General features: G+C 40.3%; 1 protein-coding gene across 1 annotated transcript; it reads right to left on the reverse strand.

The window, feature by feature from the left end:
* Positions 1-12,056: 12,056 nt before the first annotated feature.
* On the reverse strand, positions 12,057-62,868 carry WDR11 (WD repeat domain 11). Its single transcript, XM_081075181.1, has 29 exons — positions 62,719-62,868; positions 61,713-61,824; positions 56,557-56,710; positions 55,415-55,588; positions 53,766-53,952; positions 51,499-51,664; positions 50,933-51,047; positions 49,865-50,060; positions 49,493-49,596; positions 46,811-46,987; positions 44,180-44,264; positions 38,640-38,746; positions 36,511-36,586; positions 35,040-35,148; positions 32,825-32,949; positions 31,730-31,877; positions 27,793-27,899; positions 27,272-27,386; positions 26,723-26,894; positions 20,607-20,715; positions 19,656-19,718; positions 18,410-18,475; positions 17,445-17,622; positions 16,767-16,862; positions 16,042-16,207; positions 15,434-15,531; positions 14,870-15,015; positions 14,057-14,137; positions 12,057-13,022 (listed from the first exon to the last, which is right to left on the reverse strand). The coding sequence occupies exons 1-29, from the start codon at positions 62,802-62,804 to the stop codon at positions 12,866-12,868; spliced, it is 3,675 nt and encodes a 1,224-aa protein (XP_080931307.1). The 5' UTR covers positions 62,805-62,868; the 3' UTR covers positions 12,057-12,865.
* Positions 62,869-144,179: the final 81,311 nt, after the last annotated feature.

Genomic DNA, 144,179 nt, shown 5'->3' on the forward strand with positions numbered 1-144,179 from the left:
GCGTCTCTGGGACTGGAAGTGCTTCCAACTTCTTGGGAAGTCTGGCCTCCCAGCTCGGATGTAGCACGTGATTCGCCAGCTGCCAGCCACAGGCACAGTGTGAGCTGTACGCGTGCTTAGCTGTCTGTGTCCCTCAGCTCATTCTGAGAACAGCGATGTGTCCTACACACAGCTGAGGGGCTCAGTGTCCTCCAGAGCACCACGGCCCGCCCCACTGAGGTCCTGCTCCTGCTGCGGCTCAAAGTTTCCCTAACTGGGCCCATGGCCTTGAGGGGAGGCAGCACCTGGTGATACTCAATGAATGCACGGTCTGCTGTGCTCTCTTCCCCACTGTCCTGGGGACCGGTCTTGGAGCCCAAGAGCAGCACACAGAGCCCACCTGCCTTCCCAGCCTCACAGAACTCAGGCCAAATGTGCTTCCGTCTGTCAACTCTGCCACGCGGTCCATTGCAGTGGAAGGTCTTTTGCTGCCGCCCACTGCTGGCCAGCTGCCCTCCTAGAGGCTACTCCCTGTCCCTTCATTCACCCAGGAAGTCCTTTTTCACCTCCCCAAGCCTCCCCACTGCCTTTTCCACTCAGTCTCCATCCTAGAGGCCTCATCTCCAACACACCACACCAGCCTAGCTGTCTTGGTCGCCACTGTGTCCCCTAGGCCCTTCCCTAGGCATGCAGAGTCCCTGGAAGAAGCTGGAAGCTCAATAAATACTTGGAGGTTGGTGGTCCCCTCGGGTAGGGATGGGCAAAGGGATGGGGGGCAGCAAAGAGGATTTTAAGTGTCAGGCAGGAGGAGACTTGCCGTGAGTGAGGCAGATTTCAGGGAGGAAGGGCTGGAAGCAGGCTGAGCATGTATTTAACGATGCCTCAAGGAGAGAGAAGGTGGTTCACCTGGCTCCAGATCAAGTTCTTTCTGCTCAAAAGAAGTTTTCTATGATGACAGAGCAGAGGCCTTCAGAGATAGCAGGAGTCTACCTTCTTACTTTCCACTCTCCCTCCTTGCCTGTTCTAACCCCAGCTCCTGCTTGTCTGTGTCATGTAACCAAGACTCCGTCGTGGATGAAAGCTGATGATCTCATCCATCTTCCAATGAGCAGCGAAGGTGACAGGTAGCACAAGGGCACGAATAGACAAAGGACTGGAGCGTCCCCTAGGTTGACAAGACCCTGCATCTGACATCTGTCATCTCTTTCTCTCAATCACCCCGGGAGGCAGACGATGTCATCACTATTTTACAAATGAGGCTCAGGGGACTTCCCGAAGGTCGGGCAGCTGAATCACAAGGACATGCTGTCACAAGCTCCACTTGTTCCCCTTTGTCCCCCATCTTGGGCACTGATGTTCAGAGCCACTGCTGAGTGGGTTTGCAGAGGCACAGAGCAATCCCAAGGCTTGGCAGACATTTGTTCTGTCAGCTAGGGTGTGGCTCCAGCAGGACCCTGAAACGTGCACATGGCATTTCCAGAAGCACAAACTTAGATCAGATTCTTAATATCATTTGAATTAACTGGCACTGGAGACTTGCTGCAATACAATCCTCTAGGGCAGCTTTCTAGCTGCTTAAAGGGACAAGGCGATCAAAATGGCGGCGTGAGGTGAGCCTCTGTAAAGCTCCCCTGGAATTTACAACTAATCGAACAGCTATAACTTCACAAAGGACTCCCTGCACAGCAGACAGGCAAGACAAAGAGGCTCACTACTGAATTCACCTAAAGGTGGGCGAATCGCACGAGTGGGGGAGGTTGGAAGGGAGAAGTGCGGAGACGGAGCAGCGCGGGCGCAGGACACAGACCTAGCTCAGTGCTCCAAGCTCGCTGCTCCCGGAACTACCGCAGCTGCGGGAGAGGGAAGGACTCGGACTGCTAGGGCTCCGCTTATGGCCCACAGGGCTGAGGGGGCAGCATATAACACGGCTGAACCCAACACTCATGGCAGGGACATCGGAGAAAAGACTGAGGGAAGAAGGCTGAAAACGGTGGTTTAAGCCCTCACTGCCGAGCAGAGAATGGAAGCCTTAGGCACTGAGACTAGTCACCCCCTCCCTACCCTCCCAGAGCTTGTCCCACCCCCACCTGCCCGGTGCTAGAAGTGGAACAGTAGCAGTGTCAAATCAAAAGAACTGAATATTTGCTGTTCTGAGAACTGTGGACCGCAGACACAGATTTGTAGCCCAACGAGTTCTGGCAAAGAGGAGGGAGCTGTGGAAGCAGGACAGGCTGTGGTGGTGGTTGCCGCCATTGCTCTGGGCCACCTCTCGCAACTCACCCCGCCCCCGGACCCTCCTATCTGGGTGGATCCCTGCAGGAGAAAACAGAACTGCTGAAACATACAGGCTCTGAATCTGGTGCAGGAAGAGCTTTGGAACTTCAGAAGCTCTCCGCATACCCACACGGACACTGCGCCCTGTGACCCAGGTGAACTATTCACAGAGGAGAAGCCCATCTCCCAGGGAATCTCCCCATTGTGTGAGAAGCTGGAATAGTGCAGAGAAAATATAGCACGACTGTGTGAGAGAGAAAAAAAGCTACAGTCGGAGAGAAAATAAAACATTCTACCAACAAGTACTGGAAAACAAAAGACCTCTTCCTATTAACCTGTTGCAGAAGCCACTCCTGTAGATGTCTAGGAAGAAAAATAATAAATCAGTAATTGCCATGAATAACCAAGGCAACAAGACAGCTCAGAAAGAAAGTGAAAAGTCTCCAGAAAAGGAACTTAAAGATATGGAAATATGTGACTTAAATGACAGAGAATTCAAGATTGCAGTTCTGAAAAAACTCAATGAGATGCAAGAAAACACAGAAAGGCAGTTTAATGAACTCAGAAACAATCAAAGAACAACATGAGCATTTTATGAAATATGTCTTTAAAAAAGTTCTTTGGTTCTTTAAAAAAGAACCAAATAGAATTTCTGGAGATTAAGAACTCAATAGAAGAAATTAAGAATGAAATACCCAGCTTAGGTAGTAGAGTTGACCAGATGGAGGAAAGAATCAGTGACATCGAAGATAGAAACCTGGAAATTACACGGATGGAAGAAGAAAGACACTTGAGACTTAAAAGAAATGAAAGAACTCTACAAGAACTTTCTGACTCCATCAGAAAGAGCAATATACGAATAATGGGCATACCAGAAGGAGAAGAAAAAGAGAAGGGAACAGAGAATATATTCAAATAAATTGTCGACGAGAACTTCCCAAACTTGTGGACAGAACTGGATCCTCGAATCCAAGAAGCAAATAGAACACCTAATTACCTCAATCCGAACATGCCTTCTAAAGGCACATTGTATTGAAGCTGTCTAAAATCAACGACAAAGAAAGAATCCTCAAGGCAGCCAGGGAAAAGAAGACGGTAACTTACAAAGGAAAGCCCATTAGATTATCATCAGATTTTTCAGCAGAAACTCTACAAGCCAGGAGGGAGTGGAACCAAATATTCAAACTATTGAAAGGGAGAAATTATGAGTCAAGAACAATATATCCAGCAAAGATATCCTTTAGATATGAAGGAGGAATAGACCTTTCCAGACATACAGAAGCTGAAAGGAATTTTCTAATACACGACCTGCACTACAAGAAATACTAAAGGAGGCTATTCGACCACCATCAACAGTGACAATTTGTGGCAACCAAAACAAAAAGGGGGAGAGTAAAGGCCTGAACCGGAATACGGGAATAGAGAAAGTAAGCGTGCTGAAGAAAATGGAATACTCTAAATATCAAACTTTCTTTTACATAATCTTAAGGGTAACCACTCAAAAAAAATCCAGAACTGAAATATATACTGTAATAAAAGAAGAAACGGGGGGAAACATCATAGATTAGCACCACACAGAAATAACAGACATCAACAAAAAGGCAAAGAAACAATGGAGACACAGCCTTACCAGAAAACTAAAGATAGAATGACAGGAAATCCTCACATATCAGTAATCACCCTAAATGTAAATGGACTGAATTCACCAATAAAAAGGCACAGGGTAGCAGATTGGATCAAAAAACAAGACCCAACCATATGCTGTCTCCAAAGACACATCTCAGCTACAAGGACAGGCATAGACTCAAAGTAAAAGGGTGGAAATTGACACTCCAAGCAAATGGTATCCAGAGAAAATCAGATGTAGCCATACTGATATCAGATGAAACAGACTTCAGGATGAAAAAGGTAACAAGAGACAAAGATGGACATTTCATAATGATAAAGGAGACTATACAACAAGAAGACATAACAGTCATCAATATTTATGCCCCCAATCAGGGAGCACCAAAATATACCAAGCAACTACTAACAGAACTAAAGGGAGAAATTGACCAAAACACAATTATACTAGGGGACTTAAATACATCATTGATAGCTATGGCTAGATCATCCAAACAGAAAATAAATAACGAAATAGCAGCCCTAAATGACACATTAGATGAAATGGACATAATTGACATATATAGAACACTTCATCCTAAAACATCAGACTATACATTCTTTTCGAGTGTACATGGAACATTCTCAAGGATAGACCATATATTGGGACATAAAATCAGCCTCAGAAAATTTAAGAAGATTGAAATCATACCAAGCATATTCTCTGATCACAAGGCTTTGAAATTGGATATCAACTGCAAAAAGAAAGCAGGAAAAAACACAAATACATGGAGATTAAACAACATACTTTTAAAGAATGACCGGGTCAAAGAAAAAATTAGAGGAGAGATCAAAAGATACATAGAAACAAATGACAATGAAAATACATCCTACCAAAATTTTTGGGATGCCGCGAAAGCAGTTTTAAGAGGGAAATTTATATCATCACAGGCCTATCTCAAGAAACAAGAAAAATCCCAAATAAATAACCTCATGTTACACCTTAAAGAACTAGAAAAAGAAGAACAAATGAAACCCAAGGTCAGCAGAAGAAAGGAAATAACAAAAATCAGAGCAGAACTAAATGAAATAGAGAACAAAAAGACAACAGAAAAAATTAATGTGACAAAGAACTGGTTCTTTGAAAAGATTAACAAAATGGACAAATCTTTGGCTAGACTCACTAAGATAAAAAGAGAGAAGACAATAACAAATTCAGAAATGAAAAAGGGGAAGTTATCACGGACAACACAGAAATACAAAGAATCATCCAAGAATACTATGAAGGACTATATGCCACCAAATTCAATAACCTAGAAGAAATGGACAAGTTCTTAGAAACATATAGCCTTCCTAGACTGAACCATGAAGAACTGGAAAATCTAAACAGACCGATCACCAGTAACGAAATTGAATCAGTCATCCAAAACCTTCCCAAAAGCAAAAGTCCTGGACCAGATGGCTTCACTAGTGAATTCTACCAAACCTTTAAAGATCTAATACTAATCCTGTTCAAACTCTTCCAAAAAATTGAAGAAGAGACAGTACTCCCTAACTCATTTTATGAGGCCAACAACACCCTGATACCAAAACCTGGTAAAGGCAACACAAGAAAAGAAAACTACAGACCAATATCTTTGATGAATACACATGCAAAAATCCTGAACAAAATTCTAGCAAATCGAATACAACAATGCATTAAAAAGATTATTCATCACGACCAAATGGGGTTCATCCCTGGGGCACAAGGATGGTTCAACATCCGCAAATCCATCAATGTGATACATCACATGAACAAAATAAAGGACAAAAATCATATAATTATATCAACTGATGCAGAAAAAGCATTTGACAAGATACAACATCCATTTATGATTAAAACACTTAATAAAATAGGTATAGAAGGAAAATACCTTAACATAATAAAGGCCATATATGACAAACCCTCAGCTAATCTCATAATTAATCGTGAAAAACTGAAGCCCTTTGCTATATGTTCAGGAACACGACAGGGCTGTCCTTTGTCACCTCTGCTTTTCAACATAGTGTTGGAAATCCTTGCCAGAGCAATCAGGCAAGAGAAAGAAATAAAAGGCATCCAAATTGGGAATGAAGAAGTTAAATTGTCACTCTTTGCAGATGCCATGATGCTATATATAGAAAACCCTAAAGAATCCACCAAAAAGCTATTAGAAATAATCAACGAATACAGTAAAGTTGCTTGCTACAAAATTAACGTACAAAAAGACCATTGCATTCCTATATACTAACAATGAAATCTCAGAAAAAGAAATACAAAAAACAATTCCGTTTGCAATTGCAGCAAAAAGAATAAAATACCTAAGAATAAACTTAACCAAGGATGTGAAAGACCTATATGCTGAAAACCATAAGATTTTTAAAAGAAATTGAAGAAGACCCAAAGAAATGGAAAGACCTTCCATGCTCATGGATTGGAAGAATCAACATAGTTAAAATGGCCATATTACCCAGAGCAATATACAGATTTAATGCAATCCCCATCAAAATCCCAATGGCATTTTTTTAAAGAACTAGAACAAAAATCATCAGATTTGTTTGGAACCACAAAAGACCCCAAATAATCAAAGCAATCTTAAGAAAAAAGAACAATACTGGAGGTATCACACTCCGACTTTAGATTGTACTACAGGGCTACAATAATCAAAAAAGCATGATACTGGCAGAAAAACAGACACATAGACCAATGGAATAGAATTGAGAACCCAGAAATAAAACCACATAAATATGGACAGATAATTTTCGACAAAGAAGCAAAAAACATACAATGGAGAAAAGACAGCCTCTTCAATAAATGGTGCTCGGAGAATTGGACAGCCACGTGCAAAAGAATGAAACTGGACTGCTATCTGTTACCAGGTACCAAAATTAATTCAAAATGGATCAAAGACTTAAGCATAAGACCTGACACAATAAATTGCAGAGAAGAAAACATAGGTACTAAACTTATGGACCTTGGGTTCAAAGAGCATTTTATGAATCTGACTCCAAACGCAAGGGACCTAAAAGCTAAAATAAACGAATGGGACTATATAAAACATAAAAGCTTCTGCACAGCAAAAGAAACCATGGACAAAATAAAGAGGCAACCAACTGAATGGGAGAAGATTTTTGCAAACAGTGCCTCCAATAATGGGCTAATATCCAAAATATACAAGGAACTCATGCAACTCAACAACAAAAAATCAAACAACCCAATTGAAAAATGGCCAGACGACCTGAAGAGACATTTCTCCAAAGAGGACATACAAATGGCAAATAGACACGTGAAAAAATGCTCAACATCACTAATCATCAGAGAAATGCAAATAAAAACCATAATGAGATATCACCTCACCCCAGTCAGAATGGCTATCATCAACAAGACAAATAGTAACAAGTGTTGGAGAGGCTGTGGAGAAACAGGAACCCTCATACACTGTTGGTAGGAATGCAGACTGGTGCAGCCGCTATGGAAGGCAGTGTGGAGGTTCCTCAAAAAATTACAAATAGAATTACCATATGACCCAGCAATCCCTCTCCTGAAGATGTACCCAAAACATCTGAAAACATTTACCCATAAAGACACGTGCACTCCAATGTTCATTGCAGCTTTGTTTACAGTGGCCAAGACATGGAAACAACCAAAATGTCCATCGATAGATAAATGGAGAAAGAAGTTGTGGTATATATACTCAATGGAATACTATTCAGCGGTAAGAAAAGTTGAAATAGGACCATTTGTGACAACATGAGTGGATCTTGAGAGTATAATGCTAAGCGAAACAAGTCAGACACAAAAAGCAGAGAACCCTATGATTTCACTGACATGTGTTATATAAACCAAAAACAAAAGAACAAGACAAACAAATGAGAAACAAAAACTCATAGACACAGACAATAGTTTAGTGGTTATCAGAGGGTAAGAGGGGATGGGGGGTGGGAGATGAGGGTAAGGGGGATCAAATATATGGTGATGGAAGGAGAACTGACTCTGGGTGGTGAACACACCATGGGAATTATAGATGATGTAATACAGAATTGTACACCTGATATCTATGTAATTTTACTAACAATTGTCACCCCAATAAATTTTTAAAAAAAGATGAGAAAATTAAGGCTTAGAGAAATTTAGTAAAAGTTACCCAAGGCCTCATCACTAAGTGGTAAAGGCAAGAGAGAAACCTAGATCTTCGAATAGACCCATGTTTTTTCTACTGAGTCATGGTCTTTCCACATGTTAGCTTTGTAAGATTGGATGCAGTATTTATGGGTCAATGTTTGCCTACCTTTGGAATGGAGATGAAAAATCATATTATACTTAATCCCCAGAGTTGTTGTGAGGATAGGATGATTTGATCCATGTAATAATAAGCACCTGAGACAGTGTACAATATACGATTGGCATTATTATTGTTGGTGGTGGTGTTATTACTACTGAAAACATATTGGCAATGAAGTCCATTTGTTTTTCAAATATTTGTCAATGCTACAGAAGTGGAATAGTTTGTAACTATTTTGTTTAATAAATATTAACTGAGCAAAAAAAAAAAAGGGACAAGGCATATTTTCCTTGGCCTACTCTTGGCAAAGACGAGCAACTTAAGAGGTGCACAGGGCTGCTGGTCAAATAAATTCTAGATTGATATTCATTCCAGAAAACCACTGGGAAGTAAACTTAATTTGTACAACTAAACTTTGTTACTGGACAGATGGTTCTTCAGAAAACAATCAATCATTTTCCCCCAAATCAGCCTTAAGAAATTTTCTTAAGGCTCTTTTCTTACTTAGGCCTCCCCTCCTCCCTTCCCCAACGTAACTGTGCAAACGAATGGTTTGCAAGTTTCCTCCTTGAGCTTCGCCATTTGATTATATTGCAGACCTGCCTGTTCTTCACTTCTGTGTTCCAGTTCACAGAACTGGAACCCATATGGGATTCACCCATATGGGATTATATGAGACCCTCGTCACCAGTCACAGCAATCCCCCTGATGCAGGACTCTCTCCCCAAGCTGGATGTCCATGAATTCACTTCAGCAACAGTACTGCCTACCAGTGGCCTCGGACATAATTGTTTTTCACCTTCGAATCTGCCCGAAGCATCATGGCTTACAAATGATGGTAAAATGCCACAAAGCTAGAACAAGGTGAGGGTCTCATTATAGCAGAGTATGTTAGGAGGTGTCTGGATGAAAACTGAGATTTGCTTAAAAATGTTCTAATAAAGAAACAGCTCTTGGATTTCAAGTTTTCAATCATCTACTGATGCCTTCTGTCTCAAAATTGTCAGCAACAAGACCGAGGGCAGCCGGGGGATACATATGGCATGTAGTTTCCTAGAGCCACTGCCCTGGGAACGTGGGGCTGTGAAGGAGCCAAACGGATTGGAGCTCACAACAGCCTTCTGGGAAGCGGAGCATTCTAGGGCACCTGAGTTGTAGGAAAATCGCAAAGGGCCTCATGCTCATCTGTGCTCAATAGGGCAGCTGGACATCTGCCATCTCGCCACAAGGAAGCACTTTGGACCTAGAGTAGGAGTAAGCGAACATTCTCTGTCAGTCAGTATCTTGGGCTTTTCAGGCCAGATGGTCTCTGTCACAACTGCTCACCTGTGTTGTACAAAAGCAGCCAGTGAACAGAGAGGCATGGCTGTGTTCTACCCAAACTCAATTTACAGAACAGCAGTAAGCGGAGTTAGGTCTGCAGGCTCATTCCAGAGGCCCCTGCTTGTGTCACTCTCCTCTCCCCTGCCTCCACATTGGCCCACCTTATTCAGTGTAAAAATACCTTAACTGCAAAGAGAAGACTGACCCAAGCTATCCTTTGACAACAGTGACTGAGGAATGTCTTATCTGATTGTCAATTCTCAACTATGTGTTCAGAACCAGTCTTTCCGAAGCCGTACACCACAGGGTCTTGAACAGCCTTCTTCCTTTACCGCACTTGGCTTCGCTACATATAAATATGGAAGAAGTCAAAGTTAATCCATCAATCCAAATCGCCTATGGATCCAGAATGTCTTGCCTCCTTGTGTTACTTTGAGTTTTGTTTCTTAATCTCTGGTGGTGTTTATTTGGCCTCTGGGGGCAGGAGAGCCAAACACTTAAGAAAAATGCCTGAAATTGTCTGAAGGGACTCAATCGAGCACCTGAGCCAATGAAAATCTTCCGAGTGGGAGAGAAGCGAGGCTTCCGTGGGTTGTTTTGAGTGGATGCTGTGTGGCTGACCAACCAAACACATGGAAGGATGCTTTAAGTTAAGGAAAGCAGCTGGGCAATCTGTTGCCCCATGTCCCCTGTGGGTCACCCATCTAAGATTCCAGTGGTTCTCTGGAGAACCACGTTTCTAAAGCCTAGCTCCTTCCTTCCTTCTTTTAAAACACCAGCACCACCAGTATGATCAATTAAAAATGATTTCACATTTTAACTTAGAGACATTCTTTCATCACAAATTGTTTTGAATCAAATCAACTACAAGCAGGCTCCCAAAGAAATACGGCCCTGCTGGCTCACAGAATATTCTCACTCGTCTGTCGCCTCTGCCTTGCAGAATTCTTTTATGGCGGCATAATTACATGTGTGTGTCCTAATGGCTTTATTTCAATCGTGTACTGCTGCGAAGAGTGAAATATCATGGGTGATCCCCGCGCTCAGGATTCACTGAAACACAATACCGTCTGTCCCCGTGCAAGACCAAATGTCCAGGCGAGAAACAGCTGAGAGAGCATGAGTTTTCAGACCAGGGTCCATTCTGGTGGGAATTCCTGATGAGGTCCACCTCTGAGCAACAGGAGGTCCACATAGCTGCTGCTCTGACACCCATTTTAAAAGAACAAAAGGTCCTGCTACCTCCTTCATATAAAGGAAGGAGTGAAAGCGTGCCACATGCCACGGCTGGCAGAACAATTAATTAGCAAGAGAGCAGGAAAAAGGTAACGGCGAGTGACAGGGAATGGCTGTGCCGAGACCAGCCAGGAGGAAGGATCTAGCACTGGGCCTTCCTCCACGGAAGCCCCTGCCCAGGTCTTCTCCCCTCCACCCAAGCTGTGGCAAAGGGAAGGGCCAAGGCCCGACAAGCACTGCTGTGGGGGCTGACACGTGGAGCGGACGGCTGCCCTGGGGTCCCTGTCACTCTCCCTCCAGGTGCAGCTGTCTGTTACCCTGGGATGTCTCCTCTGTGATGCAACCATACCCCAGAGCCCATCTTCCTTCATGGAAAGACGAGCTCGAGTTCAGAAAGGCCAATTGTGGCAGTGCCTCACACCTGTCGGCTCTTGACTTCCTGTGCTTCCTGCGGTGATGTGGCAGTTTCAGCCTTGAGCCCACGAGGTCACCAAGGAGAGGGAGATGCCGGGTGTTTGGAACAGGACCTCCATTTGTATCTTGACGCAGACTCAGGCTCCACCTTGTCCCGAAGGGTAATGACTGCCATTCCAGCCAGGTGGACTGGGACAAAAGCCCAGGCTCTCTGCGTGTGCTCGGCGGGTCCCTACCAAGCGGCGGCGCCTGCTCCTCCCACTCGTTCCCACAGCCAGACAATGCTCACTACCTATTCGTCAAATGCATCTTGAATTTTCAAAACGCCCTACTCTGGAATAAAACTTCTTTTTCTGCTCTGCTTCCTAAGGCAAGCACTCTTTTTTCCGTTAGCTAATTGGTGGTTGAATGAATAAAATATATCTGGACAATCATTTCAATAATAAACAGCGTAAGAAGAGCTGTGTTTGCCCATGGCCTTTACAAACTCTGCTGTAAGTGCCTTGGCAAAGAAAGGACAAGGAAACAGACCAGTTACAGGACCCATGAAAGGATCCTGCGTTTCTTCTAGGACACTTAGCCAAAGCACCGGCCCGGAACAAGCTTCCGGGGACAGGCCCTTCTTCATGGGTCTCAGTTCCTCGGCTGAGGAGCAGAGTCTATGATTCTACCTGAAACACCTACGTCCTGGTGGGCATGAGGATTACGCCCCCTTCTGAAGCCACACACTGAGCCCTGATGCCTCGGGCACCAGAGACACACCTGCCTGGGTGCAGATCCCGCAGCCCTATGTCCCCGCGGCCCAATTTCTCTGGGTTCAGCGAGCAGCCTCGACTTTGGGGTTGGGCAGCAGGACTGACTCCTGAGAAGCCCACACGGCTCCTGGCCTCACACACAGCAACGCAGAGAACACAGAGGCCTGGATGGAATGTCCTCTTTATTTGTGATTTCTGTAAGTCATAGACATTTAAATTCTCAGCAATAATTTATAATAGTCACATCTCATATTAAGAACACAAAGACAGATAATTGAAGCACAGATAATTCAAGATTTCAAAAAGGAGGTTACCTTGAAGCAGCACAGGAGGAGTTAAAATGCAAAACATCAATGACTCCACATACTGGAACGAAACATAAAGCTTAAAATTTCCCTAGGAGCCTACGAGTCCCAAATCACAAAGTTTAGCAACTGCTTACACTAAGGAATGAACAGTTCTGTGTTTTCAAGGTCAAAAAACAAGGAATGGCTTGGTAAGTCATTTTTACTGCTTAAATATTTCTGCTCTGTTTGTATCTTGTACGATTGTATATAAACACAGGCACAGCCCATATTTGGGAATAGGTCTCACAAACTTCTTTCACTATAGATTTTTCAAACATCTTTAAATTTAATGAGAAAAACAATTCAGTTGCTTAAATTTTAAGTTTAAAAAGATTTAAAAGTTTATTCCCAGAAATTCTTAAAGCTCTCTTTCCAAAGCATAAAAAGTCATACACTTTCAAAATCTGAAGTGTTCACGTTTTTCTCCGAGACAAACGCAGGACATGGAGTCTGCTTTTAACAATGTAGGTGCTTGTACACTGCTGTGCACAAGGAGTATGAGAAATGTGGTGAAGCAGCTCCCAGGACGCGGGATGGCATCCCCATCTGTCTGCACTGTGACCTTGACCACAGCCAGACCAATGCCCCACCGCGCCCGGCTACGGGGTCAGGTTCCCTGGCGCTTATTAACCCGTCATTCTTCAGCAGGTTCCTGCTTGGGGGATTCCAGCTCATTCAATAAATCTCTGCCAGCCGCCCCAGCTTTCGAAGCAAAAAGAACTGCTCCCTGTTTAAAACCAAGGTTCTTCAGACTTCGGGCATAATCTGCATATATCGCAGAGATGAGTTTCTGTAAACCACAGTTAAGGAAAAGGGGCAGCAAGGAGGTGAGAACACTCCACCCAGGCTCCCACAGGCGGAAAGAAGCGCCAGCTCTGCCCCACGTCAGGAGGATGGAGGGTGTCCACCGGAGGGCAGCAAGGGGTGAGTGCAGGCACCCCGTCCCAGGGGAGGGCCATTCCTGCTGAGGCCATGTCTCAATCTGTAACATCACTACACTCAGCACTGGCTGAGCACAAAGCTGTTCCTTCTCCCAGAAGACCCAACTAACATCCTCCCGGATTCTCCCACCACCTAAACACCACTAAAGACTGGAAAAGAGAAAGATGACAGAAGAGAAACTTCCAAGCAAACCTTTGGGCTACTTTAGAGTCTGAGAGGTTGGCAGTTTGGGGCAGATACAGTTTCGGTGAGAGTTTCTATTTACAAAGCCTGTCCCAAGGCAGGACTCCAGATACCTGGGTGATGGGTTTTTAGATGGCCCTGTTTCACGGTGTCCTGACATTCAAAATGGCTCCTTTGAACTACAGGCCAGTTTACAGTGCCTCGCTATATGATCTTGAGTAAGTTTAATTTTCTGTAGAAAATACACAGAAAACCAAGTATGTGACATATAGAAATGATACCACACTGTAGTAAGTCAAGAAAAGTGCAATGAAAACAAGTGGGGCTCTGCAAGCACAAGGAAATGGGAGTTTTGTTCTCAAACAAACAAATGTGACTCAACTGATGTCAAGAAGTGAGATGTCCCTGGTGATAGGGGAACCGCAGGGGCTTGCCTACATGATGTGTCTCTCTGAACTGCTGTGTCTCGTTCCACATCGGACTGTCACTATCGATAACAGGGAGCTGATGCCAGCAATGCAACAACCTTCTTTCTGATTCTTTCCCTCTCATTCTTCCCTCTTGGTTGGCTTTGGTGAATGAGAATATGGACCTTTCTAGACGTACTGTAGTTCCCGCCAGGCAGCACGACTAAGAGGAACCTTAAAAACCACTCAGGTCATTTGCTTTCTCATCAGCATCAAGTTCCAGGCAAAGGATATCTGTGTCCTCGCTGACTTCAAATGCACCGTACTTGAGACAAGCTTCCACAAATAAGGCAGCTCGGTCGAAGTACCTCATGCTGCTCAACAGAACAAAATGAGAGTTAGGCTTTGTGACTTAGGGCTTTGGGGGTAGAACCATCCAAGGACGTGTTTCCATATAAAGATTGTACGCATGTTACACTATCATCACCTTTCTAACTCCTGGCTTACAGAGGAAAGGAGGGGAGCATACTCACGTCCCTAACCCCAGGCTCTTTTATTAATACTTAACAAATGTGAAATAGTTGAAATACATAGAAATCTACAGCGAAGCCAAGTATCCACGCACCCGCCGTCCAGATTTAACGCGTAATCTTCTGCCATACTTGCCTCAACCTCCCTGCCTTAGTTTTAAATAAACTAAAGGTCCCATAATAAGCTAAGACCATCTTCAAGATGCTCAGGGCAGGCGTCTCCAACTCGCCACACTTTCTGTCACCCTTCCCACTGCTCTCTGGCCTCCATCTCAGTCGCTCTAGTCAAAGCTGAATTATCCCCAATTCTCTAAAGACTTCTTTTATATTCCTTTAAAATGGGTGCCTGTTAAGTTTCACCAGTGTGTAGGCAGGAAAACATCATAGCTCCTAGAGCAAATGAAGAATAAACAAGAACTATTCCATTCCCTGTAGGTTTACACAAATAAAACTAGCAAGTGTGCTTCTCCTTTCACTCCAGGCACCAAGCACTGCCATTCACCTGGCAGAACCTCAAGAGAGAAGGAAGTGATGAATCACGGGCCACTGTGATCAGCCATGGGACTCGGGGTGTACCTGTGAAGCATCTCAGCCACGCTGGAAAAGCAGCCCAGGGAGAGGAGAACCAAAAGGGCCTTCGACTTCTGGTTGACTTGTGGAGAGCAAAGATGGTCAACCCACCTCTTTAAAACATCAGCACACTCTTCAGAATTTAAGCGGACCTGAGAAAGATGCCATGTTAAAAACAAAGACATCCTGCACTATATAAATACTTTCACTGAAACGGGATCTGCTCCCGGCTTTGCTCCATCAGCACACTACCTGATGTGGCTGCTTACCATGTGTAGCCATGGTAACGACCCGAGCCCGAGGGCCTGGGGCCTGGTACCACCTCTGGGCTGCAGTGTCTGGGCTCACACCCCAGAGGGGAGAGGAGCCTGCTGCTTTCTCTTCATTGATAACTTCATCTTCTAATAAGAAGAAATGCAATTTATACTAAGAAAGAATAGGAGGATGAGAGTTCTAAGAAAATATTTGCAAAGCAGCTTTGCAGCCAAAATATGCTTCTAAGTCATGAGTGGAAAGTTCGAAACCGAAATTTCTATCCTAAATGTTCAAGGCACTACTGGAATCACCTACTTTTGCAAGCCATGCTGCTCGGGTCCACTCGCCGTACGTCTGCAGGTAGCGGCAGGCGTCTGCAGCCTTGTCTATCAGGCAGAGCAACTGCACTCCCTCTGGAAGACAGAACAACAGCCCCTCAAGTGACAGTGCAGCTCTCTCTTTGACAAGTCACTAAAAGGAAAATCACCATTTGACCTCATCTAGCCTTGTGCATACACCTGCTGGAGACACTCCTGACTTAAATTTTAATATTATGTATTAAGACAGAATTCTACAATGTTACCACTCAAATAACCAGGTAGGAAGCGCGATACAGACCAGAAAATAAACAGGTAAAGAGTATCTCACTCACCGGTTTTTATCATTTTCGTTGGCCCAGGTTTTTCCAGTTTATGCCTACTGTCTTGGCAATTAGAAATAGTGCCCCTTCACTCTTAAAAAGTGTTCTGGTTTAGATGATTAAATGATATGCTAAATCTTTCCCTGCTAAAGAGCTGGTAATAATCTTTCTATCTCCAGCACATATAAAAATGAAGGGAATATCCCTAATAACCAAACCCTTTGTGGAGAGTGGGCCTCATTTTCTGGAGTATTGGCGAACACACCCATAAAGCACATCTTACCTGCCAACTTGCCATTGGCAATCATATTAGTTGCCACCAGCTTAATGGTGCTCTGGGAGGGGCCCGACGAGGTGACAGTTGTGACCAAACAGGCTTTCAGTGAATCACAATAATAATGCTGGTTATCTGCACTTGTTTCCAATAGCAACTGCACAGCTCTGTCTGTCTAATAAAGAAACAATTCTTCTAATTATGAGATCATCTTCCTCCAACATAACTTTTGCATTTCATAATTTGAAACACTGAAGTTTATAGCTGGAAGAATACTTTCATTTTCCAACACTGCTCATGAACACGTTGTTTACATATACAAAGTACTTCACTGCTTCTTCGGGACAAATGTAAAACCACAGTCTGGTTTAACTAGGTGTTCCAGGAACTGCTTATTCTGGCTTTACACCAGTCAATTCAAAGACACAAACAAAATAAGACAAATAATCAGGTCTCGTTTGGCATTCTGGAAGCCAACACTACAAGCAGACAAGCTGGTTAACCATATATTTTCACTTTCTTACAAGATTTGCTGGTCTTATCTTGAGAGAAAGCCTAAATTTACACTTACACTTACAGAGAAACACGATGATGTGTGTGTGTGTGTGTGTGTGTGTGTGTGTGTGTGTGTGTGTGTGAGAGAGAGAGAGAGAGAGAGAGAGAGAGAGAGGATGCTCTGAAATACTAATCAACTAACAACTCCATGAAATATGAAGTTACGAGAATTCACTTACTTGACCCAAGAGAAGTAGTTGGTCTGTACATTTCCGTGTATGATCATAAGTTGACCTTTTCACTTCCTGCAGATTAACCCTTTCCAGCTGAAATTTCTAGAGTAGGGGGGGAAAAAGGAAAACTGAGCCTGGATTATGACTTTTAAATTACTTAAATATAAATAAGGTTATTAATCAACTACAGAAATACAATAGTTTATTAAGAATTTGAAAAGGAAAAAATGTTGCAATGTATTATCATTCGTGGGCGAGTCTGCCTCCTTATAGAAATCGGCACTTGAGTAGAGCTGGATGAAAAATCCCTACATGTACTGAAGTAATACACTATAGATTAAAACAATTATGAAGCTACATTTTTATATATAAAATAGTAAATTCAAACCATTTGAAGGAAATATTTATTAATAGAAAATTAATAAAATGAGAGAATTAAGATAATCCTTGTAAGTTAAAAATTTTTAGGCAAAGGTAAAAAATCAAATAACTGTTAATAAAAACCTTTGTGTGTGTATTATAAAACTCAGTAACAAGTCCTGAGTCAGGTCTTCTTTATGCAAATGTGCTGAGGCTCTCGGTTCTATTGTGTGGACCTCAACTTAGTTCCAAAGGTTCCCAAGCTTCAGATAGTTACAAAGACGGAAGTAATCAAGATGAGGAAAGTCTACATGAAAGTAATACCTGAAAATAGGCGTTCTCACAGAGTATGTCGTAACCTATGTCCAGGGGGTTGTTCATTTTCTCCCGAGCAGCAGGCTCTTTCACAGCCAGTGTGCTCACCGACTTCCCCTGGGACAAGCTGTGCAGGTAATGAGCAGCGACTGTCCAGAAGTGCAGCTCTGATTCATCGCCGTAGAGCCTGGGAACGTGAAACCAGAGTCGCTCCTGAACTCACACAGCAGACCTGGACCTGGACAGGGGCTTCCCACAGGAGTGGAAAAACTGGGAGCACAGTGCTATCATATGAAAAAGCACTGGGGACACTGGCGAGGGGCCTGGCAGGGTCAAAGTGTCGAAGCAGCAAGTTCCCCAGCCTCTTACTGTGGCTCCCACAGAACAGGGACCTGACTGCATAGGCTCCCTTCAGCCCAAAACCTCTGTGTGCTGTGTGTAGGAGCAAGGCCCCAGTTTAGAAGCTTGGGCCCCTGGGATTTATCTGGTTTGCCGTTAGCAGCACTTCTGACCTGGACCACAGCATCACATGAAGGAAGAAGTTCCTCTGGGATAACTGGCTAAATGAGGAGGGGAAATCACTTGCAATTTATTCTCTGGGGAGTGGAGGGAAATATCTGTTTTACAAGTGACAACTCTACTGTACGGTGAAGTGCAGGCTACTGCTTCTAAATATAACTTATCAGTATATTTTAGGACATGCCCTTTATAGCTAATATTTTAAAACATGTATTTTAAAAAGCTGTCTGTATAAAGGAGGCTTTTCACTAAAGAAGGCCTAGACTTCACACTTAAAACATATTTTTTCCTAATCATATTACTACTTTCTAAATTAATTAAGTCATATGTTAAGGACGACTAAAATATTTTTCTACAATTTAGATTTTAGAGTCTGATCTTAACCTAAAATCCGTGACAAGAGAAATGAGCGAACCCGAAATTTTCTGTACACAGCACACTTCAAATAGCGTTACCTTGAAACAAGCAGGCATCTCTGCAAGAGAGTGAATTCTGGATCGAGCAAGAGTTTCTTTATGTCACTGCAGACGGGAATCCAGATAAAGGAGAGGAAAAAATTTTTAATTCAACAATAAAGCAAGGAGATAAATCAACATACTCTAGAAAAGGAAAATTCCACTCAATGGGTATGTTTAAAACTTATGAAAGATAGTTTGCCATGTCCCTAACATTACAGAAGCTCATCGGGCACAGAGTGTGTATCTAGACGTGGAGAAGCAGTACCCAGAGGGCACCGCAAGGGCTGTGAGCCTCTGATTCTGGCTGACATTCTTGCAACAGTTCAACTCCCATTTTTGAAACTAGAACAGCTGCCTAGCGATTAGAAGAACAACGTCATTATCAAGAAATGACTTTGCTAATTATCAGGAACAGAATATACCTTAGAGAAGATGCGTTCAGAAATAACTTCTGAAACTATCCCCAAAACAAAATATTTAAGGAAGAAGGGCTAGTGTTTTTATAAGTTGGTATTTCTAAAATAGCCAAATATATAAGTATATTCATAAATTGGGAGGGGGGAGAAGAAAGATATTCTTTAAATCTATTCTTTTCCATTTAAGCACAAATGTTAACCTTTGAACACAGGAAAAAAATAATTATTTTGAATTTGACATCAGTAAAACATTCTATTATGGCTTACTTATTAAATATTATAATTAGGTGTGACAGATTCTAGATTGCAAAAATGTGTTATGTTTTACCAAGAACTCCTTGTGGTCCTCTATTCTACTTCCTTTGCAATATTACTGCTAATATATACTTCTACGTGCTCTTGGCTTAGGGAACCTTCTGATTTCTTAGCCAGAACTGTGCACACAGCACCTGACTCGGGGAACTCATCTGAGAAGCAGGAAGCTGACTCCCAAGCATCGCCCTGCCGCTAAATCCTGTCACATGCGGCTTCTCAGGGCACTCGTGATGGAGGCCAGGGGCTGCGAGGACACTTGCATCACAGCTTCTACTCTGGTCCGATAGGGGACCACAGCCACTTGCCACTTATGAAGTTGCTGAAGACAGATGCTCTGGCATGTAACTATGAAATAAGCATGTCTACAAAACAAAGATTTTAAAGTGATAGAAACGGTCTCTCCTTGGGCCACTCATGTTTTCTAAAACGCAAATTAATTTTAAAAAGCCTAAATTATTATATTTTCTTTCCCATATTCTTATCTTTTAATAAAACATAGTCGGAATGCTTACTTAGACAGTGAATTCAACTGCTCTTGCAGGAGATTCTTTATGTCTTCATTTTCTGGATAATCACTGTACAGAAAAGATTTTGAATGAGTTCATTATCTCTTCACTTAAAACCACTTATTTTTTCACCAGAAGAAAAGCTGTGTTAATACAGAAATAACCTCTTTGTAACCCTTAGTTAAAAACCTGGTTAGACCAAAATACTCAGGACCCACCAAAGTTTACTCAGGACCCACCAATCATCTTTCACGTCTGCTTTTAGTCAAAACAAAGAGATGAGTGAAGAAAGTCTGACTTTCAAGAAACCAGAACATTAATCAGTGGGCTCTAAAAACTACAGGTTTAGACTCATGTTAATAAGGCATTTGGCGAGGGCTGAAGGGAAGTGTTCGTTCTCTCCGCAGAAGGGACAGTCGTGTCCCCTCAGCAGATCCTTCATGGAGCATGCACACACCCTAACACTGCATTTTTTTTAGTCCTCTAACCCATGCCCACCTGTGCATTCCACATGGCGTAAGTTCCGAGCACTTGGGGGTTTAATGAACAATTACTAGACAGTTTCTGGGAATAGTTTTGCAATGAGGCAGGCATGGACATTTATAAAACATAAAATACCTCTGAAGTAGGCCCATTCTTGCTGTTTTTAAAAAGAATTAAGCCTTGGCCTCAACTGGCCCTCTTCACACTCATCATGCCATGCCCTGTGTTCAGACTGCAAGACGACCACAGGGCCACCTGAGAGCAGCATGTGTACAGGCCTCCTCAGACTCACGCCTCCAAAGGCCCCAGAGGGGAAGAAACTAGAGGCCAAGTGACGATTCTAATCCTCAGCATGGTTTTAAGGTCCCAAGCCTTTAAGTCCTGGATTTACTCTGGCTGCTGCTGATTTTTATAAGTGTCCTTCAACTCCAAGGAAATTAAGAACAGAAAAAAAAAGAAAGGAAAAAAACTTACACATGAGAAATATCCAGAGAATACTGTCCATTCCAAGGTTGGTGTAGTAAGAAAGCTTTCAAAGTGAGAGAGGCCCTTGGAATAAGGAGATACGGGCACCATACAGGCTCTAGATTAAAAAAAAAAAAAAAGTTTTTTTTTTCTTTTTAAATAAAATTTGATACCACCAGTTTACAGAGAAGTCAGTAGAGAAAAATGTATAAGTCTGGTGGCAAGCAAGAGAGTATGTTTAGTGTTCTCACTAGTTAAGACCCACAGGCTAAGAGAAGAGATTCTCTTCATTCAAACTAACATATTTTTCTCCGTCTTTTGAAGATTTAGGTCTCCTGATGGTACATAATAATCCCACCTAAATAAACGATTCAATGTGAAGACTTAACAGATAGCAATACAGCTCATTATTTTAAAATACTAACAATAATCATTTACCAGTACCAGCTTATCCTATTCAACGTCTTTGCTTTTCTGAGACTGTTAAACTAACATGGCCCATCAACCCTGAGCTTCTCATAAAGGGATCAGCTGCATCCTCATGGCTCACCAATAAAGGTAACCCTTGACAAAAGGACTATTTCCCCAGACTCTGGGCCCTAGCATCCCCCACATGCAGCATCTGGCTTACTTAAGACAACAAACAGGATCTGCCTGTTTTTCAAGTTCCAGTGCGGAGAAACAGAAGACCCAAAGACTCCATCAGCCAGGCAGCTGGGCCCTAGTCCCTGAACAGCTGGACTCCATCAGACTTTCAACCTTATACACAGTCTCTGGAACCTGCTGGCTTTTACAAACTCAGCCTCACTGCCCTCCTGCGTCCTGCAGAGCCTGTCTTCCATGGAGCCTTTGGATAGATACAATTACATGAAATCACACAAATCTTCAGGGGGTGTTGCCTTCCGTAAGTGACCACAGACTTTACGGTCTGCTGTCCAATACAGCAGCCACTATTCCTACGTGGCGACTGAGCACTGGAAATATGGAGACTACAATGAAGAAAACGAATGCTTATCTTATTTAATTTTAATTAATTTGAATTTAAAAACCAATACTTGATTCAGTCATTAGATAACTAGATAACTTTTAAGTATATTTGGAAGAACTAAGATACATGCCTACCTTCAGAGTAAATTTTATAAAATCTAAATACAACTCGAGTATTTCTGCTGAAAGCTTGTCCTCTGAATTGAGACATGCTCTAAATGTAAAATACACAATGCATCTTGAAGACTAAATACTTACCAAAAAAAATGTAAAATATTTCATTAGTAATTTTTAATATTGCTGTGTTGAAATGATAACATTTTGGGTATACTGACTTAAATACAATTTTTATTAAAATCAATTGCATCTGTTTCTTTCTACCTTTTTAATGTGGGTACTAGAAAATTAAACTGCGTATGTGGTTCATAGGAAGCTTCATTCTACGTAGTTAAATACGAATTAAATCATAGATAAAATATTTTACATGGACTTTTCAATTTCTATGTTGGAAACTCGTTAAGCATAGTTCTAATACCACTATTTTTCCCCCACAAACAAGAGTTTTAATACCGATTCAATAAAGTCACTTTGAATGTAGTTCACATTCAAAAGTCCTCTGTCATCCACCAAGTATCCTGACAACTGTATTCTCTTCAAAAATCTAAGGTCTAGTAAAGGCTGCCGCCTGCACTGTCTTGTCAGGTTTCTGGCTTTCTCTAATCTAAGACAGACCTCCCACTTTGTTTTTGATCGTACATGTTTTCATTACTGAAGAGGCAGTCGTCTTGGAAAATGGCTTACATTCTGATTTGTGTGTTTTCTGAGCATCGGACTCAGGTGAATCACTTTTGGCCAGAAAAGCACTCAGGGGATGTTGTGTGCACCCCACCGATCCCACCAGAAGGAGCGTGTGACTTGGTTTCCTTCTGGTACATAACACTCCATCTGACCATCTAGTTAGGCGGGAACGCACCAAAGCTCTCTCTAGTCAGGGCACCTTTTTCCCTTCAGAGCAAGTAAGTGATGTGTGGAGGAGATACAGAGACTGAACTTCCTGTTCCCAAACACTCTTTCACCCAGTAATAGGACATCCACTTAATGATCCTGGCTTGAATCAATTATTACGTTAGGAGTTACAAATTGGTGATTGTGTACTTCTACCATTCTGTTTACATTATCAAGTGGCATTCTTCTATAAACACGAGCTTTCCCTTCTTGCCCACTCCCACTTCTCTCTTTGAATATTACCATGAAGTGATGGATTTTCTTTTTATTCAACACTGATTTCCATATTACCATCATTCTTTGCAATGCTCATACTCCCCTGAATTTGACAGAAGCCCCTCAAAGCTGGTCTCTATCCTTATGACAGGTTCTCACTGGTTTTCAATTCTTTCTTTAATTTCTGTCACTGCATGATGTCGCAGACTCATCTTGCGTCTTTTCTGCTTTTATCCTGGAAAAAGCTGTTTGTCCAAGGAGCCCTAGTTCTTTTTGGTCAGGAAATGGAATTTCCTACAGGGATCACTCCGCATGCTGTGTATGAAGGTGCTTGTTTTCTCACTGCCTTGCAACAGATTGTTGTTAAGCTTTCGAATTTCTGTTAGTGTGATGGGTGAGAAATGGTTTCTCAGTGTAGTTTGAATTTGTATCTTTCTTATTATGAATAAAGGTGACATGTTTTCATATGGCTAAAGGCCATTTGTATATCTTTTATTTCTCCCTGTGAACAATCTGTTAATGACATGTAAATACTTTCACCAGGTTATCATTTGTATTTTGCTTTGCTTATAGTTTCTTCTGCTCTGAAAGTTGTTGTGTTGTTTTTTTACTTCCATTTAGTCAAATTTCTCTTTTCTTTTACACTCAGGTTATAAACGAAGGAATGTACCTGGTAAGAATGAGGCTTACCTACCTATCTATAGAACCATTAAACTCAGCACTGGAAGGGATGATGGTGCTTAATTTACTGAATGCTCCCTCTTTCTATTCACCCCTAATTTTCAAGTCAGCCTCTTTTGCTATCAGACAGTAGTAGCTGCTGGCAGTAAGTCACAAACAGTTTGGAAATAGTAAATGTCATGGAACAAAAAATTAATACAAATTAAACTTGAATGGCTCAAGTACAGTTCCCATGCTACATGAAAACTACATGGCAGTTTCGTAATCAGTAGATAAATGAAAAGACACAAGATAATCTTCTGAGAGCACTGCAGAGTGTTTATGTAATGTGAGCAAGACATTTACAGCCTGAGTAAAACTGAAGGAAATGTCTTAGTTTTAAAAACAAATACGTGTTACTTCTCCAAACAAAGTATTGTCAATCGATAGCATCCCATGAGCACAAACAAGCTGAAAGTGAACCTAGTACCTCCCACACGCAAATGAACTTAAATCTTTCTTCTCAAGGGCAAAGATCAGCCATGAAAACAGGCGATCCTCTACCGCACAGCTAGGGAAACTCACCTGCAAGGGCTCACTGCCTTCTGCCCACGGGACAACTAGAATGAAAAGGCAGTTGGCATCATTGCTACTTCTCTTAGATACATTCTGCTTAGTCTGGGCTGCCTCTATCTGAGGTGTTAATCAGAAACACACGCAGGCTGTCAGGTGCCTGTGTGACAGCAATGCAGGAAATCAGGAAATGAAGAGCCAAGAAGAGAAGCAGCAGAAAACTTACTCTGTCACCACTTGAAAGTGGCAAATGTCAAGGTGAGCAGGCAATCTAGGAAGAAGAGGTGATTTTGTTCACAGGGACTCAATGACGGGGAAGAAGGGAGACAAGGGACACTAATGACATTTTGGGCAGGACAATTCTTCATCGTCTAGACTGTTCCATGCATTGCATGTTATTTAGCATCCCTGGACCGCCCCACACTCACAAGTCGCGGCACATTTCCAAACGCCCCAAATGAAAACTACTAGAAAACAACTGTGGAAAGCTGAGGCAGACAAAGAGGAAACGTTCGTGTATAAACCTGATTTTAGAAAGCATCTTTCCATATGAGCACACTTGGAAAAAATGTGTTCACCAGTGGCCCACCAGCTGGGAGGAAGGTAGACTAAAGAGTCGCTGACACGTGTGGATACTATTTATGGTGTGTGGAAACTGCATCATACTAGCATGTTACTAAGCAAGTCTCATACTCTTAGATTCCTTTAAGAGGCTGCTAAAAAGAATATTAAGATTTTTTTATGCCATTTTTTTGCTCCTGATAATAAGGCAGCAGGTAAGAAGGGCTCTCCAGGTCAAAAACAGGGAGATCTTCTACATTTGTCTGACATCTCCCTTTATTGTGGTTCGGGGTGGGGGTGAGTGGAGAGACAAATGTAAATAAAGTGGGCATAGAAAGAGAGGACTACCTAAGCTCTTCTAAGAAAACAGACAAATTTAAATCAGTATTTTATGATATTCTCTACTTGTTACCAAAGAGAACTGAAGAAAATATATTAACTGTGATATATCAATGCACCTGACCTAAAACGATTTTATTTTTATCTCACATCAATAAGTCCAAAATACATTTATAATTCCCCAGAATAGAAATACATTATAGCGAACATTTTTTCGAGACCAAGTCAACACGTGCCTCGAGGTAAATATACGGACATCTTCCTCCTAACTCCATGTTTACACCATCACCAGTTTTTATTCTTTAACATTTACCAAGTGTTGTTCTGAGTTTAAAGTTCAATTTGTAGAATGCAGGCACAATTTTATTGACCTTTCTCCAGTACTATTTAAATTTTTTTTTCCCTTTTTACCTAAGGCCACAACAGTACAGGTTAAATAGAAATGATTTTTTTCTAATATTAGAAAAACTGTAAAAGAAAAATGCAATCCAAAATTGGGTGCAGGTCAGATGTTCAAATGTGGTATTCAACGGGTTAATAATGGGCTCTAATTCTGTAGTCAGTTAATTTTAAGAAGAAGCTACCTTGGCTTTGGAGATTTTTAGATTCATATTTTAAATTAAAGGTCAAAGAAAAGCTTCTCAAACATTTAGATTATATCTGCACAATCTTTACCTGAACTAGTAACTGAATTAAAAGAAAAACCATCCTTGAAGTTGTCTCCATTGCCTTGGTAACTTTAGGTTTAAAATCAGTATCAAAGTTTCTCCTTCCCCAGGAGGAGGACCTGCTATTTCTGCAGAGCTGGCAAGAGTCTGAAGGACGACATGGAAACGCAACGCTGCACTTCGGGGCTTTGCCAGATGGCAGTCACAGCTCTATACTAAGAAGAGGTGCTGCCCAAGTACAGAGTCAGGGGCGGGAGAGACAGACAAAAGCACACCTGACCTAAGGTACAGGTAGCCCCGCCAACATCAGCAGCAATGGGGAAGTACCTCAGGCATGAACCTGGCAATGAGGAGCAGGTTTGCAAAACGTGACTGTCCCTGAATGGGCCGAAGGCTGATTCTACAAAGTACGGACAATTCCCAGAGCTGAGAGTTATACGCTGAGACTCCGTAAATGACTAAACAAGTCTCTCAGGAAACTGACAGATCAGACAGCCTGGCGTGTACACCAAAGCTATGCTGAGAGAATACTTAATGAGAAGTTTCCTGCTTTGCTCCAATTAGGATCAGAATATTCTTCTCTTAAAGTAACTTATGAGGTTATTTGCACTAAAATATTTTTCATTCTGGTAAAAAGCAATCTTAAAACAACCATACAATAAAGGATAAGATAGTATAATCATCTAATTTTGTTTTGACTGGCCATTTAACAAGTCATAAGATAGGCATCAAAATGCATAATACTCAGAACACTTTCCAAAGTGACTTTTAATGATACATATTTGCAAAAGATACAAGGCTCATTATTAAAAAGCCAGCAACACCTATCACTAGATCATGTCCTCTGATGTGTTCTCCAAAATTCTGAGTAGCCATTTTTATGAATGTAAACATCTTTGATCATTTGGAAAAGCTCTAAGGAAAGGGTTAAAGAAAGAGCACTTACCATACTGGAGTTCTTAGCAGTAGAAACACTCAAGCTTTAAGTTAACATGTTTTCTTAAACTCAGATTCTTAGAAAGAAGACTGAAATGAACAAAAGCAGCTCTCTCCCTAAAAGGGAGCAGCTTGGGCAAAATACAGATTTCAAAGCATCCTTTCATTAGCATTCCTTACCGGTTAACTCTTGTTCATCCATTCTAAAACACGTGAACTTCATAGACATCTCGAGGACTCTGATACACCCGTCATCTGATGCCAAGATCACTTTATCTGATGTACACCAGTCCACGTCCAATATCCGAAAGTTCACATTTCTTCCGCTTCTTAAACTGCTCACCATCTGAACCTTCAAGAGTGAATTTGGTTGTCACTTTCAGAAAGAAAAGGATGAGTTTATCACTCTAGATTCCATAGTCAAAGAAAGCTGGTGCCTGGGCAAAGGCCCAGTGGAAAACTAACACTCAATGGTCTTTGGCAGCTAGTTCCACATGCAGACTGCATCTTAAAGGTCCCAAAGACAGTGAGGACGTTTTTGAAAAATCTGTTAAGTTGTTGCCTTTGGGACAGAAATACTGTAAAAGAAAAAATTTAAGAAGAAAATTGTTTTAAGTTTGACAAGGCCATTATATAGTTTTCATTTCCAAATCAGAAGGAAGAAAAAAACAGTTTCTGCAGGCAGCAGCTTCACTTGTATCATTGCAACACACGGGGAGCTGGGCTTACCTCTTTAGTATCCCACACTTCAGCTCCATCATTGTACATGGCTATTAATTTTTGGTTTCCTTTACCAGGGGCAAAACGAATCTTCCTCACCCAACTCCGATGTGTAGGTATCCCTCTGAGGACAAACAAATAAAAACCAAAACACCAATATGAAGTAGAGTGACACCTCATCACCAAAGACTATGTCTCTTTTCTACTTCCAATTTTGACAAGTTCTGGTGATGGGAGAACCACTTTACTTTCTGGGAAAAGAGCCACATCTCCCAGAAAGGGTCTGCCCTTTAACAATAGCTGGAATAGTGTCCCAGCACTTCTGTAGGGGCCACTTGCAGATACGAATGATCCAGAGCTTGGTTCAAGGCCCTTCCTCCCAAGTTCAGTGACAAGAGATCCCAGGTCCATGCTACAGGCCATGTTTGGTGACCCTGCTTACCAAGTCACAGCCTCCAATGGAACCATATCAAGAGATTACTTTTCTTTTTTTTTTAACCAAATAACAGGACTGCATTCTTAACTCTTACCTGGACACTCTGCCTTTCAAATCCCAAAAATTTAAATTTCCATCCACATCTCCAAGAACTAAAGTATCACCTTTCCAAGCAATGCAGGTAATACTACCCATGCTTCCCTAGAAAAGAACATCAACAGATACACGTAAATTTCACTACTCATAAACTGTCATACCAGAGCCAATATTTTTACTTAATAACTGTGACGAAATAATATATTTTAATAAAACTTAATTATAAACGGTTTTGCTTTATTATGAATGCCACCTAACAGTAACAGATAGACTTTGGACTCAGAAAGATCTACATAGCACATCAATTTCAACTATGAAAAAACAAGAGATTTCAATTTGGTAGATATTAAGTTATCTGAACTAGATTTATAGAGAAACTGTCTTTTTGAGAAGCAAATACCTTAAAGAGAAGAAAATTAAAAGATGAAAAAATGAGAAGGAAAGGAAACCAATTCCAGAGAGCACTTGTCTCCGACTTCTCTCTTCCTGCAAAAGGATAAATAAATCTGTTCCAAGGGAAACTCAGAGCCATTTCATAACAACTGTGCAGCAATTTTTCTACTGAAAAACCGGGCTCAGAGCTTCATAGATACCTTCTGGAATAAAGAATGTGGCGAGCTACTGTACATTAAAGGCTCCTGCACAATTTGAATCCACAGAAAGCTTTGCAAAAATGTTACAAATAGAAACACAAATGTAAGAATATAGCACTACTGTAATGACTCCACACTGGGAAAGAAAGGAGACTGCAGCTGCAACAAATGCACAGAGGTTGTGTGACAGAAGCTTAGGAGCCTGGGCTCTGGATTCGAGTTTTATCACTTAATTTGTGACATGATTTGGGGCATGTTTACTTAATCTTTCTGTGTCTTGGATTTTTATCATCAATAAAGTAGGGTAAATTCATGAAACTTGAGGAGTTCCCATTAGTGTTAATAAATGTATACAGGTAAAGGCCTTAAAACAGTGCCTGCCACACAATAAACAGTTAATATACATTGGCTATTAAATAGTATTATTGCTCAATTACTTCTTGTTTCTGCATTTACAGAACAATATAAAAATGCATATGTTTAGTTCTCCTGTTAGCCATAGTAAGGAGCAGGAAAGCTCCACGGGTTGCCCAAGTGACTATTAAACGGATGGGCGCACACACCAAATACTGCGTAAATCCTAGTGGCAGGAAACAAAAGAAAAACTGTATTAAAAATGAGTACTTTAGTGGATTCAATTAAAAAAACATAGGAGGTTATGTTAAATAAATAGACTTATGTATATGAAACAATACTCCAAGATCTTATTTCTGTTCTGACCATATTAACAGAATATTTAATTAACAATGTGCCTTTACATTTATGTTTTAGTCTTGAAAATTTTAACATTTTATAATCTTACTTTCTAACTTCTAAAAATTAGAATATTAACATTTAAATTAGCCCATAAATTAGTGTTATCAGCTTAGAAGGACAAGTGATGTATTAATACAACTGTACAACTAAACATTCCAGACCTTTCTACCTAAGAGTTTGTTGATGGAACACAGACCATATGGAGGCACCATGTGCTTTCAGAGGATGTGCCACAACCTTGCTTTGTGGCTCCAGATAATCCTGAGAGAATGAAAGATGTAAACGCAATAGACTGTTACTAGCTGACACTGATATGTTGCCTACATGTAAAATATGATGTTCAAAAAACCACAAATAAGGCTGGCAGCAAAGCAAGGATGCCCTCTTGCCCATTGTCCCAGCTTTCTGAATAAAAGCAGTCAACTACTATAGAATCTCCATGAGAAAGTAATTTAAAATATGCCAAACCTTCCTCTTGTTGTCATTTTCATATACTTTATAGTTATGGGACCAAATCCAAAGGGAAAATTTCAACTCAAAACAAATGTTTAATACTTCACATTTGAGGCGGGTAACATAAATAATGGATTAAAATAAGCAAACAAAACCTCTGCCTAAATTCTACATTATAATCCCTAGAAAATATTTTAATTACAGAAAATAAAAATAATAAACCAAACCAATTCCTCTTGTATTATCAGTAAATGCTCCATTCCCTTTCCTTAAAAATAATCTGCTCTAAAATACGAGCACATATGCACTAACTTCACTCGTGTGTACTAATGTCACTGGAGACTAGATCCTTATTACTCATCAGGCTGGTCATTCTTTGAGGAAGCTGCTTCTAGCTGTGCAATAAAAGCATCTGGCAGGCAGAATACAGATTTCCCTATCCTGACCTCAGATCCCCACAAAAAGTTAGAACTTTAAAAGCTGTGTGGCGTGCAATTACCATACTGCAAGAAGCACTTATAAAAAGGAAAACTCCTGTCAATGTCCAAAAATTTCAAACTTTTTTGGGGGTGGGAGAGGGGGGAACTGGCGTCTCGAAAATTACTGTATTGTTTCTACATTCTCTTCTCAAATGTGAAGTGATTACAAGAGACTGAAGTGTTCGCGAGTGGCATAGAAGAGCTCAGATGGGGACTTCCTTGGGCTTCTAAAGACGGGCTACACATGTTACTAAGAAAGTAAAGAGATTTTCCAAAGGACATTACACTGCTACTCATCTACACAGTTAGGTTATTTTTATTATAACTACCAAATATCAATCTTTCACATTTGCAGTATAATTTTCATCCTTTTAAATTAGTGAATATTTTTGGCAACACTAGAGATCATTCAAAATAGACTATGTCTCAGATATGACTTATTCTATACAATAGTAAAAATTAAATTACAGTTTGAAGAGCACTTCTGCAATGCTAGCTTCTATTCTTAGTGAAGGCTGTCTGGGTGCCCTCGATTCTTCCACAGCTATTAATAACGAAGGTGTGGTAGCCAGCTTCTAAGAGGTCCCCACTGATTCTGCTTTTACGTGTTCCTGTCCCTTCACAGTCACCTCCCACAAGGAACAGGGCTGATCGTGAACCAATAGCATCGTGTGGAAATGACGGAGTGTGACTGCTAAAACTAGGTCCTATAAGACACTGCAGCTTTCTTTACACTTTCTTGAATCACCCACTCTGGAGGAAGACAGTTGCCATGTTGTGAGGACACTCAAGAGTCCCATGGAGAGGCCCACGTGTGGAAAACCCGAGACCTCTCTCTCATCAACAGCCAGCATTAATGTGTGCTGGCCTCGTGTGGGAGCCATCTTGGAGGTGGACCCTCCCACCCTAGCTAATGTCCTAACTGCAACCTCATAAACATGGGTACTGGCAGTTGACTAAAGCATTCCATTTTTAGGTGACAATTTTAAATATATATCATCTCATGCCTTCACTTAACCATTATAGTAGTATTAGTTAACCAAAACATTTTCTTAATCCATCCATTAAAAACAACATGTGAGATACATGCTGACACAAATTATTCACTACAAAACATTAGTTAGAGGATTCCACAAGACCATAAGAAGAAGATATATAAATTAGTAAATATTAATGATACTATTACCCTTACAACCTGATTACTATTATCCAAAAATAATACTGGACTGTAAATCAAATCCTTCAAAGTAATGCCTGAAATGGAGAGAGGAAAGATACAGAAGTCAAACAGACATACCTGAGTTTAAAATGGCCACGTCACTAAGCTGGGTAATTTTGAGAAAGTTACTTACTCTCCCTCAGTTTTGTTATAGATAAAATGAAAATAATTCCTCATGGACTATTGTGGGGATAAAAATGAGTAGCACAATTAAGTAAGTACTTAGGTAAGTACTTAAGCAAAGTAGTTATAATGCTATTCTCTAACAGTACAGAACAAGTTTAATCAATGATGCTATCTTCTTAAATAGGAAAGTTTATTTGTATTACATTTTTCTGAAATAGTTTTCCAACTTACGGATGGCCTGACTGGATATGGAACCAATAAAATGTTTGATAAGAACTCTAATACAGATTTAACCAAGGGCCGACTCACATCTGGGGGAATCCGAGCGCTGTCTTTCACCGAGTTTCCTTCCACAGTGAGATGATAAACTTGGCCGTCATGATCAGTAAACACAAAATGCTCCCGGGCAGAGATGTTCTGACTGAGTTCAGATTTACTTTCTGCTTCTTGCAACAAGCTTTGGGATAGAGAAAAATAAGATAAAGATATTTCATTTCCCTAGAGTGACACCCATAATTAACTCACCCAAAATACAGATTTAACAGGAGGTCCAAAACCATTAAAAAAAAAAGAGGCTGAAACTAATCTTTCCAGCTAATAACAGGAAAACACAAATTACTCCCAAACAGTCAGACCCCAGAGAACATTTCCCCCAACAGAGGAACGCAGTGCTCTGGACTTCACAAGAAAAAACAACCCTTTCTGCTGTTTCTGCTGCAGAACTCTCCTCAGCAGGAAAGGGGCCTTACCTTGACCCAGCATGCTCTCGGAGTGGATTTATTTGTAAAACTGGTGGCGATAGGGATGGGGACAATACTTAAATTTAGAATTCTCAATATATCGGGGGTGCCAAAAAAAAAAAAGTACACATTTTAAGAGATGTTATCAAGGTATTAGTTTTCGAGTTGAACTGAATTATGTAACAATGTAGTATGACGTTGGCTCAAAAGATGGCGTTAATCGAATGAATGTTAGCGTCATTCACTGGATTACAATTTTAACACAGTTTTTTCCTTTCTTAAAACGTGTATACATTTTTTTGGCACCCTCTGCATTTTCTTTGGTGTACATAAATGACAATGTGATCTCTGTGTATGTTCCCGCTGCGTTCACTTGAATTTCAGAAGTGGAAGTTTATAGAACACAAGGGCACTGAGAACGCTCATTTCACTACAGAAGCTGCTGTGTGGAGGTTACAGTGTAAGTTAGTGACTACACTAAGCTATTCGACGGTTAAATGAAGTCTTCAGTAATCCGGGGGGGTACTGAAGCAACAAAGAAAGTGTGTTCAAAAGCAGAGTGTGACTTGCTTCTCGAGATGCCTTTGGGTGACACTCGTCAAGTCCCCAACCACGACACGGACATTACAAATGACAGTGGCAGGAAGCAGCGCACTGCATGCACCTGATCACAGACGCCTCGGCAATGCTCAGCTCTGTATCGGAGACCACGGTCTGGCGGGCCAGGGCCTCTCGCGTGGCCAGCTGTTTCTTTCTCAGGCTCTTCAGGTTGTGAGACGGTGACCACTCCTGTGAAGCAGAGACAGACACACCTAAAAGTGCTCAGCTTCCTTCTGTCAAGGAGCCTTCCAGAACAGCTGGCACACTTGCTGTTGCCTAGCACCACTTATTGTTAGTGCACATGAATTCACAATTTGTTCTTAGGCTTCATCGTGTTATAGAAAGGCTAAGTGAATGCATTTTCATTAGACTTAAGGTAGAAGCGTTTAATAATCCGCGTCCACCTCCTGTTACTTCTAATCTTTAATTAGAGCTTAAGGTAGAAGCGTTTCATGGCAAACTTCTAGGAGGCTTTTTCACAAAATGGAAAGGTCTTTACAAAACCTTTTTTTTTTTTTTTTCTTTTAACAAAATGGAAATAATAAATTCAGTTACGGTATCTCCTACCCCCTCCCGCCACATCCTCCCCGCAGGTGTACAGCACGAGATAATCATGTTCCTCCAATGATGGCCCATTATCATCCCCAGGACCACCTCAGACCTCTCATTTTATTTATTTTTTCTCATATTCCCCCCCCACTCTAATGCGTTTATTCTAATATCCTCTCACATGCACAAATTCTTAGCATGCAGTTCTTTTACACGCATGTTTGTAACTTACATAAACAGCACTGTGTTATCTGTCTCGTCCTGTTCCTAACTGTTCACTCAGCACAGTGCAGCTAAGCTCTGCATGCTATAGAATACTTCACGGGTGCATCCAGCCAATTCCAGTCTGTTCTCTCAGCAAAGGACACCCAGATTGCCTCCACACTCATCACAACAAATAACACGGCAGTCAACGTCCTCACGGAAGCTCCTGTGTGACCAGGAGCTGAACAGCGGGGGCACAGAGGATGTCTGTCCGGGCCTAAGTGCTGTCAGAATGGCTTCGTCTGCCTACACTCCTACCAGCAGCGCCGAAGAATTCCCACAGCCCGTATTACACCCACATCTGATGCTATCTGGCTTTCCAATTCTTGTTAGTCTAAAAGATGTATCGTGGTATTTTATATTACACATCTCTAAAAACTGATGAGTTTGAGTATTTCTTCATATGTTTGTTGGCCTTTTAGGCTTCTGTGGCATTCAATAACTGCTCACATACTTTGTCCATCTTTCCACTGGGGTTCCTGTCTTCTCATTGCTTATGTGCAGGAGTTCCCCCCATACTAATCCCCTACAGGGATTAGTTAGACCCTTGCCAGTCTTAGACGTTGGAACTTGTCTTTCATATTTAACTTTGACATTGGTGGCCTTCATTGAACAGCAAGCACCAATCTTGATGTAATTAAATGCATTAATATTTTTTGTCGTTTGGTGTAAGCTTCTGACGTCCTTTCCTGCCCCTAGAACACATAAATATTCTTCTATATTTGATTATATAATTGTATAGCTTTACTTTCTTACATTTAGGTCTTTAATCTTGTGGAGCCCACCTCTGAATATAGTATCAAGTAGAGATCCAGTATTTTTCTCCATAAAATGAAAAGTTTTCTCAAGACTTCTCATTAAATAGCCCATTCTTCCCCTTGGGACTTGGGTGCTCCTTTACTGTCCATTAAGTTCCCAAATATTCATAATGAGCTCCTTATAATGTTGGTCCATTTCTTGTTCTTGGTCCAATATGACATTGCTTTCATTTCTCTGGTTTTGCAATATAAACTATATCCCATCTGATATAGTTTATATTATTATAGCTATATAACTATATAAGTATATAGCTATATAGATACACATAGGTATATATAGTTATACGCATATAATAATATAAACTGTATCAGGTAGGATATAGTTTATATTACCGTCATCCATCACATTACTCCTCCTTTTTCAAGACTTATTTAGCTATTATGACCTTTATTCTTTCACAAACATTTTATAATGTTTATCATGTTCTTGAAAATATCTAAGTATCATTTTAACCAGAATTGCATAATATAATATTAGCTTAACCCATCCAAGAAAATAAGAGTTATCAAAATTTTTAGATCTTCTCTGAACATACCTTTTAACGAGAAAATACATGGCAGTAAGGATTTCAATTCAAGCTAAAGAAAAATATTCACCACATATATGCATACCTATATAAACTATTTAGTTCTTCAACTGTAACTTACCAAAGCAGTTATTGCAGGGAAGTTTTTGGACATTTCTCTAAGAATGGTACAAGTCCTAACATCCCATAACTCCAGGGGTTTATCTTTGAATACCACTGCCAAATACTGCCTAAAATAAACAAAATTAGTAAATAAGCCCCTTTTTGCAAAAGTTTCACCATATGTAGTAACAAATAACAGTTCAGTAAATCAGAAAACTCCAATGACACATTCTAAACATAGATAATTTAAACTATATATTTAGCCCTCCTGATTAATAGTCATAAGAAGGTAAAGCTCTAAGATGACCTTTGAGCACCACACAGCCGTAACTAGGCAAGGAGCCCAGCTCAAAAGAAAGAATGACAAAAGGCAAGCATTCACATCCTGCTGCCACAACTCAGAGGAACCCTCCTGAGGCTCAATTTTCTCATACATGACATGAGAAGATCACTACCTACCTCAATGGATTGGTATGCAGGTTATAGTGAAAATTATAGGAAAGAATTTATAAAAAACCACTTATAACAACATCAAAGAAAAAACAAAATATAATTAACAAAGGATTTGTGAGACATACCAAGAACTACAAAAGATTACTGAAAGAAATTAAAGAAGACCTAAAGAGGTGAAAAGATATATACACCAGGTTCACGAATCACAAAACTTCAGATGTGAGTTCTTCCCCACAATGATCTATGGAGTCAATGTAATCCCAATCAAAATGCCAAGGAACCTTTTTGGAAAAACTGGTAAGCTGATTCTAAAGTTTATATGGAAATGCAAAGATCTAGAAATGCTAAAGAAAATTTGAAATCTATTTTAGAGAGCTTACTTCTTTCTTTGATCTTTTGGTTTTCATTCAGTCTCTATTTTTAATAATCCAGCTTTACATGTATTTTTCCCTTGGAATAAAAAAGCTACAGAACTTACTGGAACTAAAATGGGTCTAAATTATAAATGAAGAAAATGAACTCTTTCCGTCAATACACCCACATGGAGGTGGAAGTGCATCAGAATTTCATCAGATAACGTTTTCTTAGTGGGTGACAGACATTTACATCCATACAGCTACAGCAGATCAAAACAGCGTTACTGATTTTACCCATCTACATGTTTCCCCGAAAATAAGACCTAACCGGAAAATAAGCCCTAGAATAATTTTTCAGGATGACATCCCCTGAACGTAAGCCTTCATGCATCCTTTGGAAAAACCTTAATATAAGACCTGGTCTTATTTTCGGGGAAACACGGTAGTGAAATATTAAGATTCATACAAAAGTTACCTCATCTTTTAGAGGTGGAGAATTAAAAGCAGTAACAACTTTATTTTGTGATCAAAACATTTTCTTTGATATGGCTACATATCACCATTTGCTATCACTAAGAAATTCTATATGCATTCTAGCATATTTTCAATTTCTTAAAGATAAAAAGATCCTTAAGATTCCATTGTGATAATGCAATGGATTTTTTTTAAATTGACACTTACTTCAAATGGGATACTTTAATCATTTCAATGGGTGATTCATCATTGCCTCGTTCACCTCGAAAAGCAATGCTCCTACCTTTAATTGCAAATATTAAATAAAATGTAAAAACAGCACATAAAACATGTAAGAAACAAGCAATTATACCAATGTAATTTAATCAGTGCTACCCTCTATTCTGCCATTCATTCTTCCATTTGCTTCTAAGCTATTTCTAATAATCTAAATTCAAAGTATTCTCAAAAGTATTACAAGTTAAAGATGAATAATATGTATCTATTTTATAAAAAAATATTTTCACTTGTTACAGAGTTTCTTGAATTCCTTCTGTGGTTTCTTTCAAATAATTTAATTTTCGAAATTTAGAAATAACAATTTCTAAACTTTGAATGCATTTACGGGAGGGAAACTGTCTACTGTAAAAACTACTGGTATATTTAAAGTAATGTAAACATTTCCCATACTTACGAATACTAACTAGTGGAGAAAACACTCTTCAACCGATATTTAAGATTTCCTGTACCATGTGCAAAATACCCAATTAAAATATTTGACATGTTCTAATCAAAAGGTCTCTATAAACTAAAATTGGGGACTGTTAACAATTAGCTGCCAAAGAAACTAAATGATTTTTCCGTAATTAAAAAAATGCAAATTCTACCTTATGTCTGAACAAATATTTTAAGATCTTTTCCTAGATTTTTATTTACATTAAACCAAAGAGAGAACACACTCCATTTAAAGATAACTGAAAGCCTACAAGCCTCCCTGCTCTTCAGTGCCATCGAATGGAATCTCACCATTATTCTTTGATTATTATAATTATTATATTATATATTATATTGTTATATTATTACTGCACAACGTTTCCTGATTCTGCTACTCTGCTGCCCTCAGAAGACAAGGCTACAAATATATAAATATATAATCTATGAACTCAAATGTCCCACTTAAAAAAGGCAGTAACTATTAGTTAGAAATTTGTTCCTCAAAAAGAAATTTGTAAAAGACAGATTTTAAGTTATCTAAGAATCCTGAACTTGACCTCATTGAAAAAACTAAACAGGGATTTTTTTTTTTTTTTTTTTTCAGTGAATGACGCTAGAGAATACCATTTCATCCCTGGGGTACCAGGCAACTAGAGAGACCAGTGCGTTTGTTGGCAAATCAGGGATCTGAGGATAGAGATTGCTGGGTAGGTCACTTCCAATGAAAGTAGAGCCAACACTGGTCTAAAAGCAGGGCTAATTCCTAGAGGTTCAGTAACACACTCTGAAAAGTATGTTAGCTGTTCTCACCTATATCTTAGAAATATATACTGAGACTATAAGGAAGCAATCATACTCTTGACTTATTACACAGTACATGCAAGATATTACAATCTTATTGGTTAAATTGCTTTTTACCAATAAGATTGTAATATCTTGTATGCACTGTGTAATAAGTGTGTGTAATTAGAACATATATTCATACTGGTACAACATTTTAAAGAAATCACAATTTTGTAAAAAAAAATTATTTGAAATCACAGCATGTGCTATAAAATAATTTCAAATCCTCACCTTATTCTAGTTTCAAGTTTTTCATTTTAAAACTCATTGGGTTGTAGATTTTTAACAATTATGAACAAGTTACTTTACTGAAATGTTTCCTATTGCAAAGTCTTTCAACTCCCAAATTAAGTTTCTCTATTCACTCAGCCAGAGACTTTGAAAAGTTTTAAATTTGAGCATTTAAAAACAATCCTTACCTGTAAGTTTTTTAAGGGTTTCCTATAAAGTCCAAAGTCTTGAAATACATTCTAATAAATCTAACTACAAAGATTTATTTTAAAACTGTACTTTGGGTTATATATAACAATGTACTTAAAAGAACTGATATCATATTTACTTATGAATCTAATCTGTCTGCTCAGGCTAATGGTACTCCATTTTACCATAACACAATTTGCATACAAACAATGATGAGTCTTTTTTAGGGCAATTATTACAGAACAACAGAAAATAAATATACAAACAGAATACAAAACTCCAAGGTGAAAGAAAGTACTCTAAACATGTTTATATATGACAACATTTTTGATCAATATGACAAACCATTTTGAATCTTGTAATAGTCTAAATATACCAACCTGTTGGAAGATCAACCAGCTGAAGTTCATTTCTCACTAATCCCATATTGTTTGGTGTTGAGGTAGCGAAAGAAAGAAAACCAGTCAAACTCGTCCATTCAATACCCCTATAATAAGAAATTAAATAAATATTAATCTAATAGCTGCTTTGCTTTAAAAAATTTATTTGAAAAATAAGGGTTTCCTTTTTTAAGAAAAAATTATTTTACCTAAGGACTAAATTTTATTATATAAGAAATATTCATATGACTTTATTTGAGATTACATTAGCACGTATAATATTTCCAACATATATGAAATTATTTATCATTCAAAGTTTATTTCCAAATGTAATGACAAGATTGTTTAGTTATGGGTATTAACAGCAGAATTAAAATGACTATTAAAATGTAGCAAACGAGAATCACATCACAGTAGTTTCTGAGAATTCCACTGCTTAAAAACAAGTGATATACTAATAGAAATATTCTAAGCAGACTGCTTCAAGTTGGGAATACTTGGGGATTTTATCACAATTCTTGGTTAGGAGCAGAAGTTCCCTGAGATAACAATACAAACCGAGCTGTGAGATTTGGAAGTGGTTGCAAGTTCCAAATCGTGCATCAATTAGAGAAAAGCACAAAAGAAAAATTTCAAAGAAAAAGACATGCTGACAAGACAGCCGCCTATCCTAACGCCCTGAGAGTTCTTTTCTGTGGGACCGATCGGAAGTGAGTCCATGTTTTTTCCCACGAACCTAACTGGAGACTGTTCACCATCATGGCGTGTAGAGAATGGAAAAGAGGGGAGACACAGGACAAGTGAACTATCAGAGTCGTAGGAAGTCAGAAACACTACTACTTACAAGGCGATTGAGGCTGTCTGGGAGCGATATCTAAACCTCTGTCTGTGTACACGTGATTGATCATCAGCATTTATGGGACAAACACAGCCAGCATATTGTCCATGGCTGCTTTTATGATACAATGGCAGAGTTGAGTAGTTGTGACAGAAATTTTATAGCCTGCAAAGCCTAAAATTTTACTATCTGGTGCTTTAGAGAAAATGTTTGCCGACCCCTGTCTAGTTTATCCACGTCTACTGCAATTTGAATGCTATTATTAGATTTAGCGTCAAATATTGACCATCTCTCTCGTTTGCCCAAGAAGGTACAACGGCTTCGTGCATCACATCCAAACTTCTCTATGTGACTTCCAAGGCCATCCAGCCATGTGCCTCACCCTATCTGACCAAACTCACCTCTCAATCAGATGAATCTTGTCTGCTATTTTCACTACAGTAACTTTCCTCACTGACCTTTGTGTATCCATTCACTTACTTATCTTTTCTCAGAGGGACAAAGATGATCCCAAGTGAATTGAAAATATTTGCAACAGCATGAATTGCTGTAGTAATCAAGGATTATAACTCTTTAAATGTAAAACTGTGTTGAAACACTCAAATCAGGCTGCTTAAAACGGAGTACTCTTGAGAGTTTCCAAGCCTAGAACGACCTCTTTCCTTCTTCAAACACTAAGTGCAAGTCTGGGCTCCAACTGGTTCCTTACATCTGTTTCCTCATCCATTCAGTAAGGATCGTAACAGCGAGTGCATAAAGGCCTGACACAGAACAAGCACTGCATGCATTAGCATGCGTCATCATCATCATCATTACTCTTACGTCAAAATCTAATGTGAGGCCTCCCCATTTACTAAGCTAAAAGCACACCTATAGTGAATACAACTGGGTTCATTATTCACTGGAAAAGTCCCTTTGTCTCTTGTTTCTTTTTCCCCTGATACGTAACAGTATTAAGTTTTCTACTCAGTGTGAATAAAAGGAGAGAAGAGTCATTTGGACTTATTCTGCTCTCTCTATAACTGATGGCTTCAATCAGACCTTAAGAAACCTTAAGACACACTCTCCAAGTCTTGCTGCTGGTGATGTGAACCACTTATGCGCCAGCAATAATGCCACTATCTCCGGACACTAAGAAATCCAGTCCTCCCATTCTTCAGTCCTTATTTTTAAAAATACATTTGTTAGTGACTATAGTAGGCCCTGGGGAGACAGCTGTGAACGAGACAGGTATAACCGCTGTCCTTCTGGGGCTTACAATCTAGCCGAAAAGAAACATTATACAAATGCACTCTGCATAACCGATTACAAGAGAGTGGTGCAAAGTCCAACAGGAGCTGGTAAGAGTCACACGAAACCTGGCTTCAGGGGCCAGGCAGGGCTTCCTGGAAGACCATTAAAGCTGAAACCCAAAGGGCAATGGGCTTTGCCTGAAAGCCTGACCAGCGGAGGGGACAGTGCGACTATGTTGTACTCGCTCTGAAGGGAGGTACACGCCACGCCTCACCAGGCACATGATAGGCACTCAGCAAACTGTTAGAATAAATACGTGATGTTGTCTTCCTTGTGTTTATTAGTGCCCTACACATTCAGGAAGTGCTTTTCCCCCCGTTTGTAGCATGTCCCCATGTTCAGGATGTCACAGAACACGGGGCGACTGCTTATCTGTCACCCACCACCAGGAGCACACTGCAGCAGCGGCTTGTACAGCCGGTGCCTGCTGACCAACTGGAGAAAACCAAAATCACGTTGGACTTACAAGTGGATTAGATAAGGCGGGGATTATTTCTCAGAAGCAAGGAATGAAAACAAACTCTTGTCAAACACAGCAAAACACCACAGTGCTCTCAGGATGAGAAAACTATTATTTAGGTTTAAACACACTGAGCTCTATAGAAAACCTGTAAGAAGAGCAGCTCATTTTCTGACTTATGTAGGTTTGTTTTATAGGACTCCTACTAGTGAATAACTGCACCCTTATCAGCGCGTATTGGGGTTCTGACTCCTGCAGCTTCCCAAGATGGGCCTGGTGATCTCCACTGGGGATGCTCAGAGGCTCCCGCTCAATGCTGTGGCTGCGGGGGCACACACGTCCTGAAAGGCCTTGAAGCTCTACGATTATGTAAAACTAACTTCTGCAAACTTACAGACAAAACAGAGATCATTTTACTTTCCACAAATCAATTTACTCAAAGCAGTACTGAGTCAATGTTCTGATATACATATAAACTACTGTTCTAATGCTTTTTGATATTGAAAATAGTACTGGGCAATATTATCATAAATTGAGCCTACTGGACAAAGACACAGACTAATAATCTAAGAAATCTAATAATCTAAGAAAACCTACATGCACCACTCCACTTTATTTACATCTAGGTATCTTCCAACAGATGATAAGCCTCAAAGATGTCTGTTTGCAGGCATACAGGAGATGCTCAATACTTGTGAAGCATAACTAGTTAAAACACCATGGTTTTAAAAAAAAAAAAACCACACAGATGCAACTATCTACAGTTAGGCAGTCCCTGACCATATGTGTGCATAAGATTCAAGTATTTAAGATTAAGTAGTTTTAAAAAACACACTTAGTACAAGGTAGAAAAACGACTTTCTAAAAGTTAGCCTATAATTTGCATGTGAATACCTAGAATGCATTGAGGTTTGTTGCTAAATAGTTCAGCAGTTTTTAAAACACCTCTGTGAAATTTCCATAATGGCTTTAATTATAATACTATAAGTGCACTAATTGAAATACAAAGACAGCAGGATTTTAGCATCTTCTGGGGTACCCACTCTGGATATAAAAGGTGAATTATCTCCAAAATGGCAATTAAGAGAGAAAATTCCTATGAAACACTGGTGCATATGTGTGATCATTCACAACACCTGAGTAGCATATCCTTTAGAGTTATTTAGTACCCCAAGTAACCCTTTATACTTCCAGTGTTACTCAATAACAAATATCATTATAGCACATGTAAGTCAAGTATTTAGTGACATCTATGACCTAACTGAGCCAGAATAACAAATCTTACTTAAAAAATTGAATAGCTCGCTGATAAACTAGCTATTGTGTCTTTATGTAAGATTTCACGGTTCAGGAAAAAAAATGAAAATGTGTTTGATTTTCCAGAAGCATGTACCAAATTCTTAACATGAATCCTGTTTTAGTCAAAATTTTCTCTTATTGTCAAAATGCTTCCTACTAACCTTTGTGTATTGTTTAGCTGGAGATCTAGCACATATACTGTAAGAGCTCCTAAGCCTAAAAGGCCTAGACTGAATTCCACCTAACTTTTCACAGATTGTAATACTCGGTTTCTTCTTCTATAAACTGGGATAATAATAGTGCCTACTGCATAGAACTATAGTAGAGATTCAAGGAAATGATGCATGCAAAGTATTAATATTTAATGTAAACCTTAGAACAAGTACTGATTAAATGGAGAGTTCTGATTGCTTGGTGTTAGCTATAAAAGGAAATACTACACACAAAAGGCAAGAGTGAAAGGAAATGGCAAGAGAACAAATGTAGACAGGAAAGAATGGAAGAGAGAAGATCTGAGCAGTGGTATCAGGGACTGCTGGAAGAAGAGAAAGACGATGAGCAGCCTGAAAGGGTTCAGACAGAGACCTATGTCCCTGTACCCCGAAAACCTAAAAACCCTTTTGAAACCAAGACTACTCCATTTAAATGTATTTAGGGAGATACCGAAGGGGCACAACATAAGGTGACCTAAACAGTCACCCAGGCTGCACCGCAAAACAATGCACCTGACAGAATAAGGCAATGCAAGCTTCTCAGAAACTTCCAACACAATGAGCACTTGTGGCATTTAAAAGGTTAACCCTCCCCGTTCAGAAAATGCATTTTCTGAGAATAATGTGTTCTTTAAGGTTCACTAAGAATTTTAATGTATACCTGAGACCTATACTTATACAATGCACAGAGTACAGAAAATGTATCTACTAAGTATAAGTATCTACTTATACTTTTGTTAAAAGATCATCAAAAATTACTGGCAATTTAATAATTTTATATTATATAGGTGTAACTTCACAATCCATCACAATCGATCCATCCATTTTTGCTAGGGCAAGAAAAGGAAACCAGCCATACGATGAGCAAAACAGCACCACGGAGCAGACAGGTATGTACTTTTAAAATAGAAACCAAGAGGCATTTTTAATATCATTTTAATTAGCCCTCCCTCACAAATCTCGGCAAACACAGTACTCATAAAACAGATCACCTCTGAAAATGAAAAAATAATGCCATATAGTTTTGATTCTTTCCCGATGGTGCTTAAACAAAGAAATAAATGAAATTAATAATTAAAATGACTTTATTCAAATTTTTCATGAGCAGTCCTACAGAGGGATCTTGATAGAAATGAAAAACAAACTAAATAAACCCGAACAAGGAAACCCAGTGATTTCCAGTAAGAAAATAGCTCGGACCTTAGGAGAAAGAAATAAGATGCAGCAATGAAAGTGAGGAAAAAACTCTCCACTGCATAATGTCCTTTACAAAAAGCAAACAATTAGTGCTGATCCTTGATTAGCATAGCCATTAGTTGGACATGAATATTTATTATCCAAAGTTTTCAGTCAAATAATCACCACTGAAGAATATTCACTGCAGAAAAGCCTGTAAGAACCTTCTCCTGGTATTCTGTATGTTCGTGATGTCACTCACCTGACTTCACACGAGTGGACGCTTAACTCCTTATGCAGCAGCCCGCTGGTGAGGTGGTACACCAGGACAGAACCGTTTCCGGTACCTACAGAATCAAAATGAGGTAACAGGAGAGTAGTTACCTAGGGGAGTTCCAGATCTTCCCAACAAGTCTTTCTCAAGATTTTAATCATTCTACAACATTGATATTTTATATAAGGGACCAAAGCTATGTGTTAAAAAAGACTGAATTTCTCTGCCTTTCCACTTATCAAAGATGGGCCTACTCTCTTGTGCCCTGAAATCTTACCTAAATCATAATGATAGATTCCCACAGAAAGACTTCAAAATCTAATTCAATACACATAGAATTTGAAGAAGCACCTTCCTAAGCTTTATTATACATGGGAGTTTTCACTTTTTGAACTTTGGAACGTTTATTATAGTTGGTTCTCAAAAAGGCAACCTAACTCTTAACCAGACTTTTCTATTTTTCTTCACAAAAATTTGTTTCTATTTTTGTATTATATTAAGTAAATCACAAAGAGATGGTAAAGTACAATGGTTAACTGGATTTTTGCAGTCAAAGGAGCCTGAGTGAAAGCCGGGGTTCTGCCTTGCACTCTTATAACTTCCTGGCCACGCTAAAGCTGTGTTTTTATCCCTTTCACAAAAAAATCCATTTGCTGGAGATTAAATGAGAAGACATATGTGAAATAGTACAGTACCTGCCACAAAGGAAGTATGTGATTATTACTATTTCTGTTATTACTGTAATTATGGTTTGTAGTTATTATTTTGCCTAAAGCTTTTTATGATCTTGGTACTGTGTCTAAAATTTTATTAGAAGGGACAGGGCCGTTACTTGAGAAAGTAATTTTCCAGTACTTAAAATGTTTTTCTAAGTTAAGCAAGAAATGTGAACAGTATAATTAAGTGGACAGTCACCTTCTCATTGCACATAACTTAAAAGGATTAACTAATTCATACAAAACAACCGAATGTAGAAATAATAAACGTAATGATAATAATAACAATAATATTAGAAGTAAAAATGGTTGGCAAATACCAATTTTTAGATTATTTGCTGAACAGAGCTTCAGAATTTTTTTGTGAAACTACTGTAGAAAACATAGTATTACACTTGTTTACATTTATCATGTATTTCACAATATCTTCTACTACTGAGAAGATATCTAAAGAATTACTAAAACTTTTCAGTTAACAGAGCTTCATAATAAATGATTTCTACATTCTGCAAGTTCTGATGATGTTGAACCTATGATCTAATACTATGGGGTAGCACAAGAAGTAACTCGACAGCTGAACAAAGTCTGCTTTCTGCCCTAGTAACTCTGCAAAAGCTCAGGCACCTATTTTATATTTTTTGCTTTTACTTTATTATTATCCTAAGTTCAATAAATGACTTGATGTTTACTATACACCAGTACAATACAGCTTATTCCACAATAGAAATCTCAGATCCTGAATTAGCTATTATCTAGCTATCCCAAGAAGCAATTTTCTCCAAGAAATTGACAAAATCCTAACTAACAAAATAGGTATATTAACATTGTACATACATTGTACATTGACAAATCCTAATTAAAATTTCTATAAGAAGTTTAACATGAATCAGCAGCTTCTAAAGCAAAAATTAAACATTTATCTACATTTATATAAATCTGAACACAGACTATTGAACTTTAAAATTCAAATGATTTTCAGAAAATAGCAATGAAAAAAATGGGAAAAAAAGAATATGCCAAATAGTAATATTCAAACGAGCCTTTAGTACTCACAAGTCAGCCATTACGCTGAGACATACTAGCAACAAAATAAATGTGGTCAGGTTTTCATTTTAGAAAAAAAAAAAAAAATCACACATCATATGTTTATAGACCTGGGGAGAAAGCCAGAAGCCAACAAATAACATCTTAAAAAAAAAAAATGTTGATAATTTCAAACAAATATACTATTTTTTGAAATTTTAGAGAAATGCATTTTAACCTTATATACTTAATAGCAAATTAAAATTTGGTTTTTTTCTATAAAGGAAATTAGGTTACTCACATTACTATGAAATTAATGTGACAGCAAGTTGAAACCCAGACCAATTTTTCTATCTACAACATAAAAATATGCAATTTCAACCCAAGAGGCAAATCTTAGTTTACAGAGACCTTAAACGATTTTAAATATACAATTCTTAGCAAATAAAAAACACTGCTGTTATTAAATATCAACTATGACCATTTATCAGTTACTAAAACCCCAATACAAAATGACATGCGTAGAAAGAGCCTGGGGGGGGGTCCAAGAAAAGACAGGAGTCCAGTGTAGCATCACACAAGGACCATCCTCCTGACATTTCAGAAAGGTACCCATAGTGTCTGCATCTCCATCACTCCATGTCAGGTGAACGAATTGTCATTGTGATTAAAAATAAATAAATAAAAAATGGGTGAATTTAAAGGACAGAAAGGAAAAAGAAGAACAATATTTAAAGATGAGTATTTACATGATTTCACTTAGCCTCTTGCTCTTTATTCTTTAAGAGAAAGGATTTTCTAGTAACTAGCAAACTTGTATGTCTTATACAATGTAAAACATGCATGAAGAATTAAAAAAAAGAACAGGTCCCATACTCACCGACAGCAAGCAGTGGCTGATACATCTTGATGTTTTTTGTGGTCAGCGGCGGACACATGCGGAGAGTAAACTGCGGTGAGGGCAGTCCCGACAGCAGTCCTGTTAGCAGGAATTTGAGGTGCACTTCCTGCAGAAGGGGGCCCTTGGGGTGTTCTTCCCCAGCAATTGCACTCTGCCCTGATTTGTAATCAGAAATACCAATATATTAATTATACTGTATGCTGATCTTAAAATCTAAAACACTTTTTCAGTGAAAACACTCTTAGGCCTTGAAGAATACAGAGGGTGCCAAAAAAATGTATACACATTTTAAGAAAGGAAAAACTGTATTACACTTCTAATACTCAATATATACTGATAACAAAAGATAAACACAAGTCACGTTTGACTTCTGCAGTTACAAGAGGTGCTCAAAGTGGTTACCATCAGAGTAATTTTAATATTTTTTTCCTTTCTGAAAATGTGTATACATTTTTTTGGCACCTTCTGTATATTCGGGTCTAGAAGGTGTAAGGAAGCACTCTAGGGGCTATAGCTATAGGATTTAAACTGCATTCTCTGACAGCTCAAACGACAGATTACTCCAAAGTACTGCTATCCAGAATTCAGTGACCTTTGTCTTCTAAGAAAAACTATTTCAGCCAAAGTTCCTGGTATTAGAACCTGAGAGGGCAGTTTCTGGGGATGCAGCAACACTCCTGTCTTCGCACCTTTCTAAAGGGTAACTTTCAATGGATACACTTTGCAAAGTGCACACAAGATTGGGAATCACAAACAACAGGTTCAAAGAACTCATTTAGATTTCTAATGAGAAATCTTAATGTGTCCATGAAATTACAAAATATACGCTTTAGAATTAAATACTTTATAAGTCACTATGCAAAATAAATATAAAATATATATTAATACATATTATGTATTAGATATAAACTGTAACTTCCTATAAACCACTACTGACTACTGAGATTAAGTTATCAAAAATACATACTAATGAATATGTGAGTGCACATATGTATAAACACATACCCATATATACTGTGAAAGGGAAAAATGTAAATAATTACGAGGAGAGGATGAGGGGACCAAGTATAACTTTTTCAGGCTATAAAATTGTTTTAATGATGTTATTTTAAAACCCATAAGACATACACAAAAAAATGGCCATCAATTTAATCTAAATAAAATGATCCCTTTGGACCAGCCATACAATTGATATCGACCTTTAGTAAAAAAAAAAAAAAGAGGAATAGGAAGTTCAACAGGTGGGTACCATGTTTATCGACCCTCAGTAGCTTGGAGTTCACTCCTGAGGATGGCTATATTTTTCTTCAAGCACCTTCCATAGAGGCAGTTCACAAGGTAGGGCAGATTAGGTCTTAATAAGCAGCAGCTTTTACCCAATGAATATAAATCAGGTGTCTGTATTTAACTGAATTGCTTTCAATTATCATTAAGTACATAGTGAATTTCAAATTAAAAGTTTAATTAAAAGTTTTAATTAAAGTGTTTTCAAGTAACAAAGCTTTATTTTACTCAATACTTTTAAATACACTACATTGTCAAGAACTATTACACAATATACATCCCTTTATCTCTTAAAAAATGTTATCACTTAGATACCTAAACAGCATAACATTTCATCCTGATTAGTTCTGTGCAGGTGTGCTTACAATTCTTTTCAATTTAATATTTTACATTAAATGCAGACAAGGTCAATTAACTTTGTTACCTATAAAATGCATTTTGCAAAACAAATATGTGTCTAAACGTCCTTATATGGATTTAAGTCTGGAAGGTAAAGAGAAATACTTTTAAATATAAAAGTATCATTGAGCAAAAGGATTTTACAACTTACAGGAATCATGAGAAAATCAAGGTCTGGAAAGCTCAGGTCTTGCCTAAGATCACGCTGGAGCAGCCAGGACTGGACGCTCCAGAGCAAAGTGAATGGGTTTACATTTTGGCTCTTCCACTTACTGGTTGTGTGGTTTTGAGCAAGTTTTTAAAATCTCTCTGGGTCTCAGATCCCAGATACATAAAATGAAAATAATAATATTACCTACCTTGCAGGATTGTTTGAGGTAATACACAGAACATTGAGTACAGCACTTAACATAGTATTAAGCACCCAGTAAATGTCATCTCCGATTAAGATTAATAAGGTAACGCTCTTCCTAGTATATCATCTATCTACATTTAAACAAAACAACCTACTAAATACCAATTTTCAATAACATTATGGAAAAACAATGACACAGAAAATCCTTTATAAACCACAGCCACAATTTTAAAAGAATTAGACATCAAAACTGCTTGGCACATTTATAATTTCTAGTTCTGTAATATTTGAAATTACAAATCCCCATTCTTCCTTTAATGGCCCTATAATAAATGAGTAATTTGGAAGCTACATTTTATCTGCAGATAAACATTTGTTGAAATTAAGCATCCCCAATATGTAAACAAGAAAACATATGTCAAAAAGTTAAAATAATTTTTTTCTTATACTGCTCAGTTACTTTATTACTCCTTCCTTATTGCACATCAAGTACAAGGCTCTGTGCTCTCTACATTTTAATTTTCTCAAGTATTAACTTTGACTTTATCATTGCAAATCAGTGACTATTAATTTTGCCCTTCAAAAAGAATAACAGATATGAAAGCTAGAGAACAAAAGCTTACCAATCATGTTATCTAAGGAGAGGTCTGGGAGTTTATTCTGTAGCACTCCTACAGGAATTCCACAGAAAGACACTGGTGAATACAAAGGTGACACACCAGAACTACTGCAAAGACATAATAATCAGATGGTTTTACATATTTATAACCTGCATCACATTAGTAACTAACAAATGACTAATTTCATATCATGCATTCTATTTTTCTTACCCATAGGTAAAATATCTCTAGGTTTACATATTTCCCTAAAAATCCAAAGTCTTAATTATCATTCTAAAAATATTTTTAATAGAAAAAATCCCTGCTATTTTTATACGATTCTGGTAAGTTTTAAAAAAGAGGAAACAGAAAATAAACATGATCCTATTGATTTACCTGTTTCGTGAATTTCTATTACAAACTGCAGACTTCAGTTCCCATATCATGACCCTTCCATCACTCACTATGAGGGCAGCGGCATTCTCATTGACAGGACAACACACCATACTGAAGGGACGGACAGTTTTTGTCACCCTGATTGCATCACACTGGCTTCGTAAGTCATAGGTGAGCTCCTGGACAGGATCTGGATCTTAACATAGTATTGTTTCCTTGTAAATTTCAGAAAGCAACTGTAATGATATTACTAATATTTGTTTTAATTTAAATAAAACCTCAACTAAAAAGGATATCATTCCTTTACTAAAAAGGATATCATTCCTTTACAAAGTTTGTCAAGAATGGCTTCCCTCTTTATAATTATTACTAATTTCTTCAGAATATAAAGATAATTACCTTATGACTATCTACACCAAGTTTAAAACTCAAAACAATAATAAAGATAGTTTTTCAATATTTTTAAAATAAAGAAAATGCTTTGAAAAATAATCAACAGTGAGATGATTAAATAATGAACAGTGCATTATAGACCATAACTTACAGTAGTCTATATATATAAACCTGAAAATAATTGAACTTTACAAAATGTAAAAATCACTTTCACCTTTACACAGTACTTCATTTCACAAAATATTATTTTTATTCTCCAAGGTAAGACTGAATGAAACTGACAACTGAGTGACCTGGAGACTTATTAGCCTATGTCACTTTACAGTGGAAATTCCTAAAGCAGAGGAAAAGTCAAGGGGGTATAATAATAAATGTACATACAAATTAGACTTGTGCTAAAGAAAAATTCACAAAAGATAACGTCTACTTGGCTGGTGGAAATAATCAAGGAATTACAAAATACTACTTTCTTGGTTGTACATAGGAGGTGTACTAGTATAACACCATGAGATTTTTCTTGGGCTTTTGCTTTTTAACCCCCTTATAACCATATTCTACTTTCTCAAGGCCAAGATTATCATTAACTCTATCATTTGGCTGGTATTTACCACATGAAGCTTTATAAAACAATTCTGAAGAAAATATAATTAACATTATTGTGAGATATAAACTCACCCAGTTCCTCATTTGAAGTGGTGAAAATACTGTTATAAGATCTTCTAACACGCAAAGTTATACAGCCATTTTCATGCAGGCAAAATAAACCATCACGTTGAAAACAGGGTATTACCTTTAGATAAATAGTTTATTTACTTTTTAAAACACAAGAAATTAAAGAGTATATACTGTGAAACTCAAACTTGTATTTAGAGAATATGGGGGAAAAAACAATACACAAACAAAAACATACCACATAATCAAAAGCTTTAAACAGCAAAAAAAAAAAATACATTTATAATCATAAAACAAATGTGTCTTTATCCATGTAACTTAAATAGTTCAGTAAATATCTTCAGATCAGTCAGAATTTCTAGGGTAATCAAACCAATCAAAAGTGTAGAAAAATAAGGAATGTAAAATAACATTGTTAATCTTTAAACCAATAGAAAAGAGAAAGTCAAATGAAGGACTTTTGCCAAGATTATAGTTTTTCTCTATATTTTCTCTGTTCATATAGTTTTTCTCTATATTTCTCTATTCATAATCAATTTTTGGGAATGTAATTTATAAATTGTAGATACCTGAAGAAATGGAACTCCTGTTCGTTCTATTGCAACCACACCCACTGTTTGATTCACCTCAAGGTCAAGGATTAATATTTCTCGAGGGTAGAGTAACAACATGTGATTCCTTTTGGAAGGCAGATACGCCAACTGAAGGCAATCATTGAGAGTTATGAATTCAGCACTGAAAAAAGTAAACATTTACTTTAGGCATCAAGAAATGAGTCAAAGACTTCATTCATATCAGAAAAAGGTAATAAGGAATTGAATGTTGTACTTTCACATAATAATTGTCAATGAGAATGTACAACTTTCTCTTGAAATGACCAACAGGAGCTGCTATCTAAAACTTAGACTTCTACTACGTGCCAAAATCCAAATTATGACAGTAATGTATAGGCTGGACAGAGATGTTTGTAAATTTTTTGAAAAATTGAAAGGAAAGTGTAAGATTGAGTCTGTGATATAACATGATAAGAATGCTATACTGACATTCATAACATAGTAGCTTTATTTTCCTTTTGCAATGAAAATACTAAACAGATTGCTGTACACAAAACTCAGGATTAAAACAAAACCTTTTTAGGGTAATTAGGGCCACTGATCAGAAGGGAATGGCCTTGGGCAAGTCACTTCCTCTATTCTGCCTTCATTTACTTTTAAGCTGTCTCAAATCTTTTTGGAAACAATGTAAGGCATTTTATTCACTCATCACAGTATTTTCTTCTTTGTAAATAAAATATGTAAAACTATGAGGACTGTAAAAGACTGTTCAAGAGTTTCAAAAATCATTTCAGTAATTTGTGATTATTGCATATACTTAATTACCTTTTTATATTAACTATATTCCAATAGAAACAGAGATACAATTATGTACTTTTTTAACATAATGATTTTATTAAAAGGTTTTGAAATTTAAAATAAAGTTAGAGGACTAGAAAGAAGGATTTGGACTGCATTAAAATCCTGGCTCAGTCATTTCCTGGTTGGGTGAATTGAGTAACATATTTAAAACACTGTGGGACTCAATTTCCTCATTTATAAAATGAGAACTGCTACCCAGGATTGCAGTAATATTATATGTAATAATGTATGTGAAAGTACCCAGAGCAGTTCTATTTGAAGGAATTAATAATTCATTTCCCCCAAACTCAAGATGAGAGTATGATTCATTTGAGAAAAATGTAACATATAAATCATAACTTATAAAACTATTCAGACTACAAAATAATTATTTATTTATGAGACAAAATCAATGAAAAATGAATAGAAAGTTCTCTTAAGATACTTAAGAAGCAATCTTAAAATTATTTCAGCATAGAGTGCAGGATAAATTAGTGAACTTCACCGGCTTATGGTTTATTATATAAAAATGATATTTACATATAAATTCAGAATGTACAGCCATTTGTATTTTACCACATATTTGCAGGTAATTACCCACAAAGTCTAGATAGAATAATCTTAGCATATTAAAAAAAGGCTCTTTTAAAATGAATGTCAAAAAACTGCCAAAGCTATAAAACTATAAGAACAACCATCGCTCTAGGAAAAAGACAAATCGATTTCTAAGGCATAAAATTAGTTACTTAAAATAAAATTTTATTCAGCTGCTTTCTGATATGCACAATAGCTAGTAGCATTTACCAAATGAATGCTTACCAAGTATCAGCCACTATGTTAAGCACTTCAGTTATTGTATCTATTAATTCTTACAGCAACCGTACGGAATTCTTTAAAACACGATTTTAGAGATTGGGAGAGTGAAATTTGAGCAAGATTAAAGAATTTTTTGAGTCACATAGCTACAATTTCCCCTAGAATCCTGGCCCTTAACCAGTATGAGAAACATCTTTACATATGTAAGAAAAACACACATATTTTATGACTAAAGAGACTGCACAGCATTTAAGTCAGGAAAATGTATTGAAAATGAAAATCCAGATTTTTGTCCCTCAATTTTTAATGTATTCAATAGCCACAACATTAGAATGTTCTTCTCACATTTTCAAAAGTAAAACTTGGAAGTAAAAAATTTTAATCTGTGAAAAATCAGTGGGGGGACTTTAGCCCAATTAGTGGAAACAAAGGAGCCACATTAAATGCTGAATCTTTTAGGGGATGAGACAAAAAGAATATTTTTCCTCTTATGAAATTGAAAAGTGGAAATGAGAAAGGGTGAGATGAAGAAGAAAATCAATCTTAGCACATCTTCAAAACTGATTTTTTTTTCAATAGATGATAAACAGATGAATGCTGTTGTTAGCTTTACACTTGTAACTTACCTAGGTTTCTCCTGAGTGATTAAGATTTTCACTTTATTAAGAGCCTTCTTAGCCCCTGTGGCTGCAGCCAGCTTGTTATGAGCTGGACTGGAGTGTGGGCTGGATATGTAAACTTTTTTCCCAGGGCCTGAGGGAGGCTTGGATGGAGAGAAGTCTGAGATGAACACAATACCCTCACTGGTGAGTACTACATGGAGAGAAGCAAAAGGCTGATTAAAGTTTAATCAAGTTTAGCATAGTTTTTTTCCAACACAATTTTGAGAGCAAGGTAATGATAATTTTAATAATACAGAACTGGCAGTGTTATGCAGTCATAACATAACAGGAATGTTCTCCAAGTTGAAGTGAAACAGGTGGTCCATTACAATTCTTCAGAGGCCTCCAAGCTCAGCATTCTAAATTAATGTTATATATTAAAAGGATACCAGGTTACTGGCAGAAAGAACAAATGTTTGTTCTTCCAAATAATTCAGTGCAGGGACGTTTATTAGAAACCTTTCCTCATTATATCCTGTAACTTCAAAATCCAAATACTTTTCCAAATATGAAATTCACAGAAGAAAAAAAGAAAACCCATATAGAAGAGGCTCTTCCTATCGCACTTAGCTAAATTCAAACATCTGATTGGATGATACAAATTTTTGCTGATCACCATGAGCCACCCAGTCTAAATATAATTTCCTTTTTTTCTTGAGCATCAGATTAACCCCTAGGATGTACAGAGTGTTCTTCTTCTCTTTATATGTAGAGTAAAAGGGGAGTGGCCAACTGCCTACCACAATCTGCCCACTCCCATTCCCCGAGCCTCCTCCATTCCCCGAGCCTCCTCCATTCCCTTTACCCGATTTTACTTCTTTATACCACTTATAACTATGTTCAGATTTTAGGATCTGACTCCCTCTCACTAGAATACACACTCAATGAAGGCAAGAATCCTTGTCCCAGTTCACTGATATATTCTAGGTTCCAGAACATGCCTGACATACAGTAACTACTCAAGAAACATCAGTTGGATAATTGAATACAAAATATTTTCTTAATAATGTAGTCACAAAACATGTCTAAAAACAAATTAATTTTTAGCTCAGTAGCTCAGTAAAACATCAAAAGCACATTGGCAAAAAAACAACTCTACAAAAAAAAAAAAAAACTCCCTTGGGCTTCATCTGTTCCTTACATGCATCTGCTTATGACACTCAAAATGCATGTCATGAATTAGAGAACAATTCTTTAAAAAGGAAAAGTGAATTTGGCCATAGACTAAATGCAACCATTAACTTTGGTTCTTTAAATGTTACAGAAAAACAAATTTAATTAAGTATAAATTAGAATAGCATACCATTTTCTCCCCGACTAATCTGATTCTATTCACAAATTCCACATAGTGATGGTCTAGCTTGCTGATTTAAATTTCTAACTATCAAAATACTTGCAAATGCTATGAGTTACGATTTAGCATCTGTACTAGGATTGTATTGGGGCTTAGAGATGTGTTTCTCCACTTTGCTCAGTTGTTTTAACATTATAGATGTAGTAGGTGTGTCATGTATCTTATGTATATAGCATTAACTATATATGTATCTTATGTATATAGCATTAACTATATCTAAACACCTCAAACTCATTTTCCACAAGAAACTATTACTCACAAGTTAAATGTGAGGGATCAAAAGGGTCAAAGGAAAAAGAAAGGATGTTATCTGCATAGCTCTTCTTCCACAGTTTGGTACCGGTGTCTGCATTCCAGAGCACAATGTAATTTGGTGGGTGGACGGCCAGCAGTAAATCTCGGGAAGCATCTTGACTCCATAACCATTGAACATCTGTAAAGACCAGATAGAGGCAAAATTTAGAAATCATTCACTTCAAAACACTTGGCTAACGTGTCCTTGATATTTAGTTTTTTGTTTTGTTTTGTTTTGTTACATAATCCTTAAAATCTTAACTCCACCTTCACCCTCCCCTAAGGTTGCATATATATGTACATGTGTCAAGATTGCAGAGAAGCTAATTTTACATAAAAATGTGTGTACTTTAGAATCTCAAGGTCAAAATTTTCAAGTAATCTGAAATATGACTTCAAAGAAAATACACGGCAATTAGCTGCAATCATTACTTTAAACTTTATGTCAAAGACTGTCCTAGCCACGATCACTGACGTGAGACTCTCCTAATGCTTTTGTGGAATTACTTAATGGGACTTGGCAGAGTTTCATGTCTTTTCACAACAATAAACAGGATAAAGATTTAGTTCAGTACCTAGTACTTAGCAAGTACTCAATAAATATTTTTTAAACAATTATTTTAAAAATTCTCTCAGTCAAAACAGCCACTCTGTCAACGCCTTGAGCCTAAAGAATACTGTTTAAGTTAATAACATAAACAATAACAGAAACAAGCAAACAAATCATCTATATAAAAGAATAAAATCATTAATATAAAGTAAGCACTGAGGGCTAATATAAAACAGCAGCTCGGCTAAGTTTAGTTATACTGTAGCTTAAGATTACAAAACTGTTTATAGCCGCTTAATTTTTCTCATCATGCTTGACTGAGGCTGATGTCGAAATTAACGCATTTTTACCAAAGCTCAAATCGGCTGGGATTGGAGGAAATATGCCCAGAAATGTATTGATAAGGATAAAAAAAACAAAACACCTAGATTCAGATCAGTAGAACAGACTAAGCACAATCAAGGGTTAACTAGGAAGTGATGAAAATAAATGGATAAAAATCCACTCTAAGACGAAATGTATTAATATAAACACTTAGTAGTGCACACTTTCCTCACCCTGAATAGGTTTGGTGTGTTCTTGGATCTCACACTGAGCTACTCCTGCTGCTACATCCCAAACGATGATCTTTCCATTGACATCAGCAGAAGCTAGGCGCAAGGCATATGGTGAGCCAATGTTATGGTGATAATTTTCTCTGGCCCATTTAACCTAGTATCAAGAAGAAATCAAATCAAGTAAATACCTGCACTGGATGACTAAACGTAACTTGCATAAAACATCAACCCGAACCCACACTACGTTCCACACTTACAGTACAAAAATATTTAAAAAGAATAAACAGGAAACCAGTTTCCATCTTGAAAGTCAGACATTTTTTATTATTTATGGTATTTTTTAAAAGTTGCAGTTAAAATATTTTTGAACATACCACTACGTTCCTGCATTTAAAATATCGAAAATGATGGATAGCCTTAATACTCTGGGAAATTCAGGTAAAAACTCCAAGACACCATATCATGAAATGGTACTGATCATTGGTACACCATTTCATCATACTAATGATCAAATGTTACAATCATAAAATCTAATTATAATAGAACATGTAAAATCCTACATTGCCAAGGCGAATGTTTTTCTGTATTCTGTTCTCCTAATTAAAAGCAGAAAACTTAGAGCTACAAAAATCTTGCAGATGGAAAAACAGGAAAAAAATAGAAGCAAACAAAAAACTCTGGCTGTCCCTCTTTCATAAAATTCGAAAAAATGGTACAGTTTTTCTCTTTAAAAAAGAAAAAAAAGGATGCTTCATACCTCTAACAACATCACAAGAAGAGAATTTTAAAAACAAAAACTGTAAGAATTCCAGTGCAAGTCACACTAATCCTGAGCATCAAATATTGATAAAGGTCAGAAATAACACACACAGCGCTCACCCTGACCCAAGGTCTTCCCCAGCCACTTCCCTGGCCACAATGTCCCCTCTCCTCTAGCTCAGTGTCCTGCTCGTTTTCTTTAAAGCATTTACCACACAACAATTTGTAATTATTTTGTTTACTTTGTTTTGATCTATCACCAACTCACGGACAATAAGCTGCACAGGGCAGGATCATGCAGGCCATAGTGTAATCCCCAACCTTAACGCAGTGCCCAGAGCTAGTGTTCAACAAATATGTGTCTAATAAATGAACTGAAACGCCACAGAATCTTCAAATATATATACATATAAACATATGTATGCAGGAGAATGTGTGTCTGTGTGTGTGTGTATATATACACATATATATGTTTGTAAACACACTATACATAATGCGGAGGTAGGGAAGTATGCTAACCAATTCCTATAGTATTCATGAAAAAGATGGAAACAAAAAGTTTTGTAAGCTTCAATGTCCATGTGCCTTAAGGTTCTGCTGTAATACATCTTTTCCTCAGGCAATATTTTAAAAAACGAAATGTGTGTATATGTGTATGTGTATATGCTTGAATATGTATATTTATGTTATGTAATGTGTGTACATATGCAAGTAGATCCTCATTATTTCATTATTTGCAGATTCTGTATTTGTGAATTTGCCTCACTAATATCTATTTGTGATTTTTATTGCAAAATCAGTATTTGCAGTGCTTTTGCAGTCATTCATGGACATGCGCAGAATGGCCAAAAATTTGAGTCACCCAACATACGTGTGCATTCCCAGCTAAGGCCCAACAAGGCGTTCATGTCTCAGCTCTAATAATGCAAACAAGTGTCTTTCTGTGGTCTGTTCAGCACGTTCTTTTGTATTTTTGTGCTTTTTGTTGATTTCACTATTTAAATGGTCCCTGGGCACAGTGCAGAAGTGCTGTCTGGTGTTCCTAAGTGTAAGAAGTTGTGATGGATGCGCCTTATAGAAAAAACACGTGAGATAAGCTTTGTTCAGGCATGAGTTATAGTGCAATTGGCTATGAATTCAACTTTAATGAATCACCAATACATGTTAAATAAATTTTTTTTAACGTAAACACATACAAGACAAAGATATGTACTGATCAGTAGACAAAAATATTGTGACTGAAGGCTCACAGGAACCTAATCCTGAATTTCCCCTAGGAGCAATCAATGTTTTAGTATTTGCTAATCAGTGTTTGCAGCAACTTTACAGGATAAAACTGCCATGAATAAGAATTTGCTGTGTGTATACATACATATATACAAACACATATATACATGTGTATGTATGTACATGTTGTGCTTGAATTCCATTTATGTAAACCCCAAGCAGTATATACATATATACATATATATGCATATATATATATATATATTTTAAATCACGCAAACACATCATAATCAAACTGCTGACAACCAAAGATATAGAAAAAATCTTGAAGGCAGCCAAATGACTAAAGATACACTGCACACAGAGAAACAAAGATAAAAATCTCTCATCAGAAATTATGCAAACTGGAAGATAATAGAGTAGTCATCTTTAAAGTACTAAAGGAAAAAAACTGGTGAAACACATTCTCAGGCAAATAAAAGCTGAGAGAATCAACCAATATTAAATATATACCTCAAGAACTCAAGGGAACTTTTTCAGGCAAAGGGAATATATAACAATATCAGACTGAGACTTGGATCTACACAAATGAAAACTCTAGAAATTCCAAAAAGACAGAAGGGAGCAGGGGAAAGAGAAAAAGAGAGAGAGAGATTTTTCTCAAAAAAAACCCTATACCTACACCTAACATCAGACTTAATAGTACAAGACTGAGTGCTTTCCTCCTCGGCTCAGGAACAAGACAAAAACATCCTGTCATCACTCTTATTCACTGTAGTAGAGTTCCTAGACAATGCAATATTACAAAAAAAAGAGACAGAAGACATACAGATGACCAATGAGAAAACTAAACTGTCATCTGCAGGTCACATAACTGTATATGTAAAAAATCCCCCAAAACTACAAGATCTAATGAGTTCAGCAAGATAACAGGATACAGGTTGATACACAAAAATCAATTTTACTTCTTCCCACTTCACATTATATATAAAAACTACTTCAAAATGGATCAAGAACCTAAATGTAAGAGCTAAAACTGTAAAATTCTTAGAAAAAAACGACGGTGTAAATCTTCTTGACTTTGGAAAAAGCAACAATGCTGTATTTCTTGAATGCAGCAACAAAAGAAAACACAGATAAACTGGACTACATCAAAATTACAAACTTGTGTTTCATAGGACACTATCAAAAAAGTGAAAGACAACTCGCAAAATGAGAGAAGATATGTGCCAACCATATTATCTGATGAGGAACTTGTATCTAGAATATATAAAGAACTCTTACAACTCAGTAATAAAAACACAATGCAATTTTAAAATGAGCAAAGGACTGAAAAGACATTTCTCAGAGAAGATATACGAATGGCCAATAAGCACATGAAAAGATGCTCAACATCATTAGCCATCAGAAAAATGCAAACCAAAACCACAATGAGAACCACTCCATAGCCACAGGGATAGTGACAATCAAAAAGATAATAATAAATGTTGGTGAGGATTGGAATATTGGAATCTTCATACACAGCTGATAGGTGCAGCCTCTTTGAAAAACAGTCTGGCAGTTCCCCAAAAAGTTAAACATAGAGCTACTACATGAGTCAGTAATTCTATTACTAGGCAGATTACCAAGATAAATGAAAACACAGGCTCACACAAAAAAATTGTACATAAATGTTCGTAATAGCATTATTCACAATTCCTAAAAAGTGGGAAATACCCGAATGTCCATCAATAAATAAATGTGGTTTATTCACACAAGTGATTACTGAGCAACACAAATTTACAAAGTACTGACACACGGTATAACATGGATGAACCTTGAAAACATTATGCTAGGTGAGAGTCAGGCACAAAAGACCACATATTGTATGATTTCATTCATGTGAAATATCCAGAAAAGACAAATCTACAGGACAGAAATTAGTGGTTGCTAGGGATGATGGGAATGGGGGATGTGGGGGGCAGTGACTGCTAACGAGTACAGGGTTTCTTTTTGGAGTTATGAGATTGTGGTGATGGCTGTACAACTCTGTGAATATACTAAAAACCATGGAATTCTAAGCTTAAAATGGGTGAATTTTATAGTATGAATATCTCAAAGCTGTTATCAAAAAGAAAAAAAAAAGACTCCGAGTCTCTATTTCCACGCGTTCCTAAAACTTCAGATCACTGCAATTCAGTTGCCCCAGGAGGGTGGGACTTTACATGTTGAAAACATGAAATCACTGGGTGCACACAAACTCAGCTCATCGTAGTAATACTATCATTCAGTTACTCAAACAGAAACTTTGGAGTCATTCTATTCTGACTTTCACTTAAAATTGATTACTGTAAAGGCTCTCAAGTTTACCTCCTAGGCAGCTCCTCAGTAATAACTCCTTCATGCCTCAGCTTTATTTTAGGCCCTTAGAGTTTCCTGCCAGAATTACTGCAAGTCTCCTAAACGATCTCCCTGCCTTGCTTTGCTTATCTCCAACAGATCCTCCACTGCTGTCAGAGTGAATTTTTCTAAAATGCAAATATGATGCTATCAATCTCCTACTTAAAAATCCAAAATTTTTTCATAACCTGTAAAACTTTCAGGGCCGTGAATTTCCCTGGCTGCCTCCTCTTTCATCACCCCTAAATGCGTATCCCGTCTTTTAGCCACCCTTATGCACACTACTTCTTTTGTGTATATTCTTCCTCTTTCCTGCGCGGCTCCTCCCCACTTTTTCACTCGGCTCACTGCAGTTTACCAGCCCCTAAAATGAAAAGACTTCTGTGATGCTCCCCAGATCCCTACAACTAGGTCACATGCAGCTCCTTTGTCTTCCCACAGCATATTCTGCAAGTCTCACTGATTACACTGTACTTGTGTTTTCTTCTCATTCTTCCTCACTAGACAATGAATCGCTTGAGGGCTTTCATCTCCCTTTCCTGGGCACATGCTAAGCGCTAAAACTAACGAATGAGTAAGTGGTGTTTTCCACCAGCTTTGACCTAAGGACTCGCATTTAACAGCTCATCCTGGACTGACGCAAGTCATACGCATGGAAATACTAGGCCACCCCAAATAGGTGATTATATTTAAAAGCTATTCAGCATTTACACATACGGCTTAATGAAATTTTAGTCACACCCCTTTAGAACAGACCCTGTATCATAGGGTCAAAGTGGAATTTGACTTACCTTGACAACATCGGCTTTATGTTTTTCTAAAACTTGAAGAGTCTGGGCTGTACTGGAATCAATCACAACCACAAGCGAATGGCATCCGTACGCAATTAAACCTTGCCAGCCCCTGACGAGACAGTAATATGAGAATGTCAATAAATGTCACTCATCCGCACTCCCATTACTAAGACCATTCTGTAAGTCTGCAGGCCGGCGTGTTACGTTATCCCGTTTCAATGAACGGTTCGGCTACACTGAAACATGCTCGCCGACACGCGTTTCTCATTTGTTCTAAGGGACACGCGTACAGAGCCTCGAGGAGATAGAAGGTAACTCCCGTCACCCGTCGGAGGGCAGGCGCCTCGTCTCACTCAACGTGGGGCCCGGAGCGTCCCCGAGGCGCGTGGATTCGCTGTGGATTCACGCCGCCTGACACGTGCCATCAGTCCTGGGCCTTCCAAGCAGGGAAGGTCAGCACCGGGCAGGGTTCGGTCCCCGGGCAGCACTCCCAGCAACCACCGCTCGCGGCTTTTGCTCTATAGGAGCCGAATCACCACCATCCGGGCTGCAGGCTCGTGTTGCACCGAGGAGGGGGGGGGGCTCGCACACGGTGGGGGTGGCACACGGCTGAACGAACCGAGGCACGGGGCGGGGACAAGGGGGGGAAGACACGGCCGAATGGGGAGGCGGGGGGTCCGGGGGCCCCCGCGGAGGGGGCGCGAGCTCGGAGGGGCGGGGACCGGGACACGCGGTGTTTGCGGACCGCGTGGGCAGCGGGGCAAACGGGGCCGCGGATGGGGGCAAACACGTGCACGGGGCAGGCAAGCTCTCCCACCGGGCATTTCCTACTTTTATAGCAGCAACAAAAGAATCCAGCATTTACAAGAAAATCTCCATAACGTGAGGGCGGCACCCAGCCCTGGCCAGGCCACACTAACCAGGGGTGAAACCTCTCGTTTTTCCCCCGTCCCCTCACACACTCCTGGCCGAGCCTGGCGGCCGCGAAGCACGGCGCCCTCACCAGTCCACCGCCGCCTTGTTGTGGGCGCTGAGTGCCCCGGTGAGGGTGCGAGCCGACACCTTGAAATTCACCGTGTAAGGTAACATCACAGCGGAAACGCCCGGCCCTCCGAGCCGATTGGCAATCAGGAAGCGGCGGCCACTGCACTTCCTGTCTAAATACACTCCGGGCGGCTCCGTGGGCGCCGCCACTTGGTTCCGCCGGATCCCAGGTTCCACCGTTCCTGGGTTCCGCGGACCAGATTCCGCCACTCCCGGTTCCGCCTCCATCAGGGTCCCGCCGCCCTTGCGGTTCTACCGCTCTGTTGTTGGCCTGGGCTGTGCCTTAGAAGAAGTGGGGCTACTACCAACATCATCTCTGCTGTCTTCAGACTGAGACTGCGTTGGCCTCTGTGCCCTGCTGGAAATCGTGAAAAACTAGAGCTAAAAGTCCCACTTAGCCTTTCCTCCTTTGATTAATTAATTTAGGACAACTGCCAATGCCAGGCACTGTTGCAGGCGCGGGGGCGGGGGGAAGGGGGTGGTAGTGATAAAGACACTAAGTCTCTGACCTCATTAAGTTGATAGAATAAATGAATGAGCAGGGTTAATTGGGTGAAATGGAGAAAGTGAATGAGATGAATGGCCCAAAGATAAAAATTTCCAAATATGGAGAACACTCCATATCTGGTTTTGCAAATAATTGAAAAAAAAACGTTTCTCCGGAGGCCACAAACCCGTTTGCCAGTTAGAGTAGCTTTCATTCTGCAGTTTCTCCTGTGAGGCCCTCCCTCTAGTGAGACTCAATCACTCCCTCCTCCCTACTCCGTCCTTCCTTTATACCCTTCATAGCACTTCCAACAATGATCTTTGCAGACGTTTGTTTCTCCCCCAATAAAATTATTTCCTTGATCAACAAAAGGGACAAAATATTGGTAATTTTATCATCACAGGTCTTTGTGTCCGCACTTTATCGGTCTTATAAACCAGCTTTCTCGAAGACCACCTGCATTATCCTCTTAGTTGTTAAAGCCAATGTTTGGCTCTTAGTTGTTCTCTGGCAACTACACACTGTTGCTGCTTCCGTTCCATTCCCTTCCTTTCCCTTCCCTTCCCTTCCCTCCCTTTCCCTTCGCTTCCCTGCATCACGTCTTCCCCTACTGATGCCACTAGAGAGGCCCATAACCACAGATCTAAATGTATCACTCCCTTATTAAAAATCTTCCATGCCTCTTGTGATAAAGATTGCTAATTGGCCCCCCAAAATTCATTCTCCCCTTCTTTCATTGGGACATAATCACAATTTGTTTCTGGGCACATTGTCACTCTTTTAAGTGAATACATACCCCAGATTCCCTTACAACTAGATCAGACCATGAGACTAGGTTCTGGCCAATGAGATATAAATGGAGGTGTTGTGTAGTGACTTCTGAGAAATCACTCTTCTGTGCCATTCAGTCCTATTTCAATATTTACACCCTACACTATTGTTATCTGAAGATATGTCTGTCTAACAGGGGCGACTAACACATTTTTAGGCAACTGTTATATAGGAGAATAAATAAACTCCAGTAGACTTAGAACTCCTCTCAGAGGACAAAGAAAATACCAACCTTCCTTTCTTCCCAATGCCTAACATTTTTCCTGGTCCTCAATAAATGATGGATGGAGTAGGCGTTTTAAATGGCCATAAGTATAAGGTCAACCAGACACCAGGTGACAATGAGGAGTCAGTACCTGAGCTCACAGATGAAGAAAGGCAAAAGGTAACCCTCTTGGAGGAAGAGGGATTAATTAGTTTAAATCTATAAGCTATCTTGAGGACATGAATGTTTAATAATCACGTTATTATAGGTGGGACTGGAACGGCAGTCTCCAACGGTATGAATGTGAATTAAGTATGTCAGTGGATGTTACAGCCTTCTCTGAAGCACCTGTCTTGGCTAGTATGGAAGACAGAATATTGAACACACTGCACACTTGCACAATTGGTCTCTTTGCTAGTAAAGAACCTATGCTCCTCTTTTGTGTCTGAAAAAGTACCATTTTCACCCCATGCCCAATGACATCAACTCCATCACATCCAACTTCAATGACATCAACTCCTGGTAATGTAGGCTCAGAGCATCCTTCCACGGGTATATCATTTGTATCCCTAAACTAGGACAACTTTTTTCCCTCTTTCTTTTAAAATTAGTATAGATAAAGAGCATAATGGTGATATTTCTGATTCCTACTCTGCTTGGGTGGGGGAAAGCAGAAGAAATGGGGCGAAGACAGAAATGATATATTTCTGAATAGATTTCTTACTTTGTAAATAAACTTTCCAAGGTCACACCAGAGAGAACACTGGAAAACAGGTTTGCGCATGGATGGAGATGGAGAGGATGACGATGATGAAGTCAGTCACTCACTACTGAGCACTCAGAAAGTGCCAGGTACTATGATAAAACCTTTACTTGCATCATCTCAATTAATCTACTCAAAGGCACAAGGCTGTATTATAACAAGTATCCTACAGATGATAAAATAAAGGTTCATAGAGTTGCCCGAAGTTATACAGCCAGTATCAGGCAGAGCCAGCGTGAGTCTGATTACAAACATACTTTTAACTACTGACAAGACCACACTGCCCTCCATGTCAGAATCTCCTCCACAGTCCAGTTACAATGAAGCCCAACTGCCTGGAAAACATGGGATTTAAGAAAACCCACAGCTTTCTTGAGATAAAATTTATATACCATACAACCCATCCATTTAATATGCACAATTTGGTTGGTTTTAGTATATTCACCGAGCTTTGCAACTATCACCACAATCAATTTTAGAACATTTCATCACTTCAAAAAGAAACCCTGTACCCATTAACAGTCACTCACCATTTTTCCCCCCGACTTCCTGGCCCCTCTTCATCTCTAGGCAACTGCTAATCTACTGTCTGTCTCTGTATATTTGCCTATTCTGGACACTTCATATAAATGGAATCATACACGTAGCCCTTTGTACCTGTCTTCTTCCACTTAACATAATGTTCTCAAGATTTGTCCATGTTGTAGTATATATTAGTTCTTTATTCCTTTGTATTCCTGGATAATATTTCATTGTGTGGATGTGCCACCTTTTACTTGTCCATTCACCAGTTGATAATATTTGCATTGTTTCTACTTTCGAGCTATTATGAATAATGCTGTTATGGACATCCGTATGCACATTTTTGCATGAACTTGTGTTTTCATTTTTCTTGGGTACGCACCTATGGGTGGAATTGCTGGCTCATATAGTAGCTCTATGTTTAACTTTCTGAGGAACTACCAGACTGTTTTTCCAACAGGCTGCACCATTTTACATTCCCGTCAGCAGTGTATGAGGCTTCCAATTTCTCCACATCTTCAACAACACTTGTTATTCTCTGTCATTGTGATTATAGCCATTCTAGGGGGTGTGAAGTGGGTCTCATTGTGGTTTTGGTTTGCCTTTCTCTGATGGCTAACGATGTTGAGAGTCTTTTCATGTGCTTTTTGGTCATTTATGTATCTTCTTTGGAGAACTATTCAGACCTTTTGCTCATTTTTAGATTGGGTTGTCATTTTACTACTGAGTTATAAAAGTTCTTTAAAAACTTTAGACACAAATCTCTTATTAGAGTTGCCAAAAACTTTCTCCCATTCTATAGGTGACAGCATGGACTTTGAGCCACTGGTTGAACAAATATTGCAAATCAGGTCAAGGATTGCAGTCAAGGTCTTATTTCCCAAACTAAGAAAGAGAGTAGTGGCCTGTTTATAGCCTGACTGTGGGAAGGGAAGGGGACATAATTCTGATGCTGAAACACTGTGTATTACGACAGGGTACACTCCCAGGAATAACGAAATTAGTCAAAGGTGAAACTTATGGATTGTTTTTGTTTGGTTTATTTTTGCATTTTACTACTTGTGTTTTTGTTTTAATTTATTTCACTTGACATGGTAGGATAATGAACAACTTCAGGCACATTGTTGGTAGTTCTGCTTCATTCCTGCCCCTCACACTTGTCCAAATGTCTTCTAGCGTCAAGTTCATGGAACCCATGCGCTGCATGTGACCCTTTAAAGTTTGTTTTTTTTAATGCTCCTCTATTATTAATGTCAGATATCATCTGTTGGGGATTTAACCATGCGGTAGGCAGTGAGCTAAGGACTTTCCATGTGCCTTAAGCCTTTTCCATTCTTTAATCCTCACATTGGATTTTCCTCTTCTGGCCTGAGGGCGTCATGGAAGGTTAGCATCAGCAACAGAAGAGCATTTGTGGTGACCTTGGGCAGATCACTTGACCTCCTCACTCCTTAAGCCTCCTTTTCTTCTGTTATTTAGAGGGAAGGGAGTAACTTCCTTGGACGATTAAATGCATTCATTACATTAGGCAATATATGAAAAGAGCCTAACAAGCACTTAGATCTCTCAGCATCTTATTATTTACTGACAGAGTTGAGGTATAAATTTAGACATCCTGTTTTCATTGACAGCATTGGCCTCTCTAAGCTATACCACCCCGAATTTGAAGAAAGATCTTCCCTCTTTGAGATCTTTCTTCAGATCTGCAAGAGAAGAAGTAGTAAGGATTTGAGTGAAAGTGGAGTTGAGATTGCTGTCAGTCACCAGGGTACCAAAACTGCAGTGGCCAGCTTTAAAACAAAGGCTTACAGGACCACAACCATGAACATATAAGGCAGGGTTTGAGAATTGCAGCTTCCAGATGTACCATGTTGATCTTGGTCTGGAGAGGACAACTCAACTCTAAAAGATCAGGCTGACATTTTTTAATAGCTGGAGGTTTGTAATATACAGCATAGGGAAAAGAGTCAATATTATTGTAATAATGTTGCATGGGGACAGATGGTTACTAGAATTATTGTGGTGGTCACATCATAAGGAATATAAATGTAGAATCACTATGTTGTACACCTGAAGCTACCATACTATTGTATGTCAACTATACTTTAATTTAAAAAAGAATAACCATGAAAGTTATTTGTCCAAATATACAAGGCTTGGCTTAGAGAGATTACCAGCATTTTTACTGACATCTTAGAGCTAACAATAACAGTAGTTCCAGAAACAGCCAATCCTACTCAAGCCAAGTAAGAAGTGGCTGTAGTGTTCGCCATCTCTACTGTGGAACAAAGTTTCTCCAGTGAGAAGGACAGACAGTGCTGTTGATCCACCTTTGTTGTTATTCTGACAGAAAGCATGAAAACATAAGTGGACTTTTGTGGCCCGTGTGGACATGCTGTTACTAGATAGCAAGTCTGAATGAAAGATTAACTAAATGTGTTGAGACTGAAATTGCTCAGTTTGATGTGATAGTAAAATCTTATCATCTGAATAGGAGTGATTTTATTATTTTATTCCCAAGATTTGCTATTTTGTTAGTGCAAAATAATTTTATAACCATCTGTATACTTGAATATGTGTTTTGATTCTGCAATGAACATGACCACACACACACACACACACACACACACACACACACACACACGCACGAAAAGGTTGGACAATTAAGTTCACAAACTTTCCACCATGCATTTACACAGTGGAAAGTTTGCAAACTTAATTGTCCAACACCTTGTGTGTGTGTGTGTGTGTGTGTGTGTGTGTGTGTGTGTGTGTGTAAAGGTCAGGTTGTCCTCATACACAGCCAAAGACACAGGTTGTCTGAGCTGCCAGCCAGGTAAGCCCCAACCTGTACTCTGCTAGGAGCCATGGGAAGGCATGGCCACCCTGCAAATCACATCCTGCTTATTTCAGCACATGTAAGCATGGGCTTACCTCCAGTGGCTGCAGGAGTCAGCTTTTAAAGGAGAGGGGCTGCTGCTTCTGTACCTTTCAGTATGATGCTGCCTCATGGCTGCCAGGCTTGGGCCCCATGAATCTTCCTTCTCAGGCTGTGTCTTCATTCAAAACCTTCTCCTGACGTTGGTTGCTCAGCCTCCCACCGATGCCAGCATCAATATACGCCAAAACATTTACTGCATTTGTTAGATTATTTTCCTTATAACATTCATATTTTAAATCAGTCCGTCCTTTATTATTTAAACAAAAGCATTTGAATTTCAAACCAACCCTGTTTAGTCAGTGGTGGGTATTGCCAAGCCCATGTTCTACATGAAGGAATTCGACCTCAGAAGTGATAAGTGACTTATCCAAGATCACACTTCCAGCCAGTGACAGACCTGAGCATCCACCAGGTTTCTCATTCTAAAGCCAGGGCTCTGTCCAGGATACAGGGCTCTTCTCACTTGAGACTGAAAAGTTATTGAAGAGGTTATGAAATTATCATAGAGGGTGAAATGGGGACCAAGTGTGCACACTTTGTGCAGTCAAAACATGTTAAAGGAAAGGGACCAACCCAGTATATGGAAGGTAAAGCCAACAGCAGAAGGGGTGACTGGCGGAATGGGAGGGAGGACTGGCTTGACAGCCTATACTTGGCATCTACTTAGATTTCCTCTGGTGTCTCCTTAAACACCTTCCACCCACTCCTCACTTCCTTGTGGATAATCATCAATTGAATTTATTATTTGGCTACTCTTGTTATTGATCTCTTTTTATGTCTCTCCATATTACACGTACTTATTACATTACAACGGATTAGTTGCTGCACTTTAGGGCATGGTAATTGAGGTTTACTAGACTAAAGGATGTTTCTGAGAACAGATTCCAAAGCTGTCTCCCAGAGTCTGTGCTCACTATGTGCATGGACCCTGGAGGGAATCCCAGCTTCCCCTCACCTTTCCTGGCCCATTGCAAGTCACTTAGCCCCACCCCTGTGAGGCTGGACCTGAGACTGCCCCCAGGCGTATGCACCCACCAATTGCTCTTTTGAAGGTGAAGTTAATGCCGGGGGGCTTTACAGCCAAATTAATTAGGAAAGTCATACCTGACTTTGTTATGTGCCAAGTTCCTCACATCTGTCTCATTTGCATGAAGGATTTCAGTAGAAAGTAGAGAAGGAAAACAGCCATTAATCTTCCTCATGGCAGAATGTAGTGGTTATAAAAGTTAATTCTCTGTAGGAATCAGGCTTAGATTTCACTTAAAATATTTTAAAAGGAAAAAAACTGCTAGGATCCTTGCATAATTGTAGAAAGGGGTTTTCTATAAAACTTGGTGAGCTGAATAGCAATGCTATTTATTGAGAACCAGGAGAATGAAGGGAAATCCATATTTCTAATTATATACACCAAGGGTGCCAAAAAAATGTACACAAGTGGACACTTTGGTCAACGTTGCTCAGGCAGTAGTTCGCCGTCATCAGAAGTGTCTGGACGCTGATGGCAACCACTTTGAGCACCTCTTGTAATTGCAGAAGTCAAATGTGACTTGTATTCATCTTTTGTTATGGTAATATATTGAGTATTACAGTTTTAATACAGTTTTCCTTTCCTAAAATAAATGTGTGTGTATATTTACATATTTGGCACCCTCTGTATATCACATATATCATTTATATATGCTACATATATATATAAAATCACAAATACCATAGATAGATAGACAGATAGATAGATAGATAGAATTTAGTTAGTTTCTACCATAGCTTGACATCATACTCAATGGCATTGATATTAAAATGTTCTTATTTTGAGCTTTGCCTTTCCTAGCTGAACATTCTCTGGGGCTCTGGAAGGAGACTGTTACAGTTCAAAGTCAGAACAGAGAGGGCCAATAGAGCAGCCATTACCAAAGACATTTATGGTATCTATGATTGAGGAATCCTTTGTTTCTATGCTTTATTTAGCCCATAAGAACAGTTTTTACATGGTCATATGTGCACGTCAGGGTTTTATTGGTATTGGAGAATTTGCATTAGGGCTCATTAATCTACAACAGGAGATAGTAGGTACCTTAATATGAACTTTCGTGATTTAAGGAAGTGATAATAGCACATCATCAATATTTAAACTGTGGGGAAATTGTCTGTCCCTTAACAGTACCTATTCTTCTCAAACAGAACATGTCAGGTGCAGTAAAAATTTCCTTTATGCTTTCAAAACCACAGGGACTCCCAGCGCCTTCTGGATCAAATCTGTCTTCCTAGGCAATGGCTCTGTCGCCTAACTACTGCCCTACCTCATCCATCCTCATTCAATGTCACAGAGCACCTGTTAGGCTAGAGCTGCAGGCTCAGCGGGAGTCCATCTACCCGTCCCTGATTGTTGGAGCTACAGCCACAAAGCAGGCAGACCCTGAAGCAGGCGTCCTAGAGCTCAGTGGGCTGGGATAATGCCTCTTTCCTCCCACAGCTGGGCCTTTGTTTATGCTGCTTCCTCTATCTGGAATACCCTTCCGTCTTTCTTTGACTGGCCCTTTCTCTCCCTTAAAACTCAGATCTGGTGTCTTCTCTGGGAGATCTTTCTAGAAACTCCAGATTTAAGGCTAAATACCACTACTTTTATGTTGTCACATTTTTTCTTCTTAAAAAAGTATATTTTCTATGTTCTGATTATATAAACAGCATGTCTTCAAGAACGAAATATGGGTAAATTTTAAAATGTTTCATTGAAATATTGGTGAATATAAAAATGTATAAAAGAGAAAAAATCAGTATTAGTTTCAACTAAAAATAACTATCCTATTCATATTGTTTTACAAGTATCTTTAAATATTCCCATTTCCTTCTTCAGACCTCTTGGGGACACATAATCATGTCTTATTCATCTTGTGCCCTCTTCTACCTAGCTCTATGCCTGTCACGTCGTAGGCCCTCAATACATATTTGTTGAACTGAACCAGATTAAATCACTTAAGTGCTTTTATTGATACAAAAAAAGAAAAGAGAAAAATAACCAAATTAAGCATGTTGTTTAGGATGTTAGAAAAGAAACATACATTCCTCCCACTAAACAAAGGAGCATAGTGAAGGCAAAAGTGAAATAAAGCAGAAAACAAGGGTGCAATTAATAAATCAAAGCACTCTTCATTTGAAAACAACAACAAATGGATGACTCTCTGGCAAAAAAAATTTTTTTTTAAGTGAAAGAAACAAAATAACATTAGAAACATGGAGTTACAGCAATAGAAATACAAAAAAATAATAATAATTAAAGTACCGTGCATACTTATATAAGTTTGAAAGTCTAAAGGAAATGAATGGTTTTTCTGAAAACTACAAATTTCTACCACAATAGAGTTTGTAAAAAAATATCTCAAATGACAAATAACTAAGGAGGAACAAATCAAAGACATACTCCTGTCCTCCTCCACCTTACTGCTCACTGCTGACCTGGACTATTTTATAGATAAATCCTTGGACTGTCAAGAACTGATAAATACTATTATCTAGAAACCATTGTAAAACCTCTGACCAAAAATAGTGTACTTACTAACATTTTGAACTGCCAACAACAAAACCTACTCTAGTTAACTAACCCAGAAAAGGGATTTGTTCTAAGAGTGCTTGGAAACTGACACCGACTGGGAAGAATGGAAACCTAGGTTTGAACAGGAACAAAAGGGGGATGAAGCTTACCCAACCATGCCAGAAATCTGCTCCAAACTGCGCTGCTCCCCAGCTGGACACTCCCTGCTGCTGGCCCTGCCACCTCTGGACATCTCTCTTCCTGTGATAAAACTCACTTTCACGCCAGTGGACTCTAGTCCACAACAACCACCATGAAAAAATTTCTCTGAATGTCCAATTGTTTCCAGGTTCGAAGTCCCAGACAGAAGCATGTGCTTGGCGATGCTTGGCCATGAACTTGGCCTTCCCAACATAGAAAGTATGTTTGGATGCTAGACAATAAAAGTGCTGACTATCTAGCATGATCTGCTCCTTTTGGTGCCCAGGCAGGCTTCTTCCTCTGCTTACACTTATAAATAATAGCTCCTGCCTAACAGTTCTATTTCCCCCCCATAACTCAAAACGCAGTAGTGTACCCTCGCAGGGAAGGCTCAGCAAAGTCCCACCAGTGTTTGGCTTGAATCACATGAAATTGCCATTTTTGTAGGTCAGGAAATGGTTGAATATCCTAACTTTCATGTCATTCAAACCAACACTATGTATACCCAGCTCCAATTTCTCCAAACGAGCAGAAGCCTGGGTTATAGATGGCTGAGAGCAGAGAGATGGCACGCTCTCTCGTATCTCCTCTTATAAGGGCACTAATCCCACATGAGGGCTCCACCCTCATGACCTATTACCTCCCAAAGGCCCCATCTTCTCATACCATCTCATTGGGTGTTAGGATTTCAACACACGAACTTTGTGGGGCACACACACATTCCATCCTTAGCAGACATAGAGGTGGGAGTTGAAGGATTGAACTAGAGTCTTCGTGTTGAAACTGCAACCTAGAAATGGAAGCAGGTGATTCAAACTTTTAGCTACTTATGTGCTACTTAGCTAAATCTGTGCCTGCCTAGCCATGTCTTTCCCTTTGTCTTGTTTAATAGCGCTCAGACTTGGTTCAGCTATCTACTTCTTCCCAAGTAATCCTTATACCTTAAGACAAGCTGACTTTACCACCCTTGGCTATAGGCATGGGCCTAATTGGTCCAGGTGAGGTCCTTTCCTCTTTATAAGGGGTTGGTTGAGGAACTGGCATAAAATATGCTTCTGGGTAATGAAACATAAGAAGTATTTTGCTGAAAATTTCTGGGAACCTTCTTCCTTGCCCCTCTGCCAGGCTTCCAAAAGTAACTCTCCCTTTCTCCTGTTGTATGGGAACAAGGAAACACATAGTCTTCATTGCTGCTAGAAGCCAACCTGTGGCCAGGAGGAAAAGCAGCTTTAGAAAGCAATTGAACCCTGGACAGCAGAGCAGAGTCATGGAAAAAGCCTGGGTTTCAATTATATCACAAACCTGATAACATCAACCAACCCAAAGCCCATGCTATCTTTGGACTTCCTCTTATGGAAGCAATGGATTTCCAGTGTAATCCAGTTTGAGTTGGTTTTCTGTTAGCCTAAAGCACACAAAGTGACATGTTTTTACAATGAAAATAATGCACACTTCAAAAGCATAAAATATTGTTGCAAGCAGTGTTTGAAGGCGTTCTTCAATAAGAGAATCCAGTCAACATTCCACACTCGCTGTCAGGATGACATCAAACGCAGAAGGCACACATGGCTTCCTATGAGTAAGCAGCAGGCTCCTGTGAAGACGGGGTGTGTCCCCATAGTGTTGGTTTGGCACAGCCCGTTTTGACCAGCATTACAGCCACTCTGCTCTAGTCTGGGCTCTTAGTGTTGAGTTGTGCCATCGATTGTCCTAAGACTTCATTCTATTCTTGATTTCTCCACTGCTATCCCTACAGGCAGAGCAGGACAGCACTCGCTTACCTTGAGAGACACTTTCATTTACATTCATGATTAATTTGTGGGGAGCCAGCTGGACAACAGCAATAGAAAAGCCATTGCCTGGGAAACAACATTCTTCTTGGTATTTTTTTTTTTTGAGAAATGCATACTGATCTTTATCTAAGGGCTGAGCCACCTGTGCAGCCCTGCCCAGCCATGCAAGAATGCCCAACTCCAGAGCCTAAAGTCGTTGTTGACTTTTTACTCTGCCCTCTCGTCTCAGAAAGTTATATCTAATCTGTAATAAACTCCACACTTGTAGCCAATAACTGAAAGCAGCCAATTCTGAGGGGCTCCAGACAGTCTGTCTTTCCCCCGTGCTGGGCTGGGGGTGATTTACTCTCTGATATTTTCTTCTTTTTCAGACCCTCATGGAAAGGCTGTCTGTTGGGGCTGAACATTTCAGATTATATAGTACTGAGAAACTCGTTTTTCCCCTGAGGTAACAGCATGTTGCAACAGAAGTTGAATTCAAGGGTAGCGTAATGTAGGTCTAATAAAATATTAAAAACCATGCCACCCTACCAACAGTGTACAAGTGTTCCAATTTCGCCACATCCTCAGTAACACTGGCTGACTTATTTTTTAATAATAGCCATTCAACAGGTGTAAGAAGTATCTCATTGTGGTTTTGACTTGCAATGATTAGCAATGCTGAATGTGTTTTCATATACATGTTGGTCATTTGTATGGCTTCTTTGGAGAAATGTCTATTCAAGTCTTTAGCCTATTTTGAAATCTAGTTATTAGTTTTTTGTTATTGAGTTATAGGAGTTTCTTATATATTTTGGAAATTAACCCTTTATTAGATATATGGTTTTAAATACTTTTGCCCATGCCATAGGTGGATTTTTCACTCTGTTGATTCTTTTGCTGTACAGAAGCTTTCTAGTTTGATGTACTTGGCTATTTTGACTTTGTTACTTGTGCTTTTGGTGACATATCTATGAAATCATTGCCAAGACCAATGTCATGAAGCTTCAGGCCTTCCATTTAAGTCTTTCATCTATTTTGAATTAACATTTATGTATGGTATAAGATAAGGTTCCAATTTCATTCTTTTGCATGTGAATATCCAATTTTCTCAACACCATTTATTGAAGAGACTACCCATTGTGTATTTTTGGCACCCCTGTCAAAGATCTGTGACCAGATATGCATGGATTTACTTCTGGGCTCTCTATTTTGTTCCACTGGTCTACATATCTGTCTTTAGGCCAGTGCCGCACTGTTTTAATTACTGTAGCTTTGCAATATTATTTTGAAATCAGGAAGTGAGATGCCTCCATCTTTGTTCTTTTTGGCTGTTCCGGGACCCTTGCGGTTCCATACGAATTTTAGATTTTTTTCTATTTCTGTAAAAAATGCCAATATTTTGATAGGAATTGCATTGAATCTGTAGATTGCTTTGGGTGGTATGAAAATCTTTCACATCCTTAGTTAAATCCATTCTGCAGGATTTCATTCTTTCGGGTACTATCGCAAATGGGATCATTTTTCTAATTTCCCTTTTAGAGAGTTTGTTGTTCGCATATAGAAGTATGACTGGTTTTTGTAAGTTGATTTTGCATCCTGAAACTTTACTGGATTCACAGAAGGACAAATACTACATTATTCCATAAATATGAGGTATCAGAAATAGTCAAACTCATAGAATCAAGGAGTGGAATGGTGACTGTCAGGGATTGGGAGTTGAGGAAAATGGGGAGTTGCATCAAGTTTCCGTTATGTAAGAGAAATAAGTCCTAGAGATCTGCCTAGAGTCAACAATACTCTAGTGTACACTTAAAAATTTCTTAGGAGGATAGATATCTTGTTAAATATTCTCACTATAATAATAAAAGTGGCAACCATGTCATCCCAAATAAACACGTGGGCTATTTGGATCAAGTGAAAATGGTGCTCCAAGTTAGGATTTTTTTTTCTTGCAAGTTACAGAAATATAACAGACTAGCTTTGGCAAAAAGATTGTTCTTTGGCTCATTGAATTCAAGGAAGAAAACATCCTAACTGCAGCGAGAAGAGGGAAGCAGGTGGGCATCTGAGACCATAAAAATTAGAAAGTGAAGTACTGACTAGATTTTGGATTTTCCTGGAATCTTTGCTCTGCTGCTCTGTGCTGGCCTTTCCTCTCTCACTGCAACCTGTTTTCTACCAAAAGGCTGAAAAGATAGCTGTCAGCAGCTTTTGAGCTAGATTTCATTGCTTCCCATAGCTCTTACCCAATTCCAGAACAACTCGTGGAGAAGAACTCTGATTCACTGGTTTGGGTCAGACACCTGGCAGAGGAACTGTGCAATAACATGAGGGACCCCATAGAGCTACGTGGATGTGGGAGATGTTTTTGGAAAACAGAAGGTTCAGGCACACGATCCCTGAAAGCTTCACTCTACAAAGCCTCAGCCATGTGGGACAATCAGTCAGCAAACCACAGAGCTGGAAGTCACTGTGAGGACCAACCTGTCTAGGTAGCCAGGAATCAGACCAACAAGGAGGCTGCCCAAGGTCATACAGAAAACAGGAAGTAAGAAAAATTGAGTGTGGTTCTCTTCAAAAGAATTGCTCTTCTTGGCTTCTCATAAACCCCACAACAAGCAGGAATTTGTAGCCTAGGATAGTTTGTTATTGCTGTTTGAAGAAGAATGAGAATCCCTTCCTTTATCTAGGTTAGAAAGGAGGAGAGGGATGAGGGGCAATTCTCATGAGCTAGGCGTTATATTCAGTAGTCCACGTTTGTTATTCATTTAATCCTCACAGCGCATTAAGAGTTGGCATCCCAATTTTACACATGAGGAAACTGAGGCTCAATAAAATAACAGAGCTTGATTAGGATCTCCTAGTAAGGAAGGGCTGGAGCTTGCTGGCAAGCAGCAGGTTAGAGAACCTCTCCATGACGCCCTGCCTGTGAGAGGTGATGAAGGCAGCTGGCTGAGAACCTGCTCAGCCTTACTGTGGTGCAAACATACTCCTTTCCGCCAACCCTGCGATAGATTCCTAGTGAATCTCTGGGCATATGCACAGATTAGGAGTTACTTGCCCCCTATTTTCCTTGCCCCACCAGCAGAGACAGCAGGCCTGGGCAGAGAATAGAGACTTGGGCTTCCTCTTTTGTTGCCCAGGAAACAGGAATCTGACCCAGGCCCCAGAATCTGCCTGATAAGGCTCTAACCAAGCACACCACACTGCCTGTGCCTTGAGGTCAGCAGCACCTGTACACACCACAGTTTGCAAAGTTGTTGGGTATAGTTTTTCTATTAATAATGAGCAGAACTTTTGTTTTTCCCAGACATTTGACTTTCAACCATAAGCACATCATAATGAAAGAAGTGAATTATTCATGCTGGGCCTTATTGCAATACCTTTCAAATTACGATATATTAAAATATTTATTTATTCCCTTAAGAGTCCACAGGGTTGCTGATTCTTTTCATAACCTCACCTGTGCCAAAGCTGACAAAGTTAATGAAATAATCCTCCTTATTACCCCCTCCACCAAAGCAATCGTATCTTATAATCATAGCTCAGAAACTATTCACCCAAAATCATTTGAAGTACTTCTGGGGACTGTATTATGAAGATGAATTTGTGCTATGAGTGAGAAATTCAATGTATATGTTTTCAGTGGGTTGTCCAGGTATCAGAAGGCTTTCCCGGGGTTTAATGGAGCCGTTTGTCTCTAGAAATGAGCTCTCATGCAATGTGATATGTACAGACCTGGAGTTATGCCTGTTTTATTCTGGCATGCGCACCCAGTGGGGAAAAAGGGATGTGGTATCAAAGAGAATCACAAATGAGCACTTTTCTCAAAGAGACAGTTGCATCTCTGGGAGATTTCAGGCACAGCCAGACAGGGCATTCTCATTATCAAAGCACTTCGATTCCTGATCGAAAACATTCCCTTCTGTGTGTGCTGGATTCTGGTTGTGGGAACCTTTCAAAATTAAGCATGTTTGGAATTTAGACTTGGGAGAAAGGCTGGCCGGGATTATAGCTCTATCCTAGTAATCATATAGCAATTACGAGGGCTGTTATTATTATTATTATTATGACTTCAATCATATGTAGAAATGTGCAACTTGCTGTATAGTCATTTTAGGCAGAAAAACAAGAGCTGACTGACTATTGCTGAAGAGCGTTCAAAAATTGCTGACAATTAAAGAAAGACTCACACTGGTGAGGAAGTAAACAACCAAAGAAGCTAATTATAGAAACTACTAAGAACAGCTGATATTGCAAATAAAAATGATGGTAGCTAATCCTACATTGTGTTTACTGTGTTCTATCCAACTGCCTTATATCATTTAACTCATTTAATCCTTACAACCACTAGGGAAGGCAGGAGCAGTGTCCCTTATCTGTGGGGGACACGTTCCACGACCCCCAGTGGACACCTGAAACTATGGTTAGTACCAAACCCTATATATACTATGTTTTTCCTACACACACACACACCTTTTCACTTAATAGAAGCTTCTCTTTAGCACATTCAAATTGCTAGCATCGCTACTCTTGTGTTTTGGGGTCGTTATTAAGTAAAATAAGGGTTACTTGAACGCAAGCACAATACCACGATAATTCACCCGATAACCAAGATGGCTACTAAGTGATTAACACGTGGGAGTGTATATAGTGTGTGTACACTGGACAAAGGGATGATTCACGTCCTGGGCGGGACAAAGTGGGATGGTGCAAGATTTCATCACACCACTCAGAGTGGTATGCGATTCTTCATTTATATTCAGGAGCATCTGAGAGGTTGTCAGACACAAATATGTGCAGGGCCCTTACTGCGTCCAGACACTATGCTAAACACTCTATTTAGCTTATTTCATATTCGTAGTCACCTGATGAGTAGGTATTATTGTCCCTACTTTACAGGTGAAGATAGATGTTGATATTCAGAGAGGGTTAAGTAGAGACTTATACACATAGCCAGGGACAGAGGCAAAGCCCAGGGTGAATTTCAGGGAATATCCCAGGACTATGAATGGTTCATGTCCTCTTGGCATATCACAGTCTGGAGGAGACTGACACAAAAGGACCATCAACTGGAGCATGGGTCATCGTGCCTGACAATGGGTTGACACATTTTAGTCCTAGGCTCGTGGGCCATACAGCGACCATCTCTCTGGTTGGGGCTCAGGTTAGATTTTGGGAGAGGTGGGGTCATGCCACAGAGGCCAGGCTATACGGTAGCTTGAAAACCCCATACACCATGGGTATCAAGAATTTGTAATACAATAAACATGTTACCACTTGTTTCTGAAATCTGATACCAGGAAATTAGGCTTCCAGAACTACGGAATAGCTCCAAATAGTTATAGGCATGTATCCTTATTCTCCATTAGACCTATTCCAAAGAAACTTGACTTGCCCACAGTACCTTTCAAAACATACCAGACCATTCAATCACCACGTGGCTCCACCCACAGTCTAATAGAAACATCACATATCATCATTGTTATGCTGTTATTGGGTGTGTAGTGTGTACTTCAAACATATCAAACGCTTTCATATGTCTTGTCTCTTTGAATCCTCACAACTGCCTTGGGAGATAGAGATTTTTTTTAATCCATTTTACAGATGAGAAAACTGAGACTCAGAAAAATTGAGTAACTTGAACAAGGCTCCACAGTAAGTGACAGACAGCCACATTCAAATCTAAGTCTGTCTGACTCTAAATTTTGAGCTCATGACCACAGCACAGTCTTCCAAACCCTAAAGGTAACTGTTTCTCACACTCTGATTTCAGGTGCTATTTCAGGTACCATGAGTGTCAGAGGCTGAATGTACCCATATTTGTACACTCAGTCCTACTGTAAGAAACACTACATCACTGCTTCTCAAACAAGGGTGATTTTACCTCTCAAAAGACATTTGACAATGTCTGGAGGTATTTTTGGCTGTCACAAATGGGGGAAGAGGGAAGGAGAGTGCTACTGGCATTCAAGCGGATAGAGGCCGAGGATACTCCCATGTTTCCCTGAAAAGAAGACCTACCCCGAAAATAAGGCCCCGTTAAGATCGTCAGCCAGACGGACGCATTTAGTACGTTATGACGATGTTCCAGAAGAAGATGACATGACTGTATTTGAATAAATGTAGCTTGTTGTACATGAAAAACTAAGACATCCCTTAAAAATACACCCTACTGCATCTTTTGGAGCAAAAATTAAAATAAGACCCAGTCTTATTTTCAGGGAAATACGGTACTAAGGGTCTTCCATGACAAGGAATTATCAAGCCCCAAACGTCAATAGCACTGAGGCTGAGATCCACTGTATTACATAAACTACCACTCAGACTTCAAGTCAAAATAAAATAATCATACTGGTTTGCTTCCTCTTGACACAGTGGGGCATGAGAATGCAGGGTACAGTCTTGACACCACGCTTTGGATGCTGACTCTGAAATGAATGACTCCTCAAGGGTCCCACTGGCTAGGGTAACCAGATATTTTATCCTACAAACTAGGACACTGACTGTGAAAGGAGACAATTATTCCATGACAACAAGCATGCACCTGGTTGAGCAGCCTCCCTACTATTAGTTCACTGGCAAAAATGTGCTCATGGAAGACGCCAGTGCAGCAGGAAAGATGATATGCTGCCACATATGTCTTGGCAATGACTTCCAACCCTCCCGGTTTAAAGGTAAATTTTCCTCAAAAGCTTCCCAACAGTTTAGGTTCCCAAAGGCTGTCCCTCTGTCCTCCACACAGGTGACACCTAGCACCATCTGTTGGTGTCAGGCAGAGCTGGAAACCTTTTGCTTTGCAGCCAGCTTTCTTGCTAGTTTTGAAAGTCCATTATTTGAATTTTGGCAAGTTGAGTATCTTCTGCAGGTCACTTTATCTTGGCAATCACCCTGTGAGGGAGGTCATGTGTTATGGTCGTTTTGAAGAGTGTAGTAAACAGAGACACAGAGAGGCTGGTGTCTCTGGGGACAAAGCAAGTTGACAGATTTGGAATCTGAGTTTCTAGGTAGTTGGAGCCCAATGACACTTTCTGTTTTAAGGCAGGAGACAGACGGTGTCACATTCTAAGTGCAACTCAATGGGTGTAACTAGACTTCAAGAAAAAGCCAAAAAACATTTTTACTATAAACATATCTAACTGTCCAAATTATTAAAGGGGCATCAGGACAAGTGTGTCCTAAGCTGAAGAAGTGTCTCAAGGTGGCTGAAGGGTTCTAGGTGTGTTGTTTGCACTTCACCTCCTTTTTCTTCCTCTGAGAAGAGCATATCAGAATGTAAGTAAGTTGAGTGGAAGTAATTTCATTATAAGGATAACCTTGGATACACTCTCTCTGAATAGAAAAGACGTTTATTCACAGACTTTAATTAGTAGTAGTAATTGCCTGTAACCCATCTCACAACCTACTGTGGCTCCCAGTGGACTGGGCATCGTGCTTCAGAATGGGGCTCCCCTGTACAGGGCTTCGTCTCTGGGGAAATAAACACAAACAGCATTAAAATAAGACTGTTCTTAGCTTTGTTCCTACCTTCGGATTGTTTTGTTTGGTTTCTCTTTAGAACTCAAAATCAAATCCTCTGCTTAAAGCGCTTGGGTTTTAGGAAGATAACAGCAGACAATTTGGGCAGCAGAGAGGTCTAAAGTGTCTGGCTGTGTTTAGACTAATCATGGAAAGATAGACAGGCAGACAGAACATGCTCATGAAAGATGAAGAAGCTACAAGGGGTGAGATCTTGGGAAAAAAGCGTGCAGGGGGACATGATGCTGATAAAGGGAAAAATCGTGTTGTGAGCTAGACGTAGAGCATTATCGCCCATCTCTGTAATCCTGCAATTAAAAGGAGGAAATAAGTGCTCGGTGTTTCTCTTTCCTTTAGAGAGGGTAAAAGCTGTTGGCAGCGAGTTGCTTATAGACAAGCAAAATAGGAAGATGGATGACCCCGGCTCCTCAGAGAGTTTGTAATGGAGTTTTCTCCTCCACTGCATTCCATTTTTCCTTGCCACAGATTCTGAGTTCTCCATCTCCATGGCTGAAATATACTCCCTTCTGTTTGTAGATGGCAAATGTGACAGCGCAGTGAACTGTGGGCTGTAATCCAGTCTGACAGGCACCCTGGTCAGTGAGTGGAGGCCAGAAATACCTGGGGCAGGAATGCAAACCATGGAGCTGAGCTGGCCACCTGGAGTGCTAGAGAGGCCCTGGAGGACTCTGGAGGGCTGGTTTGCAACTCAGCTTTCTTCCTCTTGTCCCCCATTCTCACAGGTAACTCTATCTCCTTTTCATCCCCTCCCCCCCATCGCCCCAGGCTACCGTCTCCCTCTGATTCAGAGCACAGAGTAACACTGCAGGAATATCGATATCTATATCTCTATATCTCTATCTATATCCATATCGATATCTATATCTGTATATATTCCTCAAGAACCTCAAAGGGAAGGCTGGCTAGTGGCAGATAAATTTGGGTGTTCCTAGGTTCCTTAGATGTCTGTCACTTCTTTAACTCTTGACACATAGCAGAGATTCACTAAACATGATGGAAATGTAAAGGACAGGTGTGGAGAGGGTGGGCTTCCCAAGTGTGGGAGGAGGAAATAGGAGATGGAAGCTGGAGGATATGGAAGGGGTACTCTCGGAAAGGAAGAGTCTGAGGGAAGGGTAAGGTGAGATGTCTGAGATGCTGGGGTAAGGAGGGCCTGTGGGGGTTCTTACACCTGTTTCCCACTTTCCATGGATGGTAAATTCTCGCCTGTTGGGAGTGAGCCATCATTCCCAGAAAGCACAACACCCAGCAGTTCAAATTCCTGCCATGTTTTCTAGCAGCTACCACTTCAGCAAAGTGGTAACAACTCTTCGTTCTCCTATAAATTGAAGATGATGAATGTAGTGTATTTAGAAAATTGTATTTAAATGATGCAGAGAACACATCTGTTTTGCAGTGTGGCTGGATGCAAATCTCCTTCCAGGACTGACCATGAAGACAGAACAAAAGGAACTTTGAGTAGAAAACCCATTTTAGAAGAGCAGTAGCATCTTGGGGGGAAAAGGGGTCCTCTGTGCCCCCCGCTATGAGCAGCTGTTGCTGCTGTTTACAAGGTAGGTTAAAGGAAGCTTATACAAAGGCCTCCAAAAGCATCCCCAAGTTCTTTGATATGGTCTTGAAACAATCCCCTCAAAGAAAGGTTTCTGATTACTGATGCTCTCTTTCACAAAAGCCACTCTCATGGGTATGTATCGATGTCATGAGCAGAGAGATCATTTCAGAGAAAGGTATGATTTTGACAAATTACAGCCACTGCTCTTGTCAAATAGTCTCCTTTCAGAAGGCCTCCTTGTGCCTCACAGCTCAAGTGAGGCACAGCTGCCTACAGAAGCATTTTCTTGTTTATAGTCTGTTGATAACAGTCTTTTCAAGATATAGTGCAAGAGTTTCAGGGATTCCAGATGCTTTGCTCAGAATAGAATTTCCCTCCATTACCAGAAATTTATGCCACTGTCCATACGCTAATAGCCCAGTCCTAAATGGCAGTCTCTCTGGTTTTAATTAAAACATCAGCCTAATTGGTCTGTGGCAACCGAGAAACCTATTTTACAGATGGAAAAACAGGTATTTAGTGCCTTGAGGGAGTGTGGTTAGAGAACCAGATGGAAGCAAAGCCGTCTCTGAACTCAGCCTTGGAGCTCTAGGGACTCCAGCCCCATCTTCCCGCTGACGTTTAAAGAGGCATCCCATTGGACGTTTGCGGTGGGTCCTGCGTGGGCACCCCGTGGCATGGGCCTTCTGAGCTGCTCACCCTGTACCAGCCGCTTCTACTTGGTGAGTGATTATCAACGAATATTTGGCTTTGCATTCTTTCGTTTTGAAACCTCTACAGCGCGTTTTGCTTTCTAATTAGCAATGACCACCTGCTGTTGGAAGTCAGCCCACAGGATCTGGCTCAAGTTCAGTGGAAATCTGTCACTGTGCTTAGCAGAAACACCTCCATCATGCTAAGAGTTCTCCAGGAGACATACGTCATCCTGCCCATCATTTTCACTTGTGTCGCCTCCATGCAGGAGAGAGTGACAGGGGGACCTCTAAGAAGGGCCAGGAGCAGAGATGCCCAAGAACCGCTGTGTGAGAATGACCACATTGAAGTTGGAGGTGTCAGGTCACTTTGCTTCTGCTGCATCAAATGAAGACCACTCGGGCATTGGGCTTTCACCTATCTACCTATCATCTATCATCTATCTATTTATTTTTATTGAGAAATAATTCTCATGCCAGAAAACTCACTTTTTTGTACACTTTATGTGTACAATTCAGTGGGTTTTGGTATATTCACAGAGTTGTGCAACCATCACCACTAATGCCAGAACATTTTCATCACCCCAAAAGTAACTCTATCCCTGTCAGTGGTCACTCTGCACTATTGCCTTCCCCCAGCTCCTGATAACCATTAATCTATTTTCCATCCCTATGGATTTGGGTGATTTACTGTTGCAGCTCTGCTGATAGGGTCCTTTGCCACTGTCCATGAAGAGCCAAGAAAAAGGGAGAAATTAAAGTCCACGGCGAGGGAGGGAAAACCAATTTCTGGACAATTCTCCTTCGCTTCTGAAAAATCACAACACCCCAATCTCTCCTCTCTAGCTGTGCTCACATCTTTCTTCTGTCTCCACTGCCCACATGCTGTGATGCTCTCCAGCCGTGGGCCCTATTGGTTATTGGTGCATGGCTCGTGGTGTCACTCCTCCCCCGCCCACTCTGCCCACCCCTGTGGCTTCAACTGTTCCTTGTGGCAGTGGCTGCACCATTGTCCAGCTGAGCCCAAGCCCTTTTTGGGAGCTTTGATTTTACCAGACACACTGCTGGGTCCTTGAATTCGATACTGTAACAAATGATCACAAACCCGGTGGTCTAAAACAATACAAATTTATTCTAAATCCTGCATGTCAGAAGCTCAAAATGGTGTCATTGGTCCGAAACCAAGGTATAAACAGGGTTGTGTACCTTCCAGAGGCTCTAGGGGAGAATCTATTTCCCTGCCTTTTCCTGTTGTTTCTAAGCTGCATTCCTCCCTTTCTTTGCCTCTTGGCGCATTTCTCTACCGTCAGAGCCTGCAGGATAGCATCTTCAAATTCCTCTCTTCTTTGTTGTCACATTACCTTCTTTTCTGATTCTGACTCTTCCAAAGGTCTTCTTTGGCACATTGCTTGCCCCTCAGCCTCCTCACTTTTCTTTAAATTACTTGTCCTTCACCTCTACTCTAATGATTCGATACAGGCTTTTTCTAATTTTTAATTTTACTTATTTATTTACTTTTATGTCTCAATTACAGTTGACATTCAATATTATTTTATATTAATTTCGGGTGCACAGCATTTAGTCAGTCATTTATGTAATTTATGAAGTAATCCGAGCCCTTCCCAATAACTCTTGTACCCACCTGGCACCATACATAGTTATTACAATATTATTGACTATATACCCTATGCTGTACTTTACATCCCTGTGACTTTTTTGTAACTACCAATTTGTATATATTAATCCCTCCACCTTTTTTAGCCAGTCTTCCAACTCCCCTCCCATCTGGCAACCATCAGTTTTTTCTCTGATACAGGATTCTTTTTAGTCAAGTTGCCTTGCTGTCCTTTTGAAACATAGAAAAGTTGTCTAATGTAAGAAAACCATAAGGGAAGAGTACTCTCTACCCCAGATTTTGACCTAAATGTCTCTTTTCTTCTATTTGGTTTTACTTAATTGAAAGATTGTTTTATACATTTTTCTCCCCTTCCCCCCTCCCACCCCGTATCTATTTTTGTTCTTTCTAGTCTCACTTCAAATTCACTCAACTATTCTGCTTCTCAAATAGTTGCTATTCTGTTGGTAATACAGAATGCTCCAGGTGCAATGCCCTAATCTAATTTCGGGATGTTATTAAGAGCATTTAATTCACAAAATTGTGTTTGATTAGAAAAGAATGACTAAATTGTGGATTGAATTGACTGGGGCACAATTTTAAGGCTTGTTATTAAGGATTTAAATCTTATTGGGCAATTTCTTATGCCTGCTTGAGGCATCTACTTTGACTTATAATAATGCATCTCCTTGTAAAACCTTCCAGAGGGTAGCATTTTATACTTAACAGGGGGGATGGCATGTTTTATTTGATATAATCATCTCCATATTTCAGATGTTTTTCCATTATTTTCATTTTAAGATTGGGGAAACCAAAGCATGCGGCTTAAACGACCTGCTCAAAGCTTGTTAGTACTGGCTAGCTCCTTCACTTGTCTTCAGGTTGAAAGGTCAAGTCTCCTTCTGTTGTTGTCATGGGAATGCCAGGACTACACGTTACTCGTTATCCCTGAATTTGCTTTTCTCCTTGTCGTCAGGAAATCTGAGAATTAAGCTACCTGCCTCCCAGAAACGTGGCATGATTGGCTGTTATTCAACAATTTCTACAGAAAAAAAGGAGGGCTAGGAATGTTTCCACTGGATATTGATAACACTTGTTGAAGGCTTCGTCTTTAACTAAATTATGACCCATTCATTTCAATTGGTTCCTGATATTATGGTGGTCATCAATGTCAAGTTATTTTTAATTATTTTCCGTATTGTGAAATCCTTATATTTTCCTCTTACTGCTTATACTCTTTTGGTATTATTGTAGATTGGGGCTTCTAAACCTCAGCACTACTGATGTGTTGAGGCAGATGTTTCTCTGAAGGGGGGCCGTTCTGAGCACTATAGGATATTTAATGATATCCCTGGCCTCCACCCACTAGATGCCGATAGCACTCCACTTCCCCAATTGTGACAACCAAAAATGTCTCCAAGCATTGCCAAACATCACCTGGGGCAGTCATCCTTAGTTGAGAACAACTGCTGTCGGTGATATTGGCAATGAAAACATTTTTATTCTCTAAAATTATTGAATACTCTAAAGAAGCATTATTAATTACCTAAAAGCACACTGATCAATTGATTCTCACATCATCCGTAGAAATCAGTTGAGAACATGTCCCAGAAGAGAGAGAAACCAAAATCTAGTTAATTCAAACAGAATCCCTGGGACTAGGTAATTAAAGATGTTCTTAACTTGTGGTCTCACCAAAATCAATACAAACTACAGTTTCATCCATCTTAGCTATAGAACATGTTTTCTTCTAAGACTTAGGACTGGGAATTGAAAAAACAAGCCAAGGTTAACGTCTTTGGTTACATAATAAGTTTGATACATATCAAGCCGATTACTCTGAAATTTCAATCATTCTACCACTTTTCCTTTATATAATTTGAAATGCAATAATCATTTATGATAGAAAACAAGAGGAGGTAAGGCTCTGTGTAAAGAGGCATAAATAGGAAAGGGAGGACAAAATAGTTCATTTCAACACAAAGTGCTTCTTAATTGTTAGTCCCCTCCAGCACACAGCTGTGTTACAGGGAGATAGTGAGTTCCCTGTCACTGGAGGTGTGTAAACAGAGTTGTAGTGTGGGAAGCAGGAAAAGAACAGGTTGGGCAGATCTGGATATGAAAGGTTGGAGGCTTGGAAATTAATTTCACTGAGCCTCAGTTCCTCTCTGTAAAATGAGACTACTTGACGTAAAAGGTTCTTTTGCAAATTAGAGATGCCATTTACAGAAGTTTGACTTATGCTAAGTATTCAATAATATTTGTATCTAATTTCTTAGAAATTAGAAGCATGTATAGGTCCATGCATCTTCTGGAGGGCTGGGCAGCTTCATCTCTAGGTTCTATGAATCATGCTGACAGACACCCAGGAATTGTGGCTATATAGGATTTGCTCCAAAGTGGCTTTATCCATCATCACAAAGCCAACATTTTGCAATACCCATTACATACATATTCTTATTAACTTTTCCCTGAAACCATCCTTTACTGTTTCATAAAGTGAGAAAAAGAAGAGCAAAAAGAATAATAGTTAAGGGCTCCATCCACTGAATCCTGGTTTATGGAAGCAATAAAAACAGTGTGTTACCCAACCATGGGAGTATCTATTTTGAAATAAACTAAACTCAGCTTATATTATGCAGACCTGCATAAAAATGTGGACTTGAGTGTCTGAAAATATCTCCAGGCTGTTACGCTAGCTGGGCTTCCCCGGCACGTGAGGCTTGGTAGGAGAGGGTGAGAAACCAAAGAGAAGCCCTTCTCCTATTGCTGGGGCACTTCCCCAGGGTTGAAAAGGGGTGCCAAACGCCAGAACAAAAGAAACCAACATAATAGTTTTGACCATAACCCAGGTCTTACTTCATCATCCATCAGAATGTTAACTATTTCAAACTGTTTTATTTCCAAAGAGAGTAATACTTCATCAGCAGGGCTCCCTCGCGTGCTGGAGTTGGTGTGGCTAGTGGTTTTCAATTACTTTTAAAGTTATGGAGCCCTTTCCATATATAGAATTCCCCAGGGGACACTGACCCATAAGAGGAATGAGAAGGAAGCCCTGTCTAGTTGAAGTCAGGGTGGGGAACTGGAGTTTCGGGGTCTGTCAGCCCCCTGGACCACCCTGCACAGACCCTCCTAGTGGCCTGGAGGCATCCCCTTAAACAGCTAGGGCTCCTGAAATCCAGACTGAGGACCAGTGGACACAGCCAGCTTAACTCCCTTTTGTAAGAGCACGGCTTTGCACACAGTGGGCTTGAAAGGCCTTCTAGCACCAGTAGAAAGCAAGAAATCGGAGGCACTTCCCTGTCAACTTGGTCTTCAGAACCACCTGAGTATAACACAGTCCCTAATGACATTTAATAAAAGAACCTTTTTACTTTATATTGCTTCTGATGCTCTTTTCTCATTACCACTGTTTTCAAAATAGGCTGAGGAGGAGGTGGTACTACAGTAGCTACCAGCATTTGCTGAAAGAACTTCGGGAAAAAAGTATTCACTTGATGTGGTCGTGATTTTAATCGTCTGGGGAAAAGCCACCAGAAGTACGAGTTTTGAGCGTGAGTGAAAGTTCGGCCATCTTTGGGAAGCTGGGGCTGCTCTCATGGATACTAGGCTGATCCCGCTTAGACTTTGAAGGGTCTAGAACAAGATGGCGCCTGGTGGGTGCTCACTGTGCACTGGTTGCCTAAGAACAAACCTAGGGACTCAGAAGCACCGTGTCTTGATAATGTTCTCCAGCACACTGTGAAAATTTAATTCCAGGATGGGCATCGCTGGATTTTGCTGACTAATTACTTCTCCCTCTCTTCTGGCACCCATCTCCTCAGAAAAATGAAGAGACAGTATGAGATAAGATACATTTACATTTTTAAATTCTTTTAGCATAATAGCTTTTTTTTTTAACAGTATAGTGGTAGCAATTGGCACAAGTCGATGTTGAAACCAATTAGTGGAATGACATGAAGTACAACAACAACAAATGTAGATTTAATTGAATAAAGTTTCAATATAAAATCAAGCCTCCAGGCTTGAAAATTGCAGTTAATTCTAGAAGGAAGAAAAGGCTCATCGAATCACACTCACCACATTCTCAGTAGAGTGTTTGCACAACTGCGTGTCTCCTTTAACCCTTCCTTCCTTCCTTCAAAGTACTCTGTCAGACGTCCTCTGATCCACGATAAATCCTGTTCTCTGAATGATGACTCAGTGACTGCAGAAGCTCCTTCCTCTGGAGGCGTTTTCAAAACTCTCTGTTTGAACAATGCCACCTCATAAATCCTGCCAGAAGAAATAAAATGTGACAGCGGACACAATCAGGCTGGAAACTCTGGGGTTAGAAACAACAGCTTTGTTGGACATTATGAAAAAACCAACTGTCAACTGGGGGACCTAATGATATCAAGCTTCCAGTCAGGACAGGCATTAACCCACCTGCTCATGAGACAGTTAGCACGCAATAGACTCACAAAACAGTGAAGGAAGTCTGGAGGGAGAAAGTAAGGATTCAAAACGAGTCTGAAAATTCTCCCCACAGTACCCAAATTTCTCCCAGCCCAGCCTCCCTGGTGCCTGAAATCTCTCCATTAGAAATTGGTACTGTGCTTGATTTCTCCAGGTACCTTTTTAAAAAGGTGGGAATCGGAGAAGGCCCCTCCTTGTTCCAGTGTGCATTAATTAATTGATCAGATACATTTCCTCAGTGGCAGTCAGGGCGGGGTGAGGGTGGGGGCGGGGAGGCAAATGGTGGTAGGATCTTGACCCAGCCTTTCTTTGCCCTTCTCATTATGGCCTTCCAACAGGGGCTAAGTTGTATGACAAATAATGTTACAATGGGGATCTACTCTACTTCTGGGAAAGCTGCTCTCTGCAGGCTCTGTTCTCTCTGCAAGGGCAGAAAAAGCAGCAACCCAAACCCAATCCATGATCACCATTCGCGAAAAATTCTGCATAATAAAGAATGTCATGTCATACATTTCTGACCACGAAAAGCAAGAACCCTTATTATAGGAAAACAAAGGAGCTGAGCAGTAACTAAGACAACCACTCAGGGCAATAAATGAGTCTTTAAGGGTGTGTGCGATTCTGCTTGTAAGTATCACGGGCACGTCAATTTTTTTTTTTCAGGACATTTCTCCCCATTTCTCAGCGATCTTTAATGTGAAGTGGCTAATGATTTTCACTCTCATTGTTCTTGCCCTTGAGCTTCTCAGTGAAATAATGCTCTTCCATGAAACATGTCTGTGTTCTGCGGCCTGAAGAATTCTTTTGCAAAGTAAACCCTGCTGCTCTAACTGATCTATTGCATAAGCTTTTGCTTTAATACGTCGAAATACTTCACTAGCAAGGCAATGAGAAGGATGGATAACGTGATGTCTTTTTCTCCGGAGAGCATGCACAACTAGGAAATGTTGAGGGTAAGCAACAAAGAAGGCTGAGCTTATTTTTTCAAATGTCTATAAAATCTGTAGTGATAGTCCCTCTTTTCAATCCTGATATGGGTAATTTGTATCTTCTCTCTTTGTGTTCTCAGTCAGCTAGGCTATGCACTGTGTCTGCCTCCCCAAATGAAATCTCATTTCCCAGAATTCCCTTCTCTGTTTGTTTCTGGGTCAGGGTTGGGCACATGAGAAATTAACATCAGCTATGGAAGGCAGAAGGAAGGCAGTGACCAGCTTAGGCGTCGACAGGGGCTGGCAGGGGCTGGCACATTGTTGTGTCTCTGGGGGCTCACCTTATGGGTGGGGGCAGCAGCCAGGCTCGCAGGTCCTCCAGCTCCTGCTGGGGTACCTCCTTCAGCCTCTCGGAATCCAGGTCTGGGGTCTATGAAGCTCCACAGCAAGAACATCAGCCCGTAACTTGAGACATTGAAGTTGGTTCTTCAGTGGAAAACCAAGTCAGGTTCCCGTTTATGCTCCTGCATTTCCGCTAGTCCTCTTTGTCCCGATTTCTCTCACTTCACATCCCCTTCTCATTCCTGGCTGAAGGCCCTGTAGGCTTCAGTTCCTGATGAAATTGCTTCACGTAGACGTTTACCAGCTCCCCCAACTGAGTAAGGTCCACTTCCTACGTCCCATATTCTATATCATATTGGCTCAGATTCTCTGATCAACCCTCAACTGATACAATCAGTCTTGCTAAGGAATTATCAGTGTTACCAATTTCTTCAAAGAATCGGCTATTGTCCTTCTTAATTTTCTCTATTATTTACCTACTTTCTATTTCTTTGATTTTGGTTTTTATCTTCATTTCTCTCCTCCTTTCTATGTATTTTGGGTTCAATTCACCCACGTTTTTCTAGGTTTATAACATGGAAACTTATGTTCAAGAAGAAGAAAGGTTTCAAACAGTCAGATTTAAAGCTACCAATTTCTCATTGGTCGATGCTTTAGTGGAATCTCCGAATTTTTGATATGCTGTGTTTTTATTATCGTTTTTCTGTGCAAATATTTTCTTATTGCTTATGATTTCTTCTTTGATCTATACATCACTTAGAAGTGCGTTGTTTAATTTCCAAGCATTTGGAGACTTTCTAGGTATCTTATTGTTATAAATTCCAAATTAATTTTGTTGTGATTCAAAAACATGCTTTTAAAGATTTCAGTATTTTGAAATTTATTGAGACATACTTTATGACCTAGCATATGGTCTCTCTTGGTGAACGTTCCATGCCTTCTTGAAAAGTGAATGTATATTCTACCATTGTTCAGTAAATACCAATTAGGTTAAGTTCGCTGAGGGTGTCAGTCAAATCTTCCATATACTCATGACCTTTTTGTCCTACTTTTTCTGTCAATTACTGAGAGAGGTGTTAAAATCTCCAACTATATCTATTTCTTTCTTTAACACTGTTATTCTTTTCTTCATAGATTTTGAAATTCTATGTATATTTTATATTGATTTTGAAGACCATATGTATTTTATGCTGTTCTGTAGCCTGATGAATTGATACTTTTATTACTATAAAATGTTCCTTTTTAATCTCTGCTCATAGGCCTTCCCTTGAAATTTATTTTGACTGGTGTTAATATAGCCATGCCAGCTTTCTTGTGCTCTTTCTTTGCTTGATATATCTTTCTCCATCCTTTTTCTTTAAGCCTACCTGAGACTTTATATTTAAAGTGCATATTTTTCAGACATTTTTTTTTTGCCATACATACAAAGAAAAGCCATAAAAATTTCTAGATGCCTTGTGACGAAAGAAGAGTTTCTAAATGGTATTATGTCTGGATAACTATAAACTAAACATTAGCTTTCACAACTGTAGGCAAGTGATTGATTAAAAATATAATTTCCTATAATTTGTCAGATGCTCAGCTCACCCAGATCCTGTTGACAGCTGTTTCTTCAACAAGAGAAATATGAGTCTCAGAGACAGTTTGGGTAGCTGCTGCTACATTGTGCAATAATAACATCATTTCAATGAAATGAGATGACAACTATTCGCTGCTAAGTCTGAGTAAACACCGTTATCTTGCAGCATCTCAGAGGACCTTCCCACAGCAGTTTGATGATGCTCCCTGAAACACTTGTAAGAACTGAAATGATAAGAGTACAGCATTAGGAATAGAGACAGTGGAAATGTGATGGCTGTGTGCGATGTCAGAGGGATAGTGGATGGGGGAGGGGGGTTGACACAGTGTGAGGGATATAAATGGTAAATGTCGAAGTATTACTTTGTTTTGTGCACCTGAAACTAATTTAAAAAAAGACAAAGAAGGAATAATAAAGCAATTATTTCACTCTTAACAATAGGTGCCTTGAAAGTAAATAATCTTGAGTGGTTAAATGACCTTATGTTCCCATACTCTTTTCCTGTCCATCACCAATGTGTACATTCTCATCTTTCAGATTGCTAGACTGAATTAAAATTCTTCTCTACAGAGAGTCAGAAAAATAAAGATAAAAATAGTCATGATAATGATGATTATTATAGTCTGTATTTATTATTATCTGTACTTCTACTCCTTTGCACCTAAGGTTTACACTCGTTTTTCACAGTGAGTACTGCGATCAATTTGAAGTCTAGAAACGGTTTTAAAAGACTTATTTCTTATGTAATCTTTGACTATTTTGCCAAAGTGCTATAGGTGGTATTTATGAGCAGCTAGCAGGTACGTGCTGATAGACAGTGAGTACATCTGTGGTACTTCTGCTGAAATGTGTTACCTAAGTCTAACACAGGGGAATACCACACAAGCTATCCTGAGGAACATACTACAAAATAATTAGCCTGTATTCCTTGAAAATGTCAATGTATATTTATATAACTTATAAAGTGATCACCCCAAAAAGTCTAGTACCCATCTGCCATCATACATAGTTATTGCAATATTATTGACTATATTCCCTGTTCTACACTTTACATTCCTGTGACTGTTTTCATATCTGTCAATTTGTACATTTTAATCCCTTCCCCTTTTTAAATCGATACCCCTAAACCCTCTCACATATGACAACGACCAATTTGTCCTCTGTATCTATGAGTTTGTTTCTGTTTTGTTTGTTCATTTATTTTGTTTTTTAGATTCCACGTATAAGTGAAGTCATATGGTATTTCAGCCCATAAATCTGAAGGATGGTTGTAGATTAAAAGTGATTAAAGGAGACGTGACAACTAGATATAACACATGACCTTGGACTGGATTCTGAGCCAAAGGGAAAAGAAGCTAAAAAGGACACTGTGGAGACAATGGATGAAATCTAAATATGGACTGTAATTAGATAATGATATTGCATCACTGTTAAATTTCCTGAGGTTGATGATTGGATGGCGGTAAGTAAGAGGGTGTCTTGGTTCTTAGGAAATGCACACAAAAATATTTAGGGGTAAATGAGAATAATCAAAATCAGCAGAAAGGACTCAGGGAAGGAGTAAGCAACCACTGCAGGGACAGTTACTTAGGGGAATATTTTTTCTCGAGTATCCCTAAACCCCAACACCCAGACTCCAACCCCAACACTAGGGCAAGGAGGAGTGTGGTACACAAGTAAGAAATCCATGATTCTCTCCTCCTCCCAGAGCTGCCTGGATGTGTGCCTCCAGAAGCTCAAGAAGTTTTCACTAAAGTAAGAGACTTGACTTTCAAAAAAGAGTGGGGCTAAGTCTTTTGACCCCTATGAGGCTGGAAGAGGCAGTTTTAATGAAAATGGATGACAGTTAGGTCACTATACAGCAGGGAAGGAGAGTTCCATGAGGCATAGGGAGATGGTAATTGGGAATAACTCTTTCCTGTTCTCCTTCACAATTAGTCTCGTCAGTTATTCCAGGCAAGAGCTGTCACTGAAGGTTTGGGGAAAATGAAAGGGAATTATACCACAGAAAATAACTAATCACTAGTCTGTTTCACCAGGGCATTCCATGGCCCCCGACCACCTGGAAACTCCCAGATGTCCCTACGTGAGCCCTGGATTGATGGAGATAAAAAGTTGGCGTCTTCTTTCTTCTTTTAGCTGCATGCAAGGCTCCTCTTCTGAATCTCCACTTCTTGGACTGCCCTCTTCTTAAAATGGCTGACGGTGGTAACCTCAGCCCCACCTGAGGGATGTGGAGCGATCCTCTGGCCTCCATAAGAGACTCATACAGTATTCCCATACCATACATGCTCTACTTCTGAGTTATTCCATATCAAATGACACCACAGATGGGACACTTAACCCAGGAGATGCGAGACTGAGCCAAGTTCAGTCCAATTTCTTTTTTTTTTCTTTTTTTCTTTTTAAGGAGGGCACAGCTCACAGTGGCCCATGCGGGGATCGAACCGGCAATCTTGGTATTATTAGCACCGTGCTTTAACCAACTGAGGTAACCAGCCACCCCCAGTCCAATTTCTTTTCAGGATTTTCTCATTAAGGTTTAAAAGATCTTGGTGTTCATTCTCTCCTAAGGTCTCCTTGTTGCCCTAAAAATTGCCATGCCCATTTTACAGATAAGAAAACTGAGGCTCTAAGAAGTTAAGGCCTCACCTCAGAAAGTGCCAGAAATTTCTGCCATTCCTCCAGATTCAGAATGCCTAAAATAAAAATCATCCCGACCCACTCCTCCAACCAGACAGGAGCAGCTGGCCTTGCCCTGTCTCAGCAGCCCCACTCATCCTTTAGTCTCATCAAAATGAGCATTTACTCTTCTATCCAAATTGCAGAGGGAAGGCTCAAATAAATTCCCAATCATTCTCTCAGTACCCAGTAGTATATATAAACTATATTTAATAGCATTAACCTATCGTATAATGACTTTTCTGTAGCAGGGGACATATCCATAGAGACTAATTCCATTCTAGTAGACTTTTAGAAAATACCACTAAATAAAAGAACGTACTTCAAAAACAGTTTAGACAATATAGGAAAAAGAAAAAAGAAACTGTCCTGCTGATAAAGGGGGATGAAGATGGGAAAACGGACAAGAAATAAAGATTGGAAATGTTTGTTGTGCATTTAACACTTGGGAATATACAAGTGTAAAGAAAGTTATTGCTTTCGGGAGCATGACAGATATAACCGTGTCATAAAACACGTCCCAAAGCAAAACAACCATGTTGACAAGCTGTGTTGCAATGTCCTACTTTGGATTAGAGGCTGATCAGAATGTGGAGGGTGAGATGGGTCAGGGGGATTCATTCAAGACAGAAAGGGTGAGTGAGGAGAGCACTGAGGGGATTGTTCTGATTGAGCACTAGCTTATCCCTCAGTCTGGGGCTACTGGCCAGGCACTTGGCTAGTGGGACAAGAGCTCGCGCCTGTCTCTGATCTGTGTCCTGCTGGAGCAGGGAACACAGCAGGTGCACAATGGATGCTTATCTCTTGATTGCATTTCAAGCTAAGTAAAAGGGTACTCATTCCCTTATCACCAGCAACTAATATTTCTACCCTCTTCTTTTTGGTATAAGCTATAACCAATAAGAGTATTAATAGCAAGCAATGAGCACAGAGAGTAAATAAACACAAACATAATGGCTTGAGGCTATATTAGATTTAATTTTCTTTCTTTAATTATATGTGCCTATGGGATATATAATTCATTCTTTAGTGGGAGAGAAGGAGGAAAACCTAGAGAGAGAGAATATGAATGAGAAATAAAGCCGACTGCTAGGAATGACCTGTCTGGCAATTCCCCAGAACATTTTTCAGCAAGGAGAAGCTGGACGGGAACACTGAAGAATTTCAGGAGTGGGGGTGTAAGCCGGGTGACAGTCTCTACTCTTAGGATAGTCTCAATTGCCTCACCAGCTCCAAGAGGATAAAACTACCACCCACCTACCTGTGGGTGGGATGATGTTAGGCCCATGTTCATCCACCCACCCAGGGTTGAAAGCAGGTGCAGGACATGGAGATGGTAACCACCCAAGGTCAAGCATGATCACTGATCCACGTCATCACCCCGTCCTGAGTGCAGAACCCCAGTCTTGCTCATCCATTTATCCTTGTGTATCACATAGAGTCTGTCACAATGTAGAAAGAGGCCCCTGCGCATTTATTGAATAAACAGATGAATGAATGAATGATTGAATGCATGAAAACTGTTCTTATGTCTGTGCTTAGAAGAAACTCCCCTCTCTACTTTAGGAATCATTCTCTCTTTTTGTTTCTTTGTATCGTTTCTTCTGTGTTTTGTGAAACTGCAGTGCACAACCACCCTCACACCCTACATTCAAACCCTGCCTAAAATCCTTGGGCTGTGCGCAAATACAAAAAAAATCTGTAAAATAAGTAAATAAATAAATAAATAAATAAATAAATAAATAAATAAATAAATAAATAAAAATGAAAAACCACACCAACCTAGGCCAACTGAAGTCCCTCCATCATGGTATGTCTTGAATGTATGTGGGAGGGGACTGATGTTTATTTTTGTGCCTACACCATCATATTTCAATCCTGGTTTTTCCTCAGTTTGGGCTGAATTCTAGCTTTCAAGACATTCTCAGCCATGGAAATTCCCTCTTCACATGGGATGAAGTCAGCTCTGTGCACCCCATAATATTAATCCCCAAAGCAGGTGTTGTGAACTCCTGCCCTGATGAGCTGCACGGATTTGAGAACCTTAGATAGAGCTGGTGTGTAGATAGTATGGCTGAGGTGCTACCACAGGGACACAGCAGGTCTCGGCTACCCTGCGGTGCAGAGGGGAGCCTTTGATGAAGTCAACCAGGGGTGCTGGGCTCTGGGGCCAGAAGCCCATCTCCAGCCCTCTCTTGATCATGACATCGGTGAGCAACGAGAGGTGCCCCCAGCTGAGTCTATTCACTCGTGAAGCAGCGTAAAGGGTCAGCTGGCCAGGTTGAGCTCATTAAACAAGCCAACCTATGTCACAAAACATTGGCCACATGCCAGTGTTTTTCTAAATGCTTTGCCCCTATTGATGCCTTTGCTCATTTCATTCTCAGGATCTGATGTTCCTATCATCACGCTCACACTCCAGGGAAGACACTGGGTCCCACCCAGGAGCACCTGAGTCCTTCTCCCTGTTCTATGGTGTGTGGGCAGTGGGGCCAGGAGGGGGACTGAGTTAGGTCATGCCAAAGTGGCAGAGATTCTCATCCCAGGCTGTGTTGCCTTTCCAGCTATGACCTCTGGGCACGAGACTTCACCTCTGGTATCTATTACTTCTGTAAAATGGGGGATAATTCGATAATAAGACCCACCTCACTAGGCTGTGCTGAAGATGAAAACTGATTACATCTTCTGATGCTTCACCTATAGTATGTATTTCACAAATAGGCTCAATTTTATTTGGCTAACGACTAGAAATGGGAGAAATATGAGTCCCAATTTATATTAAGTTTACTCTCCTTTATATGTAAGTACAGGGGGGACTAACTGAAAAATGGAAACCTGCTAATATAGATTTTCCTTTAAAAATCTTTTTTTTATAAGGTAAATGTCGCAGGGCTATTTCCTATGACACATAGTTGTCAGGACCCCTATGGGTTAGTCAGGTCTCTCTGGGGGGCTCTTCACTTGGAGTTTTCGTACATTGAACAAAATCAAATTTCCTTCCTTTCTCCACAAGAGGCTATTCCATTTATTGGTTATTTGACACATCCATGCAAGCTCCCTATTGATAGCCCTTCCCCATCACAGCTTTGTAAGGAAGGCATTAATAACTCCACTTCACAGAGAGGAAGCCTGAGTCTCTACGAACTTCTGTGACCTGCTCCAGGTCTCACAGCTAGCGAATGACGGCGGTGGGGTCCTAGCTCCCTGCCAGCTCCCAAACTTGTGCCCCCTAAAGTGTGCTGGCATAGACCAGGCTTTACATGCCTTTAGGCTTCAAAAAAGTATAAAAACTTTAACATTTAAACCGCTTTTTGGATGAAAGATTTGGAAAACTAAAAGCCATATACTTCCCTGTCCCCTGACAGTAGATTGGCCAGTAAATGCCATTTCTTCATGATCCGAGGTTATCATTACAAAATTTCATCATCATATTTCCTCATATACAGGTTGGGGACCCTGTTCTTCTACTCACAATGCCCCAATTGCTATAGCTTTGAATATTTTTGCCTTTATATTTGCTTTGTCTTTTTTTTTTTTGCTGAATTACTAAGTGAATTACAGACAATGAGATTTATTATCTTTAAATATTTCAGTACATACCTCTAAAAAGGTCATTTTCCTATCTAACCACACTACCACGATCACACCTAACAAAATGAACGTCATCTAATGTCCATCTATATTCAAATTTCCCCAATTGTCCCAGAAAGGTCTTTCATAGCTGGTCAAATTCTTTTTGGCAATTCTTGTCCACAGGAGACAAAGAGCTGGTCATGTCTGCAAGCTAGCATTTGGGGACACGTCCCCATTCAGGGTGTCAGAAGAGGCTTGGGTGACCCCAGTGAAAGCTCATAGTCAAAACATAAGAAAACCAAACCTCATCACCATATATGAGACGCATATACCATCAGACACTGGTCTGGCCTGTCACAGGTACAAGTTAAATGTAATATTTAAGACTCAGTGGTAGATTTTCCCCTAGGCTCCTTACCTATTGTATGTACCTCCTCCCACTACTGGCGGCATGGCTGGCTCATCTGCTCCTTGGGTGCTCAAGGTCTCAGTGTGGTGTCAACCAGGAAAGTGGACTGCCTCTCCGCCCCAAGCTCTGAGTGCCCACAGGGAGGAGTTAAAGGGCTGCCAATTTTGAACCTCAGCACTCTAGGTAGGAGGTGCAGGTGCTGCTGAAACCTCACCTGCTCCCCCCGTAGGGTGACCAATCATCCTGGTTTCCCCGGGATTGAGGAAACATGGGACTTTCAGTTTTAAAACCAGGACAAGTGCATCACTCTACTCCCCAAGGCTCCTCTGTCGGCCCCTCCTGGTGAAGCTCTTCCTTCTTATTCTGGCTGACACGTTCATCAACCAGCAGTATTTACTGAGCCCCTCTTATGCTCCTAGCAGAGAACTAGGAGACTATACAGAGAAGGGCAAAGGGGACTGACGTTATTGACAACACACACTGTGTCCAGTGCTTCACAGATTCACCCCCAGGTGTTACCTCTGTTGGGGAGGCAGGGATGGTTCTGTCCTGTTCTCTAGTCAGCCTGCCATCTGTATGTGAGAGTTACTTGGGCAGCTTTTAAACAGAACAATTCCAGCATCACAGTCCCCAAGAGTTTCTGATTCAGTTGGTCTGGGGTGACTGTCAGGCACTTCTATTTTTAAAAAGCGCTTCCAGATGACCCTGGACACTCTTTTCCATGATTTCAGACTAGGCCTATATGTTTTTCAATGCACAAGTCTAGGCAGCCAATCCAGGTGGCTGCCTGTGAGAGGAAACCAACCGACACCCAAGGTGGAGGCCCCTTCATACACAAGTGTGACAGCCCAGTGGTTAGGACTCAGGCAGTCTGGGTTTAGATGCTCTTTGCAAGCTGCCCAACCTCCTTCTGAGGAAAAAGGCAGGGGGTGGTCTCTGGTCCAGCTGGCTCCTTATCTAGGCAACCCCAGGGTAAGCTCCCACGGTCATTTTCAGGCAAACTAGCTTGTCACCCACACTGTGTTCTATGAAGGAGTGAAAGCCACAGAGGGTGCCTACCACAGAACACAGACACCCATGTCTTGAATAAAAGTTGGTAAAATATAACAAATGCTCATGAGAACATAATCAATAAGGTCAGACAGTTTATACCAAGTGCCAAATGCAGAGCTTCATTAATTAGTAAGCAATGTAGGATTGATGACACGCAACTGAGCCCTTTGATATGAGGTAGGCTTGGAAGGCTTCCTGGAGGAGGTGAAGTAAAGAGGAGAGGGTCCTGCTCAGAAGAGAATGGACCCCCGCTCTACCCCATCATCATAGTCATTTGGAGAAAAATAACTCGAGCGTCACTTCATTTTCAGACTCTTGCATTTTAAGGTCACCAATATTACTAGTGACTCTAGCTTAGACCTTAAGAGCACCAGCTCCAGAGATGAACTACCTGGGTCCAAGTCTGGCTTCCTGATTATGTAACCGCGGGCAAGATAGAATCGTTGTCTGCAAAACTGGAGAAACACTAAGATCTGCCTAATATGACTGCCGTGCTGATTATCAGATAACGCACATAGAGTGTGCAGTACAGAGCCCCCAACCAATGCTGGTAATGGTTATTGCTGTCAGTATTAGTCAAAGGCTTGACCAGTTACTATAATTACCTGAGTCATACATCACCTCTCACATGATTAAGGAAAGCTCTTGGTGAAATCATTACTCACGGAAGATGACTCTCCAGTACTGGGATTGAGGCGTGGCTGACATTGACCTACAAGGGTCACCATGTTTGGAGAATCATCAACTTCACTCTAGATCCAATCTGGCTGCAGGTTAACGCTATACCCAGTGGACAATAGGCTGACGCCTTCGTTTACTCGGACTGCTATCACAAAATACCACAGATTGGGTGATTTAACAACAGAAATTAATTTTTTTCATACTGGTTCTGCAGCTAGAAGTCCATGATCAAGGTGTCTGTAGGTCTGGTTTCTCCTGAGGCCTCTCTCCTTTGCTTATAGCTGGCCCCCTCCTCTCTGTGTCCTCACATGGTCTTTCCTCTGAGCGTATACAGGTCTGTGTCCTAATCTCTTCTTATAAAGACACCAACCAGATTGATTAGGGTTCACCCTGAGGGCCACAGTTTAACTTAATCACATCTATAAGGACCCTTCTCTCCAAATACAGTTCCACACTGAGGTGCTGGGAGTCAGGACCTCAGCCTGTGAATTTGGGGGGGACATAATCATCCCACAATAGCTGAGTTCTGTTTTTCCACTCTGTTCTGTTAATACAGAGCAGAGCGAGGTTCCGGGAGCTTGTCTTGTCTGCACAGGGAGAAAACCTGGGGTCCCTCAGGGCACGTGGCACATGGTTCCACACGGCAGCCCAGCCAGCTGTGTCTGTCTGACGCATTCACAGGAGGCACAAACCACCAACAGTGTTCAGCATAAACAAAACCATCACTTCCAAAGTGCTTTGGAGAAGGGAAAATGAGTTTTTAAATATGAATCATTTGTTGAACACAGCCGCTAATAGGCACAGCCAATATTTCTCACTAATGGATGGGCTGAGAAATGAATTGACAGACAGTCTCACATAATGAAATGTGTGTACTCTTTACAATTACTAACAAGTTAGAGCCGATCATTCCATTACTTAGTAAATGGAATTTCTACATTTTTTTATCTTAGATTAAATAAAATGAAATCTTGTTGGTGATATTCAGCCAAAAGGAAAGGAAAAATAAAATGGTGGGTTTTTTTTGTTTTTTAAGGTTTTGGGTGCACTGGTGTGTTTTAACACGCTTTTTCAACTTTTAACATTCATCTAAGTGCTGACAATCTAGGAACTTTTATAATAAATTAATGGCTTGTGGTGCTCAAATGCAGAAGGAATCGAAATTCCTACTCAAATTATTGAGTTACCAAGGTTTGGTCTTACAGGCTCTTTTAGAGCTTTTTGTTTATTTTAACTAAGTACTTGGATCTTTAAAATGTTTAATTTATATGATTCTTTTCTTTGAGGCAGCACCCAAAACAAATTAAATTCATTTAAAAAAATTTTCTGCTCTAATAGCTTGAAGTGTCCACTTTAGTTTTATTAACACACACACACACACACACACACACACACACACACACACACACATACCTCCACTTAAAAGGAGTTCCAAACCTAGAAAGCCTAGAAAGTTACGTTAGATTCCAGGGTTATTTTGGACATTCTCTCATGTTCTTTTGTTGGCTTGAAAAGCCAGCCCCGACAAAGACGAAGGCTTTGGGGTCTAAACCAAGTCATGGCATGGTACAGTGGTCTTACACCCAGGCCCTAGAGTCTGACAGATAGCATTTGAGTCCTGACTCTGTCCCTTGCCACCTGGGAGGGATTAACTCATCCAAAGCCACACAGATAGTAAGTACCTACTCCATAGGGTAGTGAGAATTAAATGACGTCAGTTATTAGTGTCCGGCACATGCAAGAATGTTGGCGGCTGTCGTCGTTGGTACTGCGATGGCACAGCTCTGTCGAAATTCAGCCGTGTTTGATATTAGCCACAACTTAGCAAAATCAACAGGCTTGTGGTCAACGTGAACCTCTCTTGTCAAATTTCCACTTTATTTTGTGCTGTGTAGCACAACATAGCACTTAAGCACAAAGAATTGGAGAAACTGGAATTTATCAAATGTCTGCAAGCCATTCTGAGCCTCTCTGAGAACTCATGACTGCCGATGTTCACAAAGGAAGCACCTTCTCTGATGCCCACAGTTTGAAGAGTTTCTCTTCTTGGCAAAAGCAGCCAATCAGTGATTTACCTGACCAGGGGTCGCCTGCAGGTCAGTGCAGGGATAATATCTCCTCCAGGGAGCGTGTGCTGCTCGCCATCTGAAGCCTGGACCGGAATCTTGGTCCTTTACAAGCTCTAGATTTTGGTGCCTCACTCTCTTCCGGTCTCTCAGTGAGAGAAAGTTATTTACTTTCCACAGGGAGGGGTGAACAAAACAGAGAAACAAATTCCTTCTCCACTGCACAGGTGTCAGGGCGAATCATAAGAGAGGAGTGTTCGAGATCTATGGGTGTATGAGCTGTGAGGTCCCCCAGCTAGCAACTCAGCCGTTCCTATGGCTCGGTCCTCTGTGGAACTGCACAGTGTCTCAGGAGTGCCCCTGCAGACCATCACTCACCAAGGCAAAGACTGCAGACAGACCTGCTTTTCCCCGTTGCAGAGCCGGCTCCCTGCAGCCACTTCCACCATCTCATGACAGCCGCCGTTAGCAGCAGTTGTTAATGGTATTTCTCTCTGCTACCAAGTCTCAGGGTTGACAACCAGACAGCTCAGCCTTCCTCTGCAGTGGCCCCTCTGAGTTTGGAGGGGCTGCAGCTCATAGGTCATGACACTGCTCCTGCTGAGGGTCAAGGGGCTGCTCTGGGGCTCCACAGCTCCTTCAAGGAACTGGACACAGCTTCCTGGACAGCTGTACACTCATCAACCCAGTTGTGCCTGCCATTCCTTCCGGCTCTGCCCTAAAGCCTCGCTGACTTGGTCATGACACCCCACATCCGCCTCTCCCCACTGGAGGCTCTGAGGGTGGGGGTTGATTTCAGGTCCTCACGTACCTTGGCAGTTCATGTGGGAACAGTGTATTTGGGGGAACTGAGAGAAGGTCAACTTTGTGTCATTTTTCCTGGCAGTATATTTGTGTGTGCCAGAGATTACACCAGGACAAAGGGTGAGAAGCAGGAAGCATTAGTGCAAGAGTGGAAGGGTGGGCGGGGCGCCTAACAGGATGCTTTTTAAAAAATCGAAGGATAATTGGCATACAATACCCTATTAGTTTCCGGTGTATATTCTAGTGATTCGATATTTATACATATTACCAAACGATCCCCATAATAGTATAGTTGCTGTCTATCTCCATACAAAGTTACTGCAGTATTATTGACCATATTCCCTACGCTGGAGGATGCTTTAGACTGTGGGAAAGAGAGTAGCCGAAAGCAGACTAAATGTAGTTTCAGCAACAGTAAGGGCTATTTTTTCCCCACATAAGAAAAATTCCAGAAAGAGTTGATCTGGGGGGTTGGCTCAGTTACTCAACAGTGTCTGAACACTGGGAAGGTGCTGCAGCTATTTTCTGAGTTGGAAAGTCCAAATGGGAGCGTGAGGCGTCATTCTGCTCTCTCAGGGGGGAAAAGCTTTCCAAGAAGACCCTCTATCTAGTTCCCCTAATGTCTCTGGACCCAGCTAGGTCCCATGGCTGCCAGTGGATCAAGAGCAGCTGGAAAGTGAGCTTCTGGCATTTTCAGTCTCTATTTATCATTGATCCGGGCTCCACCAGCAGGGAAATGTAGGTGGGGGTGGCTATTGGAGAGGAAACAAACACCACTGGTGCAGATTCTATCATCTATGAGGATTTGAGAGCTAGCACCACATTTTTGCTGCATCCCCCCAATATATTCTAAAAAATTCTTTTGCAAATGTGTATATTTTCTTCTCCTTATCCCCTCACTAGGGCATTAAATCATGCAGCATGGTCCTGCATGGGCATGTACGAAAATTGGGTGACAAATGCGGGTTACATATGCATACCAGAACAAGAATTAGCTTCATTGTCAGAGAAGCAAGATAGCAGCATAAATAACTAGAATATAAATGCCTTTATCCCTTTATTGAATCAGAGGATTAGGAACCTGGGATTTGCTATTAATTCAAATGCTTTAGCAAATTAGTAATCACAGTGATGAGAAACCCTAGTATCTCTTCCTGATTCCTTTTATCATCAGGCGAGGAGCACAGCTTCACATGGAAATCTAATGCTACCATGTGTACCAGAAAATGTGCAAAGACAGATATAGAAATAAATAAAATATAGGAAATATTTCCAAGATTTTATAAACCATACCGAATTAAAGTTACCTAAGGTTATCCATGCAAGGAGAAATAAACCTACTGCATGCCAATTTCACAGATGAACTAACTGAAATTCAGAGGGATAATACTTAAGACTCAGAGCTAGCAAGTAGGTCTCTCTGGCTCCAAACACTATTTTTATCGCATCACCCAACAAAAATCCAACAATTTAAATATGATGATAGATTTTCTTTCAATTCCTCGAGTAGTGAATGTTCTATTTTATGTAAATTATATTTTTAAATAAATTTCTTTTTTTTAATGCTTTGCATGTGAGATGGAGTTTGATATTTATGAAGTATGCAAGTTACAAAGGCACTTCGGTGCATGGAAAAACTATCTCAGTCTCCATAATGGCTTACTGGATTGTTTGGTCAGGCTCAAGAGGCTGCAGCTACCTTGGAACAAATAAACCCTCAGACTGTGTGTCCCATGAATGGCAGTGAGCACTATACCCTCCAAAAGGGGATGGACTCAAAGGATGGCAACTCACCTGAAAAGTACCAATTTTCACTCAGTAAACCAGGTATCAATGTGCTACGTAATAACACCCATCCCCTCATTGCCAAGTCACAATTTGATAGCTCTTCTACTAGTCAAAGATTTCCAAGACGCATAACATCTATCTGTCACTCTTTTATTATTTCTGAAGCAAGGTGAATGTAGCTGTTAACAAAATATGTGATTTTTCTATGGAAAATCATCTGGCTGTGAAGGTGAAAGCCTTTTAGAATGGGTGACAATCGATTGCTCATGAGTGAAATGTTCACTGACTAGAATAATAGGGTTGATCTAAGAAAGGCCCTTAAAATCTATAGCACCTATTCGAATGGCCTAGCTTTAAAAATAAAGAACCTGAGGCAGTAAAAGTTGAAATATTTGACATAAGAGCACACACGAAGCTAGTAGTTAAATTGTCGTATTGTTGTAACACAATTGCTTGTTATGATCGATATATTATAACTTTATTGTAGAAAATGTTGATATGCAAAAAGGAGAAAAATAAACTCATTCTAATTGCTCCACTCTTAAATAATTATTTTGGATTTTTTTTTTTTGCAATCTTCCTTTTTTTTCTATTTTAACTGTCAGATGTTCTAAGATTCCCAATTCCTATAATATATTCTTACTCAGATACCACACTCATTAAACATAGGATATCTAAAATAGCTCCTAAAAAGTACTATGAATGGATTGACTTTGTTTGGAAAAGCATTGGATTTCCAAGGTTCTCTCTCCACCTGGGGCAGATGGGCTTCTGAGAATTGTTTCCCCAAATCAATTAAACATAGTTGTGTATTAGCATGTCGTCAGAACTTATTTTAGAAGCCAAACTCCCTCAGATCACTTATTTTATCTATGTTTCTACACTGGGCCTCTTTTCCCCCCACTGAACTGACTGGGTGTTTGGTCAACATGTAAATTCAATCCAAGGGCACTAGGTCTCGAGGCTAGCCTCATAATTAGAATCTACATGGTTCTTTCTGGAGCACATCGTATTGAGTGTGTCATTCAGTCCCCTCACAGACACTCAGAGAGGGACTGTTGTGACTCTTTTCCAGGTCAGGGACCTGGGACGCAGGAAACAGGAGTTCAACAAGCGTGAATGTCTGAAAGCCGCACGTCCGGCTCCGAAGCCTGAGTATTACGATAATTAGACTGGCTCTCAGCAGGACCTGAGTTTTTGTGATTGAAACTCTCCCAGCAAAGGCTAGGCTATGGGGCGGTAGGAGGTTTCTTGAATTAAATGAGAGGTTAGGCTAGATTACCTCTAATGTGCCTCATCCCCTGAAAGCCTATAATTCCATGTTCTTACCTCTTCTAATTAGTGCTGGTGTCGGGTTGATAGGTGGGCACAGAGTGGCCAACGAACAAGCTATTTTGCTGATGAAGCTAAAAGCCATGTGGCCCAGTTTCAGAGTATCACATTTGCATCACAAGTTGAAGCAGCCCATGCAGGGGATTTAATTTTATTCAGGTCTCTCTCCACGGTCGTTCATGGGGCACCAAGGGCAAAGTTCATAATGATTTTTTGTAACTTTTCGGTTTTCTTCTCCTTTCTGCCGCCCCCAAACGCTCGGGGCTTTATCACTTTCCTCCGTCATAAGTGTCCTCTCCCTCATCCATACCATCCTAGCCCTGCTACCCTACTCGCTTGTCCCCCTATCATGACCCATCTGACCAGTTACCTCTTTTCCTTCCCCATGAAACTACCTGGGGAATATGTCCTGCCTGATCTCTTTTCTTAAGAGGATTTGCGTAGATTTTGCCCTTTCTGCTCTCAGAAACCAGGGAGAGGGGGTGGGGACAGAAAAGGCCTACTTGGCAATTCTGAAACTGCTATATGTAAGGAAAGATAAAGCCTGAAAATGCCCACATATTAAAAACTGTGGGTCCTCTCACACAGAGGGACATACTGGCCCATGTCCTGTGTCATGCACGAACTGTCTGGCATCCGGAGTACCCCTGGTGCCCAGGAGCTGTCAATCTGCCATCATCAGCACAGTGGGTACTGTCTGAATGGGTTGCCTCTACAGTAATATTACAAATGAAATGTAATGAGGGAGAGGAGGCTCATGGATGAAATGGAAGTTGCTTTGCCCCCGTAGGCTGGCATATGCAGCTGAATCCATGGCTAGCACTGAAGGGACCATAATACAAGGTAGACAAATCACGTCTGCAGTGAAGCTGCGTCTATAGCCACAGGGCGGACGATACAATCTAACTGCTCAGCTCCCGTAGCTGTGTGAGTGGGCTCTGAAAATCTTCATTAACTGAGGCATTGAGATAATGGAAAAATAATGACACACACAGGACAATTGCTTTCATTATAGTGTAGGAATTAAATCACAACATCTTTTATTCCATCCCCCTCTGAGTTCAGAGAAGACTCTTAGGGGTTTTAAGCTCTCTCTCTCTCTCTCTCTCTCTCTCTCTCTCTCTCTCTCAGATGAAGGAATGTTTAAATAAATTCTATAACTTTAGTTCATTATCTACCAATCCTTAGGACTTTATACATGTGGGACATGGGTTGGCCTCCCTCTCTGCCCTTTTCCTGCTTACCTCCTGAAATCTTTGGCAAGATAATAAAAAAATGGGAGAACTCTTTTGTGGGGTGGGAATGGGATAGGCAGCATAAAAGCACATCAGAGTTAAGCGGGGAAACTCATTTGTCCTCTAAAAGCTCCAGTCTGAAAACCGAAAGAAGCCAAGTCTTCCTTCAGCTAAGAACCTGCCACCTGCTCTCTAGAAGGGAATCGAGAACAATACACAGAATGTGGAGACCAAACATATGCCTCTGGGATGCAGCCTGGAGCCCTCGGCTGCGCAAAGGCCTCGGGTAGTCATGGTGACACAAGAGAAGGAGCCTGCAAAGCAAAGGAGTGCCCAGGTGTGCAGCAGGGCTGGAGCCTTTAAGGAAGGATGAGAAAACAAGGTGTTTGCAGGATCCTTTGGAATCTAAGTAGGTACTCAGCCCAGTTTCACGTAAGGCCATGTTTCAGGTAATGCACTGTATCTAGTGCTCTAAATGGCATCATAACTAATATAAATATGGGACAAGTGCTCAGTTGCCTAAAGTTCTATTTCATCAAAATGCTAAACTAAAATGGGTAATAGTTTCCCTTTAAAGGGGCATTGAGAATTGGATTAATATTTAAAAATTCACATTGTTGGTGGTGGTACATTTTTGCTGTTGATTGAATCATGAATTTTTGATGGCAGCCCTGGCTCTGCATTAGATGACTATGTGCCCTGTATTGGGATGAATTGTTGTATCACCTCAAGAGATATGTGTATGTCTTAAGCCCTGGAACCTTAACAGATGTGATCAAGTTAAGATGAGGGTGGGCTCCAAATCCACTGACTGGGGTCCTTATAAGAAAAGGAAGGTTTAGAGACAGGGACACATGCAGAGAAGAAGGCTGAGTGGTGATTGAGGCAGATACAAGCCCACGACTTCTGGCAACCATGAGAGGCTATGAAAAGACTAGGAAGCTTCTTCCCCAGAGCCTTCAGAGGGAACATGGCCCTGCTGAAACCTTGATTTCAGACTTCTGGCCTCCTCAACTGTTTTACTCAGAGTGTGGTAATTTGTTACGGAAGCCCTAGGGAACTAATACATGACCTTCTGCAAACTGGTTGACTTTTCTGGGTCTCACTTCCCCAGGATTTGATTAGGATGGTTCTCTCTGATCCACATCCTCAGTGCTGCCTGTAGGAACTTCTCCCAAGCCACATTCACATAAGACTTTCTGTTCTTATGCGTCCAGTTTTCTTTCCAGGACCAGTCAACAGTTCTGTGAAAGCTGGGCTAATGTATTCATCTCATTCACTCTTCCATCCCTGTGGCTAATGCCAGGAACATAGCTAATGCCAGGAGGTTGGGAAATACTTTTGGGGGGCGGGGAAGGGGGCTGCATAAATGTTAGTAGTAACAAATAAGAACATGTAGCAATAGTAGCAGAATATGCCTGGCCAGTAATTGCTTTATAGGTAAAGCTAACTTAGGATAGTGGGCTAACAGTTAACCCTGGGTAAAGGCAGAAACAAAGGGAGAAAAAGGAGGGCAGGTTTATAGAGGTTGTATAGAGGTTGTGTATAGAGGTTGAAGATTGGGGCTAAAGACTCCGTAGGCTGACACAGAAGGTCCACTGGGATTGTAAAGGAGCTGCCGAGTGTTGGCCAGCTAGCCCAAGCAACTCAACAAAGGCACACGACCCTCAGGAGTCCTGACAAAACGATCCACCTTCCCCAGCTGTTAGCACCTCAACCCACTCCTGGATCTTAGAAAGTGTCCTGTGGACATTAGACGACCTTCACTACAAGAGGAAATCTTTTCCAACTCTGCCACATATTGGTTTTACTAAACACAGATTGATGAAAAACTTTACTTGAAATAGAAAACTGTGGGACCAGAAGAGGGGTCTGGTTAAGACTCCTGAAGAGTATAAAACAGTCTAAGAACTTTTTGGTCTACCTTGAATAGGTTAAGCTATCTGGTAAGTGTGTGTGTGTGTGTGTGTGTGTGTGTGTGTGTGAGAGAGAGAGAGAGAGAGAGAGAGAGAGAGAGAGAGAGAGAGAGAGAGAGAGAGAAAGAAGTGGGGTAGGAGGGAGATAGGAAGAGAAAGGGTGGGAATTTAGGATGAGATTTCAAGAACAAAGTATCTACTGAAAATCACTGCACACCCACTATCACCCTGTCGGAAGCCTTTCTCCTTCAACTCTTGCAATGATAGAAATAAAGTTCCTCAGTTTATTTTGTAACAGTAGGGAGAGAATTCACATACAGAATCCATCCTCATAGGTACCACGTTGGTTCAATCTGGTTTCTGACAACAAAGTGTGTCTTGGTTTCTGCGATCATAAGAATATATTGGGTCTTTGTTCCTGGTTCCTGACACGGAGCTTCTGAGACCCTTGGCATTCCCTGAGTGTTAAGAGTGACACAAGCATCTTTTCTTATTCATAATAAGGCCCCTTCAACCTTGCCTGACTTGATGTTAATGAGTGACACTTGGTGGGCCCCTGGATCCTTTCAGGCTGGGGCTGGTTGCCCAGGAAACCAACCACGTGATTAGGGTTGGAACTTGCAGCCCCACCCCCCACATGCTGGGGAGCAGAAAGGAGCTGGAAATTGATGGAGTTCAGTCACCAGGGATTCAATTAACCACGCCTACATAGTGGAACCTCGGAAAGCTCCTAAACGATGGGGTTCAGAGAGCTTCCTGGTTGGAGAACACATAGAAGGGCTGGGGGGGGTGGCACACCTGGAAACCCCCTGCCCCTCCATACTTACCTGTATGGTTTCACTCGGCAGTTCCTGAGTTACATCCCTTATAATAAACCAATAGTAGCAAACTGTTTTCTGAGTTCTGCGGGCCATTGAAACAGATTATCACATCTAAAAGGGGGTTGTGGGAACTTCTGATTTATAGCTAGTGGGTCAGAAGTACAGAAGGCCTGGAATTGACAATTGGAGTTTGAAGGGAGGGCAGTCTCCTGGGACTGAGCCCTTAACCTGGGGGGTCTGTGCTAACTCTGGGTAGATAGTGTCAGAATGGAATTCAATCGTAAAACAGATTTGTCCTACATATTTGAAGTCAGAGGGTTGTGAGTAAAGACAGTTCACAGCTTCTGACAACAAAGTGTTATCATCATCATCCTTATGTATCATTATTAATAACTGTGATTTGTAAAGCTTTTTATAGTTTACAAAGTTGACCTAAACAAATAATTTCATTTGATGCTTATAACACTCTGAGATGATATTATGAATACCTGTTAATCTGTTATTGTTTTCATCTTCATTTTATAGGCTCAGGGTTGTAAAGCTAGTAAGTTATTTTGTCCAGGATTTGTGACTCTAAATCTATTATTCTCCTAGTGTTTCTTGAAATATTACCCCAACATCTAATGGCTAATTCTCTATTTCTACTAAACGTAGATATTAGTTCAGTTCCTCCAACAGCGGACACCAAGAAGGGATTAGCTGTGCAAGACATACCTGTGGAGAGGAAGTAGCTGGGAGAGCCATAAGGTTGCTATGCAGGTGTGACACCTGTGAATGAGCTTGGAGGAAGAAAAGCAGGGTGGCAGAATCTTGGACTACAATGCAGCCCCCCGCAGAAAGTTTCAGCAAGAACAATGAGGAGTTCTCAAGCTGACGTCATGTGTAAGAGGAGTCCTGCCTCTGGCAGGAGTGGGCCTGTCTCAGTGCCCCTGGGAGCAGCCTAACGCCAGTGAAGTGTGGCTACAACAGACTCGGGCCAGACTCAGGAACGGCTATTGGGGCTATCAGTCAATTCTGCTTCCCCTAGGAGGCAATCTGAAAGGCCTTCTCTGGACTAGTATGTTGTATCCTATGATAGCAAATAAAAAGTGTTACAATATTTATCCTGGAGAGGCACTTGAGAAAAGCAACACCATGAAGGCAAAAAGATCTTTCTCCGCAGTTCTCAGCAAAGAACGCAGTTGTGGGCTTGGAGGGGAGCGGTACTTGCAGTTTGCCCATCCCTGTGCAAATCTGGAAAGAGCGTCCTGCAGAAGGATTGAAGTCTCATCTCTCCCTCACCTCTCCCTCACCCACCAGAGATTCAGGCGGAGTTCATTTTTGTGGCTGGACCCTATGCGACCGCATTTGGAATAAACTCAGTGGTTTTGCTGATTTTTCTCTCCTTGATGAAAATTTAAAGGAAGATCCTAGCTGTGCTGCTTCCTTTATTTCTTCCTGGTAATAGCCTTGAACAGTAGGGAGAAAGAGGCTGTGGACGTCTGAGTGTGGAACTAATTGAAAGTACCCACTGAAACTAATGACACTTAATGGGGATGGAATTTGCATCTCGGAAATCTAAGAAGTCTGGCCCGGCTGATGAGAGGAGTAGTTTATACCTGTAGCATCTGTTTTTCTGTGACCCACTCACTTCTCAATTCCTTTTATTCTGCCTTTGATTTCTGTTTCTCTACTGACTACTTTCTGGGAGTCATGGACACCCCCTTGTGCACCAAATGTTACAGCCTGCGTCCCCACCTATGTGTGGAGGTGCCTCTGCTGACCTCCATCTCCCTCCCTCCTCTGGCAACTTCATTGATGGATGCATTTTCCTGTTTGTTCTCTGCTTCTTGATAACTCCTTTCTCTCTCCTTCACACATGTCTCATCTTCCTCTTCCCCCCAAATTTAGGGATTCTGAAAGCTCTGCCCTCAGCCTTGAGTGCTTCATAGGTGTTAGCTATTATGATTATGCTTTAAAATCTAAGAGATTTTTAGATTTTCTTGAAACGTAAGTCCTGGTATGTGAGGTAATGGCCACACCTAGCTGCAACCTGGCGTGGGCCGTATGTAGGGACAATCCCTTTAGAGCATGACGGCTCCATTTTAACACGAACCCCACCAACCGGTTTACTCTCGAGCATGTCGCTGCCCAGTCTTGTGAGGCATTTCATTTCCAATAGTGGCGTTGGCAGTAATTTTTGCTTTCTCTTTCTCCCTCATGCCCTGCCCACCTTTAACAGGACTCAGTGCCTCCTACGTCTTGACCTTACCCATTCTCCCACATTCACACTCTTGCCTCAAATTAAGGATTTTTTTTTTTCCTGATTACAACAGCCTTCTCAAAACTCCTATTCCTCGTGCTTGCTTCGGCAGCACACATACTAAAATTCCCATTCCTCCCTCACTGTAATCCTGTTTAAATTCTTCTCCCCAAAACAGTCTCTTAAAGAACAACTCTGCAGGTGTCTCTCCTTGTTAAGCCGCATTGGTTGCTGCATTGTCTGGCAAATGTGTCAACCACCTCCCCTGACTGCCCTTCAGAGCCGGCCCCACCACATCTCCACATCTCTTCCCATTTCATCTTTTCCTATTCTCACCCCTCCTTCCCGTCCGTGCCCAGTCTGTATGACATGGAGCGTTAGGGAATACAGGGACTCCAGGTCTCTCAGGCATAGACGAAAAGAGCCAGCAAGGAAGAGGAGGGGAAGAAAAGATTCTGGAGCTAACCCAGGAAACAAAATTTAAATGAAAGCATAGGATTCAGGGCACAAATTCAAGATCAAAGAACCCAGGCTCCTGCTAAAGCCAGTTCTTTCCAAACTCCAGGAAAGCCGAGCTCTGTGAGTCACAAAGAGCATTATTCATTGAGGAACTGCAGAAATTTTGAGTATTACACATATTTTGTGATTCGGGGAGGGGGATGGTCAGTTTGTGTTTAAATGTATTCAATTCCCAACTCACTGGGGTGATTGAAAAAGCTTCAGCAGGGAGTTGAGCTGAGTCAGACTCAGACTGAGTTCCCATTCCAGCCCAACCACTTTTGGCCTGATTGTGTCACCTTAGAACATTCTTCAATTCTTCTAAGTCAATATTCCTTTAGTTGGAAAATGAGGATAATCCCCACCTCACAGGGGTCTTAGAAGGGTTTCATACGAGTATAGTAATATTGTGTGATGATATCTAGCACAGTACTGCAAACATAGGAGGCACCCAACAGCCGGAACCATGATGTACAGCTGCACACGTTGTGCACTGTGCAATGCCAGGGATGCAATTCACATCACCTCTGCATAATCATTTGCAACAGCTTCAGTCCCCCGCCCCTCCCAAATATCAGTTCCCTTTATCCTTTTTCCTCTAAATGAGACTAGACAAAACATAAAGTGAAAAGATGATAGAGAATAGCCAGGGCAACTTTATGACTGTACAACCAGCAGAGATGCAATAAAACAATGTGATACTTTTCTGTTTCCTGTTGATGAAAAACATCCAGCCTAAGAAAAAGCTTGTAAGAGTTTATCTGAGCCAAACTGATGACAATTGCCAGGAAGCAAAATCTCAACGGGTTGAGAAAATGCTCTGCAAAATGGCGGTTTGCAGCTTATTTTATACATAAAATCAAAGGAGGAAGATTACATGAAATCCACTGGTGACAGATTAAGCAGGTAGGAGAAAGCAAAGTGGGGAAGTCTCTGGGATTGGATAAAAGTACATTGGAGAGACAGGTACTTCTTTCACATAGGTGGTACAGGACGGTTAATAGTTCTCTTAGAGATGTTTATCAAGGGACAAGAATAATAATGAGGGATTCTGTACTTTCCTGCTCTGGTCCGGAAAAGGGGATTACTGACATTCCAAGGATGTTATTTTAGGTGCAAAAAGACAACAGACAGGCCCACTGAAAGGCACAGATTAACTTTATGAAGGAAGCTAAAGATGACTTCCCTCCATGGCTCACTTAGTTATGAAATTTTTTATGCTCATGCCATCTTATGTGGTTATTTTCAGTCTCCTGAGCTTGTCAGGTTTAATATGTGGCCTCTTTTCCGTCCACACCTTTACTTGACAAACGGGGGGACATTAATTCATCGACTCAGAATTCAATGAACACTTACTATGTGCTAGGCATGCTAGAGCCACAATAGATATTCCTGTCTCATTTCTGTAGAGCATAGTTTTTTGCACCTTTTTTCCCTGTGTCCTCACCCCAGAATGAAAATAAAAAGCTATTGACATCCAAGAGCATGTTCGTATCTTCAAGGGGTCTCTTCTCAAACTCTTAGTCTCTGCCTCTTCCCCAGACCTCCCACCAAGCCCTCCCACTGTGTGCCTACTCTATCAGTCCTTAGGGGACCGAATTTTGGTATTTGGTGATAAGAGATTCTGGAATCACTGGTATTCCAGAGGTATTTAGTGCTACAGACTCTTAGCATCAAGACATTCTGCAGAATTCAACACTGCTTTAACTTTTCACCTGTCTCTTAGGAGCCAAGCCTTCTGCACGTTACTCATGTTCCCCCTGAAGCTGTCAGGAGATGCTTACAGCCAGGACCTTCCTTTGGACATCAGTCAAACATGCAAAAGCTGAAAATAAATCATATGTTTTGGAAGAGGGCTTCCGTTCTCTGTGAGAAAAAAAATAAACTATGAAATTTCCACCTAGACTTGCCTTTTAGGCATAGAAAAACATTGACAATATTTTTCCTCTATTTCATACATGTTTTTCGGAATCAAACATATATTGCTTTCTATCTTGGTCTCAAGTGTAATACACTCATAAGACCAATAATTCCTACTATTAATATCAGACCTTTAGTTTTTTGATGTCCACTAATTTTTATATAACAATTTTAAAATGCAATAAATTACACAAGTACAGACTGATATAGAAAGACAGCACCCAAACTCGACTGATGGTTGGCAGGCAATGCCACCATGCTTAGTACCTGGTAATTTATCAAGCACTCATATGATGGAATATTACATAGCCATTAAAAATAATAAAGTGATATGCATGTACTCATACAGAAAAGGGTTTACAATATATTATTAAATAAAAAGATGCTTACCAAACAGAGTTGACTATAAAATTCCATTTTCATTGTATACTGTCTATGTAAGATACATAAAATACTGAACAATTCCTGGATACCAGGCACTGATGTAAGACATTATGCATATTATCTTGTTTGTTTCTCCTAAAATACTATAAGGAAAGTGCTATTTTTTACCTCACTTCAACAGATGATAAAACTTAATCAAAGTTGAAGAGAATTCTCCAGATCACAGAATCAGTAAGTGATGGCATTGGGCTGTAAGTCCAGTTACTCTGACTCTAGACGTCTGTGCTGTTAGCCACTAGGCTGCCCTATACAAACTTTGGAAACTTTAAAGTAACATTGACATTGATTGTTTGCTGAAATAAGTCATTTTCTTCTTTTAGTTTATCTGTAATTACATATAGTAAAAATTATGTAAATATATAGTATTTTACAATGAATGTCTGCATTGGGAAAACGACCAATTTATGGTAACGAAAAACAATACAGTCTGAGAAAAGACTTCTGAAAATCTATATTACTGCCTATTGTGTTCTTAGATGCATTTCAGGGCCACTTTGCAGCACTATTCATCTGCCTGTAATCTTCTTAAATACTCCAAGGTCTAATTGTTTAGTTGCTTAATGAAACCGATTCCCTTTGAGATTCTTTAACAAGCTTAATAATGCCTTTCAAAAAAGAGCTGAGTAACCAGTTAAATGGAATTACATAAGCATGACTATTTGCTGTTATAAGTCAATTTTGATATTCTCAGACTTCATAATTGGTTGTGCTTTTTCTGACTCTGGGGCAAAGGAACATCTCCTACTTCTCAGTTTGTCAGCACAAAAAACAAAAAAATCATTGTAAAGCTTTGCTTCCGGACATGTATTTCATTGTGAGGTGTTGGAAAACATACACTTTCAAATGATGAGCAGACACTTTTACAAAAGGTCATGGTGACCATCGGAAAATTAACTGGTATGTATAACTCCATTCATCTTAGCAGTTCAATTAATCTTACAGTTTCAGGGTATTGGGGGGGGGGTGGAGGGGAGCAAAATCAATATGAGCCTAGAGCACAGTCTCTGCGTTTGAAGCAGCACAGTGTTCCTTAAGATTAGAGGGAAATGACTAGAGAATGTACCAGCACTGTGACTTTACAGCATGTTACCCTTATGGGTTTTTCCAGGGTCATTAACTACTCAGTCGTTTCTATTTCGGCTTAGGGCTTAGATTGAGGGCATCATCCTCAGGCAGGTGCCAGCCAAAAACAGAGACTTCTCATTCCTTGGCCCATAGCTTTAGCTCATTTATCTTTGAAGTTTATTGCCAGAGATAAAGAACTTGCATATCCTTAAACATGACACTGGGGCACAAAAACACGAAGTTCTCAGTATTACTGCTTTCCATCACAACAACTCCTTTTTAATGCTGGAGGAGTTGTGGGTACAGCTGAGTTTCTCAAGGGAGAAGCCTGCTCAAAAAATAATAATGGCAATCATACCTCCACTGTAGCAGTCATCGAGCCTGCCTGGTATTAGCTGGGCATATGTGTGGACAGCCTGAATAACAGTAATAAGAGCAGCCGTAATGATTTCCTGCTATGTGCCACATGCTAATAAGCTCTTTACATATGTTTTTTCATTAAATCCGTCCTATCACCCTACGAGGCAGATCCCCCTTTATTATCCACATTTGTTCATGAGGACATAGAGGGTCTGAAGCCAAGATTATGTCATAAAAGCGGCTGCAGAGAAGTAGAGCTGAGGCTCGTAACCACACCTGCCCAACTCTAAAGCCCCTGTGGGTTAAAGCTCGATGCCACATTGTCCCTGCACGGCGCAATTTTATGAAAGACACCCCGATGTGACATACTGCAGCATGACTGGTCAGGGGGAGAGGAGGAGAAGGAAGGGTCATCATAGCAGCAAATCTAGGAAGTTTATTTCCAATTTATTGTCCCTCCCCCACTCCTATCCACCTAGTACAGTACTGGGGAGAAGCCACAGGCAGACTGTCACCCTCGATATTCAGAGAGAGGTCCTGCTGCTATCTGCAGGAGAGGAACTCTAAGCAAAATGAGAGCTATTGTTTCAAATTCTACCACAGGAGCCATTTCATTCTTGCAAAAGACTATGCTTGTTTTCGGAGATACCTTTGAGACTTTAAATAGACACTGGCCCTCGTTCAGTCAACCCATGTCTGCCTCCTGGTCTCCTCACAGTGAATTCAGAAAAGTGAAAGGACCCGGGGTCTGGTTAGAGAAGTATGAAACCAGTGAAAGGTCCCTGTCAAGCTGAAAGGATGGCACGAGGAGGACTAAAAGCACTAGACTCAAGATACGCCTGTGAGGGGTCCTCCAGACAGAAGAAAGAGGCTGGGTCATCAGGATGATTCCCCCAACCCATTGATGCTTCTTCGATGACCAAATCCTCCCTCCTCAGACATGACCATTATGTTTACAAGTCAGTACCCAGCATCACCATCTGGGCTCTGCCATTCAAGGCCCAAACAGGCTGAGTGATCACTGACTCTGGATTGTGCACCTTTCCTTGTTTCCTTTGACAACCAGTCATTCTGGCATCTACCTGTCCTCCCTCTGTGAGCCTCACCTCTAGGACCAGTGAGAAATGAATACTCAATACAAGTTAATTGTTCAATGCTCGGAAAAGGTCAAGTGTTTCTGTGCCTGCATTTCATCAAAAGTAAAAGTTTATGGAATTTGCACCCAAAATATCGTTATTTATAAGGATGGATACAGAAATGTATTGTATACAAGTATTATATTCAAGAGCAAGACAGTAGAAGCAGCTTAAGAATCCAACAACAGGAAAATGGATGAAGACATTCATCACATGCAACTTTCAAAAGTGATAATCTTGAGCAATGGTTTGGCAACATGACTGCCAGGATCCGCGAGAGTCTGAGGTTTTGCCCCCCTTGTAAGTTAACAAGACAGCCATAGTTTCATGGATGTTGGCAGAAGACACAAGACTCCTGGGTCCAAGACAAAGGACTTTCTTACTCACAGTAATAGCAGTAGCCAGAATAAAAGGATTGTTTTTTCTGCTAGTTTTTCAAGCCCTAATTTCCAAAGGGTGACATGAAGAGGTCCAGGAGACATCATAGAGTGGGTTGCGTTTTAGGAGGGGAATCTGAGTTTAGGGAACCCAAATCTTTTCTAACAGACAGTAAGCACTCCTGCTATTTGATCCAGCAGGAGATTCTATCTCTGTCCTCCAAGGCTGTTTGCTGTGTAAATGTCCTTGAGCAGATAATCTGGGACTAAGGTAGAAAGTGCCCCTGCTGGAAAGATGGGCAGAAGTGGGAGAGACTCATTGTTTCCCAGCAAAGATAAAATACCAGCAACATATTGTTAAGTGAAATGAAGCAAGGGACAGAACAGTTTAACTTCATTTCTATAAAATATTTAGATTTGTGTATATAGATACACAGAAATGTATGAAAAAACATTCATCCAGATATCGAGTTTCTTTTCTTCGTTATAAGTTCAAACTTTTCTAGCAAACATAGATTACTTGTGAAATTAAAATTTGAAACACTTAAAAAGTGGCTCTTAAATGTCTATTTAGTAACGGAAGGAGCCCCCTAGAATTTTTCTGCTGACTTTGCATGGGTATGTGAAATGCAGTGTCTGATCTCATGTTAAAGGAGATAAATACACAGTTAATATTTTTGTGGGTATTCAAAGACCCGCCTGTTGACATGGCAGCTGTGGTGTTGTTGACAGTTGTAGACATTGTTTAAACCTCCTTAAACAATGCAAATCACATTCACATCAAAGCTGCCTGCGAATTTTTATTTTCCACGACTCCATGCTACTTCCTGCCTGCCTGAGTAGCAAGCATAATGCAAGTGTATTAAAGACCTGTCTCTCTCTTACTCATTTTTGCCAAATACGGTAGAAATGTTTAGAATCTTTTTCATACTTACAGTGATTGCAGAGCATAAATGTGAATAGATTCTCCAAAGTAAGCTTTCTTTTTCTGAATGCATTTGCTCCATATGATTGTAAGTGTTATGAATTGCTTTATAGTAACCATTATGCTTTCCCATATATTTTATGCTTAGTCCACATTACAAACTTTTGTTTGGTTTAATGGTTTGGACACACACACACACACACACACACACACACACACACACACCCCGATTCTCACCTTTAAAGAGGAACAATTATTGTCTTATAAATTGTAATTAAGATAGTAGAAAATATAGGTAAAGCTGTCTAGCTTAATATCTGGCACATAATTGTTACACAACTCCAAATTTTATGCAACAAATAAATAGTATGTTACAAATGATAAAAACAGAAAACAAACTTTAAATTTAAACTTTATTCTTATTCCAAATTGACAATTCAACTAATTTTCCAGATATTAGTCGATTGTGTGCCTGTGTGTGTGCCCAAATGATACACAAACACACATACACTTATTACGTAAAAGCATAAAGAGTATATTTTCTAATAGTTGCTGTTTAAGAGCTATCAAAGTTACCAAGTAAATAGATCATTTTTCTATCAACGTTACTTGCCTAAACTTATATATTATTTAACTGGTTTCCTGGGATGAACCTGCACTTAATTAACTAAATCGATTATCGCTATGAAGAAGCATAGGAGAACATGCTCATTATTTGCCAGGGACTCTCTCATTCTTTGGTTGAAATTCTTTTGGCTACAAATCTCAGAAACCCACTTCGAATAAGCCCAGAGTGAAACTGATTGGAGGCATACAGCAGTAGTACCTTCTAAAGTCAAAGTAAAGGCCAAGGGACCCAGAATTCAAGAGGGAGAGGAACAAAGTAGGAACCTCTAGGGCTCGAGTCTGGGGGCTTTTCTTCTGGAGTCTTGTCAGTTGTATCAGTCAGCTCTCTTTACCTATTTGCATTGTCTCAATTTCAATTCCGGAGAAAGAGGCACTGAGTGGTTCAGTTTGGGTCACTTGCTCCCATCACCTATGGCTGGGACAGCAGAGAATCATTATAGAACCATGGTTCCTGGGGGTCCATGGCTACGTCTATGTGCATGTGTGTTTTGTGCAGACGTGTTTATATGTGTGTGAAAAGGGGTGTAGTGGTGGAGATGGGTATTCTCAGGATTTCTGAGGCTGGACTGACATCCTAAATGTCTTGTCCACACCCACTTTTGTTCCAGAGGGATAGAAACTTTCATTTTCCTTATCTTTTAAGGCTGTTGTTCCTAGACTACTTCCCGTCTCTGGATTTTGGTACCCTAACCAGAAGTAGCATAAATGATGCCTAAGCACACTTGGGGCCTTAGCAATCGTCCCAATAACACTTCACGGAGACTTGGGGAGTTTGTCTCAGCAGAGAATTCAGATCGCCAGGGTGGGTGACAGGTTCCACTTGAAAATACCTAATGCCATTCGTAATGGGACTGTCAATAATGAATCATGTTCCAAACATGTCCTTTGAAAAGAATAATGTTGCCTCTGACACCAACCTAATAGGTTTTTACCTCTGTGGGAAGCACATTTTCTTCTTTCACACCATTTCATGAACGTTGGTGAGCTGAATGCCTCTGACCACCTGCATGCTTGTGCCGTGTCATAGGCGCACGCTTCACTCCCCGCAATTAACTAACCACGCGGTAGGCTGGAGGAAGACGACATTTAGCCTTTGGCGGGAGTTAGGGATGTAGGCGTTGACTCTAGGTCTTTACTGCTAACGGAGACTTGGTCAAATGGTATCAACTGTTGGGACTTCTATTTCCTAATCTGTAAACGGGGGTCAGAATCTCCATCTTACCCAACGAGCTGGGGGAAGGCAGACAGAACAATGTGCGTGAACACCATCTGGGCACTGTGAATGTTGAGTATAGTCTCCATTTTAAAATCTGCCAGCCCACATCTCTTGGGTGTATTAAACCATGGGCATCCACGCTTCCAGTCAACCAGACACCTTACCTTCTCTGGGCCCTGTGGCAGAGGAACAAAATCTGCATTTTGTTTGAACTACTCTTTCATTTTACAAACTGCAGAATCTTCAGAGAAAATAAACAGTCTGTGATATTCACAGCTGTACCCTTATGAAGGTAATTAGGAGACTCTCATAGGCAAAGTTATATATAAAATATTCCCAGGAGATTCATTTTTTCACTGAACCATTAAATAAAAATGAGAAACACTCCTCTCACTCCTATCCACCCTCTCACCACATTCCCTGAGGACATACAATTCTTGTAGTATTAGCAGGATTGCTTACATTTTGTTGCAAATATAAATATTACTTAGTTATCTAGGTACTTAGTATTTAATATTTACACACATGGGGTCATCACAAACATTCAGAAGAAGTAAATAATTTGATTTGCTGCAAAAATAGCTTTAAATCTATAAGATTCTTCCCTCTCTGAAGATAATCCATACCTTTGGACCCTCAAAGGAAATTAAAATTTCTGGCCATAGGCTTGGGGTGTGCCCATTAGTGGCAAGCCCATCTGTCCAGAACCATGCCCCCCGCCCATAACTCATCTCAATGACCGTGCAAACCTGCTTTATAAGCCACACTGGCTGGCAGCTGGAATTTCAAAGTCAAGATCAGCAGCAGCATCAACAGCCTACAGAGGGGTCAAGAGAAGGATTAGAAAGGCTATTCGTTACAGAGAAGGAGGCTATTGGTGACTTTTGAGAAATCATTCCAATGTTAGCAGAATGGTGCAGCACAGAAGTCAGAATGCAAGAACTTAGGAAAGTTTGATTTGGATGCTGAGGAAATGGAAGCGTTTCTGCTTGACAGAGACATCAACAATGAAAGAAAGGACAGAAATAGAACAATGTCCCAAATGAGGAGAGGTATTTATTTTCTTACTTACCTATAGCCCAAACATGCCCATGTTTTAAGGCCAAGTGGAAGGAGCTAATCATGTCCCAGCTGTATGCTGTGCAACCTTAACAAGTTATCTCACTTCTCTGAGCCTCAAAAGTTTCTTTTGTAAAACAGAGGCAAAGATACTATATATAGATACCATATATTCCATTGGGAATGAGGTAATTCATGAAACGCTTACTTCACACAGTGTTTGGCACCCATTAAGTGACATAATCTAATACATAAGATTAACAAAGAGAAAGAGGAAGAAGAAGGATAAGAGGCAGCTAATGAGCAACAGAAGAGGGAAGAGGAGGAGGAGAAGGAGATGATATTGGAGAGGCTGGGAAAGGACCCTCTGCAAACAGATGGGAAAAGCACGGATGGACGTGGGGAGAGAGAGATGCTCTCTGGTAAACAGGGTAGGAGGGGAAGCTCCTGATAGACATTTCCAATTTCCTCCACAAATAATGCATGGTTTTCTTCAAAAAAAAAAAAAAATAGCAGGAAGGGGACACTTAGGAGAGAGAGAAAAGGGTCCAGGATTGTCGTTGTGAAACAGGTATTAAGACTCCACAAGAGATGAACAAAGAGATTCCAGAGAAGCCACAGGAGTCCATCTGAAGTAAAGAGGAAAGTCCAAGGCCAGAAGTCCAGGTTAGGACAGAGCAGAAGTTCAAGGGAGAGAGGAGACGAAGTGAAGACAGTCTGTCTGTCTGTTGTCTATCTTTCCTTCCCTTCCTTTGCCTTTTTTTCTTCTTCTTTCCCTCCCGTCCCCCCGTTCTCTCTATCCTTTCATTCTTTTTTCCTTCTCCTTTAAGGGGTAATAAGCAGTAAAAAGAGTTCTTGATTGTTTCTTCTTCAGTGTTTTCTACTTTCTTGTGAGACTTAAAGAACTGATGTCCATAGTATAGGCTCTTGTGCACTCTTCTAAAAAAGGAGCTGTATAAAGGGAAATCATAGCACTAATAAATGTTGGCAGTCTTACTGTATTAACATAATGATATGCAGCCTGGAAATGGATCCCAGAGCCAGAGGAGCTTAGGTATCAGAAAGAAAAATGTAAATTTAATCGGAAATCTCTCCCAGCCTTGTGTCTGCATGCACTATTTACTCTGTTTGGGGGCTCTCCTTGTGATTAGATATTTAAATGCCATCACCCTCTCTTTTAAGCTACCTGAAGCAATATCATTTTTCTCAATCAAGGCATAAAGATAAATGTTAAAAAAAAAACAAAACCCATGACTTTAAATATCATCTAAAACATCTTTGAATGAATTTATCATTGTATCAAGTGTTTCATGAGAACCTACTACATGCTAGGCATTGTGCTTTCACTAGGGATTAAGCTTCATGGACCATCATGCTTTTTAGAAGGAATGTCAATTCTGGACAACTGGCAAATTAACATAAGCTGTTGCCTCTCTTCCTCAAACCCAACTTTAGAGATTTCCGGAACAAAAGCAGAAGATAATACTTAACATCAAAACCACGAAAACAACATGGGAAGATAAGGTGGTTGAGTCCCTGTGTAGAAGGAAAATGCAACCTAGGAGAAAGAAGCCCAAGGCCACAGGCAGGAGACGTGTTTGGGAGGCCTGGCTGAGTGTACTTTTTCTTTCTCCCACCTTGACCTCAGTGGAGTATTGACCCTTGTTGCTTCAGTGGCAAAGCCCCTCCTCAGCCCAGCACTCAACAGAGGCTGTTAGGTGACACAGGGGCAGAGTTGGAGCCCTTCTGGGGTGAAAACAAATAGAGGGAGGCTGGTCAGGCCCTGATATTCCCTCTTCACATCCCCCAATCCCAAAGCAGAGAGGGCCAGCTCTTGGAAAAGAGCAGTTCTCAAGGTTCTCTGAAGGTGACCATCCCTCAGTGACGCAGGGGTAAGGGGTGGCAGTAGGAGGAAAGCAAACTGGGAGTGGTTGATTCCTAATTGCAATACCAGAGGCTGCCAGCCTGAAGTCCACTCCCTACCTCACAGCGTCAGCCATCACCTCTCCCTTAGGTACACATCACTCCCTGCACAAACTGAAATTCCCAAGGGAACATGCACAGACAGGGGGGAAATAACGACCTCTGCAGGGTACACACACCCTGAAAGGCAATATACTGAGAAACCACTACTGGAGAAATGGAAAATAAGCCTAATCAATATCTCTAAAAAGGGAAGGAGGGATATTTGAAACATGAAGTAAGAGTGAGCAGTTATGAATAAGAAACAATGGGAGATCCTGGGCATGAAACATATGAAGTGTAGAAATGAAAAACTCAATAGATGAGTTGAAGAGCTGAATGGATACTCCCAAAGAAGGCAGATTAATTCAGGAGAGAGAAATGAGGTATAGGAAGTATGGGTGAGTAATGAAATTAATAATTTTTTTTGTTTAGATATGCAATGACCCCTTATTACTCTCTCTTACAAAAACCAAAGCATAGCCATGACAAACAAAACAACTCTAGATGAGACCAACATGGCAGGGTGGGGTACTATGAGATGGATAAAAGTGTTCGAATATTCATCTAAAGGAAAAAATACCAATAATAATAAAATAAATAAATAAAATCTAATTAATAAATTATAGAATAAGAATGATGCATTTTGGTAGGGGGAGGGGAGATGGAATGAAGAGTAAAGTAGGATGAGGCTGATGCCTTACTAATCTTTGAGGTAAAAGATACATTCTCAAGTCCATATAAAACATGTAGTCATTTATATTGTGTCCCTGTGGATCAAACGAACACCCTTTGGGACCTAATTTCTGAAACCCATGTTTGATTTAAGATCTTTTTTCCAATGGCGTCTTCCCCACCTCCACCCCCCTTCCAAAGTATGATGGATCATTCCATACTCAAGTCACACTTTAGGGGTAGCTGAATGCAAAATATAAAGACATTCTTGGGATACTGTTTCCACTCATTTTTTCCCAAACCCTCTTCTGGACCATTAGATTTTGGCTTACAAGCCATCCTGGGGAAGTTGCCATGCTTTTGGTGTTTCTGAGCCTGGCTCACTGAATAAGCGGATGACTCATTAACTAGAACAATATAACTGCCATTCCTTACCTGCCCATTTCTTTGCAATGGCTTTTCAACATAGCTTTTCATTTGGATTCAAGGCATTGGTCCTCTGCTAATCAGCCCAAAGTATCTCATTATCAGTGCATGCCTGGTCAATTGTCTGATTACCTGCACTATCAATCAATAAGAAATTTCTGATTTAATTCGTAGCTCACAGCCCTGAGATGTCAGGTGGTCCTTTTCTTTCAGATACTTATGAAGAGGAGAGGATTTATTGCCCGTACTGGCTATTTCCTTCATTGTTATCAGCTTCTCGTTACAGTTGGTTAAAGCTCACTGTGATCCTTCCTGCAGTCTGGGCTTCCACTTAGAAAGGCATTTTGTATTCCAGAGGGACCGAGGGATGTCACCAGCCTCCAAACAACAACTTCACGAATGACATAGAAGAATGCTTCCCATAACAGACCTAGCAGGCTTGGAATCTCCTTCATGCTTTTGGTTAGCTGACTTAAAAGACTGATGTTTAGAAAGATCATAATTAAGCTTTAAATTAATGTTTCTTTACAAATGAGACTTAGTCAAATGTCTTGAGACCCACAACATTTCCAGTAATTGGAAAGGACAGACTGTTAAAGGATGGGATTTTTAACCAATAGGGTTTCTTCATTTTGGTAAATTTTTCCTCAACTTAAGGTTATAGGAACTTCTTTACTGAGCACCTAGTACCGTGTTTCCCTGAAAATAAGACCTAGCTGGAAAATCAGCTCTAATGAGCCTTTTTGGAGCAAAAATTAATATAAGACCTAGTATTATATTATATTACCCGGAATTACATTATATTATATTACATTACATTATGTTACATTACATTATATTTTATTACATTATATTTTATTACATCATATCATATCATATCATATCATATCATATCATATCATATCATATCATATGAGACCGGGTTTTATATTATAGTAAAATAAGAAGACCGGATCTTATATTAATTTTTGCTCTAAAAAACGCATTAGAGCTGATGGTCCAGCTAGGTCTTATTTTTGGGGAAACACGGTATAGGCAATGGCTTATGTGAGGTATTGGGGATACCTGATCAAGTAGAGACAATTAGTAGGTAAGTACTGCTTGGTTTGTTTACCTGACAAAAGGACGGTAATAAAATTCTCTGAAGCTCTTTCAACATATAAGATCTTTGATTCTAACCGTGTTCTGTAGAAAAGGTCAAAACAAACCTGGACCTTCTCTTGGAAAAACTCCCTAAACAGACAGAGTGTTGAATATCTCAGGCATACCTTTTGCTTATCTTACCCTATTACTATAGAGTACCAACAGATGTTTAATTCAGACTCCAAATAGAATATATTATTTAAACCCTCTTTTTCTCAGTAGAGGTACAGGGAGCAAATCAGTCAAGCTCAAGAAAGGAACTATAGTACTATTTTAGGCATTCAGTTTTCTAGTTATAGATATACTTCTGTTTTTACAACTTTAGAGGGAAACATATCTGTAAAATAACTATTAAATCACTCTCCTGCCTTTCCAAATTAGAGTGATATTTTGATTAACCAATAATGTGTGATATTCTTCCATCCTCTGGGGGCGAGGGAAAGTTCAATTCTAGTAGGAAGAGACCAAAAGTCACATTTCTAGGAGTGAGGCAAGCTCTGAGGAACAGCCAAAGCTCCCTGTTTGCAGGCCATGTGGGTTATCTTAGGGTCCTCCAGTTAGAATGTAAGGTGCCATTAAATGTTCCCATCCACCAATGATGGGTCTGTGAATGGGTGCAACCACTTTGCAAGAGTTTGGCATTTCTATGAAATTTAAGGATACACATATGTGTAGTTAGTGACCCACAAACGTTATCACAAGACAAACACCCTCCTAGAGAAACTTCTGCACAAGGATACCAGTCTACAGGAGCAAGAATGAGGCTGGCAGTGAAATGTAAACAACCTGAATGGCCACCAACCCATGGACGGTAGGATGGATAAGTTCTGTCATTGTCACACAATGCAATACTACAGTAATCAGAAGGATACATTACAACTATATACATTTACACGAATGAATTTCACAAACATAATGTTGAGTGAAAGACACATGTCACAAGACAACACACACGGTAGGACTCCATTCACATCAAGTTCTGAAACGAGAAAACGAAGCCATCTTGTTTAGAGATGTCACAGAAAGCGGTTAAAACTATGAAGAAGCCCAAGGAAAGGATTATCACAAAAATCAACATATTTTTTGATTAGGAGAGGGCACACAGGTTTGGGGGGTGGATAGGTAATATTCTGGTTCATGGCCTGGGGAGTACTTGCGAACATATTTCATTTATGACTATTAAACTTGCATTCATTTTTATGCACTTTTCTGTTTGTGTGTTATATTTCAAATAAAAAAGAAATGATCTCCTTTGCTTGGAAATATTTTCCATTGCTTTAGACTCAAGCCTGTCAAGACCGCACTGTCCAAGCATCTATTTACCCCAGATGTTTGGTTATCTTCACCGTGTCATTCAGGGTGCACTGCTGCATTTATTCATGCCCCAGAAAGTAGAAACAATTAGCTGATGGTTCCCTCCCTGTCATCAGCAGAGCATGTGTTCTTTTCTGGTGTCCGAGTCTGTCAGCTGACCTGAATGATAAGTGTCTCTTAGGGGATCACTGCCAGCACAAACTGCAGCCCATGGACAGCTTCCAGGGAGCCTCTGACGAGGGCTAAAGCAAGGCACTGGGCTGTACTTCTGTCAGCATGAGTTGGAGACAGTGGCCATATTCTCCTGTCATCAATATTGTACACAACTTTCAAATATGCACTAGCTCATTTAATCTGCTTAATCCAACCTGGTTGGTCTTACTATTATCCCCATTTACAAATTTTAAAAAATCTCAGGCTCTGAGAGAATAATGACTTTGCTTAAAGTCTCCATGCTGATAAAGAACCAAAATGAAACTAGAACAGCAACAAACAACAAGCAACAATTATTTACTGAATGCCTTGTATGGGCCAAGTATTGTTCTAGGCATCTGGGATACATTGGTAAACAAAACAGATAATGGACAATGTTGACAAGTAAAGAATTTACTGTATGAAAACATTGGAATTTATAAGTTAAGAATTAAGTATATATAATACATTTGGTAAGACGTCTTCTAAATCTCATTCTAGAGGGAGAGACAAACAACAAACATAAAGACACTGTAGAGAGATTTAGAAAGTAATGAGCAGAGTAGGATAAAGGGGGTCAGAAGTATTGGGGTGGAGACAGATTGTAAGTTTAATTAGGGTGGTCAGGGTGGGCCTCACTGAGAAGGTGATACTGAGCAAAATCTTGGATATCTAAAAGAATAGTGTTCTTGGTAAAAGAGACACTGGTGCCCAGGGCCCATGTTCAATGGAGGGAGGAAGCCAGTGAGCTGCAGCACGGAGAGGGTTACAGGAGATGAAGTTGGAGAGGTTGGAATGGATGATGATCACGGAAGGGTTGTATTCTACACCTCTGACTCCAAGTTTAGATATATTTTTACTGTATTATCCCAAAGAAATCAGAAAGAAATCAGAAATCTATGCATCAAGAAATGGTTATTACAGTTACATATAAAGACAGAGTCCAAAGTTTATCCTGAGCTATCTTTCCATCCACGTGAGAAATTCTGGATGCTATTTCAATTCTAATTATTTCCACATCCCATCATGTGAAAGTGAGGTATGCACTAGTCACTTCTGGGTAACTTTTAATGAGCATGACCTACCGTCTGCATGTATTTTCCCCGATAGTGAAGAAGCAGTTTAAATCTTAAGGGAAAAGTAGGAAATATTTTGAAGTTTCCCCATCAGTCTTTATTTAGAATAGCATTATTGAGACCTTCAGTTTTCTTCTGTGTGCATTACTGGTCTGAACTAACTCCTTTCTCCATTGCCTAAGACAGAGGAAAGCATGGTTTAACGGGAGCTAGAAATTGTGATATATGTGACCTTCGTTTGAATTTCATTTCCCCCAGGGAAAGAGTTTGGGGGCACAAAACTTGTTTTATCATGGTGACAACAAATTGGCAGAAGATTCTAGCTCATAATGACAGTTGGAACAGAATGACCAAATAATGAGCATGTGTTTATTGGAGAGAAAGGCCTTTTGCACAGGCCCTGGAAAGATGGATGCAAATTCACCTCGGAGCGGATATCTGGGGGGAGAGTGGCTGCCTCCTGGCTGTAATATGTTTTATTCTGTTGCTGGGCAGTCCCAGTCCAGCCCCTGTGCAGGGAAACTTTAAATAAGCATTTCTACACTAGGCACAGGCGCTGTAGCCCTCTGAATTGACTAGGAAACTCATGGCAGTTCTAAATGCCAGGCACAGCACACAAACTCCAAGTTCCTCTGTAGGAAAGGGAAGTTTACAGGACACGACACAGGGAGGAGGGACATGTTTTTTAAAGTTTACTCTTCCGTATAGGTAATTTACAAACCTCATCCTCTATAACAGTCTGATCTTTTCTTTTGGGAGCATGGGCTTTGAATGCCAGCTCTATGGTTATTAGCTTGTGACCTTGGGCACATTTCTAACTTCTTTGTTGTTCTGTTTCCTCACCTTTTCTTTGCCAAGCTATTGTGAAAATTAAATGGAATAAAGTATATAATGTGCCTAGTCAAGAGTTCGATACAGAGTTGGTGATTAGTGGCTACGATGATTACAAGAGGCCATTTAAAATCAGCTATATTAAAATAGAATTTGAATAATTTCTTGGCTCAGGAATGCTAACTATAAAACTGGTAATTTTTCCTCCTTAAGCTTTCTTTTTCCTATCCATCAAAAGCAAGATGATAGCATCACAAAGAGGTGGTGATTATGAGGTACAGTGAGTGTCTTATCTTATGTCAAAACCCTAATATAAATCACGAGCCCTTCTTTCCCTACAAAAGGGCAAACTTCTCATTTATAATCCAAGTGAATTTAGTATTTGTCAGCAAGAGGCCACATTCAACTTCTGTGCATGACAGTTTGTATTTGCAAACATTTTCTGATTTCCAAAGGGAAAAAGAGCAAGGAATTTCAGCAGCGATTCTTGCAATTCTAAACAATATTTGTAAGCCAGTGGGACATTTTCTAGAATATATAAAGAATTATCAGTAATCAATAAGCAAAAGACAAACAACCTAGTTCAAAAATGGGCAAAAGACTTCCACAGGTACCTCGCAAAAGAGGAAATCAGATGGTTAATAAGCAAACAAAAGAGTACTCAATCCCATTACTTCTTAGGATAAACGTATGAAAACCCTCAACAAGGGGTGGACGGGTGGCTCAGTTAATTAGAGCGTGAGCTCTGGGCAATGGGGCTGCCGGTTCGATTCCCACATGGGCCAGTGAGCTGTGCCTTCTGCAACTAGAATGAAGTCAATGAGCTGTCGCTCAGCTCCCGGATGGCCAGATGGCTCAGTTGGTTGGAGCATGGACTCTCAACCACAAGGCTGCCGGTTGGATGCCAGCAAGGGGAAGTGGGCTGCACCCCCTGCAACTAACAACTGCAACTGGACCTGGAGCTGAGCTGCACCCTCCACAACTAAGACTGAAAGGAAAACAACTTGACTTGGGAAAAGTCCTGGAAGTACACACTGTTTCCCAATAAAGTCCCGTTCCCCTTCCCCAATAAAATCTTAAAAAATTAAATAAATAAATAAATAAAACCCTCAACAAGATAGGGCCACACACCCACCAGAATTGTGAAAATTAAAAAGACGACACCAGGTGCTGCCAAGGATATGAAGCAATTGGAACATTTGTATACATTGCTATATAATTCAGTCCAATCACTTTGGAGAACTGTTTGGCATTTTATACTAAAGCTCAACATAGCCTGCCTTATTATCCAGCAATTCTACACTTTGGTATGTATCCAAGACAGATGAGTATATATGTTGACAAAAAAAATACACAAAAATATTCATAATAGCCCCAAATTGGAAATAATTCAGAAGTCCATCAACAAGAGAATGGAAAAATAAATGGTGGTATATTAATATTTGATAAAGAAATTAGAATAGTGTTTACATCTGAGAAGTGATAATGACTGAGAAGGAGCATAAGGCAACTTTCGGGGGTAATGGAGCTGTTCTATTTCTCGATCCGGGTCATAGTTCCATGGGTTCATGCATACTTTCAAAGCCACTGAGTTTTACACTTAAGAATTGAAATGAAAAAAGGGAGAGGAAGAGATGAAGGAGAGAAACGGAATGACCTTCCCAGAGAGGAAAGTATCCAGGCAGAGTATAGATAACTATTAGGAATGTCATAAAGATTTCTTTGCATTTGGGGCATTAGGATTAAAAGGTCCATATTGGGCGCCTCACCTTGGAAATTACAGAGGTCATGTAGATTAAGGCAGTGCTTCAGAAGAGTGGTATAATGCTGGATCTTTTGTAAGGCAGAACTCTAGAGAGAGACTTCTAGAGAGGGAAAGACTAAGTTCTAGAGAGGGAAAGACTAAGTAGGAAGTTTCTATAGTGGTCTAGAGGTGTCGGCAATGGTCTAGAACAGAGTATTTATAATCTTGGCATATTGCCATGTTGGACCAGAAAATTCTTTGTTGGGTGGGCTATGTTTTACAGGATGTTGAACAGCACCCCGGGCCTCCAACCACTAGATGCCAATATCACCCCTGCAGTCATGACATTCAAAAACGTTCCCACACATTACCAGGTGCCATCTCGTGGAGGGTGGGGAGCAAAATTGCTTTGGTTGTGACCACTGGTCTAGAAGATCATTGGCTCCTAATTAACAGGAGGCTCTAGAAGGGAAGGAACACACCAAAATCATCAAAAGGACCTTTAACAAACAAAGATGTTTCCACTCTGTGCTAGATACCAAGGTCAGCCAACTTCATTCTCAGTACTTCTCTTACTGCTACGGGTAGAATAGGACTCAGTGGTAGCCAATTAAACGTAAATGGCAGTCTTTCTGCAGGTGCTTTCCTTTTTTTTCCTGTCGAAATATAAACATGATGGCTGGAGCTATAGCAGCCACCTTGCAACCGTGAGATCAAAACTGGGAGAATTCTAGACACTTCAGTGCTGATATTGTGGAGTGACTGCCACCACCTATCTGCAGACTTTTCAATAAAAGTATGGAAAAGACAAGTAGATAAACCTATATTTGTTTATATCATTCTGGACAGGATTTTTGTTATTTGTAGTCAAAATCATTTGCGATTGATACACTTTCCTCTAAGTGTATGTCTTTCACTGCTTTCACCACGAGGATCACTGAAGTGAGCCACATTTACACTTGGGAATGTGCCATATGTCTCAGGAAAGGAGAAAAGTTTGGTCTAGTTTGGAGACTCTTAACCCTAGCTGCAAGCAGAATCTCCTCGGAAATTAAAAATAATAGAGATAATACTATGAATGTCAGGCACTCCCCTAGAAAAATGAACTCAGTACCACGTGGGTGAGATTCCATTTTCGTTGTGTCCAGCATCTGTTAGCCACATCCTTCTATCTAGATTTATAGAGGATGCAAGTGGGGTGAGGATGTAGTCTCTGTGACAAGCTAAGGCCCGTTTCCCACGTGTCCAGCCCCAACAGGCAATGCCTGATGCTGCAGCTGGTCTGTGCTCTCCTCAGCTGTCACACCCCCGTCTTCCTCCTCTTAACCTGCACTGGTGGTTTTCTTCCTAGTGTCAGGGTCACATGTGGGCCTTCCATCCTCCTAGGTGTCTGCTCCTGGGGGAACATGTCTTTGACCTCATTCACCATCATCTCCTGCCGTGCAGACACACGTCTCACTGAGTAAGTGCTCAGGAACCAGCTACTAAAGTTTGTGTCTATCTTTACAAGCACCACTCTTAGACCCAAAGAAAAGTGCTTGAACAGGAGCCCCGTGGCGCCAATGATGGTCCTCTGAACGCTGACTACATGGACCTTATTTCAGCATCCCAGCTGCGATGGTCTGATGTCTGCCAGGGGCAGGAGACCATGGTGGTTATGTGCAGGGCATGTTGGGATTTTGACATGAGCAGGAGCGTAGTGGTTAGAAGAGGCTGTGAGATTGGGCAGCTCTGGTTTCGCGTGCTCCCATTTTGCCCTGGAATAAGTTACCCAACCCTTTTAAGCCTGATATGCCAAATAGAAAGAATGGAGCACACGGAATAATACACGTCAGGGCCAGGCATATAGTAAGTACTTAGGGCGATTACCACCAGCAAGGAAGGAAAAGTATCCGTGGGGGGCATAAATCTTAGAGATTACAATGGTCTATGGCCCTCCAAAGCATCACAGTACATAAACAGCTACTTAGTACATGTGTGGTATTAAAATTTCATGGGGAGAGGTCGTTAGGAAAACACTGTCGTAAAAGGCTCCTTATGGGGTAAGGACATTTAACAAAAAAGGCGGAACAACACGGGGTAGGAGCTTGATGATTGACGCCTGGCCTCAGAGCCCAAGTCCTCCTCCCCCTCTGCTTGCAGGCAGGTTCCATGTAGCACGCCTAGTAATGAGTTTGCCGTGTCAGGCTCCAGGTTTCACATCTCTCTGTGTTCCTTGTTTCACAAACTGATGACCCATGAACCAGCAGCAAAAGCACTGACTTTGAACCTGATGAATTGTAGCCTTTCAAGGATTTATTTCCAGCCCTTCACCCACACCCTTCACTTTGTCTTGTATTACGTTGTTTAGCTTGTACCCCTTCAATGGTTTTTTTTTCCCCCTTCTGATCCTTACTTTGATTGTTCTTAAAATCACCTTTTAAAAATCCCCACAAGGATTTATCCTTCTGTTTCGGGAGCATTGCTGCAGTGCAAAAATATCTGGCGGCTGAGTAGAGGGAGTAGAGTAAGAGTAAATGTAGCATGTCTGAAAATTCAGAGTGAGATGGTTCTCCTTGTCATTATTTGAACCAAAACCTCCCCAAAAAGGAGGGGGTAAGGAGGAAGTGAGTGGTAGAACCATCACCCATTAGCTCTGTCCTCATCCCAGAGATTCAGGCAACAGAGTACACACTACCCTCTGGGCGACCCTTTGTCCTCGATAGGCCAAAATGGGGTGATGGATGCTCATTCCTCATAAAGATCACACCTATTATAACAGCTCCAGCAGCTTGCTAGGCTCTGCGCTGGGCACTCTGCACGAATGACCACATTACAGTACCTCCGTGCTGTGTCTGGTATAGAGTCTGTTCTTATCTCCACCTTAAAGACGAGGAGACTGAAGCTTAGCAAGGTGAAGGATTGCCTTGCAGGTAGCTGAGGGGACCAGCTCTTAACCACGAAGCCATCATGCCTCAAAGCGCTGACTGCAGTTAACTGTTTGGTATCAAAGAACAGGCAGATGGTGACCATGGAGATGTGTTCTCTCCCTCTCCAGCCCCTCCAACCTTACCCTATCCCTCTGCTTTGGCAGCCTGGTATACCAGTAACCAGGGGTAATGCCACAACCTCACTAAACGAACGTCCACGTCACTGCATCGTGCCAGCCCAAGCAAGACCTTAGGTACAACTTGGCCAGGCTTCTCAGATCCAACCATCCCCAAGCTCCCAACTGCACACCACCCCTTTCTCCTCATTATGAAAATGGAGGAATGAGGCACGGACTCCCTCTACCTGGGGCTCCATACCTGACAACAAATCAGGCTGCTGCAAGGCACCAGGACACAGTGGTGAGAAGACTGTCCTTCACTCTGCCTCTGAGAGCCACGTTCTACATCCCAACGGCCATGTCCTTCTGCGGATCCCATCTTAGAAACCCTCACTGCCTCCTCGCCCTCCCATCGGAGGATTCAGGTCCTCCTCTACTCTAGGCTGCACCACGTCACACCCATCACACGTGTCCTGCCCCTGGCCTCTCCTTGCAGGACACCAAGCTGTCTTTTGTCGACTCAGCTCTGGTCCCACCACTTCACTGCTTACACCCCAGGTGGCTCCTTGAGGTCAAATCTCAAACTCTTTAGCAGTGACAGTAGCACCATCTGTGAACCTCCCTCCACAGCCCAGGGGAGCACGCCGTGTCCAGGCGGGCGCGGTAGGAACCCTCACTCTCCAGCCCTTGCCCACACCTGTGCCTTTGCCCTGTTCTACTCTGTCTTCTATTTGGTAAATTCTGACCCCTCCTTCAAGTCCCAATTTAAATTGGCTTCATCAGGAGGTGAGTGAGTGTTAGGACTAAACTGATTTACAAAAGGAGATGAGGAGGAAACAAGCTTCACACAGACCCATGGGATTCAAAACAACTTCAAACACACACACGTACACACAACTGGAAATGGTGAATTGGAAGCATTTAGCGTATTATGGTGAAATAATCACAGTACCAGTACTCTGATAATAGGAAAAATCTCTCCTCTCTCCACTAGATGGCGCATCTAAATTTACAAGGCAAACAGAGCATGTTTCCTTTAACTCAAAGTATTACAATTTCTTTCTATACTGATTGCAGTATTTTTCCACACACTACCCACTACAGCATAAACACTATTCATGGGAATAACTATTCAAAAGATGAATTCATATCTGCAGTCAGGTGTCAAGGATCCAGAGGATCATTATTCAGATCTGAGCCCGAAGCAGGTCCTCCCACTCTACCCAACTCCAACCCATCACCTTTGGTCCTGGGAGATATATTTCTTACTCAGTAAACAAATACCTCTCAGCCTGTGGATGCCCGAAAGTCAACCCAGTTTTAAGCAAGCAAACTGGAACCAGAAACAGCTCTGCTTGACCCAATTGGAAGTAAATAGGTGTGACTTTGACATTCCTCGGGTCTCTTCTCTGATCTTCACTTTCCCTTCCCTTCATCCTAATTAACAGCCCAAAGCCTTTGCCTTCAGGGAAGTCAATAAACTGTCAAGCTAGTACAAGCACAGTAATTTTTACTGCATGTTAAATGGTATTTACGGAACAACAGTCCTACGATGTTCCAACATAAAAATCTTTTAAAGTAATAATGAGACTATTTTTTGTAGGTGGAGATACATATTTAATGCACGTCTGTGAATTGTGGTCTGATTGTATCTTATTCCCTTTGATTTGTTTTAGTGCCCCAAGAGTTTCATCTGAATTCACTTTTTTTTCCTTCTAAATTTTATTGGGGAACAGTGTGTTTTTTCCAGGACCCATCAGCTCCAAGTCAAGTCATTGTCCTTCAATCTAGTTGTTGAGGGTGCCACTCAGCTCCAAGTCCTGTCGCTGTTTTCAATCTAGTTGCAGGGGGCGCAGCCCACCATCCCATGCGGGAATTGAACCAGCAACCTTATTGTTAAGAGCATGCGCTCTAACCAACTGAGCCAACTGGCTACCCTGAATTCACTCTTATCTTCAGCCTCAGCACAGAGTAGCACTATATAAATATGAGTACTTTTTAAATTTAATTAACAGGTAAAAAATAAATAAACGGTACATTTCCTGGGAGAGAGGGACAAGGTCCCCATTTTTATGGGTTGGGACATTTTCCCAAACTTTGTTTCAAGGCTTATTTGTTTGCTTGTAGGTTAAAGGAACTATTGGATTCCATCTATATGACAAGAAATAACCAGGTGATTTAGTCAATTTAATCAACAACTGAGCAAAAAAATAAAAATCATTATGTAGGATTTCAAAAATTGAGTGACATTTTAATTTACAAAATGCTCTCAAATATGTTATTTCTTCGCTTCTTAAAATAATCCTATTGAATGGATTAGGTCAGGGGTCATTTTACAGATGAAGGAATTGAAAATAAGACAAATTAACCAGCTTTGCTGGTGAAAGACCAAGTCTGGACAAGAACTTCTGATTCCAAATCCAGTGTCCATTCTACGACACCATCGAGCTCATAGACCGCCACCCCTTCGGGTCAGGGACCACTGGCTGTTTGACCAGTGGACTGGCTGATTTGATAGTTCTGGGCAAATAAATCAATTCTTCTGGCTTAGCCATTTACTAGCTGATAGACCTTGAGCAAGTCACCAAAACTTTGTCTAAGTTTTCAGTTTCTGAAAGTCAGGATAAAAAAGTAAAGTTGGGATAAATCTATTTCTTATCGCTCAGGTGGTTAGAGGATTCAGTCTCGTCTTTACCATCATTATAATAACAATAATTACCATTTGCTCAGTTCTAACTATGTACCCTCACTGTTCATACTACTTAACATGTAACATGTACTACTTAACTCCTTTCGGCCTCATAACAAACTAAAGTAGGTACGACTATTGTTCCCATTTTACAGACTCAAAAACTAAGGCACAATAAAGTTAATTACCTCAACCACAGCTACACATCTGGTCAGTGGAGGAAGGATTAAAACTCAGGTAACTTGGCTTCAGTCTGTGTCCTGTTGCATGGAAACCACTTAGCCCAATGTTTGACACAACAATGGTCAATAAACACAGCTATTGTTATGATTATTACTAAACACAAATCTTACCAATTTATTGGGGGGTGGCACTATCCCATGCTTCAATACTAAGGAGGCATAAAGCTCACCTACCTGGAAATATGAAAACTTTGCAGGCCCTTGCGGGACTGAGCTCCCACACAAGTGTGCCCGAGCCTGAGGCCAAACTGCACAGCCAATGTAATAAATCATTCCTGCTACTGCTTGCAAAGCCATGCAAGCAATTAGTTCATATCAAACTGTTCAGTTCTTTTTGTAACAAAAATACTGTCTTCCTTTAACTTCTATGCAAATGCAAGGAAGCCAATAAAAGTATAGTTTACTTAAACATGTTCTTGTAGGAATTTAATTTGTCCTTTGGGAGAAACTACAGAGGAAAGGACAGAGACGAACAGGACAACTTGAAGGCGTTCCGAGCTACGGAGAAAGACAGGGTAGCTTCTTTCTCGCTTTGAATTTCACACCAAACCCTCCTCTCACCTTGGCCAAGGACAGAGTACACAAGTCTACAGTGGCCAGTAATACTTGGAGAGAATATCCAGGCATCTGTCTACATGACGCAGACTTACCATAAAGTAAATCCCAGCACATATCTGGTTGCCTTGAAATATTAGATCAGTGACTGTGAACGACAACGCACAGTGCATGCCAGTGTTTTTAGAGTGCCCTGGAGTGGGGCTCGTTAAAACTAATGGGAAATACCCAAGCATAATATTTTGAGAAGCAACACAATATAGAAGAAAGAACATTGGACGTGGGGGGCAGATAGCCAGAGCCTGAGCCCAGCTCCACACTTACAGATTGTGACCCTGGACAAGTTGGGAGCATATTTTTTGAGCCCCTGTTTCTTTTAGAAAACAGAAATAGCTGTAACTATTTCTTAGAGTTACTGTTCATTTTGAAAAACATGAAAAGGAGGTTGTGAAAGCACATGGCCAACTATAAAATACTATTTGAATTGCAAGACATTTTTCATTCATTCTTCATTAGAAGGAGAGACACGTAAAGTGGAATGTCAAAACACTTGGAGCATTTTGGAGGGGTCAGTACATTAACGATTCTATGAATTCTGCTGCCCTTCACGCAGGTATCATCTAATTCTTGTATTGATTGTACCACATACTTGAAATTACATTCAGGTTATGCCATGCAAATTACAGTCAGGGACAAATGTGTTGAACAGAAAACTATGTAATTTAATATTTAGTGTGTAACAGATCTAAATTGGCAGCAAATACCTGAAGGGACTGATTTAGGCTATTAAGAGATAGTAATAAAAAAAATGATTGCATTCCATTGTTGTTCTGGAAGAAAAAGATGAATTTCAAATTTCTTAGGAGAAATAAAAGGAGTTTCATAAATGGCTTTTATTAAGGCCTGATCACTGTTGACTGATTTTGATGCAAATCATTGGCTGCTTAAAGGTCAAGCTGTATTATGCATCAAATTTTACAATAATTTGTTATATGGCATGATATGCAGAATTAGGACCTCCTTGGATTCTCCCTCGAAAATGAATGCAAGGAGTCAGAATTTATCAAGAGCAGGTGGGCACTGGATATTATTGATTCTTTCTCATGCACCAGCATGGTTTTTGTAGGCGATTAGCTGTTCCTTGGTTGAAATACGCATGGATTATGACAATAAACATGCATATGGGAAAACACGATCCATTACACATAAAAGATTTATCAACTTGCCTCTTGTGACCCATCTGGTAGCAAAATTCATGGCTGTTTAAAAGCTATATATTTAGAAAAACCCTTTGTAGTTGGGAACTCATGTTTACGCGTGCTGTATGTTAAGTGGTTTATGAAACAGCTGAACCATTGAGAAGTAGCCTTTCCTGACTCTAATTTGTACACAGTGGCCCTATTTACTTGAAAACCCTCTTTATTTTCTGAGGAATAAATCCGTTGCAAAAACTCTAATAAACAAACAAAAAAAATACCCCTTAGGTCCTGCAGGATGAACCCGATCCCACGGTGCCAGTTCCTGGGAAAAGTTTAGAGGAAAGGGATTTATTTCCTGTGTAATGGAAATGAAAGGAGAGCCTTACCAAACTTGTCTTTCTCCTCACATAAACTCAATGCAATGGAATTTTTCAAAAATCTTGGACAAACAGTAAGAATTTCAGGGACCATCGTGGAAAATATTTTGGAATAGGAACAGCTGAGAGCCTTTCTTAGATTTGCCCCTCTGCAGAATGGCCAGTGAGTGACAATAGTTAATCTCTGAGGTTTCCTTACAGCTCTGATACCTCATGATCCTCTGATTCCATAAGATTTAGGTCTACCGGTTAGGGGTAGTGTCTCCTAAACTCATGGGATTTAGGACAAGTTTAAGTTTCACAAACTCAAATGCCTTAATGGGCCAGATGAGCAACGGAAATGAATACTTGATTAGATGGCAACTGTGGGGGAATAGAGGAATTCATGTCCCTTCCAATCGGGGTGATACGGATTTACTTTTATCCCCCCCCCATTCATATGTTGAAGAACTTCCCTCCAGAACCTAGTGATATTTGGAAACAGGGTTGTTGCAGAGATCGTTAGTTAAGATCATACTGGGGTGGGCCCCTAGTCCAATATGATTCGTGTCCTTACAAAAAGGGGAAATGTGGACCCAGACATGCGCACAGGGAGAACACCATGTGAGCGTAAAGGCAGAGATCAGAGTGATGGGTCAAGGAACACCAAAGATTTCTAGTGAACCTCGAGAAGTTAGGAGAAAGGCCTGGAACAGATTCTCCCGCACAGCCAACAGAAGGAACCACCCCGTCAATATCTTGATCTCAGACTTCTGGCCTTTAAGTCACCCAGTTTGTGGCATTTTGTTACGGCTGCCCTGGGTAACGAATATAGGTGACAACATGTATTAAGCTCCAACCCGATATTGGCATGTGAGAAAAGCTGGTACACTTCTTCCAACGTTTTAAAAAAAAGTCAGAAATATGGATTTTTCTCCCATATAAAATCTCCCAATTTAAAAAATGCTGGCAACAAATACAGAAGACTCAAAAATACAATATAAAGGTAAAATATATCTGTTCCACAAGTTACGACCTGGAAACCTCTGCTCTAAGGATTGCTGAATCTACCCCAAATTATCTTTTTCAAGATAATTTAAAGAGCCATCTTGACATTCTCATTCATCTCTACTTTGGATTAAGGCCCAGGGAGAAATATAATGCTCATGGGTTATTTGGTGCACTAACACATAGGACCAAATTCATTTTTCTCTTTAGCTCAAATTACTTGGTTAGATTAATTAATGATTTTCAAACTTCAGAGGATGAGAATTTCATTGCAAAAATTAATCTCATGAAACTAGAAAACAAAAGTGGAATCTTACTGGTATCTATTATTTCATGTGTTCAAACTTATCACATTATTTATTATAAAAGTGATCAGTGAGAATAAAAAGAGCTTTTGATTAATTAAAAAGATCTGAAATTAACATTTGTGCAATCCTATAGGATTTTCATCATCCAATTATTTGCTGTAGTACGTTTTGGGGTGCAGTTTAAAAAACATCCTTGGTTTATACAGATGAAGTACCTGCAAAAGATAACAAAAGCTTAAATGCTTCAATTACAATCTTTGGATTTTCCTTAATTGATTAAAAAGCATGAAAGAAGAATAATAGATTTTTGCTGTTTATACAACATCGCGTATGAAGAAATCAAAAGAGAAGCACTGAACTTCTGTTTCCAGTAATAACTGCCCAAGTAACTAAGACCAATTCCTTTGCTGAGAAAATTAGAAAAGTTGGACAAAATATGTTTTAAATCTACTTGAAAGTATTGATAGCTGACAAAATAATGAAGCCAAGATCCCAGGGGTAAAAAGAAACTCAGAAAAGTAAGTGGGCATTCATAGTACGTCTCTCCTTTAAATCACCTCAATCCTTAAAATTGAATTAAAATTATTTTAGAGTGGTGTTACCCTCGGGCATATAACACAATAACAATGAAAAAGACATAAATACTCTCTGGAGTAAATATTATTATCTTGGTCCTCAAACTATTTCTCAAACAATTCTGCAAATATGTCTAGAATACAATTAAAATTATTCAGAAAACTAAGGAACTAAGACATCCTGAATGACAACTGACAATCAACAACAGAAACAGGTCTACTAAGGCATAGAAATATTTGTGTGGCAAAACCTTTATGGTGAAAATGCTTGCAGCAAAGATGTTTATGGTGAAAATACCTAGAACCATAATTTTCAGTCCCAGATGCGGAGAGAGAAGATGGAGCAGAAGCAATATTTGAAGAAGCAATGGCTGAGAATTTTCCAAAACTGAATAAAAAAATCAATTGCAGATTTAAGAAGCTCCATGAATCCTATAGAGGGTACATACAAAGTAAACAGCACTCAGAGACATAATACTATGGTGTTTCCCCGAAAATAAGACCTAGCTGGACCATCAGCTCTAATGCATCTTTTGGAGCAAAAATTAATGTAATACCCGGTCTTACTTTACTATAATATAAGACCAAGTCTTATATTAATTTTTGCTCCAAAAGACGCATTAGGTCTTATTTTCGGGGTAACACAGTAGTAAATTTCCTGCAAACCAAAAATAAATCATACAAGCAGCCAAGGAGAAGTGATTTTTAAAGGAAAACAATCAGCTATAGAGATGTCAAAAGAACAGAAGCCAGATGTATTAGTTTATATTTCTGTAACTTTTTGTCACCAACTTAATGGCTAAAACAACACCCATTATTATCTCACAGTTTCCATAGGCAGAATTCCAGGTGTGGTTAGCTGGACCCTCTGCTCATTGCAAACCGAAATTAAGGTGTTGGCCAACCTCCTACACTGGAGGTTCTGGAGAAGAATCCACTTTCAAGCTTATTCTGATTATTGGCAGAATGCAATTCCTTCTAGCTGTAAAACTAAGATCCAGATATCTTTGGAGTTTTTGTTTGTTTCTTTTGTTTGTTTGTTTGTTTGCTGTCACACAGGAGCCACTGGTAGGTTCTAGAGTCCACTCATATTCCTTGTTGCCATATGGCCCCCTCCATTTGCAAAGCCACTAATGAAGAATCTTCTGTACATCAAATATCTCTAATACTTCCATTTCTTTTTCCAGGAAGAGCCCCAACTCTTTTAAGCCTCATCTGAATAAATGAGGCCCACTGAGGATATCTCCTAATCTTAAAGTCAACAGATCTGGGATCTTTGTTACCTCTACAAAATCCCTACACAGCAGTGTCTAGACTAGTGTTTGATTAACTAACTATATTCTACCGTCTGGAGGAATCTTGGGGGCCATCTTAGAGTTCTGCATGCCACCATCCATAGTAATATATATATTATTTATATTATATATAATATGTATAATATATATACACACATATACACAATGTACATGCGTATATCATTGAAAGAAAATGAATTTCAGCTTATAATTCTATATGTAGGGGAAAATCTTTCGGGAGTAAAGGTAATATAAAGACATTTTTAGACAGCAAAACCTGAGAGGATTTGCCATCAGCAGACCTATACCAAAAGAGACAGTGATTCCCCAATTGAAAGTCAAATATGCAAAAGGAAAGAAGTACGTGAAAAGGCAAATATGGAACATATTCAAATAAATACGGAATGTATAAAGCAAGATCAAAATACCTTGAGGGATTTAGAAAACATATGAATTTAAAATATATGATAATGACATAGAAGAGTAAGCAGTAAAAATCCTTGTTAAGTCAAAGGTATATGTTGAAATCTCTAGGCAAGGGTTGATGAAGTTTTTCTATAAGAGGCCTGATAGTAAATATTTTAGACATTGTTGGAGAAACTATGAAAGCACTACA

This window comes from Rhinolophus hipposideros, assembly GCF_964194185.1.
Source record: "Rhinolophus hipposideros genome assembly, chromosome: 15".
In the NCBI taxonomy this organism is placed as follows: domain Eukaryota; kingdom Metazoa; phylum Chordata; class Mammalia; order Chiroptera; family Rhinolophidae; genus Rhinolophus; species Rhinolophus hipposideros.

Coding starts and splice junctions, on each gene's coding strand:
- WDR11 (XM_081075181.1), bottom strand. CDS start 62,804: ATGTTACCTTACACGGTGAATTTCAAGGTGTCGGCTCGCACCCTCACC. Junction 51,048..51,498: donor CAGGAGTTCCATTTCTTCAG/GTATCTACAATT, acceptor ATTTATCTAAAG/GTAATACCCTGTTTTCAACG. Junction 27,387..27,792: donor TTGAAAGGCAGAGTGTCCAG/GTAAGAGTTAAG, acceptor GTTTGTCCTCAG/AGGGATACCTACACATCGGA.